We start from the raw sequence: 144,179 nt of genomic DNA on the forward strand, positions 1-144,179 counted from the left end.
GTCACAATCTAATATTGGCTTAATGTGGATTAAATACTACCGTGCCAATACAAAAACATTTCCCAACATCCACAACTTTTATACCAATACTTAGTATGTATAAATAACTGTATGTGCAGCTGTGAATAATAGGATACCAAGACCCAAAGTCACACTTGTTGCCTGCCATATAGAGGAATCCAGGCATTCTGTTATAGAGGGTCATCAGTCTGCAGTATTAAGCAAAGTAAGCCTGAAGAACATGTCTGATCATTCAAACCAAATTTCGGTACTCTTTACCTAGAACGGCGCCGCCGATCAAAATCGTGGTCATCGCGGGTAAAAATCGCGGTGATCGCGGTAATCGCGGGCATCGCGGGTAAAATTGGATGGTCGCGATGCCCGCGATGACCGCGATCACCGCGATTTTCCCATAGGAAACAATGTTAAAAAGCCTGATTGACCGCGATTTGACACTTAAATGCCTCAATGGACCCGATTTTGGCATATAAATCAATGTAAAATGGTCCACACAGCCCAAATAGGGCCAATGAACCGTTAAATGTCCCCCCAAATTTTTAACGCCACCCCACGATCCACGCCAACCCGAAGCGTGGCGAGCGCAGCGAGCCCGCGAGGGGCGGCGGTACGCGTCCTCCGACCTTTTCATGCCCTACTATCCACGTCGGCGTGGTGTGAGAATATAATAGTGTGGCGAGCGCAGCGAGCCACCGAGCCCGAAGCGTGGCGAGCGCAGCGAGCCCCGCGAGGGGACGCGGATACCTTCACAGGTAGACGCGTCCCCTCGCGGGCTTCACAGGTGTCCGGGTCGCCACGGACACCTGTGAAGCACGCGAGGGGACGCGTCTACCTGTGAAGGTATCCGCGTCCCCTCGCGGGGCTCGCTGCGCTCGCCACGCTTCGGGCTCGGTGGCTCGCTGCGCTCGCCACACTATTATATTCTCACACCACGCCGACGTGGATAGTAGGGCATGAAAAGGTCGGAGGACGCGTACCGCCGCCCCTCGCGGGCTCGCTGCGCTCGCCACGCTTCGGGTTGGCGTGGATCGTGGGGTGGCGTTAAAAATTTGGGGGGACATTTAAGGGTTAATGGGCTCTGTGGCCCATTTAACATTGATTCCTAAGGCCAAATCGGGTTGATTGAGCCATTTAACACTAAAATCGGGTCCATCGCGACTTTTAACATTGTTCCCTATGGGAAATCGTGAGCATCGCGTCGCGGGCATCGCGGGTGCATTTATGTGCGGCCGCGGCGCGACCGACACGATTTCCCTGTTTAACATTGGTTTCAATGGGAAATCGCGGGCATCGCGTCGGTCGCGTCGCGGCCATACATTAATGTACCCGCGATGCCCGCGACGGGCGCCGCACTAAGTAAAGAGTACCCAAATTTCTATCAAATGACTCATTTAAACTCACTCGTCTCTGTTGACCATTTATGCACAAGATATCCTCTATATAAAACATTTGTTTTATTTATAGATTTATTATACCGTTTTTTAAAGGCCTCACATTTAGCCTTTATCAACGAGCTGTAGACTGTATTTAAAGAGAATACTATTCGCTTTACAACTGAAGCGATTGTTCATCCCATTGTATGCAATCCAACATCATTGTCTGTGTTTTGTATTTGAAACCGTTTTCAGAATTGCTAAAGCTGGAAACCAATTCTCATTTTCAAACATTTACTAAATGATGGAAATTGCATACATACCATGCTTCATGTTCTCTTGAAAAAAAAAAATGGAATCACATTGTAATTTTCTGAGTTTCTGGAGTGCACCAAAGCCTTCGGATGCAGATTTACAGACTTTCAGCAGCTTATCTGAGACCGCTATTCTGAACATCCATAGAGCTGCTCAGATGGTCCCAATGGTCACGAACTTGTGCATAATGTTGATCCTATAGCAGGCAGCAGATCTGAGATGCCGACAGTGGTGTGCCGGGTGTGAATCATATGGTCGACCAAAAGTTGGTCGACATACTTAAAAGTCAACATGGGTCTAGGTCGACCTGGGACAAGGTCGACAGGTTGTTAGGTCGACACAAGAATTAGGTCAACATGGGCAAAGTCGACAGTCAAAATGTTGACATGGGATTTTTCACTGTTTTCTGAGCCAACTGTCGACACAGTCAACATGGACACGGAAGCGTAACATCGCGCCCCCTCGCATGGCTCGATACGCTTGCCATGCTTCGGGCACACTACTTTATTCTCCTACCATGCCATAGTGCAGCCATTCCCAACCACGGTCCTCAGGGCACACCAACAGTACAGGTTTTAGTGATATCCAGGCTTTAGCACAGGTGACTTTATTAGTACCTGAGTGATTCTGATTAAACCATCTGTGCTGAGGCCTGGATATCACTAAAACCTACACTGTTGGTGTGCCTTGAGGACCGTGGTTGGGAAAGCCTGCCGAAGTGTATGATAGGGCATGAAATACCGCCTGTCGGCTCAAAAAACACTGAAAATCCCCATGTCGACCTTTTGACTATAGACCTTGCCAAGTCGACCTGTCGACATTGTCCCATGTCGACCTAGACCCATGTTAACCTTTCAGTATGCCGACGTAGTGGTGTCAACCAACTTTTGGTAGGCCAACCAACCGTATCCCTTTTTGTCAAAGATGCCACCTGCAGATTTTACATATGTACTCAGATCCACTGCTATAAAAGACACAGGACTGACCGGGACTGCATGCACCTCTTAATCAGACCCAAAGTCTACCAAAATCAAGAACACTTCCTGCAGGTATGGCCACAGACCTTGGTCTCAGTGACCTTCCAATCCTGCGGTTCCAGGATTACCCTGTACACCGCACTGCCCTGCTCCTTCTGCTGCCTTCCACCACTGGGTAAGTGGGGCACCCGGTTTGGGAGGAGAGTGGGGATGACCGACCGTTCATCATTACAATGTCCAACTCAATCCCTGGTACTGTATACCAGGATTTAGCAGTTTTCAATCCTGAATACCAGGATTGAAAAAAAAAATGCCCCTTGATTGCATCCCTATTTGTGACATCACTTCTATCTGTCTCTCAAGTAGTTCTCAGCTTTTCTGCCACTAGTATGGATTCTGCAACTTCTGGCCTGGCTGTCTGAGCCCATCTAAGCTACAGTATATCCTGGGGGAAGAACCCACCATCACTGCACAGACCCAGTAAATCTGGCCAAACGCTTGTACAATTTGTGCATTTTGAGCCGATTCCAACGCATTGGGCTGATGAATTGGGTGAAAAGTGCCCAAATCGTTTGTACGCATCCTCCAGTTCTGATCTGATGCACAGTCCCAGGTGGATCGAATCTGGAGATCATAAGTGCTGTACATAAGATTTTTGGGGTCTGGCATGATCCAGCAGCACTTTCTAAAGGACTGCATATGATGTTTTGTATGCAGTCCAGCCACTGGAGAGCCCATCAGCTCCCTGGCGGGTAGTTGCCAAGGTGTCACACTCACCAATGCCACCTAGCCTCATTCTACTACATATATCTATTTTTACATCTTACAATTGAGTCTGTTTGTCTGATTCAGATAAACTCTGAGATCACTGAACCAATGGTGTTTTCAATATTGTGTAGGTATCTGACCTCAATCTTCACCAAAGAAAGAACATAAACCGTACTATTTGTCCTCCTATTCTGTATCATCCTAAATCATCTCGAATTAGAACTACAGTATTTTGTGAAAGAATCATTTTTTTGGCACTGTGCGATGGTCTAGATGAGCATGAAAAAGCTGCTCAATTAGCATGGTATCATTTGATGGATTGATATTTGAGCGCTGAAGAAAAGATTGATGGCAAGCAAGCTATTGAAGGGTAAATGTTGAGGATGAAGCTGCAGGAAGTATAAACACGGAGGGAAATTTGATATAAATAAAAATGGAAATAAATGGATAAAATCTAATAAATATAATGTGCTATAAATAAAAACACCTGTGGGGGGTGGGGGGGGGGGGGAAGAGGAGTTAGAAATGTTAGCTCGTTTTTGGTGCTTTTATGGGGAAAGTCTGAAATACTCTATGCTGTCCTTATCTCTTAAGTGCCAGGCAGTTCAGGGGCAACAGTGGGTAGAAAGATGATGATTGGCCGTTCACTTACCACTGCTGTGTTCTCCTGTGTACGGTGCATGCTGCAGAACACAGGAGACGTCACACAGCTTCTCCGTGCTGGGCAGTGTTTGAGGTGGCAAGTTCACAGTGGATAAAGTTCTTCCAACCAGAACGCTCTTCGTGCACTAGGCACTATTTCAAGAATATTTTGTGCCTGGTGCACTTTTTACAATTATACTAGGTCAGAGCTGGAATTTAAGTGAGTTCTAATCTATGTATTGTGCTAAATGTTATTTCCTTTGCTAAGATGTATCCAGATGTATTTACTGCAGTGCATGAATAGGTATCCAGAGCACAATGATGATTTTAAAATCTGTTTATTTGCAGGTAATACTGGCCCAGTGTGTTATGTACTTGGCTCGTGCACCAAAGTCAGTAGCCGCGTATAGTGCCTACAGTAAAGTAAAGGAATGCTTGAAGAACCATAAGGGCCCACTACCACCTGTTCCCCTCCACCTGAGGAATGCACCAACAAAACTAATGAAGGGTTTGGGTTATGGTAAAGGTTATAAGTATAACCCCATGTACAGTCAGCCAGTTCAGCAGGATTATCTGCCGCCGGAAATGAAAGGTTTCAAATTTGTTTGATTTAGTTGTATTTGTCTTACAGTGCCATGAATGTTACCACTTTTGTTTCCTCAGCTATAATGTTGAGGACATTGTTTATCTTGGTCATGGCATATTAGGTTGACAGTGTCTAGGTCGACACTTAAAAGGTCAACATGTGCATTATGCCAACATGGTCTAAAAGGTTGACATGTGTTTACACTTTTGGACATGTCGACATGTGCACAGTATCAGTGTAACGCGTCCCCTCACATGGCTTGCGATGTTCGCCATGCTTCAGCCATGGTACCTCGCTGTGCTCAGAACCCTATTATAATCTCCTTCTGAGCCAGATGTACTAAGATTCAAAAAGTGGTAAACAACCAGCCAATAAGATCATACCTGTCATTTTTGAACCCAGCCTGTAACTTGGCAGCTAGGAGTGGATTGGCTGGTTGTTTACCATCCCAGTGGGCACAGAGAGACAGATGTATCAAGCTTCAAAAAGTGATAAAATGAAGAGTGGTAAACAACCAGCCAATAAGATCCTAGCTGTCATTTTTGAACCCAGCCTGTAACATGGCAGCTAGGAGCTGGTTGTTTATCACTCTCCATTTTATCACTTTTTGAAGCTTGATACATCTGGCTCTCTGTGCCCACTGGGATGGTAAAGTATGAACAAGTCAATAAAAAAAAAAAAATCGACCTAATGCATGTTGACCTTTTTCATGTGTCGCCCTTTTGTCTGACGACCAGTAGTGGTCGACCTTTTGACTATCGACCTAAATACCAAATAATGTTTTTCTTTAATTCAATTTCTTCACAAAATATCAGCTAAATATACAGTATGGCAAGGCAAATTTCCTTCGTGCAGTTAGTGGTTTCGAGTTTGTAAACATATTTTATTGAACATGCAAATTGATATTATGGCTAGTGGAATCCAGTTGTGTATATACTGTACCTTCAGCAGGTAATGGCTCCAACTGCAGAATTTGAAGTACTGTATGGGAAATTGTCAGCTGCAACGTCCTATTATCATTTCAGTTACTGTCGTCAAAACACCTTACAGTTGCCTTGTACCATTGTTTTGTTCACTGGATGTGTTTAACCCCTTCAGTGGTGGGGTTTTTTTTTTGGGAGCGCTCCCCACTGGGCGAGTTTTTATGGGGAGCGCTCCCTTAAAAAAAAAAACCACCACTACCCCCCTGGGTCCGGGCAGCGCCGCTGAACTGTCAATCAGCGGCTGCCCGGACCTGCGCCCGCCCCCCCCCCCCCCCCAACGCATCGCTGTCCCCGGCAGCCGGCTTGTCATAAGCCGGCGCCGGGGACTTCTATTGAAAACCCGGAGGGGAGGGGGGAGGAGGAGGGAGGAGGCGGCGATGCCGCAGAGGGGAGGGAGCCGGGCAGCGCGACTCCAAACAGTGGCAATCCCGAGAATTTTCCGGGCTTGCCAGACTGGGCACTGAGGCACAGCCCGGAAAATTCTCGGGATTGCCACTGAAGAGGTTAACTGTGATATTGCAGCTTCTTTTTACTGATGACCTATAAGAAATGTGTCTGGGTGATCATTATGATTTTATTCAGTCTTCTAAATGTATAGCATTTATGTTAATATTCGCTGCACATCATACTAATACTTTAGATCTTTGCACAAGTACATATTTATATGTGACTGTCCAATATGATTCCTGACCATCAAACCTACACCTTTTAATAATTTGCTTCTTGATCACATCCTTATTTTGTGAATGATGGGTAGTTACATTGATAGAGGCAAAGATATATGTGTCTATTCTTAGTGTTCTATAATTTAAATGCACTGCTGTGTGTTACCTGTTATGTTAAAAAAAAAATCTACTCACAATTAAATATATTTTTTATCATTGTGTGTTTTATTATAGGTTTAGTTACTTCTGACAGGTTACAAGCTATTAACAGGCTTATTCTTATCAGCGAACAACATGTACAACACATAATGTATGGGATATGTATTCAGCCTGTTCTCACTCTGCAGACACCTCAGTGTTACTGCTGCTAAGGAATGTGGATAGTATTGAGCATTCTGTTCATTTATACATTCAGAATAACATAGCAATCATCTATGAATATGTCTAGTGTCCGTACATTTCAGAAACACTGCCATCTGCTGGCAGAGATTGAAACTACAACTTTCTTACATGCACAAACACAGATGGAAGCACACTAGCTTTTGAAGCTTTTGATTTGAGCTGGCTCACTAGTACTATATATTTAGTCTTTTTTGGAGTAATTATTATATTGCTTAGGACAGAATAGCATGCTGCAACATATAGCATTAACACAACACATTGTGTAGGAGAAAGTGTTCTTGATTCAGATTCCTTGATAATGTTATGACAAGCATGCTGGGAAATTCTGTCAGAGTCATTTCATTTTATTGTTGATGTTTGTACTGTTGTGTTGATTTCACATTAATGGTTTTACACTTCTTTGTAGATCTTGGGAAAAATAAACCCATATATTAAGCTGGGTGCACCTTTCGAAGAATTGTAATGCAATCATCATTATGTACACCATAATTAGAATGTAAGGTTACAGGTACACTTTAATGTAGCCAAATAATACCTGTGTGTTAATGCTGTCAAAATATTTTAGTACACAGTGAACATTAATGGAGCAGGATACAAATCATGTTGTTATTATAATTTATTTATATGGCGCCACAAAGGTTCTGCAGTGCTGGAACCTTTTAAAATGTTAAAATGAATTTAAAATGTTTAAGGAATTTTAAAATGTTCTTACAGAATATTGGTTCAGGTATTGTGTCTTATGATTGCATAAAACATAATTGCATAAATACAATAATATGGTAATGGCTTACAAATGTAAAAGAAATCAGTCCAAATGATCTTTCCTATAAGTGATATGGGGCCAGATTCTCTAAGCTTTAAAAGTGATAAAATGGAGAGTGATAAACACCCAGCCAATCAGCTCCTACCTGCCATGTCACAGACTGTGTTTGAAAAATGTCAGGCAGGAGCTGATTGGCTGGCTGTTTATCACTCTCTAGTTTAACACTTTTCAAGCTTAGAGAATCTGGCCCCTTGTCTATTTGTAAAAATGATTGTTTCCACCCTTTGAGTGCCAACATTTCTGTGAGAGATGTGCAAATTGTCCGCTAAAATGGCACTCATGTTTGTTATATAAATTCAGATAAAAAAAGATTATATTTCCTATGTAAGTTAAACATTCCAGGTCATTATATGAATAAAAATGTTTGCTTGCCAATTTTAACACCTTTTTTTGACAAATTCAATTGGCACTCAAAGGGTTAAAAGTAGAAATATCTCTCAATAACTTTAGCATAGATAAAATACTTACACCTGATACACCAGAGAAGAATGAGATAGTCCTCTAAATGCAAGACTGCCTTTACTCCGGAGAATATGGACACTTTCTTACCAAATAAAAGGAAGCAATCCTACTGCATTGATATTGTGAGTAGAAAGTAAACCTGCCCTAACCTCAGCTTTCAGGACAAGAAGATTGCCTATGCTAGGGTCGTCTTAGGGCAAACATTGAAATAAAAGTTTTGGAATGCAAAACTACCAGTACATTTGATACTTTAAAAACAGCACTTATTTGAGTGTGGGACTCCAGTCTTGCTGTGACAGTGATTTCAGTATCGGCATTATATTTTCTGTCTCCACAACCTTGTCTCTTGTAGCTATATCAACAGTCTCTGTTTTGGTATTAGGTGTGTTTTCCTGCTGTAACTGTTTTGTTTTCTCTTAAATTGTCTAATGCTGCATTTATTATTTAGTGCAGGGAACTTTTACCCTTTACCCCAAAATATAATTAGATACGCTGACTTTACTCTATTTGATTTGAAAAATGGAAATCATATAATTGTAATACACTGTACCCCCAGAAATTGATGCTATATCTTGCTAGTACGGTACACAGAAAAATACATGGTGCAGATGCACACTCCATATTATTAATCAATAATAGAGGTTCTTGGTATATTAATTGGCCAAGAAATATTTGCCCACCAACCAGCTTCTCGTGACCTCATTTCTGGTGGGTCCCTAATACTAAGTTTGAATCTGGGGCGCGGAACCCCAAAAAGGTGTGCATAGGCCAGTCACCCCAGGGCAGCACACAAGTGAGAAACTAAGCTAAAAGGGGATGCAGTCAAAATCCGGACAGGGTCGAAATCCCGAATGGGTCATAATACCGACATGGACAAAATCCCGACCTGGACAAAATCCCGACCTGGACAAAATCCCGACCTTTAAAATCTCGACAAGGACAAAATCCCGACATTTAAAATCCCGACAAGGACAAAATCCCGACAGGGTCAAAATACCGACCTATAGAATGTACAGGGGAAACAGTCAACATGACTTTCGGTCGAGGAGCTGCGGTTCACTTCCAACTTTGTCCATGTCGACTGTGTCGACATTCGGGTCAAAAAACAGTGAAAAAACCCATGTCGACCTTGCGACCTGTCGACGGAAAGTCATGTTGACTGTTTCACCTGTATATTCTAAATGTCGGTATTTTGACCCTGTCGGGATTTTGTCCTTGTCGGGATTTTGTCCTTGTCGGGATTTTGTCCTTGTCGGGATTTTGTCCTTGTCGGGATTTTGTCCTTGTCTGTATTATGACCCATTCGGGATATCGACCCTGTCGGGATTTTGACCGTCGGGATTTCATACCGAATCCGCTAAAAGTGTATTAATAAGAAATAAGCATAAGCTAGAGGTTAAAAAGTGAAGTGCAAGAAAGTATAATATATTAGTGGAAAATAAATAGTGCTAAATAAATGTTAGGGTGTGCCACCCCGAAACCAACTCAGCCACACCAACCCAAGGGGAGCCACGCCCCAAATCCATCCCCAAGATTCAATTAATGTAAATTTAAGGTCTTGCCTACATTGTGCCTTCAGTTTGCAGTCTGTGGCTACCAGGGACTAAGCTGGTAAAATATTATTCAAATCAGATGGGTGGGGTGCTACTCTAAGTTGAAGGAGTCCCAACCTTCAGGTGTACAGGTGTACACAATATTAGCTTATGGGGGGGATCTTAGAATGCACACCCTATATACATGAGGTGCCATCATGCTGGGACTTGTAGTTCTGCAAAGAAAAATACATGGTGCAGATGCACACTCCATATTATTAATCAATAATAGAGGTTCTTGGTATATTAATTGGCCAATGCCAACCTTTTTGGGGTTCCGCGCCCCAGATTCAAACTTAGTATTAGGGACCCACCAGAAATGAGGTCACCGTGAAGCTGGTTGGTGGGCAAATATTTCTTGGCCATTTTTAATGTGGAGTGTGCATGATAGCACCTCATGTATATAGGGTGTGCATTCTAAGATTCCCCACCCCCATAAGCTAATATGGTGTACACCTGTACACCTGAAGTTTGGGACTCCTTCAACTTAGAGTAGCACTTCACCCACCTGATATGAACATTATTTTACCAGCTTGGTCCCTGGTAGCCACAGACTGCAAACTGGAGGCACAATGTAGGTAAGACCTAAAATTGACATTAATTGCTAGTCTTGGGGATGGATTTGGGGCGCGGCTCCCCTTGGGTTGGTGTGGCTGAGTTGCTTTCCAGGTGGCGCACCCTAACCTTTATTTAGCACTATTTATTTTCCACTAATACATTATACTTTCTAGCACTTCACTTTTTAACCTCTTGTTTCTGCTTTCTTATTAATACATCTTTAGCTTAGTTTTTCACTTGTGTGCTGCCCTGGGGTGACTGGCCTATGCCGACCTTTTTGGGGTTCCGTGACCCAGATTCAAACTTAGTATTAGGGACCCACCAGAAATGAGTTCACTGTGAAGCTGGTTGGTGGGCAAATATTTCTTGGTCAATTAATATACCAAGAACCTCTATTCTTGATTAATAATATGGAGTGTGCATCTACACCATGTATTCCATATAGGGCTGTGTGTGGTACAAAATTTGTACCACAAACAGCCATACCTGTACATGGTAATCGGCATTATCAATGGCTGCCAGGCTGTGTGTGCTATAGCCATTGATAATAATGTGATGTCCAGGCAACTATTAGGGCCAGTAATACAATATGATATAGTGACGGTCTGTGCAAATTGCACTGCGCAGCGGCAGTACAATCTGTGCGCTGCCAAGGTGGTACAGCAACTAGTCAACTCTACTGAAGAAGCGGGCGGGCCTGGAGGCGGGGCTCAGGGCATCATGCAGGGAAGTGTATTATACACAAGGGCCTGACACACTGCACTGCGTCAGGTCCTTTGTACACTACAGTACTGTAACACTCACAGCCGGGCATGCCTATATAATATGATAGATAGATAGGTAGATTCTGGGTATGGGGTAAAAATGAAAATCCTGGGGGTAATGGACGGTCATGCTGCCGAGATACTTCCTGGCATGCATATAGATTTACATGTATGCCTGGCTGTGTCTCAGCAGCGTGACCGTCCGTTACCCCCAGGAATTTCATTTTTACCCCATTTGGGGTAATTTACCCCTGTTCCCTGGCCACCACTGATTTAGTGCTTTGTTGATCATGTTTAAGGAGACCTTTTTCTAGACAGGTGCATAGGGGAAGGACCTACTGTAGGAGGATTACAGCCAGATTGTCTCCATCTTAGCAGGTCACCACTGAAAGCAGACATACCTCTTGGACAAGGTAGTTCACCACTGGACCATCAGGAACATACTGTATACATTCTATGACCATGTTTTACATTATCCTGTTGACAAAATATGTACATCTTCTACATTTGTTGTGCAAATGCAGAAACTTTGATTTACACGATAATAAGGCAAGATCCTGGACACCCCACGCACATAGAGTGGCTTGCAAATGTATTCAACTTCCTAAAAGTCAACATTTTTGTATTAAAGGTAATGTAAAGTGGTATTACAATGTGTATTAAGTGTAGCTCTATAATTGTAGTGGAATAACTATATTTGTGTTAAGGTTAATATGCTGATCACATGACCAGGGGTGTAGCATGAGATACAGAGTACCTGCCACTCACAGAGGAACTGCCACTTCAACGGCTGGAGGAGTGATGAGCTGGATACTTGCTATGGACACCTTTCCTCTATTGAACTGCCCAGAAAAATAGGGAGCTGTTCAGTAAATATTGCCAGCAAGACACCTGCAGGAATGCACTAAGAGGTGCTGGCTTCGCAGATTGGGATGTAGCTGATCGCAGCAAACGACAGAGCTGGGGGAGCTGCAAAAGGCCCGTGACAGGGGTCCACATCAGAGCCCCGTAAAGCTACAGGTTTGTGCGCATCAGCCCTGTAGTGGAGGAGCAGCAGCCGGCGGTGATTTGCCAGAATCAATCACGGAAAACATCCAGAGTGGTAGATATATTGAGCCTACACCAAACGCAGCACCAACCACACTATCTTTAAAGGGAGATAGCTTCATGTATGGCCATACTGTGTATTTGAAATTCAATTTATTCATAAGTCTGGAGTGGACTTCATCGTAGGAATACAACAGAATACAACCCTTGGCCTACTTATTGGCCTGTCCTATGCAGCTTAAAGGAACAGTTAAATCTGCTAGCGCTATCCCTAGCCAGAAGCTTCTATACGCTTTCATCTATGTTAAATGCATTTAACCATATACTGCCAACAATTGCTTCTAACTACTGGGGAGTCCAGTGAGCTAAAGAGACAATATTAGGACAAAACTGAATATGACCCCCAGTTCTCTACTGTATACGTTATTGTACCGAAAAGCTGTGTCAATAAGTGTATTTAAATGTAAGCAACTTTATTGCATAATAAGGCATAGATGTATTGCTAAGGGTATATGGTATGCTGCATGTCTAAGGTATGCTGAACTGGGCGGTGTATTGATAACACCCTGTCAAAGTGACAGTTGTTAATACCACCCAGCCTGATTACCCATATAGGGGGCTAAGTTATTATTGTGAAACTTAATGTTAGGAATATGTAAACTATTATTGCCGTTTGTTTATCTGTAAAGTAAGCGGCCTATATGGGCTATAAGTAAACAAAATCAAAATTCATGAGTGTGTTAAGTGTACTTACCTTGATTGCCTGATGGAGAGCATCCAGATCACATCCCAGGGATAAACTAGCACATCTGGAAGGTAACACCTGTTGATATAAGAAGAAAACAGTCATTGGGAGAAGCACTACATTCTCTGATAGTATATATTAACTGAAAAGCAGAGGGTATTCCCGAGCCTACCCTGTACCAGGGTGGTTCCAACAGTTCGGGTGGAGGCACTGTGTATAACAGACATATTACCCCAAAGGGGTGACACTAAGGCGTAAAAAGGGGTTACAGTAACATATGCTTTGTTCCAGTCAGGTTTCAAGAAAAGCTGAAAAATACTGCAAACACACACATGATTTCACATACATCTACAAGTCAGGTTATATATAATGTGTGAGCTCCATGTGACTACATAGCACTGGACATCTCTACATGTTCTGTTACAGTGCATCTTATTTGCAAAACAGTGCAAATAGGATGAACAAGCAGCTTATGATGATAAAAGTGATATGCAGCTGGTCTATATAGTGTGTGTGTTGTGTGTGTGTGTGTGTGTGTGTGTGTGACACGCTGTATCTGGATATGAAATGCTACAGTGTTTTACTGGAAAACAGGACTGTAGCATTTCATATGCAATTACAGACACCGTCACATACAAATTATAGTCATGCTGCATAAAATTTTTAGCAGCTTGTGGATACTATTGATACTGGTTTGCAAATAATGTGCATTGTAATGGAAAAAGTCGCACAAAAAGATGCTTTTATGCTACAGAGTCACACCATGGTGTGGCACAACTGGCTTTTTAATGCGCAAGAAGGCTAAATGTATATGTACATATGTATTGAACACCTGTATAAACCAAGTTAATACTGATAAAATATATTACCCTTAAAATTGGCTTTCAAATAACCTTTGTCGTTAAAAATAGACCACTTTCGTGGATACTTAAGCTAACATTTATCATGCTGTAAGTTTACAGGAAAGCTGTGAAAATAAAGAGCATTCTAGCAAATGAAAAATAAATTATAGACCTACACCAGATATGAAGAGGCAGCAAAATAATATTCTAGTTTGAATATCTCTGTGAGCACTGTTGGATCAATTGTTGGTAAATGGAAGCTACACAAAACCACCCAGGTAATACCTAGAAAAGACCATCCCTCAAAACACCACATCAGAGGCTTCCCATTCATACACCTGCACGGCTCTCTGCGAACCTTTTGTTGAATTTATAGATTTCAGGGGTTGAAACAGGATTTTTAATTTATTTTAAAAATAAATTAAAATACATCTTGATTCTTAACATTTTCTTTAAGGGCCCACAAGTTTGTGATTACCCTAAAATAGAACAGGTTTTTGTCTTTCAAGCCCATTTCAAGTTCACATGTTAGCATAATTATAATTTATTTTCTATATGTACAATGTAGTGAACCGCCCACCAACATAGTGCCCACCTTAAATATTTTCAATCAAAATGATGTACAGTGTGGTTAGGAAAAGGGTCAGGAAAAAATGAGTATATAATCATATATTTCCTCACATATAAGACTAGCTACCACTCCTACTGCAATGCTTTGGACACTGCCAAACAAACATACTACCAATCTCTCATCTCTTCTCATGCCACCAACCCTAAGCGACTTTTTAACACATTTAAGTCTCTTCTGTACCCTCCCCCACCGGCTACCATCAGTGCACAAGAACTTGCCTCCTACTTTAAGGACAAGATTGATAACATCCGAGATGAAATGGTATGCTCTTCCACAAAAATGAAAATGAAGTATTCACACTCTTCTTATACTCTTAGTCTACTGCCTCTCCTCTTGATCCTATACCTGCACATGTCATTAAAAATCTATCGCCTGTGCTTATTCTAACCTTAACTAAAATCTGCTAGCTATCTCTCTCTTGCTACTGGTACTTTTCCTTCTCTGCTCAAACATGCAGTGATTACTCCCATTCTGAAAAAAACCCAACTAACCCTAACTCTATCTCTAACTATCGTCCTATCTCTCAGCTCCCATGCCTCTCCAAGCTACTGGAGAGACTTGTCTACTGTCGCCTCACAAACTTTCTTAACTCTCACACCCTATTAGACCCACTTCACTCAGGCTTTCGCTCTCAACACTCCACTGAGACAGCACTGACTAAAGTGGTGAATGATCTGGTAACTGCTAAGTCTAAAGCCCATTACTCAATACTTATTCTTCTGGATCTTTCTGGTGCGTTTGACACGGTCGATCACACTCTTATCTTACAAACACTACACTCCCTAGGTCTTAATGATGCAGCCCTTTCCTGGTTCACGTCTTACCTACTGTATCTGATCGCTCTTTCATTGTTCGCTTCTCTGACTCTACTTCCTCTTCGTTACCTCTGTCAGGGCCTTATTTTGGTTCATTCTTTCTGACAAAATCCTTCTTAGATGGACAAAACCATGTGCACTGCAGGGGGGGCAGATGTAACATGTGCAGAGAGAATTAGATTTGGGTGAGTAATTTTGTTTCTGTGCAGGGAAAATACTGACTGCTTTATTTTTACACTGCAATATAGATCTCACTTTGAAGTAAAACCCCACCCAAATCTAATTCTCTCTGCACAAGTAACACCTGTCCCACCTGCAGTGCACATGGTTTTGCCCATCTAAGAAGGATTTTGTCAGAAAGAATGAACCAAAATAAGGCCCTCAGTCAGAGTTCCGCAAGGCTCAGTCTTAGGTCCTCTGCTTTTCTCAATCTATACTTCCTCTCTTTCAGTATCACTTATATGCGGATGATACTCAAATCTATCAACCCCAGAGTTGTCACCAGTGGTTTTGGGTCGAGTCTCTGAATGTCTCTCTGCCATCTCATCTTGGATGTCTTCTCGCCAATATTCCAAAATGGAATTACTTATATTCCCGCCAACTAAGAACAGTTACCATCCTGATATCTCCATCGCTGTTGACAACTCGACAATCTACCATACCCCACAAGCTTGTTGCTTAGGGGTCATCATCGACTCTGAACTGTCCTTTATTCCCGACATTCAATCTGTCTCCAAATCCTGTTACATTCATCTAAAAAACATATCCAAAATAGGACCCTATCTCACACAGGACACTTCTAAATCTCTTGTCCATGCACTCATTATATCCCGCATTGATTATTGCAATAGTCTCCTAACTGGTCTTCCCAAGAACAGACTCTCACCACTGCAATCCATCTTAAATGCTGCTGCTAGGTTGATCTTCCTTGCAAGACGCTCATCGTCTGCTGATCCGCTCTGCCAGTCCCTCCATTGGTTGCCTGTATCTTCCCGTATTCAATATAAAACACTTCTACTTGCATATAAAGCTATTAACCATACTGAACCAGTATATATCTCTTTACTTATCACAAAATATCTCCCATCTCGACCACCCTATGGAATGCCCTTCCACGCACAATAAGACTCTCCACTAGTCTCCAAACTTTCAAGTGTTCCCTGAAAACTCACCTCTTCAGGCAAGCCTATCATATTTAAGTTCTACACGCATAGCCATCTGAGGCACTTATGTATTATATAGCTTCCCTTCTGGACTTGTAACTTGGTGGGACTGCTATGCTATTACTGGTGCCTGTTCTTGTGTTTCCCTCCTATATCCCTATAGATTGTAAGCTTGCAGCAGGGCTCTCCTACCTCCAAGTCTGTCTGTTCGTTTGTTTTATCACTGTCTACTATTGTAAAGCGCAATGGAATCAGCTGCGCTATATCAGAAACTGTAAAAAAATAATCATATATATATAATTTCTCAGAACATTCTAGATGGTCAAAAAATATGCATGTAATGATCTATGACTTTAATGTTTTTGATAAAATATCAATATAACGTATCCAAAATTGATGGACCCTTTGTACTTTCTGCAAATAGTCTACCCAGTGATTGCCTAAAAATGGCATATGCATACACTCTCTATAGTTGCAGGCACACTTACTTCCCCTGCTATTTGCCCAAGCTGGCCGTGGCTATATTTATAGTTCAAAATAGAGAGCACTGTCTTCAAAACTGTATGGCAGTAAAATTGTATGAAGAAGAGAGATTGCCACATTGCGGGAACATATTTAAAACTTCATTCTGCAATGAAAAAAAAACCCAGCAAAATACTCCAATATTTGCTCCAGAATTCCTCTGATTTTTCACAAAATGTTGTCACATGACCTCGTACTACGGACTTGTCATAAAACTGCCCTCAAAAAATTGGGTCCGATTCAGATGTGTACAGTCTAGTATCAGTGGTTTGGGTGAATATCAGAAAAGCGTCCAATGCAGAATCAAGCCCAAGATGTAATAGTAAGTATGTAAGTTTTATTTATATAGTGCACTTTCTCCAACAGGACTCAAGGCGCTTTACAGACATTAAAAATAACAATGCACATACTGTAATACAAAGGGTTATCAGTACAAGGAACAAGTAACAATGACAGTACAGATACTGTATACATCACATGTACAGATATGCAATAGATGCATTCTAATAAGGGACACGGACATGGGGAGCATATTTACCGAGCTGTGCAGTACCCAGGCAGCCATTCAGTGGCGCCATAATAGTCAATTTATTCCATCTAGTCTTCTCATCTTTATGAATACAGATAAAATCAGTTATGTTACTTTGGTCTGGAGATCATAGCTAAATATTTGCCAGGCAACCTTTCACATCACTTTGTAGAGTGGTTTCTTATGCTGCTGACTAGTCCTGATAATTTTTATACAGTATACAGTAGTTCAAATCATCCCCTGATGTGAGCTCCCTCTAGCACTTATGCCAATATACTGCTAAGCTAGACAGGAGTATTCCTTACTTTAGGGTTGCTGCTAAATGAATGAAAATCTGTGACCAAACCTTTAGCAGAGAATGTAATGTAATGTGGTATAATCCAGTTAGGGATGATCTTAGTCCATACAGTATTCTGCAGCGTTTTACAGGGAATATGTGGCCATTCAGACCCTACCTCAATGGTGCTTAAAAATCTATATTTTCTTCCACATGTACTGTACATCTACTCTAGGGTTAATTTTGTTAAGAGACAATAAACCTACCAGCAGTTTATTTTTGGGTTATGGGAGGAAACCCACGCAAGCACAGGGAGAATATACAAACTGCACAGTTAGGGCCATGGTGGGAATCAAACCCATGACCTCAGTGCTGTGAGGTAGTAATGCTAACCATTACACCACATGTGCTGTTCACTCTCATTGATATACAATATTCACCAGAGCCAGATTACCAGTTAAAGAATGTAGATGGACATCAAGGGCCCTGCATGCAACTAGCCATTTTGTTTAGTTTTCTTTTTTATAAAGAAAACCTGACTCATAAGCAAGTAGGTATACTGTAGATCAGGGGTGGCCAAACCTGTCCTCAAGATCTACCAACAGTTCCTGTTTTTCAGGCAACCTGTGGATCTATAGTAGGAATGAATGCAGCATGTTTGAAAATGTGACAGTTAGTAATGACTACAGCTGTGCACCAGCTAGGTGATCTGGAAAATGTGGACCGTTGGTAGATCTTAAGGACCGGTTCGGCCACCCCTGGTATAGATGGTGAGGGCCAGGGTCACATGTACTGTCATACTGGCACATACAGATTGAGCGCCTCTCATTATTGCCGCCAGCTCGCCATGGCAAAGGTTTTGGTGATCCACTTTTCTACTTGCGCTCCTGTACGCCAAGGTACGTGGCTGCTCGCCATACAATAAATATCACCACCACTGGATTGCTTATGCTCCACCAATCTAGTGGCGGATTTATATATCGATGTAACCCCGCCATTCGCCAAGTGGAGCACGCTTACACATACTACAGTATACAGTACATATGAGATGCTCGTGCATCTCATCCCCTTGAACATCGCTGCGGCTCCAACTGTATTGTACAATACAAGCAAATGGGCCGTGAAGTGTCACGGTCCCATAGGCAAATAATGAAACTTCACGTTCACATACCGATGAAGAATGCACATGGTATTTGTACTACTGTTACTCCTTCCCCAAACCAGATGAACTGAATCAGCCTCATGCATTGCATGAAGGGTATATATACTGAACCATGCCCTATTAGTACTACACCTTTGATAAAGCTGCCCGGTGCAGTGAAAAGCATCAGGCGGTGCTAATTCCACCACCTTTATCAGGATTGAAGTCCGGATCAGCCTCACAGGATACAGCTTCTACCAGCGAGCCTGCATGCCATCCAGGGGTCGCTTTGACTCCTTTCTTAACAAACATCTACCCTCATTGGCCATTTGGGACTTATACCACCAACTCCCTTCATCCCTCTCCAGTGGACCAGTAATCTGTGCCATCCTTGGGTCGACCACTTGGACACATGGACTGTGCCATCTATCCATGGGACTGATCTACCAGGAGTGGTAATTATTATACATTAATCAGTACTGTTTGACAAAATAGGAACAGACTCTCATTCAAATTGCTGTTGGTGTGGAAGTGGAATCACTTGTTATTATCAAATTATTGTTTTTATATGCTATATCTGTTTTATAAATTAATACATTTATATTGTATAGATAATCCAATATTAATATGTTTTTTTTAAAGGTACAGCACTGCTTTTTATTTGTTTTTTCTTCAAGCATTGCATTACTGTATCAGTGAAAAGTCTTGGCAATGGGATGTATCATCCCCCCGCTTTCAGGGACTGGGCTCTGAAAGGAGCCCATTCCTGCAATGTGCTGAGCCGGGTGCCGGGGGGGGGGGCTGTGCATGCGCGGTATGTATCTCAGAATAGCGGTATCCCAGGGATGCGAAGCGTTGCTGCCCGATGTTGATACATCGGGCAGCTTCACATCCCCCATAGAAACTATGGGGGATGCGGCCGGCGATGGTGCAGGAGGGATCGCAGCAGGGATCGGAGATTCCTGCTGCGGTCCCTCCTGATACATTCGGGGATACATAATATTTGCTTCTAACATGTGGGCTGATTAAGCCTGGTGAAGTGATAAATTGCCCAGTGATATTGCAGCAGCCAGTCAGCTCCTTACTCTACAGCCTGTAATGTGATAGTTAGGAGCTGATTGGTTGGAGCGTTATCATTGGTTATCACTTCACCATGCCTGATAAATATGCCCCTGAATGAAGCTCAGGTCTAGGGGTTTCTTTATTAATTGGTGACTTGTAAAAGCTGCCAATGTGTTTAATCACTCAATTTAAATGGATAATGCTTTAATGGGTGTGGATCATTCGGTACACCACAGGAAGGTCTACCTGCATAAAGTCGACATGGCTTTAGGTCGACACAAGCATCAGTTCGACATAGGGAAGGTCGACATGTGTTTTTCTTTTTTTCGAATATCGACATAGTCAACATGGACACCGTATCAGTGCTTCTGGCATGGTGCCTTGCTACGCTCGGCGCAGCATTATTTGCTCCCTCCCTAGTGGATGGTAGGGTATGAAATACCACCTGTCAGCACGTCGGCTCAAAACAAAGTGAAAAACCCATGTTGACCTTTTGACTGTCGACCTTCCTAATGTCAACCTGGCATGCTGCATAATGTGAGTGGTAGTGTCCTTATTTATATTGGACTGCAGTAGCGCCCTTTTGCCAACAGTATTAAAGAATTATGTGGTCTGTAGATATAAGTAACAGGGGCTTAGAGCTAATTTAGTGGTACTGTTTATGCATACGCTACATAGTGAGTGAAGCTGTCCATACCATTTTCTGATTGATACGCTAATGATACCTACTGGAACATCTTTAATTATAAAAAGGCATGTCAGGATACTTAAGGCCCGAAGTGTTATTGGAGCTGCATCCTGAACTGTCATTGCTCATTTTTGTGATGACACTCCGTAGTATACTATTATAAACAGAGTATCATTTTCAGTAGAAGCATTTCTTTGCTGAAACATGAGAAAATGTGAACTACACAAGATATATTATTAAACCAGAATCATTTATTTGCTGTTTATAGCTGCTCTATGTCTTCTGTGTAGTTTGAAGTAATCTTTAAAACTGAATTATGAAATAAAAATATTGCATCTACTGTATAGCAATCTATTTCTGACTGGTGTATAACACATTGACCAAATGTCAGATTTATGGAACTAACTGACCTGCAGGACCAGAAATTTAGTTTATCAAGAACAAATTTATTGTTTATTTTAAAAAGGTGGTTTTTGTTTACCAGACTTTTTTCCCATTTGTCAGTTCCAAAAAACTAACTACACGATTAATGACAGTACCAGTTTGTCTTATGATGTGTACACACACTTTTGATAAGTTGCTGAGTATTCCCTCCTCTATACCATTTATGAATAAGTTAAATAGAAGTGGCCAAGCACTAATCCCTGTGATTCACCACTTAGTACTGATATCCAACCAGAAAGTTCTCCGTTAACCGCCACTCTCTGTTCTCTATCCTGCAGCCAGCACCTAACCCAGCTACAGGGGATGCCGTTTTTATTTATGCGGGTGCATGGCCAGAGCTGTGTAAGCTGATGGCCATGCCCCCAGCCCACCTGCCTACCTGAATGGATGCATGTACAGTGTCTAATCCCCACTGCCCCCCCCCCCATACACACACACCCACCGCAGCACATGCTGGCCCCGGGCGGGATGCAGGACTGTCCGTGTCCCCCCCCCCCCCCAAAAAAAAGGACGTCCTGGGAATCAAAAAAGTTGGGAGGAATGACGCTGCCTCGGCTGTGTGTATACAGCTCTCACTGCCTCCGCTTACCTGCCTCCTTAGTTGTACCAGAGTAGCTGTGACCGCAGCTATTGGCTTCTCCTGCAAGCCCGGTGGTCTGCTAGCCACCATCGTTTACTTATGCACTTCTATACTTCAACTAATCTGCTGACCTGCTTATATACAGGGCCTGCTGCACCTGGCATATAAATCAACATGGCAACTTCTCTGCATCACATACTATAGGCTATCTATGCCTCGGCCGACAGGCTCCTGTGCAGAGAGATTACTTATTTATATCCTGCACCCCTGCTGAGGAAGATGCACCTCAAAATTGTGATTTTATAACCAGTACTGAAACGGCACTGTACTGCTCCCTGGATGAGCCACCCCAGATGGCCTCCTCCTGGTTTGAGGACATTTCTTATTCTGCTCCAGGAAATCCTCTAATCACCTATATCCCTTATAAAGATGATGCTGCTGATGGGGGGGTTACCCTTTGTGAACGTGGACCTACAGCCCTTATACATCCGATTATTCCCTGCTCTATGGAAGAATGCTTCCTGATGCCTTTCCCTACACCACATCCTGATGCTGGAGGAAACTACTTTAAACATCCCATATTGGTTATTTCAGCTGTTTTTTTTTTTTTTATTATGGTTCCTGTCACTCAAATATCCTGCCTTCCTTGCAGTTCACTTACGATCCTTAGCATTCCAGGTCACATAGGAACCTTAGATGTTTTTTGTGTATATTTCTGTGTCTCTTTCATATTATTGTGCATTTCGCTTTTACATTTTTCTTTACTTCAGTAATATACGCAATTTCCCCCCACAGATATATGTACAATACATGACAAGCTGCTGTATTTGCTGAGGGAGGGATGGGGCTAATTTTAAATCTTATACACTGATGACCTTATAGTCCTGGGTCCTTTACTTTGGGCTCCTCTAAACTCCTGTAACTGGGTTGTTTATAATATACAATTATTCTAGTTTATTAAGGTACTTCAGGTTGATATTATTTGACTGGTGTGCTACTAGACCTTTATATCCTTATGTTGGTGGGAAGGTCAGGTTTGTCCTAGCTAATATATCGTTAACATATCGCCCCAGCTAGTCCATAGTTTTATATATCCTTTGACTATGTGTGTGTGTGTGTGGGGGGGGGGGGGGGGGGTGAGGGAGCTTGGTAAGATTAGTACAGTTTAGGGAAGGTATAGGGGTAGTTAATGGGATCCAGGTGCGCCTCAGTTTGGGGGTGGGGTGTACAGGGTGGGGGGGTTATCTGGGAGGTTTGCTTTGGGTTTCTGGGTGTTTTACTTTATTAGAGTTAGCGGGTTTAGAATAGGGCTTCTGACAGATGATTCTTTTCTGATACGTTTCTCCTTTATGGGGTTGTAGGATTATTGAAAATCACTATCCTGTAACTGTGCTCCCCCCCCCTGATGCTATGTATGCCCGGGGAAGCGGTACATCTTGACTGTCCCCAAGGTCGACAGGGTTAAAGGTCGACATGACTTAAGGTCAACATGGGCCAAGGTCGACGTGGTTTTAGGTCGACAGTCATTAGGTCGACATGAGTTCTTTACTGTTTTTTTACCCGAATGTCGACACAGTCGACATGGACACAGTTGGAGTCGAACCGCAGCCCCTCGCATCGCTCGCTTCGCTCGCGATGCTTCGGGCACGGTGCCTCGCTACGCTCAGCACACTATTTTATTCTCCCACCACGCCCTAGTGGATGGTAGGGCATGAAATACCGCCTGTCGGCACATGTCGGCTCAAAAAACAGTGAAAACTCATGTCGACCTAATGACTGTCGACCTAAAACCATGTCGACCTTGGCCCATGTTGACCTTAAGTCATGTCGACCTTGAGCCATGTCGACCTTTAACCCTGTCGACCTTGGGAACCGTCGACCTTCCGGGGTCGACCTAATGACTGTCGCCCTAAGTCTGGTCTGACAGATGACCGTTTCCCATGCCCGGATGGCGCCTTTGGGCATATATGTTTTACTTATAATGGAAAAGGGAGTCAGTTCTGTCTAACCTTTATTTATACATATATTATCCTAGGTACGTTCAAAATTTAGCTTATTCCTATATGGAAACTGTTAGTTTTGTCTCTGTCGGAAACATGTATGTTATTACATGTTTGAAAAATGCAATAAAAAATACTTAATTCAAAGTTGGAAGGAATGCCTTATGCCACACACTGCAATGCCTGACACATTATACCACACACCGCAATACCATTGACACAAGATTCTGCACACAATGTCTTACAGTAAGGCTTTTAATAAAAATGTAAATGGCCTGCTTATTGCCAGGGGTCAGTGAACGTTGCCAAAAGATAATGCTTGCTGCCAGGGGTTAATTTTTATTGCCGGGGTTTAATGCTCATTGTCAAGTGGTCAATGCTTGCCCACCTCCGTCGTCTTCCCCCACACCCCTCCGCCTCGAAGAAAACAGACGCTAGAAGTCCTACTGTATTTGACTTCTAGCATCTGACAGGGAGCACAGCATTGCAGCGTTACTTGGAAGTGCCAGGAATGCTTAGCGCGGTACTCCCTGTCACATGCTAGAGGTCAAATATGACTTCTAGCGTCTGTCCGAAGCGAGGAGTGGTCGAGCCACCCGGATTGCTCAGGCAGGCTACTGGTAGCTTGTGAGCGATGGGTTTCTGACCACTGGTCTAAGTGTACCATGGCCCACTGCTTCAGGCATGGTGCCTCACTGCGCTTGGCACGCTATTATATTTTCCCACCACAACAAAAAAAAAGGTGAAAACGGCATGTCAACCTTTTTGACTGTTGACCTAATGTTTTTGTTGACCTTCATAGGGTCGACCTAGTGACCGTATGCCGGATAATATGTAAAACCACTTTTCAAGTCATAAACAAGTGTAATTGATGTAAAAACCATTTGCTAAAGAGTGAAGATAAAGTGCCTGCAGAATATAAAAAGCATATGTGGCTTATCTACCCCTTTGAAATAAATGATCTCCATGGAGACTGTTGACAGTGGCAGTTTTAGTGTATGGACTGCATCGGCCTGGTAGCCGGAGAGGGATGTCGACGGCCTGGGAGCCAGAGGGATGTCGATGGCCTGGGAGACGGAGAAGGATGTCAGTGGCCTGGGAGCCGGAAGGATGTTGACAGCCTTTGAGCAGACATTGGATGTTGGTGGCCTGGGAGCTGTGGACAGACAGTGGAATTTGTAGAGTCGATGCCTGTGTTGACTAGGGAGTCAAAGATGGTAAATGGCTTTAGAAGCCAGTAGTAATCTCTGTTAGTGGGAACTGGAATGCTCTGACCTCTTCCCATAGGAATGTTAATCAGCTGGAAAGTAACCTGGCAGGTGAATGGTTAACCAGTGAGATTTGAATAGCAGCAGCAGATCACAGATGCACAACTCTGGAACAGGGAACCTGGAGCTTAGAATGCTGACTTCTGGAGGTACTCAGGGATCAGACAAGTTGTTCAAGGCAAGTATGAAGGGCCGGAGGCCTTACCTATATCCTCCCTGCCTGTCTGTGATTGGTTGCAAGTTGCAGCATCAATTAACTTCAGGACGTACCTGTGCACACCTTGACCATATGGTCCAATGCACAGGTCCGAGTATGAAGGTCACAGGGAGATCATTGGAAGATTCAGTCATCTGGCTGCAAGTGTCATGGCGGCGCCCATGCAGCATGGGACCTGATTGGAATCCGCGTGGGATGCCAACTAGGCCCCAGGAAAGGGCCATGTACAGCTTGCCACTGAGAACACTTGCGTACAGTGCAGTACAGGGATTTGCGCCGAAGGATGCACCAGCGTGCGGGTAAGGATTGCGTCTCTGACGCTTCAGAGGAAGGATCTAAGGGATCCAAAATGCATTAAGTGTGGCTCCACTCATTTTCTAACACCCACTGGCTGTCACCCCGATATACCAGGAGGTCGTCTGCTATTCCAGACCTGCAGTGATCTTTTCCATCCCTGGACATTTGGACGTGTGAGCAGCTTTGCCTTGAGTTCTTTAATTTATGCTGTTTTAATTGTCTATGCTTGTGAGCGCATTTTATTAAATTCATCCATTTTTGTTTGAAATAATTTGCACTATTGCCTGTTATTTGATCTCCCACTTCCAGGAAAAAACAATATATTTTGAGCGCTATGGGCCAGTGTTTGAGTGCTGTGTGCAAATGGCTGCCCTCTGGGAGGGGGTTGCCGCCCCCAAAAGGGTTAGAAGTAAAAAGAAAAGTACCAGTGGGCGCCTTATGCACACAAATATGACAATTTATTATGGAAATATCATACAAGAATTAAATTAAAACTAATTGGACACAGAATAGAATTCTGTGTCCAATTAGTTTTAATTTAATTCTTGTATGATATTTCCATAATAAATTGTCATATTTGTGTGCATAAGGCGCCCACTGGTACTTTTCTTTCCACTTCCAGGAAAGGTGAGTTTGTCTTTTTCAGAAACCTTGATACAGGACTGATTTGGAATTGCTTCATGGAACTCAGTTTCTAATTAAAAGGACAGTATTGTTTTTAATCTGCAGTATCTTGTGTGTTTTCTTGTGGGCACCTCTTAGCGCTGTGGTAGAATCTATCATGTAGCATCAGACCAGGTACAAAAAACCTCCAGTATCGGGCAAGAAGAATGAATATTTAATCTATCTAGTCATGAGTTAACAAAGCTGAGAGATCGCTATTATCTAAGGGTCTCTCTTTTGTCCCTACCCAAGGATTTGATGATTTACGGTGGCAGGTGGAGAAACACCAGATATGTACAACATAAAATTAAACTAATATTTTTAAAGAAAAAAGGAACACTCCAATTAACCTGTACAAATTCTGGACAAATTGTTACAGTTTAAGGTGCCATCAACATTGGATCCGCTTTAAAATAAAGCAAGTCTCAAAACATTAATTCGAATGATTGATGAGGATACAAAAAAATCTGGTCAACAGAGTACATCATAACTTGACAAAACAAGAACAACAGGCACTAAAAATTTACCTGCAAATGACTCCTTTATAATCCGTCCGGCTGATCAGGTAGGAGCTTTTGTTCTTCAAGACATTACTATCGGCAACTATCGCAAAGAGATTCATTGACAACTTAATGAACCGTGAGTCTATATTAAATTGCAAGGTGAGCCAACTGCGGTTTTTACCAGGGAGCTATGTGAGGCTCTAATACTAGCAAAGGATGCCTTGGTGATTTCAAAAGTAGCATTTGATATATTAATATCTCAATGCCCACTGGTCCCCTTGATCTATATGGCATCTAAGGTACACAAGGGTGTTCCACCACCAGGCAGGCCCAACATTTTGGCCGGTGCTCTCTCTTCCAACCAACTTCTATTCTTCTAGACTCAATTTTACAGCCACTTATACATCAGCACCACAGTTCTTGCTAGATATGACCACATTACTCCGTAAATTAGAACAACTGGGCATGGTTCCAGAGGATATATGGCTGGTGACTATTGATGTCACTAGCTTATTTACAGTGATACCCCACCAGGAGGGCTTAATGGCTGTACGGAACTATTTACAGGTCTCAAATACATTAAATACTGAATATATCAATATTCTGATACATTTATTGAAGTTGGTACAAACAAAGAATTTCTTTTTTTTTTAATTCAATTCTTTCTTCAAACATGAGACTGCGCAATGGTGTTTTTTGTGGCACCCAACTATGTATTTTATATAACATTTATATGTTTGAAGTGGAGAAAGAGACATTTTTCTGACAATTAAATTTCTGATAAAATCATATTCTTCATGAGATTTATAATATGATCTGCTATTATTGTGGCAGGGTTCAAGAGAAGTATTGGAAAGGATAATTGAACAACGTAATGAAAGCAACAGCCCTGTTATACTCACGTATAGAAAGCTTCACCAAAAAAACAAAAAGTAAAAATTGCTAACCGCATACCATTGTGTTTGTGTCTTTTTCTCAATATAAATTAATGTGTGAATTATAACATATTGTAATGGTATATGACTATGGGATTGCACTAAAGTAGTGTGGTATAACTCCTTGCCTGGCAAAGGTTGTGGATCTACATATTCCAGCAGGCTCTGACACTCATGGTTTGGACTGTAATGGTTGTAGTGTGTCTGGCCATTACCCGTACACTACGTGCAATTTTGCGTAACTGAAGGAAGGTGTCACACATGTACCCCTGGATATTACCTATTTGGAGGCTTTGGGAGGCCATGAATTCTAACTGTTTGTCCTTGAAATTAACCAAGGAGTTAGCTACTTGGGAAGCAGTAGCTGCTTTATGGGGTGGGTGGGTGGTTGGGGGTGGGTTGGGAGACACCCCACTTGGGGGAAGATCACTCTGTGACGAGGTCTGCATTTCTTCCTCTGCCGCAAAGGTGTCGACCGGATCAAGAATGATGTCCATTTCGTCTAGCACCACTATTGAAGAATCTGTTGTGTTGCTCCCTAGTTGTATAGCACCTGTGGATACAGATGAAGAGGTAAGTATTGATGCATATATAGGCCACACTGTCGTCTACACTGTTTTACATAGGGCTATAGATGGCTGACGCACATACCTAGGGGTGTTATGCACTTACACATGTACCCCGATACAGCATGCAACATTGACATTAATAATATATCACATGCCTAGCTCAGATTACATTCATTTCTGTAGCAATGTAGCAGCAGGAGCTGAATGTAGTGTGAGATCTTGTTGATGTAACATGGGTGTGTGTACTGTATGTGTAATGGGGTGTGGTTTGTTCATTTACCTGCTTCCGCAGATTCAGCAGCAACAGGTCTTCTTCTCTTGGATGCCGCAGCACTTCGGGACGGACAATCTGTACAAGGAAAGATGGACATGGTGAGGGCGAGGGTCACATGTACTGTCATACTGGCACATAAAGATTGAGCGCCTCTCATTATTGCCGCCAGCTCGCCTTGGCAAAGGTTTTGGTGATCCACTTTTCTACTTGCGCTCCTGTACGCCAAGGTACGTGGCTGCTCGCCATACAATAAATATCACCACCACTGGATTGATTATGCTCCATCAATCTAGTGGCGGATTTATATATCGATGTAACCCCGCCATTCGCCAAGTGGAGCACGCTTACACATACTACAGTATACAGTACATATGAGATGCTCGTGCATTTCATCCCCTTGAACATCGCTGCGGCTCCAACTGTATTGTACAATACAAGCAAATGGGCCGTGTAGTGTCACGGTCCCATAGGCAAATAATAAATCTTCACGTTCACATAGCCGATGAAGAATGCACATGGTATTTGTACTACTGTTACTCCTTCCCCAAACCAGATGAACTGAATCAGCCTCATGCATTGCATGAAGGGTATATATACTGAACCATGCCCTATTACTACTACACCTTTGATAAAGCTGCCAGGTGCAGTGAAAAGCATCAGGCGGTGCTGTAATTCCACCTTCCACCACCTTTATCAGGATTGAAGTCCGGATCAGCCTCACAGGATACAGCTTCTACCAGCGAGCCTGCATGCCATCCAGGGGTCGCTTTGACTCTTTTCTTAACAAACATCTACCCTCATTGGCCATTTGGGACTTATACCACCAACTCCCTTCATCCCTCTCCAGTGGACCAGTATTTTGTGCCATCCTTGGGCCGACCACTTGGACACATGGACTGTGCCATCTATCCATGGGACTGATCTACCAGGAGTGGTAATTATTATACATTAATCAGTACTGTTTGGCAAAATAGGAACAGACTCTCCTTCAAATTGCTATTAGTATGGAAGTGGAATCACTTGTTATTATCGAATTATTGTTTTTATATGCTATATCTGTTTTATAAATTAATACATTTATATTGTATAGATACAGTAATCTAATTTTAATACGTTTTTTTAAAGGTACAGCACTGCTTTTTATTTGTTTTTTCTTCAAGCATTGCATTACTGTATCAGTGAAAAGTCTTGGCAATGGGATGTATCATCCCCCCGCTTTCAGGGACTGGGCTCTGAAAGGAGCCCATTCCTGCAATGTGCTGAGCCGGGGGGGGGGGGGGGGGCTGTGCATGCGCGGTATGTATCTCAGAATAGCGGTATCCCAGGGATGCGAAGCGTTGCTGCCCGATGTTGATACATCGGGCAGCTTCACATCCCTCATAGAAACTATGGGGGATGCAGCCGACGGCAGTGCAGGAGGGATCGCAGCAGGGATCGGAGATTCCTGCTGCGGTCCCTCCTGATACATTCGGGGATACATAATATTTGCTTCTAACATGTGGGCTGATTAAGCCTGGTGAAGTGATAAATTGCCCAGTGAAAATGCAGCAGCCAGTCCGCTCCTTACTCTGCAGCCTGTAATGTGATAGTTAGGAGCTGATTGGTTGGAGCGTTATCATTGGTTATCACTCCACCATGCCTGATAAATATGCCCCTGAATGAAGCTCAGGCCTAGGGGTTTCTTTACTAATTGATGGCTTGTAAAAGCTGCCAATGTGTTTAATCACTAAATTTAAATGGATAATGCTTTAATGGGTGTGGATCATTCGGTAAACCACAGGAAGGTCTACCTGCATAAAGTCGACATGGCTTTAGGTCGAGACAAGCATTAGTTCGACATTGGGAAGGTCGACATGTGTTTTTCTTTTTTTATTGGGAAGGTCAAATAACAGTCGGTCCTAGTCCCTAGAGATTTAATATATTTTTAATCAAGACAAGTTGTCTCTCATAGGACAGGACTAGATGGTCAGAAAGCACCCAATGTTAGTATCGTACGCCTGTTTACTAAATGTACTAGTAGCGGCGGGTAAACAGGCGTACGATACTAACATTGGGTGCTTTCTGACCATCTAGTCCTGTCCTATGAGAGACAACTTGTCTTGATTAAAAATATATTAAATCTCTAGGGACTAGGACCGACTGTTATTTGATGTGCATAACCAATGTTAATTGATCATTACCACTATTGAAACATTTAATCAATATGAGATCATTTACTATTTAAAAAATGCTCTTATATAGTGCTGACAGTGTGTGAATGCTACACACCATGCGATGACTTATATCTTTAAATATGAGCACTGTTCCAACTGCTAATAGCACTAAATAAGGTGCCCACTCAACAGCTGATTAAATACAAACATCAGTGAATAATTCTGACGGCCAACAGTGTCCCCCGCAAAAAGGACAGGCTCTGGAATTATACTTCTATAGCACCGCCATAACACACTGAGCCTTCCAAACTACTTGGCACTGTTTTTTCGACAATTTATAAATTGTCCGGTTGATGAAATAAGTACAATATTGTGAGCGATTACTGCTATCCAATCCTGGTACATAGTGAGACGAGTGTCCTACTAATAGACACACCGTACTCCAGGGATTGTATTTTCACTGACCCCAATCCTACTATATTGTGAGATAACGTGTCGTTTAAATTGACACGATATACTCCAGGGATTGTATTACATTATGAGTGACCATTGATACCCAATCCTATTATATAGTGAGACGAGTGTCGTACCAATAGACACGCCGCACTCCAGGGATTGTATCTCTACTAACCTATACTGCCAATCAGTCCTGCGATATCGTGAGATAATGTGTCGTATAAATTGACGCACTAAACTCCAAGGACTGCACTGATCCTACCACCATTGTATTTGGCCGTGTTACAGTGATTATTTCCACACACAGATATAGGTTATCGACACGCTCATGTAGATACACTAATACTACATACAGAGCGTGTGTCGACATTCTGTAAAAATCAGTATCACTCATTTCTTGCCTAATTATTTCTTGGCATAAATTTACGCCACTATATCTCATATTGGCACACCAGTGACCAACTAGAATAAACTATCAGTGCCCTGTAATATAAGCCCTAGACATCTGGGAATTATACCCTTGAAGTCATCACACAGCACTATATCTCAAACCAATTGGCATACCCGCCCTTAACAGCCAATTCATTATGTACCCAATTTTCTCCCATTTAAGGAGTAATCTATAACATGTGTTCAATGCCCGCCGCACACATATAATCAATTCAGTACAATAACTGACAGATCACGTACTTGATACTAGTGGGAATTAAAAATTTAGGAGTGTGGGACCCCACGTAGCAAGGATAATTTATATCCTTTTTTAACAATTTGTGTGTCATTTATGTTTTGTGTTTTTTATATTTCGCTATAATTTTAACCCATATTAATAAAGGTTAGATTTTAATTGACTCTCTATTTGGTGCACCACACAGTGACATTCCTCTCTGTCCAAAATCTTATACGTAACTTTTTGATGTCCTGTGGTAGCACACCCTCATACGTTATACAGATATAATTATTAAGACACCTATTTGAGGGGCCAAACCTTGTGACTCATATTCATCCCTTCCTGTGCGATTACCACCCTTTCCTTCTAAAAACATGCTTTGATATTAAAACATGGGTGATGTCACACAAACACACTGGAAAGCTGCGGAATAAATATTTTGGCATGCTGCATAAGGTGAGTGGTAGTGTCCTTATTTACATTGGACTGCAGTAGCGCCCTTTTGCCAACAGTATTAAAGAATTATGTGGTCTATAGATATAAGTAACAGGGGCTTAAAGCTAATTTAGTGGTACTGTTTATGCATACGCTAAATAGTGAGTGAAGCTGTCCATACCATTTTCTGATTGATACGCTAATGATACCTACTGGAACATCTTTAATTATAAAAAGGCATGTCAGGATACTTAAGGCCCTAAGTGTTATTGGAGCTGCATCCTGAACTGTCATTGCTAATTTTTGTGATGACACTCCGTAGTATACTATTATAAACAGAGTATCATTTTCAGTAGAAGCATTTCTTTGCTGAAACATGAGAAAATGTGAACTACACAAGATATATTATTAAACCAGAATCATTTATTTGATGTTTATAGCTACTGTATGTCTTCTGTGTAGTTTGAAGTAATCTTTAAAACTGAATTATGAAATAAAATTATTGCATCTACTGTATAGCAATCCATACCTCCCAACTTCTCTGTTGCAGAAATAGGGACACTCGCGCGGCTGCCCGAAAAGGGGGCGGGACATATGCAAATGAGGGCGTGGATTATGCTAATTAGCCGCAACCTCATTTTCATACGAGAATAGACGCTGTGCGCATGCGCACAGCGTCTATTCTATTAGATTGGGTGTACTCCCAGCTGCCACCCCCCGCAGTGGGACAATGCCTGCCGCGGGTGGGACAGCGGGACAGGACCCGAAAATCGGGACTGTCCCGCTGTAATCGTGACAGTTGGGAGGTATGCAATCTATTTCTGGCTGGTGTATAACACATTGACCAAATGTCAGATTTATGGAACTAACTGACCTGCAGGACCAGAAATTCAGTTTTTCAATAACAAATTTATTGTTTATTTTAAAAAGGTGGTTTTTGTTTACCAGACTTTTTTCCTATTTGTCAGTTCCAAAAAACTAAATACACGATTAATGACAGTACCAGTTTGTCTTATGATGTGTACACACACTTTTGATAAGTTGCTGAGTATTCCCTCCTCTATACCATTTATGAATAAGTTAAATAGAAGTGGCCAAGCACTAATCCCTGTGATATACCACTTAGTACTGATATCCAACCAGAAAGTTCTCAGTTAACCGCCACTCTCTGTTCTCTATCCTGCAGCCAGCACCTAACCCAGCTACAGGGGATGCCGTTTTTATTTATGCAGGTGCATGGCCAGAGCTGTGTAAGCTGATGGCCATGCACCAAGCCCACCTGCCTACCTGAATAGATGCATGTACAGTGTCTAATCCCCACTGCCCCCCCCCCCCCCCCCCCCCCCCCACATACACACACACACACCACAGGACATGCTGTCCCCGGGCGGGATGCAGGACTGTCCCGTCCCCCCAAAAAACGTCCTGGGAATCAAGAAAGTTGGGAGGAATGACGCTGCCTCGGCTGTGTGTATACAGCTCTCACTGCCTCCGCTTACCTGCCTCCTAAGTTGTACCAGAGTAGCTGCTCCAGGAAATCCTCTAACCACCTATATCCCTTATAAAGATGATGCTGCTGATGGGGGGGTTACCCTTTGTGAACGTGGACCTACAGCCCTTATACATCCGATTATTCCCTGCTCTATGGAGGAATGCTTCCTGATGCCTTTCCCTACACCACATCCTGATGCTGGAGGAAACTACTTTAAACATCCCATATTGGTTATTTCAGCTGTTTTTTTTTTATTCTGGTTCCTGTCACTCAAATATCCTGCCTTCCTTGCAGTTCACTTACGATCCTTAGCATTCCAGGTCACATAGGAACCTTAGATGTTTTTTGTGTATATTTCTGTGTCTCTCATATTATTGTGCATTTCGCTTTTACATTTTTCTTTACTTCTGTAATATACGCAATTTCCCCCCACAGATATATGTACAATACATGACAAGCTGCTGTATTTGCTGAGGGAGGGATGGGGCTAATTTTAAATCTTATACACTGATGACCTTATAGTCCTGGGTCCTTTACTTTGGGCTCCTCTAAACTCCTGTAACTGGGTTGTTTATAATATACAATTATTCTAGTTTATTAAGGTACTTCAGGTTGATATTATTTGACTGGTGTGCTACTAGACCTTTATATCCTTATGTTGGTGGGAAGGTCAGGTTTGTCCTAGCTAATATATCGTTAACATATGGCCCCAGCTAGTCCATAGTTTTATATATCCTTTGACTATGTGTGTGTGGGGGGGGGGGGGGTGGGGGGTGAGGGAGCTTGGTAAGATTAGTACAGTTTAGGGAAGGTATAGGGGTAGTTAATGGGATCCAGGTGCGCCTCAGTTTGGGGGTGGGGTGTACAGGGTGGGGGGTTATCTGGGAGGTTTGCTTTGGGTTTCAGGGTGTTTTACTTTATTAGAGTTAGCGGGTTTAGAATAGGGCTTCTGACAGATGATCCTTTTCTGATACGTTTCTCCTTTATGGGGTTGTAGGATTATTGAAAATCACTATCCTGTAACTGTGCTCCCCCCCCCTGATGCTATGTATGCCCGGGGAAGCGGTACATCTTGACTGTCCCCAAGGTCGACAGGGTTAAAGGTCGACATGGCTCAAGGTCGACATGACTTAAGGTCGACATGGGCCAAGGTCGACGTGGTTTTAGGTCGACAGTCATTAGGTCGACATGAGTTCTTTACTGTTTTTTTACCCGAATGTCGACACAGTCGACATGGACACAGTTGGAGTCGAACCGCAGCCCCTCGCATCGCTCGCTTCGCTCGCGATGCTTCGGGCACGGTGCCTCGCTACGCTCAGCACACTATTTTATTCTCCCACCACGCCCTAGTGGATGGTAGGTCATGAAATACCGCCTGTCGGCACATGTCGGCTCAAAAAACAGTGAAAACTCATGTCGACCTAATGACTGTCGACCTAAAACCATGTCGACCTTGGCCCATGTTGACCTTAAGTCATGTCGACCTTGAGCCATGTCGACCTTTAACCCTGTCAACCTTGGGAACCGTCGACCTTCCGGGGTCGACCTAATGACTGTCGACCTAAGTCTGGTCTGACAGATGACCGTTTCCCATGCCCGGATGGCGCCTTTGGGCATATATGTTTTACTTATAATGGAAAAGGGAGTCAGTTCTGTCTAACCTTTATTTATACATATATTATCCTAGGTACGTTCAAAATTAAGCTTATTCCTATATGGAAACTGTTAGTTTTGTCTCTGTCGGAAACATGTATGTTATTACATGTTTAAAAAATGCAATAAAAAATACTTAATTCAAAGTTGGAAGGAATGCATTATGCCACACACTGCAATGCCTGACACATTATACCACACACCGCAATACCATTGACACAAGATTCTGCACACAATGTCTTACAGTAAGGCTTTTAATAAAAATGTAAATGGCCTGCTTATTGCCAGGGGTCAGTGAACGTTGCCAAAAGATAATGCTTGCTGCCAGGGGTTAATTTTTTATTGCCGGGGTTTAATGCTCATTGTCAAGTGGTCAATGCTTGCCCACCTCCGTCGTCTTCCCCCACACCCCTCCGCCTCGAAGAAAACAGACGCTAGAAGTCCTACTGTATTTGACTTCTAGCATCTGACAGGGAGCACAGCATTGCAGCGTTACTTGGAAGTGCCAGGAATGCTTAGCGCGGTACTCCCTGTCACATGCTAGAGGTCAAATATGACTTCTAGCGTCTGTCCGAAGCGAGGAGTGGTCGAGCCACCCGGATTGCTCAGGCAGGCTACTGGTAGCTTGTGAGCGATGGGTTTCTGACCACTGGTCTAAGTGTACCGTGGCCCACTGCTTCAGGCATGGTGCCTCACTGCGCTTGGCACGCTATTATATTTTCCCACCACAACTAAAAAAAAAAGTGAAAACGGCATGTCAACCTTTTTGACTGTTGACCTATTGTTTTTGTTGACCTTCATAGGGTCGACCTAGTGACCGTATGCCGGGTAATATGTAAAACCACTTTTCAAGTCATAAACAAGTGTAATTGATGTAAAAACCATTTGCTAAAGAGTGAAGATAAAGTGCCTGCAGAATATAAAAAGCATATGTGGCTTATCTACCCCTTTGAAATAAATGATCTCCATGGAGACTGTTGACAGTGGCAGTTTTAGTGTATGGACTGCATCGGCCTGGTAGCCGGAGAGGGATGTCGACGGCCTGGGAGCCAGAGGGATGTCAACAGCCTGAAAGCCAGAGAGATGTCGATGGCCTGGGAGACGGAGAAGGATGTCAGCGGCCTGGGAGCCGGAAGGATGTTGACAGCCTTTGAGCAGACATTGGATGTTGGTGGCCTGGGAGCTGTGGACAGACAGTGGAATTTGTAGAGTCGATGCCTGTGTTGACTAGGGAGTCAAAGATGGTAAATGGCTTTAGAAGCCAGTAGTAATCTCTGTTAGTGGGAACTGGAATGCTCTGACCTCTTCCCATAGGAATGTTAATCAGCTGGAAAGTAACCTGGCAGGTGAATGGTTAACCAGTGAGATTTGAATAGCAGCAGCAGATCACAGATGCACAACTCTGGAACAGGGAACCTGGAGCTTAGAATGCTGACTTCTGGAGGTACTCAGGGATCAGACAAGTTGTTCAAGGCAAGTATGAAGGGCCGGAGGCCTTACCTATATCCTCCCTGCCTGTCTGTGATTGGTTGCAAGTTGCAGCATCAATTAACTTCAGGACGTACCTGTGCACACCTTGACCATATGGTCCAATGCACAGGTCCGAGTATGAAGGTCACAGGGAGATCATTGGAAGATTCAGTCATCTGGCTGCAAGTGTCATGGCGGCGCCCATGCAGCATGGGACCTGATTGGAATCCGCGTGGGATGCCAACTAGGCCCCAGGAAAGGGCCATGTACAGCTTGCCACTGAGAACACTTGCGTACAGTGCAGTACAGGGATTTGCGCCGAAGGATGCACCAGCGTGCGGGTAAGGATTGCGTCTCTGACGCTTCAGAGGAAGGATCTAAGGGATCCAAAATGCATTAAGTGTGGCTCCACTCATTTTCTAACACCCACTGGCTGTCACCCCGATATACCAGGAGGTCGTCTGCTATTCCAGACCTGCAGTGATCTTTTCCATCCCTGGACATTTGGACGTGTGAGCAGCTTTGCCTTGAGTTCTTTAATTTATGCTGTTTTAATTGTCTATGCTTGTGAGCGCATTTTATTAAATTCATCCATTTTTGTTTGAAATAATTTGCACTATTGCCTGTTATTTGATCTCCCACTTCCAGGAAAAAACAATATATTTTGAGCGCTATGGGCCAGTGTTTGAGTGCTGTGTGCAAATGGCTGCCCTCTGGGAGGGGGTTGCCGCCCCCAAAAGGGTTAGAAGTAAAAAGAAAAGTACCAGTGGGCGCCTTATGCACACAAATATGACAATTTATTATGGAAATATCATACAAGAATTAAATTAAAACTAATTGGACACAGAATAGAATTCTGTGTCCAATTAGTTTTAATTTAATTCTTGTATGATATTTCCATAATAAATTGTCATATTTGTGTGCATAAGGCGCCCACTGGTACTTTTCTTTCCACTTCCAGGAAAGGTGAGTTTGTCTTTTTCAGAAACCTTGATACAGGACTGATTTGGAATTGCTTCATGGAACTCAGTTTCTAATTAAAAGGACAGTATTGTTTTTAATCTGCAGTATCTTGTGTGTTTTCTTGTGGGCACCTCTTAGCGCTGTGGTAGAATCTATCATGTAGCGTCAGACCAGGTACAAAAAACCTCCAGTATCGGGCAAGAATAATGAATATTTAATCTATCTAGTCATGAGTTAACAAAGCTGAGAGATCGCTATTATCTAAGGGTCTCTCTTTTGACCCTACCCAAGGATTTGATGATTTACGGTGGCAGGTGGAGAAACACCAGATATGTACAACATAAAATTAAACTAATATTTTTAAAGAAAAAAGGAACACTCCAATTAACCTGTACAAATTCTGGACAAATTGTTACAGTTTAAGGTGCCATCAACATTGGATCCGCTTTAAAATAAAGCAAGTCTCAAAACATTAATTCAAATGATTGATGAGGATACAAAAAAATCTGGTCAACAGAGTACATCATAACTTGACAAAACAAGAACAACAGGCACTAAAAATTTACCTGCAAATGACTCCTTTATAATCCGTCCGGCTGATCAGGTAGGAGCTTTTGTTCTTCAAGACATTACTATCGGCAACTATCGCAAAGAGATTCATTGACAACTTAATGAACCGTGAGTCTATATTAAATTGCAAGGTGAGCCAACTGCGGTTTTTACCAGGGAGCTATGTGAGGCTCTAATACTAGCAAAGGATGCCTTGGTGATTTCAAAAGTAGCATTTGATATATTAATATCTCAATGCCCACTGGTCCCCTTGATCTATATGGCACCTAAGGTACACAAGGGTGTTCCACCACCAGGCAGGCCCAACATTTTGGCCGGTGCTCTCTCTTCCAACCAACTTCTATTCTTCTAGACTCAATTTTACAGCCACTTATACATCAGCACCACAGTTCTTGCTAGATATGACCACATTACTCCGTAAATTAGAACAACTGGGCATGGTTCCAGAGGATATATGGCTGGTGACTATTGATGTCACTAGCTTATTTACAGTGATACCCCACCAGGAGGGCTTAATGGCTGTACGGAACTATTTACAGGTCTCAAATACATTAAATACTGAATTTATCAATATTCTGATACATTTATTGAAGTTGGTACAAACAAAGAATTTCTTTTTTTTTTAACAATCAATTCTTTCTTCAAACATGAGACTGCGCAATGGTGTTTTTTGTGGCACCCAACTATGTATTTTATATAACATTTATATGTTTGAAGTGGAGAAAGAGACATTTTTCTGACAATTAAATTTCTGATAAAATCATATTCTTCATGAGATTTATAATATGATCTGCTATTATTGTGGCAGGGTTCAAGAGAAGTATTGGAAAGGATAATTGAACAACGTAATGAAAGCAACAGCCCTGTTATACTCACGTATAGAAAGCTTCACCAAAAAAACAAAAAGTAAAAATTGCTAACCGCATACCATTGTGTTTGTGTCTTTTTCTCAATATAAATTAATGTGTGAATTATAACATATTGTAATGGTATATGACTATGGGATTGCACTAAAGTAGTGTGGTATAACTCCTTGCCTGGCAAAGGTTGTGGATCTACATATTCCAGCAGGCTCTGACACTCATGGTTTGGACTGTAATGGTTGTAGTGTGTCTGGCCATTACCCGTACACTACGTGCAATTTTGCGTAACTGAAGGAAGGTGTCACGCATGTACCCCTGGATATTACCTATTTGGAGGCTTTGGGAGGCCATGAATTCTAACTGTTTTTCCTTGAAATTAACCAAGGAGTTAGCTACTTGGGAAGCAGTAGCTGCTTTATGGGGTGGGTGGGTGGTTGGGGGTGGGTTGGGAGACACCCCACTTGGGGGAAGATCACTCTGTGACGAGGTCTGCATTTCTTCCTCTGCCGCAAAGGTGTCGACCGGATCAAGAATGATGTCCATTTCGTCTAGCACCACTATTGAAGAATCTGTTGTGTTGCTCCCTAGTTGTATAGCACCTGTGGATACAGATGAAGAGGTAAGTATTGATGCATATATAGGCCACACTGTCGTCTACACTGTTTTACATAGGGCTATAGATGGCTGACGCACATACCTAGGGGTGTTATGCACTTACACATGTACCCCGATACAGCATGCAACATTGACATTAATAATATATCACATGCCTAGCTCAGATTACATTCATTTCTGTAGCAATGTAGCAGCAGGAGCTGAATGTAGTGTGAGATCTTGTTGATGTAACATGGGTGTGTGTACTGTATGTGTAATGGGGTGTGGTTTGTTCATTTACCTGCTTCCGCAGATTCAGCAGCAACAGGTCTTCTTCTCTTGGATGCCGCAGCACTTCGGGACGGACAATCTGTACAAGGAAAGATGGACATGGTGATGGTGAGGGCGAGGGTCACATGTACTGTCATACTGGCACATAAAGATTGAGCACCTCTCATTATTGCCGCCAGCTCGCCTTGGCAAAGGTTTTGGTGATCCACTTTTCTACTTGCGCTCCTGTACGCCAAGGTACGTGGCTGCTCGCCATACAATAAATATCACCACCATTGGATTGATTATGCTCCATCAATCTAGTGGCGGATTTATATATCGATGTAACCCCGCCATTCGCCAAGTGGAGCACGCTTACACATACTACAGTATACAGTACATATGAGATGCTCGTGCATTTCATCCCCTTGAACATCGCTGCGGCTCCAACTGTATTGTACAATACAAGCAAATGGGCCGTGTAGTGTCACGGTCCCATAGGCAAATAATAAATCTTCACGTTCACATAGCCGATGAAGAATGCACATGGTATTTGTACTACTGTTACTCCTTCCCCAAACCAGATGAACTGAATCAGCCTCATGCATTGCATGAAGGGTATATATACTGAACCATGCCCTATTACTACTACACCTTTGATAAAGCTGCCAGGTGCAGTGAAAAGCATCAGGCGGTGCTGTAATTCCACCTTCCACCACCTTTATCAGGATTGAAGTCCGGATCAGCCTCACAGGATACAGCTTCTACCAGCGAGCCTGCATGCCATCCAGGGGTCGCTTTGACTCTTTTCTTAACAAACATCTACCCTCATTGGCCATTTGGGACTTATACCACCAACTCCCTTCATCCCTCTCCAGTGGACCAGTATTTTGTGCCATCCTTGGGCCGACCACTTGGACACATGGACTGTGCCATCTATCCATGGGACTGATCTACCAGGAGTGGTAATTATTATACATTAATCAGTACTGTTTGGCAAAATAGGAACAGACTCTCCTTCAAATTGCTATTAGTATGGAAGTGGAATCACTTGTTATTATCGAATTATTGTTTTTATATGCTATATCTGTTTTATAAATTAATACATTTATATTGTATAGATAATCTAATTTTAATACGTTTTTTTAAAGGTACAGCACTGCTTTTTATTTGTTTTTTCTTCAAGCATTGCATTACTGTATCAGTGAAAAGTCTTGGCAATGGGATGTATCATCCCCCCGCTTTCAGGGACTGGGCTCTGAAAGGAGCCCATTCCTGCAATGTGCTGAGCCGGGTGCCGGGGGGGGGGGGGGGGGCTGTGCATGCGCGGTATGTATCTCAGAATAGCGGTATCCCAGGGATGCGAAGCGTTGCTGCCCGATGTTGATACATCGGGCAGCTTCACATCCCTCATAGAAACTATGGGGGATGCAGCCGACTGCAGTGCAGGAGGGATCGCAGCAGGGATCGGAGATTCCTGCTGCGGTCCCTCCTGATACATTCGGGGATCATAATATTTGCTTCTAACATGTGGGCTGATTAAGCCTGGTGAAGTGATAAATTGCCCAGTGAAAATGCAGCAGCCAGTCCGCTCCTTACTCTGCAGCCTGTAATGTGATAGTTAGGAGCTGATTGGTTGGAGCGTTATCATTGGTTATCACTCCACCATGCCTGATAAATATGCCCCTGAATGAAGCTCAGGCCTAGGGGTTTCTTTACTAATTGATGGCTTGTAAAAGCTGCCAATGTGTTTAATCACTAAATTTAAATGGATAATGCTTTAATGGGTGTGGATCAGGGGTGGCCAAAAGGTCGATCGCGATCTACCCGTCGATCGCGGAGGTCCCGCGGGTAGATCGCGATCAAGTTCCATTGCCTGCACACGCATAGTTGCTGAAGCCTCCGACAGATCAGTGGCTTCAGCGTTCCCAAGGAGGCCGTGCGCGGGTGACGTCACCCGCGCGCTGCAAGTGAGAGCCGACTGGAAGGCTCAGCGTCGCGTGGGACAGGGGCCAGGCTGGGAGCGCTCAGTGGTGCAGACACTGGAGGCTCAGCAGTGGCAGGACGGGACTCGGAGAGCAGCAGGCACTGGAGAGACTGGAGGCTCAGCAGCAGTGGGACGGGACACGGAGCACAGCGCACAGTGGCAGCAGGAAAGCTGCACCCAAACGGCAGGCAGCACAGTAAGTTCTACTTAAGTGCCCTGCATGTGAGGGCATAATTGTCCACAGGTTTTTGTTTTTAGTGTTATGTAATGCAGTGGGAGGGGGAGGGGCTCTGCTTACAAATATAAGTTCATCCCAGTTGCTGCTTGTGATGGAGTTGTGAGCCCCCCTTAAAAAAACATTTAAAGAAATTATATATATATATATATATATGTTTTCTTTAAATGTCTTTTAAAGGGGGCTCACAACTCCATCACAAGCAGCAACTGGGATGAACTTTTTTAAACAGAGCCCCTCCCCCTTCCACCGCATAAAATAAGTTTGCGTCATTCCATGTGCCATAATGTGAATTTTAAAACATTCCGTGTGGCACAATGTAAAGTTTACGGCTCATTCCCTGTGTCAGTATGTGAATTTTGGCTCATTCCCAGTGTCAGAATGGGAATTTCGGCACATTCCCTGTGTCAGAATATGAATTTCAGGCTCATTCCCTGTGTCAGTATGTGAATTTTGGCTCATTCCCTATGTCAGAATGTGAATTTTGGCTCATTCCCTATGTCAGAATGTGAATTTCGGCACATTCCCTGTGTTAGTATGTGAATTTCGGGCACATTCCCTGTGTCAGTGTGTGAATTTTGGCTCATTCCCTGTGTCAGAATGTGAATTTCGGCACATTCCCTGTGTCAGTATGTGAATTTTGGCTCATTCCCTGTGTCAGAATGTGAATTTCGGGCACATTCCCTGTGTTAGTATGTGAATTTCGGGGACACATTCCCTGTGTCAGTATGTGAATTTGGGGCACATTCCCTGTGTCAGTATGTGAATTTGATGCACATTCCCTGTGTCAGTATGTGAATTTTGGGCACATTCCCTGTGTCAGTATGTGAATTTTGGCTCATTCCCTGTGTCAGAATGTGAATTTCGGGCACATTCCCTGTGTTAGTATGTGAATTTCGGGGACACATTCCCTGTGTCAGTATGTGAATTTGGGGCACATTCCCTGTGTCAGTATGTGAATTTGATGCACATTCCCTGTGTCAGTATGTGAATTTCGGGCACATTCCCTGTGTCAATATGTGAATTTCAGGGACACATTCCCTGTGTCAGTATGTGAATTTCGGGCACATTCCCTGTGTCAGTATGTGAATTTCGGGGACACATTCCCTGTGTCAGTATGTGAATTTCGGGCACATTCCCTGTGTCAGTATGTGATTTTCGGGCACATTCCCTGTGTCAGTATGTGAATTTCGGGCACATTCCCTGTGTCAGCATGTGAATTTTGGCTCATTCCCGGTGTCAGAGTGTGATTTTCGGGCTCGTTCCCTGTGTCAGAATGTGAATTTCGGGCACATTCCCTGTGTCAGAATGTGATTTTTGGCTCATTCCCTATGTCAGAATGGGAATTTTGGCTCATTCCCTGTGTCAGAATGTGAATTTCGGGCACATTCCCTGTGTAAGTATGTGAATTTCGGGGACACATTCCCTGTGTCAGTATGTGAATTTGGGGCACATTCCCTGTGTCAGTATGTGAATTTGGGGCACATTCCCTGTGTCAGTATGTGAATTTGGGGCACATTCCCTGTGTCAGTATGTGAATGTGGGGCACATTCCCTGTGTCAGTATGTGAATTTCTGGCACATTCCCTGTGTCAGTATGTGAATTTGATGCACATTATCCTGTGTCAGAATGTGAATTTCGGGCACATTCCCTGTGTCAGAATGTGATTTTTGGCTCATTCCCTATGTCAGAATGGGAATTTTGGCTCATTCCCTGTGTCAGAATGTGAATTTCGGGCACATTCCCTGTGTTAGTATGTGAATTTCGGGGACACATTCCCTGTGTCAGTATGTGAATTTGGGGCACATTCCCTGTGTCAATATGTGAATTTGGGGCACATTCCCTGTGTCAGTATGTGAATTTGGGGCACATTCCCTGTGTCAGTATGTGAATTTGGGGCACATTCCCTGTGTCAGTATGTGAATTTGGGGCACATTCCCTGTGTCAGTATGTGAATTTCTGGCACATTCCCTGTGTCAGTATGTGAATTTGATGCACATTCCCTGTGTCAGAATGGGAATTTCGGCACATTCCCTGTGTCAGAATATGAATTTCAGGCTCATTCCCTGTGTCAGTATGTGAATTTGGGGCACATTCCCTGTGTCAGTATGTGAATTTCGGGCACATTCCCTGTGTCAGTATGTGAATTTCGGGGACACATTCCCTGTGTCAGTATGTGAATTTGGGGCACATTCCCTGTGTCAGTATGTGAATTTCTGGCACATTCCCTGTGTCAGTATGTGAATTTAATGCACATTCCCTGTGTCAGAATGGGAATTTCGGCACATTCCCTGTGTCAGAATATGAATTTCAGGCTCATTCCCTGTGTCAGTATGTGAATTTCGGGCACATTCCCTGTGTCAGTATGTGAATTTCGGGCACATTCCCTGTGTCAGTATGTGAATTTCGGGGACACATTCCCTGTGTCAGCATGTGAATTTTGGCTCATTCCCGGTGTCAGAGTGTGATTTTCGGGCTCATTCCCTGTGTCAGAATGTGAATTTCGGGCACATTCCCTGTGTCAGAATGTGATTTTTGGCTCATTCCCTATGTCAGAATGGGAATTTTGGCTCATTTCCTGTGTCAGAATGTGAATTTCGGGCACATTCCCTGTGTTAGTATGTGAATTTTGGGGACACATTCCCTGTGTCAGTATGTGAATTTGGGGCACATTCCCTGTGTCAGTATGTGAATTTGGGGCACATTCCCTGTGTCAGTATGTGAATTTCGGGCACATTCCCTGTGTCAGTATGTGAATTTGGGGCACATTCCCTGTGTCAGTATGTGAATTTGGGGCACATTCCCTGTGTCAGTATGTGAATTTCTGGCACATTCCCTGTGTCAGTATGTGAATTTCGGGCACATTCCCTGTGTCAGTATGTGAATTTGGGGCACATTCCCTGTGTCAGTATGTGAATTTGGGGCACATTCCCTGTGTCAGAATGGGAATTTCGGCACATTCCCTGTGTCAGTATGTGAATTTGATGCACATTCCCTGTGTCAGAATATGAATTTCAGGCTCATTCCCTGTGTCAGTATGTGAATTTGGGGCACATTCCCTGTGTCAGTATGTGAATTTGGGGCACATTCCCTGTGTCAGAATGGGAATTTCGGCACATTCCCTGTGTCAGTATGTGAATTTGATGCACATTCCCTGTGTCAGAATATGAATTTCAGGCTCATTCCCTGTGTCAGTATGTGAATTTCGGGCACATTCCCTGTGTCAGTATGTGAATTTCGGGCACATTCCCTGTGTCAGTATGTGAATTTCGGGGACACATTCCCTGTGTTAGTATGTGAATTTCGGGGACACATTCCCTGTGTCAGTATGTGAATTTGGGGCACATTCCCTGTGTCAGTATGTGAATTTCGGGCACATTCCCTGTGTCAGTATGTGAATTTCGGGGACACATTCCCTGTGTCAGTATGTGAATTTCGGGGACACATTCCCTGTGTCAGTATGTGAATTTCGGGGACACATTCCCTGTGTCAGTATGTGAATTTGGGGCACATTCCCTGTGTCAGAATGTGAATTTCAGGCTCATTCCCTGTGTCAGTATGTGAATTTGGGGCACATTCCCTGTGTCAGAATGTGAATTTCAGGCTCATTCCCTGTGTCAGTATGTGAATTTTAGCTCATCATGTGTGGCATACTGTAATGTTAAGTTTGTCTCATTACATGGTGCATAATGTGTAAAGGACGGGGTATATTTTACACAGGGGTAGATGCCGGTAGATCCCGGGTAAGTAAGTGTACAAAAAGTAGATCTCGGGTTGTAAAAGTCCGGCCACCCCTGGTGTGGATCATTCGGTAAACCACAGGAAGGTCTACCTGCATAAAGTCGACATGGCTTTAGGTCGAGACAAGCATTAGTTCGACATTGGGAAGGCCGACATGTGTTTTTCTTTTTTTATTGGGAAGGTCAACATGTGTTTTTCTTTTTTCAAATGTCGACATAGTCAACATGGACACCGTATCAGTGCTTCTGGCATGGTGCCTTGCTACGCTCGGCGCAGCATTATTTGTTCCCTCCCTAGTGGATGGTAGGACATGAAATACCACCTGTCAGCACATGTCGGCCCAAAAGGAAGTGAAAATCCCATGTTGACCTTTTGACTGTCGACCTTCCTAATGTCAACCTAAAGCCTTTTAAGTGCCTAAGGACTGTCGACTTTCAGTGGTCGACTTAATGCATGTCTACCTTTTCAGTGTCGACCTAGTGACCATATACTGCTTTGATATTAAAACATGGGTGATGTCACACAAACACACTGGAAAGCTGCGGAATAAATATTTTGGCATGCTGCATAAGGTGAGTGGTAGTGTCCTTATTTACATTGGACTGCAGTAGCGCCCTTTTGCCAACAGTATTAAAGAATTATGTGGTCTATAGATATAAGTAACAGGGGCTTAAAGCTAATTTAGTGGTACTGTTTATGCATACGCTAAATAGTGAGTGAAGCTGTCCATACCATTTTCTGATTGATACGCTAATGATACCTACTGGAACATCTTTAATTATAAAAAGGCATGTCAGGATACTTAAGGCCCTAAGTGTTATTGGAGCTGCATCCTGAACTGTCATTGCTAATTTTTGTGATGACACTCCGTAGTATACTATTATAAACAGAGTATCATTTTCAGTAGAAGCATTTCTTTGCTGAAACATGAGAAAATGTGAACTACACAAGATATATTATTAAACCAGAATCATTTATTTGATGTTTATAGCTACTGTATGTCTTCTGTGTAGTTTGAAGTAATCTTTAAAACTGAATTATGAAATAAAAATATTGCATCTACTGTATAGCAATCCATACCTCCCAACTTCTCTGTTGCAGAAATAGGGACACTCGCGCGGCTGCCCGAAAAGGGGGCGGGGCATATGCAAATGAGGGCGTGGATTATGCTAATTAGCCGCAACCTCATTTTCATACGAGAATAGACGCTGTGCGCATGCGCACAGCGTCTATTCTATTAGATTGGGTGTACTCCCAGCTGCCACCCCCCGCAGTGGGACAATGCCTGCCGCGGGTGGGACAGCGGGACAGGACCCGAAAATCGGGACTGTCCCGCTGTAATCGTGACAGTTGGGAGGTATGCAATCTATTTCTGGCTGGTGTATAACACATTGACCAAATGTCAGATTTATGGAACTAACTGACCTGCAGGACCAGAAATTCAGTTTTTCAATAACAAATTTATTGTTTATTTTAAAAAGGTGGTTTTTGTTTACCAGACTTTTTTCCTATTTGTCAGTTCCAAAAAACTAAATACACGATTAATGACAGTACCAGTTTGTCTTATGATGTGTACACACACTTTTGATAAGTTGCTGAGTATTCCCTCCTCTATACCATTTATGAATAAGTTAAATAGAAGTGGCCAAGCACTAATCCCTGTGATATACCACTTAGTACTGATATCCAACCAGAAAGTTCTCAGTTAACCGCCACTCTCTGTTCTCTATCCTGCAGCCAGCACCTAACCCAGCTACAGGGGATGCCGTTTTTATTTATGCAGGTGCATGGCCAGAGCTGTGTAAGCTGATGGCCATGCACCAAGCCCACCTGCCTACCTGAATAGATGCATGTACAGTGTCTAATCCCCACTGCCCCCCCCCCACATACACACACACACACCACAGGACATGCTGTCCCCGGGCGGGATGCAGGACTGTCCCGTCCCCCCAAAAAACGTCCTGGGAATCAAGAAAGTTGGGAGGAATGACGCTGCCTCGGCTGTGTGTATACAGCTCTCACTGCCTCCGCTTACCTGCCTCCTAAGTTGTACCAGAGTAGCTGCTCCAGGAAATCCTCTAACCACCTATATCCCTTATAAAGATGATGCTGCTGATGGGGGGGTTACCCTTTGTGAACGTGGACCTACAGCCCTTATACATCCGATTATTCCCTGCTCTATGGAGGAATGCTTCCTGATGCCTTTCCCTACACCACATCCTGATGCTGGAGGAAACTACTTTAAACATCCCATATTGGTTATTTCAGCTGTTTTTTTTTTATTCTGGTTCCTATCACTCAAATATCCTGCCTTCCTTGCAGTTCACTTACGATCCTTAGCATTCCAGGTCACATAGGAACCTTAGATGTTTTTTGTGTATATTTCTGTGTCTCTTTCATATTATTGTGCATTTCGCTTTTACATTTTTCTTTACTTCTGTAATATACGCAATTTCCCCCCACAGATATATGTACAATACATGACAAGCTGCTGTATTTGCTGAGGGAGGGATGGGGCTAATTTTAAATCTTATACACTGATGACCTTATAGTCCTGGGTCCTTTACTTTGGGCTCCTCTAAACTCCTGTAACTGGGTTGTTTATAATATACAATTATTCTAGTTTATTAAGGTACTTCAGGTTGATATTATTTGACTGGTGTGCTACTAGACCTTTATATCCTTATGTTGGTGGGAAGGTCAGGTTTGTCCTAGCTAATATATCGTTAACATATGGCCCCAGCTAGTCCATAGTTTTATATATCCTTTGACTATGTGTGTGTGTGGGGGGGGGGGGGGGGGGGGGGGGGGGGGTGGGTGTGTGAGGGAGCTTGGTAAGATTAGTACAGTTTAGGGAAGGTATAGGGGTAGTTAATGGGATCCAGGTGCGCCTCAGTTTGGGGGTGGGGTGTACAGGGTGGGGGGTTATCTGGGAGGTTTGCTTTGGGTTTCAGGGTGTTTTACTTTATTAGAGTTAGCGGGTTTAGAATAGGGCTTCTGACAGATGATCCTTTTCTGATACGTTTCTCCTTTATGGGGTTGTAGGATTATTGAAAATCACTATCCTGTAACTGTGCTCCCCCCCCCTGATGCTATGTATGCCCAGGGAAGCGGTACATCTTGACTGTCCCCAAGGTCGACAGGGTTAAAGGTCGACATGACTTAAGGTCGACATGGGCCAAGGTCGACGTGGTTTTAGGTCGACAGTCATTAGGTCGACATGAGTTCTTTACTGTTTTTTTACCCGAATGTCGACACAGTCGACATGGACACAGTTGGAGTCGAACCGCAGCCCCTCGCATCGCTCGCTTCGCTCGCGATGCTTCGGGCACGGTGCCTCGCTACGCTCAGCACACTATTTTATTCTCCCACCACGCCCTAGTGGATGGTAGGTCATGAAATACCGCCTGTCGGCACATGTCGGCTCAAAAAACAGTGAAAACTCATGTCGACCTAATGACTGTCGACCTAAAACCATGTCGACCTTGGCCCATGTTGACCTTAAGTCATGTCGACCTTGAGCCATGTCGACCTTTAACCCTGTCAACCTTGGGAACCGTCGACCTTCCGGGGTCGACCTAATGACTGTCGACCTAAGTCTGGTCTGACAGATGACCGTTTCCCATGCCCGGATGGCGCCTTTGGGCATATATGTTTTACTTATAATGGAAAAGGGAGTCAGTTCTGTCTAACCTTTATTTATACATATATTATCCTAGGTACGTTCAAAATTAAGCTTATTCCTATATGGAAACTGTTAGTTTTGTCTCTGTCGGAAACATGTATGTTATTACATGTTTAAAAAATGCAATAAAAAATACTTAATTCAAAGTTGGAAGGAATGCATTATGCCACACACTGCAATGCCTGACACATTATACCACACACCGCAATACCATTGACACAAGATTCTGCACACAATGTCTTACAGTAAGGCTTTTAATAAAAATGTAAATGGCCTGCTTATTGCCAGGGGTCAGTGAACGTTGCCAAAAGATAATGCTTGCTGCCAGGGGTTAATTTTTTATTGCCGGGGTTTAATGCTCATTGTCAAGTGGTCAATGCTTGCCCACCTCCGTCGTCTTCCCCCACACCCCTCCGCCTCGAAGAAAACAGACGCTAGAAGTCCTACTGTATTTGACTTCTAGCATCTGACAGGGAGCACAGCATTGCAGCGTTACTTGGAAGTGCCAGGAATGCTTAGCGCGGTACTCCCTGTCACATGCTAGAGGTCAAATATGACTTCTAGCGTCTGTCCGAAGCGAGGAGTGGTCGAGCCACCCGGATTGCTCAGGCAGGCTACTGGTAGCTTGTGAGCGATGGGTTTCTGACCACTGGTCTAAGTGTACCGTGGCCCACTGCTTCAGGCATGGTGCCTCACTGCGCTTGGCACGCTATTATATTTTCCCACCACAACTAAAAAAAAAAGTGAAAACGGCATGTCAACCTTTTTGACTGTTGACCTATTGTTTTTGTTGACCTTCATAGGGTCGACCTAGTGACCGTATGCCGGATAATATGTAAAACCACTTTTCAAGTCATAAACAAGTGTAATTGATGTAAAAACCATTTGCTAAAGAGTGAAGATAAAGTGCCTGCAGAATATAAAAAGCATATGTGGCTTATCTACCCCTTTGAAATAAATGATCTCCATGGAGACTGTTGACAGTGGCAGTTTTAGTGTATGGACTGCATCGGCCTGGTAGCCGGAGAGGGATGTCGACGGCCTGGGAGCCAGAGGGATGTCAACAGCCTGAAAGCCAGAGAGATGTCGATGGCCTGGGAGACGGAGAAGGATGTCAGCGGCCTGGGAGCCGGAAGGATGTTGACAGCCTTTGAGCAGACATTGGATGTTGGTGGCCTGGGAGCTGTGGACAGACAGTGGAATTTGTAGAGTCGATGCCTGTGTTGACTAGGGAGTCAAAGATGGTAAATGGCTTTAGAAGCCAGTAGTAATCTCTGTTAGTGGGAACTGGAATGCTCTGACCTCTTCCCATAGGAATGTTAATCAGCTGGAAAGTAACCTGGCAGGTGAATGGTTAACCAGTGAGATTTGAATAGCAGCAGCAGATCACAGATGCACAACTCTGGAACAGGGAACCTGGAGCTTAGAATGCTGACTTCTGGAGGTACTCAGGGATCAGACAAGTTGTTCAAGGCAAGTATGAAGGGCCGGAGGCCTTACCTATATCCTCCCTGCCTGTCTGTGATTGGTTGCAAGTTGCAGCATCAATTAACTTCAGGACGTACCTGTGCACACCTTGACCATATGGTCCAATGCACAGGTCCGAGTATGAAGGTCACAGGGAGATCATTGGAAGATTCAGTCATCTGGCTGCAAGTGTCATGGCGGCGCCCATGCAGCATGGGACCTGATTGGAATCCGCGTGGGATGCCAACTAGGCCCCAGGAAAGGGCCATGTACAGCTTGCCACTGAGAACACTTGCGTACAGTGCAGTACAGGGATTTGCGACGAAGGATGCACCAGCGTGCGGGTAAGGATTGCGTCTCTGACGCTTCAGAGGAAGGATCTAAGGGATCCAAAATGCATTAAGTGTGGCTCCACTCATTTTCTAACACCCACTGGCTGTCACCCCGATATACCAGGAGGTCGTCTGCTATTCCAGACCTGCAGTGATCTTTTCCATCCCTGGACATTTGGACGTGTGAGCAGCTTTGCCTTGAGTTCTTTAATTTATGCTGTTTTAATTGTCTATGCTTGTGAGCGCATTTTATTAAATTCATCCATTTTTGTTTGAAATAATTTGCACTATTGCCTGTTATTTGATCTCCCACTTCCAGGAAAAAACAATATATTTTGAGCGCTATGGGCCAGTGTTTGAGTGCTGTGTGCAAATGGCTGCCCTCTGGGAGGGGGTTGCCGCCCCCAAAAGGGTTAGAAGTAAAAAGAAAAGTACCAGTGGGCGCCTTATGCACACAAATATGACAATTTATTATGGAAATATCATACAAGAATTAAATTAAAACTAATTGGACACAGAATAGAATTCTGTGTCCAATTAGTTTTAATTTAATTCTTGTATGATATTTCCATAATAAATTGTCATATTTGTGTGCATAAGGCGCCCACTGGTACTTTTCTTTCCACTTCCAGGAAAGGTGAGTTTGTCTTTTTCAGAAACCTTGATACAGGACTGATTTGGAATTGCTTCATGGAACTCAGTTTCTAATTAAAAGGACAGTATTGTTTTTAATCTGCAGTATCTTGTGTGTTTTCTTGTGGGCACCTCTTAGCGCTGTGGTAGAATCTATCATGTAGCGTCAGACCAGGTACAAAAAACCTCCAGTATCGGGCAAGAAGAATGAATATTTAATCTATCTAGTCATGAGTTAACAAAGCTGAGAGATCGCTATTATCTAAGGGTCTCTCTTTTGTCCCTACCCAAGGATTTGATGATTTACGGTGGCAGGTGGAGAAACACCAGATATGTACAACATAAAATTAAACTAATATTTTTAAAGAAAAAAGGAACACTCCAATTAACCTGTACAAATTCTGGACAAATTGTTACAGTTTAAGGTGCCATCAACATTGGATCCGCTTTAAAATAAAGCAAGTCTCAAAACATTAATTCGAATGATTGATGAGGATACAAAAAAATCTGGTCAACAGAGTACATCATAACTTGACAAAACAAGAACAACAGGCACTAAAAATTTACCTGCAAATAAATCCTTTATAATCCGTCCGGCTGATCAGGTAGGAGCTTTTGTTCTTCAAGACATTACTATCGGCAACTATCGGCAAGAGATTCATTGACAACTTAATGAACTGTGAGTCTATATTAAATTGCAAGGTGAGCCAACTGCGGTTTTTACCAGGGAGCTATGTGAGGCTCTAATACTAGCAAAGGATGCCTTGGTGATTTCAAAAGTAGCATTTGATATATTAATATCTCAATGCCCACTGGTCCCCTTGATCTATATGGCACCTAAGGTACACAAGGGTGTTCCACCACCAGGCAGGCCCAACATTTTGGCCGGTGCTCTCTCTTCCAACCAACTTCTATTCTTCTAGACTCAATTTTACAGCCACTTATACATCAGCACCACAGTTCTTGCTAGATATGACCACATTACTCCGTAAATTAGAACAACTGGGCATGGTTCCAGAGGATATATGGCTGGTGACTATTGATGTCACTAGCTTATTTACAGTGATACCCCACCAGGAGGGCTTAATGGCTGTACGGAACTATTTACAGGTCTCAAATACATTAAATACTGAATATATAAATATTCTGATACATTTATTGAAGTTGGTACAAACAAAGAATTTTTTTTTTTTTTTTAACAATCAATTCTTTCTTCAAACATGAGACTGCGCAATGGTGTTTTTTGTGGCACCCAACTATGTATTTTATATAACATTTATATGTTTGAAGTGGAGAAAGAGACATTTTTCTGACAATTCAATTTCTGATAAAATCATATTCTTCATGAGATTTATAATATGATCTGCTATTATTGTGGCAGGGTTCAAGAGAAGTATTGGAAAGGATAATTGAACAACGTAATGAAAGCAACAGCCCTGTTATACTCACGTATAGAAAGCTTCACCAAAAAAACAAAAAGTAAAAATTGCTAACCGCATACCATTGTGTTTGTGTCTTTTTCTCAATATAAATTAATGTGTGAATTATAACATATTGTAATGGTATATGACTATGGGATTGCATTAAAGTAGTGTGGTATAACTCCTTGCCTGGCAAAGGTTGTGGATCTACATATTCCAGCAGGCTCTGACACTCATGGTTTGGACTGTAATGGTTGTAGTGTGTCTGGCCATTACCCGTACACTACGTGCAATTTTGCGTAACTGAAGGAAGGTGTCACGCATGTACCCCTGGATATTACCTATTTGGAGGCTTTGGGAGGCCATGAATTCTAACTGTTTGTCCTTGAAATTAACCAAGGAGTTAGCTACTTGGGAAGCAGTAGCTGCTGTATGGGGTGGGTGGGTGGTTGGGGGTGGGTTGGGAGACACCCCACTTGGGGGAAGATCACTCTGTGACGAGGTCTGCATTTCTTTCTCTGCCGCAAAGGTGTCGACCGGATTAAGAATGATGTCCATTTCGTCTAGCACCACTATTGAAGAATCTGTTGTGTTGCTCCCTAGTTGTATAGCACCTGTGGATACAGATGAAGAGGTAAGTATTGATGCATATATAGGCCACACTGTCGTCTACACTGTTTTACATAGGGCTATAGATGGCTGACGCACATACCTAGGGGTGTTATGCACTTACACATGTACCCCGATACAGCATGCAACATTGACATTAATAATATATCACATGCCTAGCTCAGATTACATTCATTTCTGTAGCAATGTAGCAGCAGGAGCTGAATGTAGTGTGAGATCTTGTTGATGTAACATGGGTGTGTGTACTGTATGTGTAATGGGGTGTGGTTTGTTCATTTACCTGCTCCTGCAGATTCAGCAGCAACAGGCCTTCTTCTCTTGGATGCTGCAGCACTTCGGGACGGACAATCTGTACAAGGAAAGATGGACAGGCATTATGGACATTGCTAAGGCTAAGCATTTTCGGAAAATATGCATTGAATTTACAATAATGGACAATACCCAATGGATAAGGACTGCATTATATCTTGACCACCTTTTTTTTGGTTTATAGTCAAATATTTTTTTTAAAGCTTAGTAGTAAACTAGTGTACACATGACAAATATTGGTTAATCGGTGGTATGTAGGCATGGCAGCTAAACCACCAGTACAGCACAGGGTTTTTGTACACATACATGTTAGTCTGCTAGAAAGAATGGTACACTGTTAATCAATATGAGTAGTTGTGGAACTACAGGGCCCAGCATTATCAGCAATTTCAAAGTAGGAGCAGACATTTTCTTGTGCATGACCTTGCTGGGCTATGTAGTTCCACAGCAGCACTTTACAAAGCATAACAATACAAGTGCACATTACAGGTATATCACATTGGCATGTATGTTAAAGTTTGCATGGGGTCACACTTACCAGCTCTGGTTGGCGTTTGTGGCCTGTCGGAATCCGCCACATGCATGCCAGGCAGGACCTCAGGTGGGATGATGCGCTTCAGCTTCACCTCATACGCATTGTAGCTGACAGTGGTGGGGCTTCCTCCTCCAGTCCTGGTGGCCTCCTCCATCTCCAGGGCCATTTTATGTTTTAACTGGCGTTTTATATCGTTAAAACGCTTTTTCACATTGCGGACCAGCCGCTTGTGATTACTGACAGCGTTCACCGCCTGGGTGATGTCCTTCCATATAGCCCGTTTGCGCTGGGCAGTGGTCTTGTAGTTGCTTTTTCCGAGCAGACGCTCGAACACTGGCATGATAGCCCTGACAAGTGCCACATTTTCTTCATAAGAAAATCTCACCATCCGGCCACTTTTGGTGCGACCAGCTACCACCTCCTCCTCCTCCTCATTTTCACCACCAGCCATATCGCCCTCCTCCTCCATGCCAGTGTCTTCCTCCTCACCAGCATTTTCCTCCACCTCTGACATGTGGCCCTCCTGCAGCTGGTGTGGGGTATGGTCTAGGGCTTGGCTGTAGGATGGGGATGCCAGCGGATCCTCAACCTCCTCCTGCTGGGGCTGGATGGCCAGGGTCTGGGCTGAGGCTGGCCTTGCTGTGGCCATGCTGCCTGCCACACTGCTGCCTCTCACACTTGACTGGCTGCTGCCACTGCTCCCTCTGCCACTGCTCCCTCTGCCACTCATCACTCTGCCACTGCTCCCTCTGCCACTTCTCACTCTGCCACCAACACCTCTTCCTGAACTCACGCTTCCACGGCTCCTCTCCATGCTCCTTACTTCCTATCAAAGAGTGAAATGGCGCCAATGCCCCTTTATATAGGGGGTGTGATGCATAATGGAGGGGACACAGGTGGGCCAATAGGTTGTGGGGTTCTTAGTGATGCGGAGACAGTTTTGTAAATCGCACTCCGGTTGGTCCAAAACTCGCACATGACCGGCGGAAGAAATCGCACTTTTTTGTTACTAAAAATCGCACCTCTTCGCCGCAAATCGCCCCTCTTCGCACTTTTCAGCCTCAAATGCGCATCACATTAAATAATCGAATTTTGACTGAAAAGTGCGATTTTGAAAAAGGCGATTTGCGGCGATGTGGTGCGCGAATAAAACATGCGCATTTAGCGCATCCCATAGAATGTCACCCAAGCTGCCTTATACAAGTGAGCCACCCAGTGTTGACTGGGAAACTTTGTGTTTTGTTTAGAGATAGTTAGGAATATCCTGTGTTTAGTTAGTGCCGGACAGGCAAGGTATTTTCTTTTGTTGTTTATTTTATTTTCTGCTGAATAAAACTGGTTGCGGCCAGTTGCACCACAAAGACTGGACTTGTATGATTTCTCAGCTGCTGCTGGCTGCCTTCTACCCCAGGAAAAGGCATCCAGTTCCCCTACAGCAGGGGTGTCCAAACTTTTTGCGACGAGGGCCAGATTTGGTGAATTGTGAATGTGTGGGGGCCGACCATTCAGCCTGACATTCTTTGAATCATTAATCACATAAGTATGGTCCCCCACTCTGCCCCCATTCACTGTATGTCCCCCAGCCTGCCCCTTCACTGTATTTCTTCCAGCCTGCCCCCATTCACTGTATGTCCCCCAGCCTGACCCTCCTTCACTGTATGTCCCCCACTCTGCCCCCTCCCTTCTCTGTATGTTTCCCAGCCCCTTGTGTGAGCCAGAGGAAGAAGAGGCAAAGCAGGCACTGCAAGAACAGGAGATGCTTGGGCTCCCGCTGCTGCCCTCCTCCACTCTGCATGTTATGGGAGCAAGCTTCCCCCTTGCTGCCCCCCTCCCCAAACACTGCTGTCACTGTGATTGTGAAGTAGGGTGATATACGATTGCAGCAGCAGGGGTAGGACGCCAAACACATCTGACTGTGGCGGCCGGCACCTCCTCACTGCAGCAGACAGCAAGGTAAAGGCGCGCTCGCTGGGGCACCACCTTTAGTGTCCTGTGCTGTGTTTCCCACATCTGATGCTCTGCCCGCTTCCAGCTGGAGGGCCACTTGAAATGACAGCACGGGCCGCAATTGGCCCCCGGGCCTGACTTTGGGCATGCCTGCATTAATGTTTTGCAGTTATTATTCCTAAGTAATGCTTTAGCGATTAAAGTAACTCAGAACAATGTATTTCAAAACAATTGTAATACGACCTTATAGGCTTTTATGTATGTTTGTGTATTTTAAAGCTGTATAAAATATATTTATGAACATTTGATATATTTTGTTTAAATTAATATGCAGCAATTATTTTGCCTTGTTTCTTTTTGTTTAGTAATCATGTACTTCTAGCAATTGTATAGGACAGAATTGAGGTAGAAAAATAAACAAGTCATTAGTCAGTGGCTAGAAGCTCCTCAAAAAAAATAATAAATGTTTTGCAGTTATACACTGCTACATAGCCACAAGATGGCAGTAGAGAGCTATAGAAAAATCTTCTATTTGGATGCTGAAGTACACCAACAGCACTTTCCATAAGTTTTATTGGTACTTGTTTCCTAGCACGGCCACACCGATTTCCATCGGGGTGCTTGTGTCGGAAAAAACGCGTCGATCGCATCGCATGCGATTTGGTCGCATGCGATCGACGCGACCGACCCGATTTTTTAATTGAATCAAATGTGAATAGGGTCCCTGGGACCCGATTTTACATTGGATTCAATGTAAAATATTCCCTAGACCCCCAAATTTTACAACGTAAACCCCACCCCACGATAGACGACAACCCCGAAGCGTGGCGAGCGCAGCGAGCCCGCGAGGGGCGGCGGTGTGCGTCCTCCGACCTTTTCATTCCCCTACTATCCACGTCGGCGTGGAGTTGAGAATATATAGTGTGGCGAGCGCAGCGAGCCACCGCGCCCGAAGCGTGGTGAGCGCAGCGTGCCCCGCGAGGGGACGCGTATAACTTCACAGGTATACGCGTCCCCTCGCGGGGCACGCTGCGCTTGCCACGCTTCGGGCGCGGTGGCTCGCTGCGCTCGCCACACTATATATTCTCAACTCCACGCCGACGTGGATAGTAGGGGAATGAAAAGGTCGGAGGACGCGCACCGCCGCCCCTCGCGGGCTCGCTGCGCTCGCCACGCTTCGGGTTGGCGTCTATCGTGGGGTGACGACGGGGCCATATTTAATGTGAAATGGGTCATATTGGCCCATTTCACATTTTTCAAATTTTTTCCTATGTGAGATGTACTTAATCAAGTCCATCTCATCTTGTGCCATTATAATGGCACAAGACCGACGCGATGCTCCCGATTTCAATGTTAAATTTTTTTTTAACATTGAAGCCTATGGCAAAATCGGGGGCATCGCGTCGGTCGCGTCGGAACCAATGTTAATGGTCCCGACCGACGCGATGCCCTCGATTTTTCCTTTGCCGGCAAAATGGACCTGATTTCAAAGGAAATCGGGTCCATCGCGGGGATCGTGTACCTTAACTTAAAGGTACACGATCCCAAAGATTGTGGCCGTGCTAGGAGGGTCCATCGCGGGGATCGTGTACCTTAACTTAAAGGTACACGATCCCAAAGATTGTGGCTGTGCTAGGAAACAAGTACCGTTTTATTCACTTAAGTCACCTTATTGCTTAGTACGTGTATTGACGCATAATTTCCTTGTAAAGATGGAGGTTTTGTCACACACCAGTTGGAGCACAGAGAGGCACAACATAAATAGCATGCAGTACACATCTCCAACACTGGGTGCCTAAAGCTCCATTAATCCAGTGCTGTAGAGCAGGCTTTCCCAACCACGGTCCTTAAGGCACACCAACAGTGCAGGTTTTGTAGATATCCAGGATTGAGCACAGGTGACTTAATTAGTATCTGATGGATTCTGATTAAACCATCTGTGCTGAAGCCTGGATATCACTAAAACCTGCACTGTTGGTGTGCCTTGAGGACCGTGGTTGGGAATGCCTGCTGTAGAGGGAATAGCAGCAGATGGATATACTGTACAGTACAGTACAGTACAAGCTCTTGCAAATGGCAAGTGACAACTGTAACATTACTGTATACTGTAAATTGTAACAGATGCAGACAGTCAATAAAAATATAAACCAATAAAAGTGTATACAGACGCAAACATATGTGTTAAACCAATGGTCTATTGACATTAGGCTTGTGTGTGCATCCAAGTCCCTTAGACAAACCATTAACAGTTTGTAGTCCAAATTTTTCTTTACAATTCAGTCTGGTTTATATGTTTAAATTATATGACTTTTTTTTTATTAAAAAAAGTGGCTCACCATTGGATCTGCTACTACAGGGGTGTCCAAACTTTTTGCGGCGAGGGCCAGATTTGGTGAAGTGTGAATGTGTGGGGGCCGACCATTCAGCCTGACATTCTTTGAATCATTAATCACATAAGTATGGTCCCCCACTCTGCCCCAATTCACTGTATGTCCCCCAGCCTGCCCCTACACTGTATGTCCCCCAGCCTGCCCCTCCTTCACTGTATGTCCCCCATTCACTGTATGTTCCCCACTCTGCACCCATTCACTCTGTCCCCTAGCCTGCCCCCCTTCTCTTAACCTCTTCAGTGGCAATCCCGAGAATTTTCCGGGCTGTGCCTCAGTGCCCAGTCTGGCAAGCCCGGAAAATTCTCGGAATTGCCACTGTTTGGAGCCGGGCAGCACTGCTGAGTTCACTCTGATCTCAGGCAGCGTTGCGCTGCCCGGCTCCCTCCCCTCTGCGGCGTCGCCTCCTCCTCCCCCCTCCCCTCCGGGTGTTCAGTAGAAGACCCCGGCGCCGGCTTATGACAAGCCGGCTGCCAGGGACAGCGATGCGGCGCGGGGGGCGCAGGTCCGGGCAGCCGCTGATTGACAGTTCAGCGGCGCTGCCCGGACCCAGGGGGGTAGTGGTGTTTTTTTTTTAAAGGGAGCGCTGCCCATAAAAAACTCACCCAGTGGGGAGCGCTCCCAAAAAAAAAACCCCACCACTGAAGGGGTTAATGTCCATCAGTGCCTCCATTCATTGTATGTCCCCAAGCCTGACCCTCCTTCACTGTATGACTCCCATTGACTGTATGACCCCCCATTCACTATGTACCCCACTCTGCCCCCATTCACTGTATGACCCCCAGCCTGCCCCTACTCCCCCTTCTCTGAATGGCCATCACTGCCTCCATTCACTGTATGTCCCCCACTCTGCCCCCTCCCTTCTCTGTATGTTTCCCAGCCCCTTGTTTGAGCCAGAGGACGGAGAGGCATAGCAGGCACTGCAAGGACAGGAGATGCTTGGGCTCCTGCTGCTGCCCTCCTCCACTCTGCATGTTACGGGAGCAAGCTTCCCCCTTGCTGCCCCCCTCCCCAAACACTGCTGTCACTGTAATTGTGGAGTAGGGTGATATACGATTGCAGCAGCAGGGGTAGGACGCCAAACACATCTGACTGTGGTGGCCGGCACCTCCTGACTGCAGCAGACAGCAAGGTAAAGGCGCACTCGCCGGGGCCCCACCTTTAGTGTCCTGTGTTGTGCTTCCCACATATGATGCTTTGCCCTCTTCCAGCTGGAGGCTGCGGGCCGCTTGAAATGACAGCACGGGCCGCAATTGACCCCCGTGCCTGACTTTGGACATGCCTGTGCTACTAGCTGTTGAGCCTGACTAGACGTTGGACTTGAAAGGGTTAAATAAGAATAGCATACAGTATACAAAACACAAACCAACATGTTACAGCAATGGTCCCATAGCTAATACAGCAGAAGCAGATCTGATGGCAAGGGATCACTGCTTACATTGACACATGAGCTTGGTCACTATCGCCAGGTTTCGTAGGCCAGTGGATAAGTGTGCTGCGCTCCATGCTTAGAGACAAAGGTTCATTTGTGAGAATTGAAAAGTGAGAATGTTTTCTTATATATTTTTTTTGTCTAACATTTCCAAAACTAACTGTCCAAGCCTCTGGCACGCACAAATCCAAGCATAATACTGAACTCTTTAATGTACTGTGTTGTAAATGCACTCGGGCATTCTCTATAGTACTTTCCAACATCCAAACTGTAGTATCAGCCTTTCACTTACATATTGTATTGTGTTGGTAATTTACAGTAGTCACAGTGACCTCCTTTATGCTGGCCTCCTTGTGTGTGAAAAGAGCCGTCTCCCAGGGGTGGGGGAAGGTAGATGATGGTAACACCATTTGCAGCATACATGTCACAGCATAGTACAGCACAGCCAACTCCGGTGGTCCCTACCATAGCCCACACCCTGGCCTATCACTTGGGCAGCTAATCCACCATCAATATAATTTTCCTTCTGCCCTGGAAACACGTATATCACACAAAGCACAGGTGCTGCTGATTACACAAGATTGTTGCTGCTACTGTTCCAAAACATGACACATAGTCCAAAACATGGAGAGACAATGAATTCGACATAGATAGATCAAGCGAAGCATAGTCTTCAAGTGACTAAGAATATATCAAGTCAAAAGCCTCCTTTAGGGGTTCTGACATGGGTGGGAAGAGGCCCAACAGACGTCTTAGAACTCGCCGTGGTGGACAGTGGGCAAAGCTGGTGAAAAAAGACATCCGCCAAGAAGACATAGTCTTCAATTTGTTATCTAGGACTTTGAATTTAGTAGAGTGCTGGGTCCAAAATAAAGGACTTTTCTTTGTCACCACAAATGTGCCTGATACATTTGAGGACAATAAAGATCTCTACAAATTTGGGAGACGTTTAAGGCGTGAGCATTTTGCGGACACTGCTACATGTCAGCACACATTCCCGACGATCAAGAGAAAAATAACTTTTGATCGTTTGATCCCAACTCTAACAATACAGGCATCAAGTAATTTACTAACTTTATGGACAATATGATCAGTGACTGAACATGTTTCAGAACAGCCATGTTACAATTTATCACTGGCGGAGAGAAAAGCCCTCAAGGACCTGGGATCTCGCAAAGATATGGTTATTCGCACGGCGGATAATGGGGGTACTCCAGGACACAACCTCCTGTCAAGGATGTCTGAGGATCCTTGTTGTACTTAATGCAGGTGGTTGCTGTGGAACTTCTAAGACCTGAGCTCCATACTTTCTCTTGAGGCATATTCCTACTGTGCTGCCCTCTCTTCCTTGTACTCTGTTGTGGGTGGCAAAGGCGAGGGTGCTGGGGGCCTCCAGGGAAAGCAGGGGACTTGCCCACCTTCCCGGGGGGGCTGGGAGGATCAATCATTTTTTGGGAGGCTCCCTGCCATTCCAGAATGTTAGGCAAGTATGCATTAAAGGGTGGACAAATGGCTATTGGTGGCAGCTATATATAACATACAGTAATAATGATTATTGTTACACAATGTTGAACGTCCCTTTCTTGTGTTAAATTGCCAGAGGGTGTTGGGGCGTTGTCATCATTTCCATTACAGTAATTGTAAAATAAGCAAAAGTCCCCACATTTTGAAAAAAAAATTGGTTGGTAAAGACTCACTGTACGATAGCAGCTAATGTGCTCACATTTAATTATTTTCTGTGGCCTACTGTTGAAAAGAAGTCAGATGAAGCACTAAGCAGAATAAACACAGTAATGTGTAACGCTCAGCTGTTTCTTTGTCAGGTATTGTGGTTTCATAAGCTCCCATAAACTGCTGACCTTTGGTAGTACATGAAAGAAGCCTTTGTCTTTAACTCTACCAATATATCTATGTCATGTCTGTAGCTAAGCTGTTGGACTATGGACTATGCTGATTAAATACTAATAAATTATATTGTTTCTAGAGCCGTAGCTAGATATTTGGTTGCCCTGTGCCAGAAAACATATCTGTGACCCCCCCCTCCTTGCTTGTGAAGGCTTTGGGTGGTGGCCTGGAGAACCAGTAGGTGAATAGGGAGGGTGTGTGTGTGTGTGGGGGGGGGGGGGCAGATGGGGACATGTAGAGGCAGTGGGTGACTGGAGAGGCAGAGGTTGATGGGGAGAGGCACTGGCTAACAAGGAGAGGCAGGGGGTGATAGGGAGGGTAATGTTCACTGGGGGAGCAGGATTAAGCAGGTGGAGGCAGCGAGAGTTATAATGTGACAGGGAGAAGACGGATAACCAGATTTTACACTCAGATCATGTAGGCTCATGTGCAGGCTTATTAGAAGTTATTGTCAGCAGTGATAGTATGGCTAAGATGCTCTACGAGTAGTAATTGGATGAATTCCAATTTTTTTTGCATAAAATGGTTATAAATTAACATATTAAAGTAGCATATCTTAAAAAAAAGTCATAAGGCATGGCAAAGCCGCAGGATTCATTACATGGATAATTTGGCCACACAGTATGGTTTAAATGGGTAAAGGTGTATATGGACTCATCGGTATATTCAATACGCACTCTCCCCGGTCGATAGCGACATCTGATCTGTACATCAAACCTGATGATATTGCTAGCTCTCTGTTGTATGCTAATGAAGGACGGAACATGATTTTTACATCAAGAACATGGAGGGAAGGTTTTCTTTTTTGCTTAACTTCCAAAATAGAATCAGGCCCAAAAACAGAGATTCCCACACTGGAGCAGGCAATGTTCCTGGTGAGGACTCGTTCATCCATTACATAAACTACCGATGGGGAAACACTGATTAGTAGGATTTGTAGCAGATGAAATTGCTAAGAATAAACCTCTCAGATGTCCAATGTAAGATTAGTTATACAATGATGGATGGATGTATATATATATATATATATATATATATATATATATATATATATATATATATATATATATATATATATTACATGATATGTGACCTGGTTTTACAATGAAAATAAATACTATATTGACTCCAAAACACTTTATTTTTCATATTTTCTTTTGCTCTATTAGAGGACAAAACATTAGCAGACTTAGGTTGTTTTACCACATGATTTACCCTTCTATGGACAGGAATATCTGCCAAAGAAAAGTATGTTATTGGTTTTATTGTGACGAATTAAGAAAAGAAAGGGATGGTCAGCATTGAATTCCTCCTCTATTGGCAGGCACATTACCATGGCAATGCCAGCAGTGGCAGCCGCCGCCTCTGTGCCTTCTTCATTCACCTCCACAAATGACTTGTGGATGACCTCAGATAAGAAAAGATCCCGAGATCCTGACATCCCTGACAGGTCTGCATGACCCTTGTCAAAGACATCCACCATTCCCAGAGTAGACAACGGTGATTTAAGCTGATAAGTGTCTTCTAGCTTGAATTTGGGCAGGTGCACACGGACATCAATTGGATGCATATATCCTGGTCCTGTCCATTCTTGTAGTTTTTCTAAAGTCAGCTCCTTCTCAAGCTGGAGTTAAACAGAATAAAAAAAAATACTATCATTCTTTAATTTAGACTTTTAAAAAAATGGATTCATGTTGATTCTCTGACTCTTCTCATGATCGTACTCCCCTCCCCCATCCCCTTCTTTCACTAACAGTTGGAGTCCACCAGGTTTGCCTCTACTTTCCTCCCACTTTACAGATGGAGCCGGCTTCATTTAGGCTGGGGCTGGCGATGGAATCGGTCCGCAATGCTTAGTCACCAGTCCCCATCGGTCGCCGCCATCTCCCCGCACTCCCTAACCCTGCCCGTCTCTGTGAAGCAGAGACGGGCAGGGTTTCCGATCCCCGCTGCTAAGTGACTGGGATGCGCGTGCATCCCAGTCCATCCATCTTGCACATCTTGCGCATCCCAGTCAGATGGAGTCCCTCTCAGCCAGTGCTTAGTCAAGATCTAGTCAGGTGATGGCGACACATAGGACTGCACATCGCCATTGCTTGGAGGCATACACATGGAGCGATCCATGCTTAAAATCGCCCCGTGTGTATGCCTCTTTAGGATAAAAATTTCTAAGACTGAGCTAATTATATTTCCAACCTCTCACATAACATCACTTTCCACAATTTAGAAGTCTATTGACAGCACAACCATCTCCTCAAACCCCCAAATGCACTGTCTTAGAGTTATCCTTGACTTCTCCCTCCCCTTCAAACCAGACATTTAGTATTCGTCACAGTCCTGCTGTTTCCACCTCAAAAATATCTGCATGTACAGACCCACTCACTCTAGATGGTACTAAAATCCTCATCCACTTACTGGTCATCTCCAGATTGGACTACAATAACCTTCTCCTATCCAGTCTCTGGGACATTTGCCTCTCTTCCATGCTGCTGCCTGGCTTATCTTCCTCTCCATATGTACTATGTCTGCCTCCCCTTTCCTTCAAGCTCTACACTTGCTCCCCTTCTTCTTCAGAACCCCATTAAACACCATATAGGTAAATTAGTACTCTTTAGTTTCATTTGTGCTTCGAATATACATTGTGCATGACATTTTAGATATTTAGATAAAATCAGATAAAATCAGATTACTGTAAAATGACTTAGCTTGTACTGTACTTTGTTATATTATGTATATACTGTATGTATATATATATATATATATATATATATATATATAGAGCGAACAACTGGAACAGAGGTGTCACTCAGCGGGCTTGGTAAAGAAAATCTTTTATTCACAGCAAACTGTGTATCTCCAACGTTTCGGAGCAAACGTGCTCCTTTTTTAAGGTGTGTACACGTTTACTTTACCAAGCCCGCTGAGTGCCACCTCTGTTCCAGTTGTTCGCTACAGATTCTCCCGTGAAGGCACCAACGGCAGTTGCTTATATTTGGATAAGAGTGCCGGGCTGACACCGTTGACTATATATATAATGCCTAATATAATTTTTTTGTATAGCTTACATCCATTATCAAAGAAATTCCATCCAATTGCTATAACGTGCCTGCCAGATTGTAGTTAAGGGTTAGATACTGGCATAGCAGATCCGAGTGCGACATGTGAGGAGGCAGTACCGGATCCCCACTGTGACCATCAGTTGCACCATCCATCACCTGAGTAAGCCTTACGGTGTGTACACACGGTGAGATTCCCTTGCTATTTGACTTTAGGTGCCAGTGCTTTGCAATCTTTGCTACAGTATCTCTGTAATATTTACATACAATTCATGCTATCTACTGTACATTCGATTTGCACTATATAGTCATTGCTGCACTGTCTATTTGGCTTTTCAATTTTAGCTGAACGGGAGCTCCAGAGCCGGATTAAGGTCTGTGGGGGCCCTGGACAACAAAAATTGTGGGGGCCCCCTCCACTCACCCCCCGCTACTCTCCTCTCACAACCCCCCCCCCCCCCCGCAGCACTCACCAGAGTAGTTAGTCTCGCTGCCCATCGGAGTTGGCGCTGATGCACAGGCACGGCCGCTTCATGGCGCCTGGGATATGTGGTGATCATGCGGGGAGAGCGGGGTAGGTTCCCCCGGAGACAGTGTGACAAGAGAGTAGGTCGCTGACTGTCCTGGTGCCGCAGGGACCCCCTGGCCGCCCTGCGCTGCCCGGACCCCAATGCCTGCCATCCACCCACCACACACCTGAAGTGTGGGGGCCCTGGATGTATGGGGGCCCCGGGGCAACCGCCCCTAGTCGCCCCTTGGTGGATCCGCCACTGGCACGCATTGGCATGGAATGGGGATTGAAAGCTTAAAAACATGTTCTATCTCCATTTGATGTCTATGCGATCCCAGGGCGATTTTGACTATACAGTCAAAATGGAATGTCAAATTGTACCGTGTGTACACAGCATAAGAATTCTCAGAAAGGCCAGCTAATCTCCAGAGCCAAATCCAATTTCTCTGTTTCAAATTCTATTAGGCCAGTAAGTCTGTATAAGAAGATAATGGCCTCGGCCTTCCCACAAAAGGGAGGTGACATTTCTCCATTTTGTAAAATGGACCCTGATGTCAAAATGGCTGCAGCATGTCAGTCATCTTGTGGTCACTGCGTGCATTCTCACTGAGTGAAATCTGCACATGCATAGCTCTCTCACCATCAGAGTAGTATGCCACCATTGTACAATTCTGAATGAGGTCCTACAGTATAACATTTAATTGTAACAGAGAAATCCAACAATAAGTGGACTCCTTTTTTTTAGGTATAATTTTGCATCTTCATTAAAGTATGTCCTTTTCAGGAGGAAGTATTACTATACTGGTGGAAGTATTACTACACTGTTCATCCTAAATAATTTTCTTTTGTTTCTGGTCACTTCTGACTTTGTGCAGGTAAACAACCAATATAATATAATGATTATAAAGAGAAACCATTGTGACTGTAAATCAAGTGTACTGTAATGTACCTTCTGTAATCCAGTAGTATTGTCATCAATGTTGTCTGGCAATAGGATAACCATGCTGAGTTCGTGTCCCACATATGGGAGCTCTAGAATACGACAACTGACATCAGGTACATAGCCGAAGGGAAACTTCTTCAACTGATACATCATTTTAACCGGCTTCTGGTCATTCTGGGCAGATATGCAGAAAACATGTGATTTGAGATTATTTATTAAAACAGCTTTGGCGGTGTCATCATTTTATATTATATACAATTATCTTGTATAGTTGCTGACAGTGACTTCTGTCTCAGATTAAAATGCCTATCCATTATCAGCAGGGTCGACCCGCCCATTGCGCAGAGTACGCAGCTGAGTAAGGCACCATAGTAATCAGGGCACTGACAATGTCTTCTTCATTGCGGTCAGCCGGATAGAATAGAAAGTGGTGACAGCTGGGCAGAGAGTGGTGGGCTTACTGGCTGTATTCATAGCAGGTCCGTGGCTATTATATTGCGCCAGCTCGCAGTGTGTGTTTGTGTGTATATGTTTGTGTATACTGTATGTGTGTATTTATGCGTATGTGTTTATATGTGTGGACATGTTGGTATAGAAAAAGGCCTTCTCCAAACTGTTGCCACAAAGTTGGAAGCATAGCATACTAAGTGGTAAATGTACTGAGATGGGAGTTCTATTGAAGATGTGATGTTGCTCATAGCAACCAAACAGATTCTACAGTACTTCTTATTTATTTAGCACCTTTTTAAATATCTTGGTATGCTGAAGCATTAAAATTGCTCTGTATTGGAGATAAAGGGCCTAGCCCAAACCATGAAAAACATCCCCGTATTATCCCTCCATCACCAAACTTCACAGTTGGCATAATACAATGAAGCAGGCAATGTTCTCCAGGCATCTGCCAAACAGAGAAACGTGAGTCGTCACTTCACAGAATGCGTTTCCACAGTCCAGTGTCGGTTTGCTTCACACCACTACAAACTGAACCACCACAAAGATTTGTGCTTACATTATTTCCAGTGGAATATCGGAACTCTTTGGAATTAGCAGAGCATTGGCGAATCGTTTTATGGCAAAGGTGGCATCCTATCACAGCACCACTCTTGAAGTCACTGAGCTGTGTTTCTCACTTTGATGTATTGAGGAAAGGGGGTTTAGTGATGTTTTAAAATGAAGTGTAGCTTAAAGAGGGGTCAATAATGTAGTACAGATTAAATAGGGGTCCATAGTGTAGTGTACTTATACAGTAGGTCCGATCCGAGTAACCCATGCCATGCAGTGCACTATATATCATTATTACTAAACTGAGGTATGGATAGTGGATATATGACTTCTGGAGATAATCAGTAGTGCTCCAGTTCTGGGACAGCAGATCTAAAAAACACGGAAGCAAGGAGCTGGTCAAGTGTGCAAAACAAAGCGGGTATTTTGAAACTCCATCAGGAGAACGAGTACTTGTATTGGGTGATCCTCATAAATCTGAAGTCTCATTGTAAATTCTGGGGCATAATTATAATCGAGTGTGGTGGGGTTATCAGGTCTGTGGGGGAGGAGGAATGAGGAGCTCTACTTGGCATAATGTGTATAAGGGTATCTACCTAGCATAATGTGTATAAGGGGCTCTACCTGGCATGTGTATAAGGGGCTCTTCCTGTCAAAATCTGTATAAGGGGCTCTACCTGGCATAATGTGTAAAATGAGCTCTGCTGTAGTGTAATGAGTATAAGGGGCTGTCCCTGTTTTCAATATGTGGGGCATTAATTTACTTTTTGGCACAGGTTACAGCACTGATTATTAACGTAAAATAAAAAATTAGAATATATTTTTACAATTTCTTTTACCGTTGTAAAGTTGGCAATATTTTTTCTTAGTTGGTGTATGTGTTTCTGATTGTTTGTTATAAAGGTTAAATAAATATATGTTTCTTTTAATGGAAATTTAACAATATTCTTATTTGTTTTTACTGCAGAGTGGGACTTTATTAACTAAGTGCATTAATCAAACTTTTTATGATGTGTCTTGGTGTGTGACCAGCGCCTGCACTCACAATTGCATGTAGTGTCTTGTTAGTGACTGTAAATCACAAATCCAAAGGATTGGTAACTATAATATATAATTGCTGTCAAATATCTGCTCAATGCTAAAACTGTCATATCTTATCTGGCCTAAAAAGCAACTAACAGCTATGCTGTATCTTCTGCTATTCTATCATTGAGCTACAGTACTGTATGGACTGCTTCTTGCTTGGTCTAATAAATAACTAAACATGTCATCTATACTACTCTAATGGGACTCTAGTTGTTCTACTAATTAATAAAGTAACCTCTTTAGGGACTCTGTTTCTACTAAAACAAATCATCTGTTCTGGACGGACCCACCTGCGGGATTATGCTTTAATATACTCCAACTGTATTATACTATATTCTATTCTTCCCTTTTGGTTAGGCGGGCGTGGACACATACTTTTGGTAGGCAAGTTTGGACACATATGCTCTTGCTTTCCATATATTGTACTGTATGCGAAAAACTGTGTATAGTCATCCCTATAAAACGCTGTGCACATCCTGTGGTACATTGAACTCTATCCCTATCTTTGGTTTGCTACAAATCATCATTGTGCATCAGCGTACATAATAGATGCAAATGGGAATGGACATATTTTTATACTTAAAACCAGGGGTCATGGAACTTTTTTACCTTTTACCCCAAAATATATTTATATAAGCCAATGATTACCCTCTTAATTTGAAAGGAAGGAAATCATATAAAATTGTAATACACACTGTACCCCCAGAGATTGATGATATATCCTGCTTGTACAGTACACAGCCTACCAGCAATTGATGGTGATTGACAAAATTTGTACCACTCACAGCCATACATGGTAATCATCATCATCATCATCATCATCATCAATGGCTGCCAGTCTGTGTGTGGTATAGTAAGGGCTATTTTTCAGCAGGCTCCAGCAGGAACTGAGGCCCTTATTCTAGTTCACTCTTTCTGACAAAATATTTCTTAGATGGACAAAACCATGTGCACTGCAGGTGAGGCAGGTGTAAAACCCCACCCAAATCTAATTATCTCTGCACAAGTAACACCTGCCTCACCTGCAGTACACATGGTTTTGTCCATCTAAGAAATATTTTGTCAGAAAGAGTGAACTAGAATAAGGGCCTCAGTTCCTGCTGGAGCCTGCTGAAAAATAGCCCTGGGTATAGCCATTGATAATGCAACTATTAGTGTCAGTATTTTAAGTAGATATAGTGATAGTCTGTGCAGTTTTTCCCCTAGACTAGCGATGGATATACCTTGACAGGAGCCTATAACCAAGCAAAGAAACTTGGTGCCGCAGCAGCAGTACAGACTGTGCACTGCTGAGATGGCACAGCATCTAGTTGACTCTACTGAAGAAGGGGCGGACTTGGAGGAGAGGTCAGGGCATCACGCAGGGAAGCGTGTTATACACAAGGGCCTGATGCACTGCACTGCATCAGGTCCTTTTACACTACAGTACTGTAACACACACAGCCAGGTATGTATATAGAATATATATATAGATTTTACATACCCTCCAACATTTTATCAATGGAAATCGGTACAGGGGGCGTGGTCACAGATTTATAGGGGCGTGTCTACATGTAGAGGGGGTGAGGCAACACCTCAGATATCCGTGACCACGCCCCCCACCTGAGGACGCACATTAAATTTAAAATTGTACAGTACCCCCTTGAGCTGCTCCGTCATCCGAGTCCCATGGCTGCGGCGCCATTCAGATCACCGGGTGCACAGGAAGCGTGCTGCACGGGTGCGCAGGCAGCGTGCAGGACGGGTGCCTAGTCAGTGTGCTGACATCATGAGACACATGAACGCTGGCTGTCGGGATGCCGCACAAGGCACCACTGGGAACGGGAGCAGCCACACTGGGACACATTTATCCCCACTCAGCCTGATAATATCCGTCCAATATCCATCGCAGCCCGGAGCCATTGCTTGCGGAGTTGGAGGAGCGACCACAGCCAAAGAAAATCAGTAGATCGGTACATTTGGATTTTTGCCGGTACAGTCCGTTAAAAACCGGTACTGTACCGGCTAAAACGGTACAGTTGGAGGGTATGGATTTTATATGCGATGAAATTAAATTCCTGGGGGTAATGGACGGTCGCGCTGCCAAGACACAGTTGGGCATGCATATAGATTCATATGCATGCCTGGCTGTGTCTCAGCAGTGTGACCGTCCATTACCCCCAGAAATAACATTTTTACCCCATTTGGGGTAATTTACCCCTGTTCCCTGACCACTGCTTAAAACTAACTATGTGGCTGCAGTTCTGTCAGAATGTCCTCACTGAGGTTTATCTGCAGTACATAAGATTGGCTGTTACAACACAGTTACCTTTTAGCCATAAGGGTAGATATACTTAAATTGGATTCAGTACTGAATCCCGGCGGTCGGGATCCCGGCGTTCAGAATCCCGACGCCGGAATCCCGACAGCCAAAATCCCGACAAGAGGGGGACGTGGATCGCCCCCCCTTGCGGGCTCGCTGCGCTCGCCACACAGCGGGCCCGGTGCCTCGCTACGCTCGGCACACTAATTTATTCTCCCTCCAGGGGTGTCGTGGACACCCACAGAGGGAGAATGTGTCAGGATTTCGGCGGTCGGGACTCCGGCGTCAGGATTCTGAATGCCGGGATCCCGACCGCCGGGATTTTAACTGCATCCCCTTGAAATGTATCTATCTCTTGTACTAATAAATGCCCAGTTCATGCCCAGTTTTCTGTTGCATTGTGTTTGCAGAAAGCTGGGGCCACATACTTGCATTTGCCCTCTGGGCTAAAAGTTCCAGTCAGTACCTGCTATCCACAGAGGGACATAGAAATAAGATAAATAACACACTGCATCCAATACTCCGTTAAAAGTATTACCACAGGTTATAATGGAAATACATTTGAGTTTTACCTTGCTTAATCTGAATGGCACTTCTTTTGTATTTTCGGTATTGAATTTCTCAGCCCAGTCCCCTTTAAAATATATAGCATTCACCAGCACTAATTTGGTAGAGGCATCCACCGATCCCCCAGGCAGCACTTCTGGAATTTTCCCTATAAATATATAATATTGATTTTAATATGTAAAGGTTATTAGCATTTTAGGTTATAAACGTACAGTACTACAAAAGTTCCTCACGGTGATGCAAGAAATTACACGTATGTATGTATATATATAATATATATAAAGTGGGTTTCCAAAACGGCACTCAAAATACATTAGAGTTGCAACTGTGGTGCAGGGTCCAGAAAGAAATTGATAATAGCACTTACCCAACCTTGTAGCAAGGAGAGAAACAGACCAGCACTCGTTTTTAGATAAATAAAAGATAAGTGTATTGGAGAAGTATTACAACATGGCAAACATCTCTAGTAACATTAAAAACATCTGTTTAATGTTACTAGAGATGTTTGCCATGTTGTAATACTTCTCCAATACACTTATCTTTTATTTATCTAAAAACGAGTGCTGGTCTGTTTCTCTCCTTGCTACAAGGTTGGGTAAGTGCTATTTATATATATATATATATATATATATATATATATATATATATATATATATATATATATATATATATATAAAACACAAAATTCCCAGATTTGCGCTGATTTCACAATTCTCTAGTCGGTCGCCAATAACACTTAGCCCCCTACTAGAGAGGCTATATCAACCAATACCACCACAATAGTGTTAAACGGCGCCCAATATCTTTTTGTCTTTCCTTAGTTCAAATCATCCATGAACCAACAAATTTTTGCAAATATATAAAACATTTATTAAAAATACATTTTATCATATAAAACAAATAGCAGTAAATTCTTGTCAGAGGATTTTTCTTTTTTTAGACAGTGGATGAGAGTAATAGCCCGACGCGTTTCGTCTCACTAGGAGACTTCATCAGGGGTGCTTTACAAATATCTTAATGAGAATTTTCTCTTTATTTCAAAGATCTATAGTTCTCTATGTCGATTACTTGTAGTACCAAATGTGTGGATTTTCCCACTTTTATAAAAAAAATTTTTTAGGATGCTTTTCTTTTAGGCAGCAGCTTATAGGAGTACCAAACGGTTCAGGACTCAAAGATTTAAGATTTTTACCAACACGGTTCAAGGCTCAAAAGTTTAAGATCTCCAGAATTGAGGACTTAATATTGGCCAGATGACCATATAATCGATAGAACCATTCTATTCTAGATCTGAACAAACATCTCCAATGAGCATACAATAGAATGACTTCTTTGGGATTAAACTTCAATTTTTCAAAAGTGGTAATAATCCCTGGTTATCACCAGTAGTAGTGTGCTCCTCTGTGTCCAATGTGCAAGTCAATTTGACTTGCACATTGGACACAGAGGAGCACACTACTACTGGTGATAACCAGGGATTATTACCACTTTTGAAAAATTGAAGTTTAATCCCAAAGAAGTCATTCTATTGTATGCTCATTGGAGAATAAAGCTGGAATGTTTGTTCAGATCTAGAATAGAATGGTTCTATCGATTATATGGTCATCTGGCCAATATTAAGTCCTCAATTCTGGAGATCTTAAACTTTTGAGCCTTGAACCGTGTTGGTAAAAATCTTAAATCTTTGAGTCCTGAACCGTTTGGTACTCCTATAAGCTGCTGCCTAAAAGAAAAGCATCCTAAAAAATTTTTTTTATAAAAGTGGGAAAATCCACACATTTGGTACTACAAGTAATCGACATAGAGAACTATAGATCTTTGAAATAAAGAGAAAATTCTCATTAAGATATTTGTAAAGCACCCCTGATGAAGTCTCCTAGTGAGACGAAACGCGTCGGGCTATTACTCTCATCCACTGTCTAAAAAAAGAAAAATCCTCTGACAAGAATTTACTGCTATTTGTTTTATATGATAAAATGTATTTTTAATAAATGTTTTATATATTTGCAAAAATTTGTTGGTTCATGGATGATTTGAACTAAGGAAAGACAAAAAGATATTGGGCGCCGTTTAACACTATTGTGGTGATATATATATATATATATATATATATAATGAAAAGTATCACATACACGGGGATTCAAATGAAGACTTTGTTCTTTATTTTATAAAGCAGGTTACAGCATACCAGATTATTCCATAGGCAAGCGTAGTTACAGGTACCAGCATACAAGTAATCCAGCATAAAACAGACTCTTGCAAATGCTCCAGTGGTCCCTACACCCCACAGCCTACAACCCACAGCCTACAACCCACACCCCGGCCTATCACTTGGGCAGCTAATCCATCATCAAGAGCATTTACCCTTTGCCCTGGAAACACATATCAGGAGATCGCAGGTGCTGCTGATTACCCAACTTTCCTTCTTCTACAGCTCTCAAAACCTGGACTGGATCCTCCACACTCTCATATGGATATATGCTGTCTCTGCCACTATATATATATATATATATATATATATATATATATATATATATATATATATTACTCCTCAGTGTGGCACAAATATACAGTCACCAAGGAGTTATGTGGATATATTAAAGCATGTAGCCGGTGGTGTAAGTATAGAGGTTGCAGGGGATGCAGTTGTTATGGGGCACAAAGCGACCCACTGTACCCTCTGTAGTTGGGAGCCAAGTGTGTTACTCATTGGGTGGAGGACAGAGGTGGGAGGTGGAGCCGATTCATGTGCAGATTCCAGAAGCTAGCAGTGGCGCAGGCAGTGGGCAGACACCTGGTGCAACGGCTAGCTTCTGGAATCTGCACATGAAGCGGCTTTGCCTCCCACCTCTGTCCTACATCTTCCAGTAAGTATCATGCCGGGCTTACAAACCAACTTGCAAAAGTCACAATAATAGCAATATAGTGAGGAAGGGGGGTGTAATATTGGCAATAAAGGGGAGGGTGTACAATAAAGCATATACAGGGGAGAGGGTGTCGCAAAAATGGCTATACACTGGGGGACATGAGGCACAATTCTGTCTATATTGGTAGAGGGTGGCACAATAATTGATATTAAGGGGAGGATGAGACAGCCCAACCCAGCCTGCAACAGCTATGATTAAGGATAAAAAAAAGAAAAAGAAAACAATTAGAGGGTGCAGTGGGTTTGCCTTGGGTCACAATAAAAGTATTCCCCTGATTGATACTTCAGTTGGAGCCAGCCCCATCTTTGCCGCTGGTGTGCCAGCCACTACGATCAGGCGGGTGGCACTCGAGTGCACACGCAAGCATCTCGTGCGCTTGCACGGCCATTGTGGGCAATGGGGCGCGCGAGCGTCAGATGCACGCGCACCGGAAACCCGATGCACCGCGGTAATTGGTGTGCCGGGGACAGAATAAATGAAGCTGGCTCCATCTGTATGTAGGTTAGAATGTACGTAGATCACCAAATCGAGACTTAGCAAACATGCAGTTAAATATTATACCTTCAATTAGTATTTTAGCATTCTGCTGTTTGCACAATATACAGTATACAGTATTCATCAATCACTCAGTAATCTGCCACCAACTGAGGTGAAAAGACCACAGGTCCCCAAATCTCTTTAGTTACTGTGCACAACTAACCCTCAGGTAATAGTCTGACAATACTTCAAGTAATATCAATAATAGTTATAGGGTTGCTTAAGCGATCACAGCTTCTTCCAAGACTAAGGTCCTAGACGGTGACCAGTGTTTCCCAACCTCTGTCCTCTAGGCACACTGACATTCCAGGGTTAAGGGTATCCATGATTAAACATAAGTGACTAAATAAGTGCCACAGTTAACTCCCATCTAAGTAAATTTTCCCCCTAAGTGTGCCTTGAGGACAAATGTTGGGAAACACCATTTTAGAGTATATGAAATAGACTAGTAAAAAAAATGAAGTTGCAAAAATTAGTACAGTGCGAAGTTACCACATGGTGTTAACAAAAGGGTTACAATAACAGTAGACAATACATGTGTTGCCATTCAAACAAAAGTTTACAATAAACATAACACTAAGATGTAAGTGCCTGAAAGATGAGAGACTTTCAGCCCGGCTGACCGCCCGCTCCCTCCCCTGCCTGCTCCAGATGACATACCCACCCCTGTACCCACGCCACCACGCTCCAGTGCATGGTCGGATGACTGCCACACTCCCTGGCCTGGCCACACAGCTCAGTGGAACCCAACTCCCGCAGCTGACTGCTCACTACCTCCCTCCCTCCCCCTGCTCCACTGCGTGGAGCACACATGCCACTGGCCAACAATGTGATTTTGAAGCCAGTAATATTTACATTGATGGCACATGCCAGCAATGTACATAACACTGGCACCACTGCCCAACAATGAATATTTATAAGCCAGTCATATATAATGGTATATTACAGTATGTGGCATAATGGGCATCATGAGGTGTGGCATAATGTTTACTGGGTATCGTGGTGTGTGGCATAATATGTAATGGCCATTGCGGGGTGTGGCATAATGTATAATGGGCATTACAATGTATGGCATAATGTATAAGTGCTATTACGTTGTGCAAAATCAAAAATAAAATTTTAGCAAAGATTAAAAAAACATGATAAGGTGGGTCAAGGCTGTGGGTGGGTCAAAGAGTGGGCCACTGTCCAAGAATCTCTCAACACAAAGGTGGTAACCCTAATTTTATTATGGCAGTAGCGCAGTGGTAGCTTCTACCTCTATGAAGGAGCTCCTACCTCTGGCCGCAGGCACACCCCTCCCCCTGTTACCGCCACCGCTGCCATTTTCCTCCCATCCTGGCGCCTTTCCTATGATTGCAGGCGCCAGAACTAGTGCATGCGCAGTACAAACATATGTACTGTGCATGCGGCCAGCTTCTATGGGCTGCTTCGGCACCTGTAGAATATAAATTACAGGCAATTGCGAATTAAGGGGTCCGAACTAACGGAAATGAATAATGTCCAAGATGCGATTGGATAAGTGAAAATCTGTATCTCTGCAGTTGCAACTCATGAGACCATGTCAGGAAACAGGTTACACTTAGAACTGTTGCCTGCAAAATTTGGATATTTGGACCTAATCTGACAACATAAAATCTACATAACTATAATTGAATGATGTTTGCGTGTGTGTATGGATGTTCCACACTACCTTATCATTTTAAGGGACAATCTAAGTTTGGAGATGGGTTTAATCGGACAAGCCTGTAAGGGTGCTGTCATAAGGGTCCATGCCATTTCTGCTGATTTCATGCATGGTGATATGTCGTTGGAAACCTTATGACTTTCTGAATACAACCAGTGCATTGAATACAATACAATAAACAGACTCTCTTAAGTGGACCCTTAACCCCTTGAGTGGTGGGTTTTCCTGGGGCAGGATATACCTACCAGGCCAGGGTTGTCCTGCCCCAAAAATACTCACCACAGAAGGGGAAGCCACTGCCTTTTGCAGCAGCCCCATGTCCCCTGGGGCTGCTGCCGGCTTTGGCTGTTTGCTGCCGGTTGGAGAAGTTTGGGGACGCTGGGGGGGGGGGGGGGGCTAGGGAGCGCACAGGTGTTTGGGCGTTCCTGTGTTTTGACTTGATCCTCCCCGAGCAGCCATGATCCTTCCCGAGTGGCCCAATCTTCCCCGAGTGGCGACAGAGAAAATCAGGGGCGGTGATGGGGAGGATCGGCAATCGGGGGAGGGGTTCAGCCACAGGGGGTATGGTGGCGACGCCAGTGGTTCACCTGTGGAGGCAACACTGGCGCACCCTTTCTTTACAGTGGCATGCATAGAAATTTCTTGGGAGAGCCCACTCAGCCTGAGAAATTTCCGGCCATACCAACGAAGGGGTTAAAAGCCTATAAGGGTCCATGAAATGAAAATAATTTTTTAACTTTACCAAACTTTTCAGAATTGCATAAACATAAACTTTCGGTCAGCCGTCAGACAGGATTAAAGACAAGAATTACTATAAATGAAAACTCCTGTGCTTGAGTTGTGGGTGTTGCCCATTTGAGAGAAATTTACAAATTGATTCAAATGGGTGCCGGACGGGTTCCCGACAGTCGGGATCCTGATAGTTGTTTACCCGACGTTGGGATCCCGACTGTCAAAATGCCGACAGCCTGGTGCCCGACGGCCACCCGCTATTTTGCCTCTAGGGGTCCACGACCCCCATAGAGGGAGAAGAGAATAAGTGGCTCGCATAGCGAGCCACCGTGCCTTCAGCGTGGCGAGCGCAGCGTGCCCGCAAGGTGCTTTTTTGCGCTCGCCATGCTGTCTGACTCCGGGAAGTCGGGATCCCGACGTCGGGATAATGACTTTTGGGATCCCGACTGTCGGAGTCCCATACCACACCCATTCAAATAACATACTGACCTTTTGTCTGTTCTGAAACCCATGTATTAATTTCCTTTCTAGCAGCTTCCCATGCAGTTATGAAATCAACAGTGCCCAGTTTAGCTTGGTATAAACTTTGTAGAGAAGATATGAATTCCTGACAAGAAAAACATGTAATGGTTAGACTCAGAAATAATCACCCAAAATTATACTTCATGTGCTGTGTATGTATAAAACATCTGTATTCGATTGACCTAGGCATGGCCTGGTTCTTCTGTGAATCAAAATGTCTGACATGCTGTGTCCTGTGTGTAACCTGTTTGCAGGGCTGAAGGAGAAATACTAACTTAGGGGCTTCTAACATATCCATACATCCTGGTCAGTCTAGTAGTTCAAGAAATAAAAATCTCAAGGAGGTTATGAGAGTGGTTAAGAAGGTATCCCAAGATTCAACTCTAAAAGAATATTGAGAGAGAAGCTCATTGAGAGAGAAGCTTGCAGACTAAAGTGAAGCTTGAATATTTAAGTGACTTATGAGTTGGAAACAGAAGCAGGTGAGTTATCTTGCATTCTGTCTGTCTTGTATTCTTTATACATATCTGTAAGGGTTCTTTGGCAGAGTGGAGGAACTTGGAAGGAGTGCAGGATAAGTGGGAAAAAATAAAAAGTGCAATTCTAAAAGCAACAGAACTTTGTGTCAAAAGAGTTAGGAAAGACACAAGAAAAAGAAAGCCATTGTGGTTTGCGAAAGAAGTAGCAAGTATTGTGAAAGCAAAAAAGTTGGCCTTTAAGAAATTTAAGCAGACGCAGAAGAATGAGGACAAAGAGATGTATCTTGTTAGACAGAAGGAGGCTAAGAAGGTAATCAGATGTGCAAAAGCACAGGCTGAAGAGAAAATGGCCCAGTCAGTGGGTAAAGGGGGGAAAACTTTTTTTTTAGGTATATAAGTGAAAGGAGAAAAACAAAAAGTGGAATAATTAGACTGAAGACAGAGAGTGGAAGTTTTCTTGAGGGGGACAATGTAATAGCAGATAATATTAATAATTATTTCTGCTCAGTATTCACTGCTGAAACAGAGGGGAAGGGGCCACAGTTAAGTTGCAAGTATAGTCAGAAAACTGAGGGAGAGACAAGTACATTTACAGAGGAGAAAGTCCTCACAGAACTCTCAAAACTGAAAGTGGATAAATCAATGGGGCCAGATGGGATACATCCAAGGATACTAAAAGAGCTTAAAGGGGAGCTGGTAAAACCAATAACAGAATTATTCAACCAGTCACTAGCTACTGGAGTAATCCTAGAGGACAGGAAAACAGCGAATGTAGTCCCACTGCACAAAAGTGGAAGCAAGGAAGAGGTAAGCGACTATCAACCAGTGAGCCTTACATCAGTAGTAGGGAAATTGATGGAAACACTCTTAAAACAAAGAGTTGTAGAATATCTCAAAATCAGCAATTTACAGGATCCAAAACAGCATGGGTTTACTGGGGGGAAGATCATGTCAAACAAATCTTATTGACTTTTTTGACTGGGTGACTAAAGTAATAGATCAAGGTGGGGCTGTAGCTTATCTAGACTTTAGTAAAGCTTTTGACACTGTCCCACATCGCAGACTGTTAAATAAACTTGAAAGTTTGGGATTGGATTCTAAGATAGTTGAATGGATAAGAGCGTGGTTGCAGGACAGAAAACAGAGAGTTGTAGTAAACGGAGTACAGTCAAAGGAGGGAAAGGTTACAAGTGGAGTACCCCAGGGATCTGTACTTGGACCAGTGCTTTTTAATATCTTTATTGGTGATATTGCAAATGGAATTGAGGGTAAAATGTGCCTTTTTGCAGATGACACAAAGGTATGCAACAGGGTAGACACACCAGGATGGGTAAAACAAATGATTGAGGATCTAGGTAGATTAGAGAAATGGTCAAGAGAATGGCAACTACAGTTTAATGCCAAAAAATGCAAAATCATGCTCTTGGGTCTCAGAAATCCAAAGACTAAATATAGTATAAATGGCACTATAATGGAATATATAATGCAATATAATCTGTATGTCCATGTCTTTCTGTAACCAAAACTTGGAAATATTTTTTGGGATTAACCTTTTGAGTGGTGGGTTTTCCTGGAGCAGGCCAAACCTACCAGGGCAGGTTTGTCCTGGGCCAGCACCAGGTTTGTCCAGGGGCAGCGGCAGGGGAGCTGTGGCGTTCCGGTGTATGATTGCCGGGGTGGGGACTGGCCAGAGGTAAGCAAGGGGGGGGGGGGTACCACTGGCGCACACCTCCTTTTTGGTGGTATGCCCAGAAATTTTCCGGGAGAGCCCGCTCCTACAGCGCAGCTCGAAAAATGTTCTGCCATAGGTATCCAGGTGCGGTATCTGAGTGCAGGTAGAAATAATGGCAATGATAATTAAAACAAATTGTCACGACAGGTTTGACTTATATCTAAGCTTTGAACTTCTCTTACAGAAGCATCTGTTCTGCACATGGTGATAGGAGCAGTGGAAAAGAACACAGTGGACCTGTTTATTTTTATATAAACATTCCAGGTATTTAATGTTGATTGATTGGTGTTTGATACAGATTAATGATAAATACTGGCATTACTTCCTCTTTAATTCACTATGTGTTTTAACCAAACTGGATTAAGCAAAGGTTTATACAGAGCTAAATTTGCAGTACAAATCTAAATAATTAGAACTGATATTGAATTGTCATAATATACTGTACAGATTATTATCTGTATTCCCATTGGTATAGGGGTTGGATGAATGACGGGGGCGTGCGGATGACATCACATGACGTCAGCCACATGCCCTGTCTTCCTCCTGACGCCTGCAAATAAAAGTTGAGACTGACTTTTTTTTTCGATGCAGGAGAAATCATTCGATGGACCATCAAATGATCTCTCCTGCAGCGGCAGCATGCGAGGGGATGCATCTTCGTTACACATCCCCTCGCATGGTTGCAAGGGGATACGGCAGGGCGGCTTCTCTGGCGCTTGGTAAACTGCAAGCTTTGCACCTTACCGAACCAACCAGATTGAGCCCCACAGATCCTAGGATTGTGGAGTTTTGCTTATACAGTGTATAACAGTGATTTCGGTTTTAGTTAGGGCACAATCACTTTTGCCTAATGCATATTACACTGTTGTGAGCAAAACAATACTGGTTTGTTCTCTGGGGAAAATAAAACACAAAAACACAGAAAAATAAAAATAATTAAAAACATTGATTGACTTACACTTTGGAAACTGAATGTCTTTTCTCCAAACAGCTGGTTGGCCAGATGAAGGGCATAGGAAGAATCAGATTTTTTGTTAATCTCAGCATTCAGAGCTTGGAAATTTCGGTGAAGATCTTTAATTCCATCAAAATGCAGAGCCTAAATGTACAAATAAAGAAATGTCATCATTGTATTAAAATAGGGTGAAGACTGTACATACAGTACGGCTTGATTTGGTGATTTACAGTATGTCAATCCAATGGTTAATGTTCATCTCCAATGGTCCCACAACTGTGCATGAGCAATGCCACTAGGGGTTAAATTTCACTTGCGCTAATGTGTGGAAAGCTGCTCAATAAAAAACTTGCAAGAATGGGGAAAAAAATGAGCGCTATCAAGTTTAAAGGAGAATGGGTTATAATAAATATGAAAAGAGAAAAGATAAGAAAGATTGGAAACTGAAAGGCACCTGTAAAGGAAACGGTTAATGAAAAAAATGTTTACGCTCCTTTGCAGGAGTGTTTCTGTAAGAAGTCCGTGTGGAGCCCTGTCGCTAGCCCTACCTCTATCCAGACTCTTGCGTTCAGGCTGCAGCGTGTGTGGAGCGGGCGGCGGTGATGGTGAAAGCCGCGTCTGTCTGCGCTCCGTTGCTGCAGCGTGTCAGCGTGTCACGGCTTGGCTGGATGTAATTCTTCACCGGACTGGGACTGGGTGGCGGGGTGAAAGCGGCCAGGTCTCCTCTTCTCCCAGGGCAGCAGGGATCTGCAGCCTGGCATTTTGGGGGTGGGGGATAGGGGAACTGTGTAACATTTCCAGAAAATGGGCAAACGATGGCCCTGTTTTCTGGGTGTGGTGCATCTTTGCATGATGTACAAACTGTGTTCATTTCTGAATCAGGTGCTTAGAAGGAATGGTGTTGTTATAACACTAGGTGGTTATGGGATGTGCTGCAGGTGAACAAAAAGGGCACAGTACAACCCTTGTGGAACATGACACACAATATATAGAAAATATGTACTGACGCGCACGGGGGGTTATTCAGACCTGATCGCACGGCCAGCAATTTGCAGTGGCCAGTGTCCAGGTAGAAGCAGCCCTGCAAAAGTGAAATCCCACCTTGCGAATTAATGTACTTGCCATGCGAATGGATGTGTACTCCGAGCGAAGACATCGTAGTCCAAAACCCTTCATACCAGGCCCACCATCCAATGATTTTGACACAACTCATTTCAGTGCCTTAGACTTACTTGGCAGCCATGATGAAAACAGGCATATCCAGCCTGTTGCTGATGTCTCACACACTCACCTAAAATGCTTAAGCACGCCTGCGTTTTCCTAGTCACGTCTAGCATTTTTTTGGCCATAAATGGCTGGTTACCACCCCCAGACACCTACTTCTTGTCGATCACCTTGCGTTTAAAAAAAATAGGAGTGCTGCTGGGCATCACACATTGCGGCCCATACACATGTGCAGTCTATCAATAATTTACATCTGTGTGATCAGGTCGGAGTTACCCCCCCCCCCCCCCTGTAGGGTGCAAACAATCTGCAATTAGATTCAGAGCCAGATGCACTAAGCTTTACAAGTGATTTTATCACTTGTGATGCTTAGTGCATCTGGCCCTCAGTCCGGTACACAACATGAAACAATGGGTAACGGAAAGCAGAACCCTTCGTCCTTCTGGTCCACAAGAATCAACTATACCCTGTTAAAAAAATAAAAAAATACTCATCTATCAGAATCAGAATCAGTTTATTATCAATGCAACATACATAATACAGGAATTTGTTTACAATAACTACCGCTCATTGTGACAAACAGAACAATACAATACATACAGTATAGCGCAATACAGTATAATACACTGTATACTTTGCACGAAATGGGGATGGAGCACTTATAATTAGATGACTGTGTGGTCAGGGGTGTGTGGGTTACGCTGGTGAGGAATTGACTAGTGAGGAATTGACTAGGAATGCAGCCTGGGGGAAAAAAACTGTGTCTGTGCCTAGTAGTCCTCGTAGGCCTTAAGCTGAACCATCTACCGGTTCAGTGCAGATCGGTAGACTTCATTCGAGTAGACATTTAGGGGTTAAAATTTTGTTATACTCAATAGATGTACAGTAGGTGATCTTTGTCCAAATGAACCCCATTTCCCAAGTGCCAGCCTCCATGTGCCCTATGTCATAGGGGGACCCATCAGCCATTCAAGGAGTACCACATAGTGCTGCACCCCTGAAAGGCTATGTGCTGCAGCACTGTCAATCACTAGTTCCCATGAGAATTCTACATAGAAGCATATTGTAGAATCTGCAGCACTGTCACAAGCTGCGATTGGCTCGCCATGGCCAATTGGACTTCCAAAATTGGCACTGCAGCAAACCAATCATGGAGAGTAGCGATGAAGATATCCCAAAGATACATGATGCTGTGGAAATCCTGGACAGTAGTCATGCAAAAGAGCTTAAAGGCAGCTGCCCACCGGGTGAAGAGCATAGAAAATGCCTGCCCTTAAGTTGGTCACTGGGGGCATGTGGTGTGACACTCCCCCCTTTTAATATAACACAGCCCCATTGCTATCTCTCCTTAACCCTTCCACCACCCACTATTCCACCAATCTGCTCATCTACAGTACCTGGCCACTGTGTCTTAAGCCCGCCCCCCTGCTCTTCCAACTGATGCCTGTGTCTCGCCACCAACACCCCCACCCATTCTCTAATCATGCATCTGTGTCTGGTTGAATAATGGGGGGTATACAGAATGCAGGGAGGCAAAGTGATCACTGTCTGTGTCAGCATCCATGTATCTGTGTGTAAGCACCAGTGTTTTTGATGATTTCACACAAGGACCTGATCCCTATGCCTCAAATATTGTTCTTTAGGGCCCCTTCGACTTAAGTGTGCTGGACACACCAAAGCCTTAATCCATCTCTATTGGGTACATTTGCAAGCAAGTGTCTTCACTGCAGAACATTGCATCCCTTGTGTGTGGGATTGTCTTATAGGTAAATTCAACCAAATATCTGATCTGTGTAAATAACAACAGTACCTTGCCTGTGTGTAGTGAGGCATGTATTTTTTATTCTAAATGAGATATAGCATCCTGGAATGCCAGAAGTGTTTTTGTAAGCCACTTTTATTGCTCTGTATAGCAGGGGGTGGGGACTGAGGGTGTAGATTCCAATTATTGGAAATTGGGAAGAAGGCATTTTTAGAGTATATTAGTTCTCATTGCATACGGCTGTGGCCGGATAGGCTGTGGCCATAGTTTAGCTGTGGCCCTGTATTGAAGTGGACCGTTTTAAAGTGGGAAAACAGAGTCATAACTACGAGCGTTATACCTGCGTTACACTGAAGGCAAACTACTACAAATCAACAAAAACACACATGGACTGCATTGATACCTCAAGAGTATGTAATTCATCTCCAATATGCTCTCTTTATTTCTGTGTTATGCAAACTCTTGTATGATTTGAAAAGTTCTGATTTAATGAATTGTTTGTAATTGTTATTACTTGTTTGGTGAAGTTGTTCAGTGAAGTATAGTTTAGTGTTGCATTCTGCCTGATGTCTACTCAAACACAGTGCAAATTATCTCATTTGACCATTTGGCCGTTAGTGTTCAGGTGTAGCCTGACCTGAACAGACTCACTATATTCTTAGAATCAGTGACCTGCAGCTTTTCTGAACATTAAAAAAAATAAAAACAGACATTGAACAACATCATCAAACAGGTAATTTCAACTTTAGATTTCGATTTTGTACTGTATGAACATGGCTAGGAATAACAGAATAACAGATGCACAGGCAAAATTTTTAAAACTATGTGTGCAAATGCTAGAAGCCTAGGAGACAAAATTCCTGATCTAATTGCAATAATGACAAGGGATGACCTAGACATTGTGGCTATCACAGAGACCGCAGGGGCGGATCCAGGATAAAATGACAGGGGGGGCACCATGATAAAAGAGGGTTTAGGTGGGGGAGGGGCAGTGTTAGTGGTGCCAGTGTACATGCTAAGAGAGCGGCAGAGAGCGGGTGGGAATGGGATTAAAAATAGGCCCTGGCAGTTAAAGTATGCAGGCCCACCATGGCGACAAAAGTGAAGGATGTAATTGTGCGCGCGCCGAAGGCGCGCTCCAGAAAAGGGGGTGTGGCCACTCAACAGGGGGCATGTCCTTGAGTGTAGTGTACAACACCATATACAACTTCACACATTATGCAACAAAATACTACACCCCATTATACAGTACTTGCCCCTTACACATGATGCCAAATGGAATGAGCCAAAATTCACATAATGCCACACGGATTGAGCCAGAATTCACATAATGCCACATGGATTGAGCCAGAATTCACATAATGCCAAATGGATTGAGCCAAAATTCACATAATGCCAAAATTCACAATACGCTTCATAAACAGGGACATTGTGCGCCAAAGGCGCGCATTAAACATTTACACCATAATGTCCATTACACGTTAAGTTACACGCTGTTATGTCCATTATGTATTATGCCAAACACCATAATGCCTATTAAAAATGATGCTACATAAGTGCTGCTTATCTACATTCTCATTGCCAAGGGTTCCATGCTCATTGCCAGAGGTTCCATGCTTGTTGCCATGTAGGATTACATGCTCATTGCCAAGGGGGAATACATGCTCGCGGTAAACGGGGACAGCTGCCGCCAGGCAGAAGTGATGGCAGAGCCTGGCTGTATTCAGAGCACTGCAGGTCCCGGCTATTTGAAAAAATACCCCTTTTACACCAGAAAATGCATTCCCAGGTTGGCCCCTTTTACACCAGCCTAGTCCCTGCATTTTCTGGTGTGAGGGGGAGAGAAAACCACCCCTCCCCCCCTTTAACCAGTTATCTAATTTAACCGGCTATATCTTCGGAACCAACTGACCCATTTACATGAGACAAATATCATATTGAAGAACTTTTGAGTAGGCTTTGAATGATTTTGGTCCAGTGAAACTGGAAGGTTTGGTTCCAGAGTAATCTGCCCTCAAAGAACATGAACAGCCATGAAATTACATTTCAAAAATAAAAAAATTGGTTTACATGCAATATCTCTGAAACCAATTGACCGATATGGACCAGCCTGGTAACATATTGAAGGCCCAGCGATTTTGAATGGAATGAGATCAACCTCAAGCTTCTGATGCCAGGGGGGGAACTGGCCGCCGCCGGAACCGGGTGGGGGGGTCGGAATTGACGGGTCCCATATTATCCTATGGGGAAAAAAACGTTACTGCTTTGCCAGGCGATATCTCCGGTTCCCGGGAGGCTAGAGACACGGGGCTGGGCTCGTTGGAAAGCCCTGGTCCTCAGCTACAAAATTAATGACAGGGGGGCACGTGCCCGGGTGCCCCCCCCCCTGAATCCGCCACTGGTGGAATGAGAACCATGGCTGGGACGTAGCTATACCAGGATACAATTTATTTAGGAAGGACAGAATGGGAAGAATCGGAGGAGGGGTAGCAATGTATGTAAAGAAAAACATAAATGCTACTTTAATACAAAACATTGAAGAAAAAACTGAGGCCCTTTGGGTGACCATAGAAATGGGGGAGAAGGACATTATTCGTACTGGGGTCATCTATAGGCCACCAGGCCAGGGGCAGGATTTGGACAGGAGCCTATTGCTTGATGTCACTAAAATGGCTTTAAAGGGAGAAGTCATAATCATGGGAGACTTTAATCTACCTGATGTGAATTGGGAGGAGTCTTTTGCAAGATCATCTACAAGTGGCAAATTTCTAAATTCCCTACAGGGAGCCTCTCTCAAGCAATTGGTGAGGGAGCCTACTCGCAAAGACTCAATATTAGATTTAATACTCACAAATGGTGACAGGATATCAGACATATATGTGGGTGAGAACCTGGGATCCAGTGATCATCAAGCAGTATGGTTTAGTATCAAGGCAGGGTCCAACTCCAGTCACACAAAAACTAAGGTGTTGGATTTTAGGAAGGCTGACTTTGCAAAAATGGGGAGATGTTTAAGCGACTCATTAGCGGATTGGATGAACTTGAAAGGAGTGCAGGAGAGGTGGAGAAAATTAAAAAGTGCAATACTAAAGGCAACGGACCTTTGTATCAAAAGGGTTAAGAAAAGTACCAGGAAAAGGAAGCCAGTGTGGTTTACAAAAGAGGTATCAACTAGTGTAAAAGCAAAAAAGATGGCCTTTAGAACATACAAGCAGACTCAAAATAATAATGACAAAGAAGTGTATCTTGCCAGACGCAAAGAGGCTAAGAAAGTGATCAGGCGTGCCAAGGCACAAGCTGAGGAGAAAATGGCTCAGTCGGTAGATAAAGGAAACAAAACTATTTTAAGTATATAAGTGAAAGAAGGAAATCAAATGGAGGAATAATAAGACTGCGGACAGACACTGAGAATTTGGTGGAGGGAGACAAGGCAATTGCAGATCATCTAAATAATTACTTTTGCTCTGTATTCACTATAGAAGGAGAAGGGAAGGGACCACAGTTAAGTTGCAAGGACATTCATAAAAATAAGGTAGATGGAGGTACATTTACTAGGGAGAAAGTCCTAACAGAACTTTCAAGACTAAAAGTGGATAAATCAATGGGGCCAGACGGAGTGCATCCAAGGATACTAAAAGAACTAAAAGATGTGTTGGTAGCGCCATTAACAGATTTATTCAGCCAGTCACTAGATACAGGTGCAGTTCCAGAGGACTGGAGAAAAGCAAATGTAGTTCCACTGCACAAAAGCGGAAGCAAAGAAGAAGCAAGTAACTACAGACCAGTGAGCCTTACATCAGTAGTAGGGAAAATAATGGAAACACTATTAAAAGAAAGAATAGTGGAATATCTTAAATTAAACAACTTACAGGATCCAAAACAGCATGGTTTTACTGCAGGGAGATCATGCCAAACAAGTCTCATTGACTTTTTTGACTCCGTGACCAAAATACTAGATGAAGGGTGGGGCTGTAGATGTGGCATATCTAGACTTTAGTAAGGCATTTGACACTGTCCCACATCGCAGGCTGCTAAATAAACTTGAAAGTGTGGGATTGGATTATAAAACAATTACATGGATAAGAACCTGGTTGCAGGATAGGAAACAGACAGTTGTCGTAAATGGAGTGCATTCTATGGAGGGACATGTTACCAGTGGAGTACCCCAGGGATCTGTACTTGGACCAGTGCTCTTTAATATCTTTGTTAGTGTCATTGCAAATGGTATTGAAGGGAAAGTATGCCTTTTTGCAGATGATACAAAGATATGCAACAGAGTAGACACACCAGGAGGGGTAAATCAAATGACTGATGATCTAAGTAAACTTGAGAATTGGTCAAGAGAATGGCAACTACAGTTCAATGCTAAAAAATGCAAAATTATGCACTTGGGACTCAAAAACCCAAAGGCTCAATATAGTATCAAGGGTACTATAATGGAAACTACTGAGGAGGAAAGAGATCTAGGAGTCACTATTTCAAGTGACTTAAAGGCAGGGAGGCAATGTAACAAAGCAATGAGGAAGGCTAGTCAGATGCTTGGTTGCATAGGGAGAGGAATCAGTAGCAGAAAAAAAGACGTAATAATGCCACTTTATAGGTCATTGGTACGACCTCATCTGGAATACTGTGTCCAGTTCTGGAGACCATATCTTCAGAAGGATATAAATACATTGAAGAGTGTACAAAGAAGGGCAACTAAAATGGTTCATGGCCTACATCACAAAACTTACCTGGATAGACTAAAAGATCTTAACATGTATAGTTTGGAGCAGAGAAGGGAAAGGGGGGACATGATAGAAATCTTCAAATATATCAAGGGTTTTAACATAGTACAGGTGGGAAATTTTCTTCAAAGGAAAACAAGTAATAAAACACGAGGACATGCACTGAAACTGGAGGGAGGTAGGTTCAGGGGAAATGTTAGAAAAAATTACTTCACAGAAAGGGTAGTGGATAAGTGGAATAGCCTCCCATCAGAGGTGGTAGAGGCTAAGACAGTAGAACAATTTAAACATGCTTGGGATAGGCATATGAATATCCTTACAAAGAAATAAGGATTAAAAAGGGTTGAGTTTACCTGAAGGGTAAAAAAGGGGCAGACTAGATGGGCCAAATGGTTCTTATCTGCCGTCAAATTCTATGTTTCTATGTTTCTATCTCTGGTGGGCTGTGCAACTATTATCTTCTGTCTCAGTACACTAGGATGTGGGTCTGAACAAACATTCAACTTACTGTACTCAACGATGCCCAATCCAAAGACTGCTACTAATTGGATGCCCAAGCTTTTAATCAGACGAGTACATATGCATATGTATCAGGTGCTCTGTGTGACTGAGTAATAGTAATTTTTAGGGGCTAATAGGGGAAGAAATTTAAGCAGACAAAATTATTACAATTAATATGAGGCTGGCATATGTATTAAGATCAATGTAGGAGCAAACACAAAGACAAGCACATTGTAACAGTTTGTGGGATACAAAATCTGATAAGAAGATTTACTAAATTCAAATCGTAGCTAAGTAAATATGGAGGAGAACTGAGTAAGAATCAACATGGTTTACAGAGATCAATAGATGAAGACAGATGTAAGACAGTGTCTGACATATGCAGTTATAATCTGTAACAGTGATACCACATTAAGGGGCTGATTTATCACCATCTGCATCCTGAGGAAGTGATGCATACCCTCCAACTGTACCGATTTAGCCGGTACAGTACCGTTTTTTTACGGTCTGTACCGGCTAAATCAGAGTGTACCGAATGTACCGGTTTTTAGGCAATCATCTGGGGCAGCACCGCAATCTCCAGCCACAGCCCCTTGTACTTGGAGTCATGCGTGTCCTTCAGCAGGAAGTCGGAGAAGACGTCCTCGGTGGTGATGTGGGTGATTGCTGTGGCTGCTGCCCGGGATCACCGCTGGTGGGAGAGATGCGGGAGTCAGTGCCGGGGCCCCGTCATTCCCTCTGCCCATGTGACTGTCTGACACACTGAGCATACACACACACTGTGCGCTCGCTCCCGGGCCGGAGGCGGGTGGTGTGGTGGGGGAGGCGGGTGTGCACTGTGCGCCGGGACATGGAGGGGAGGGTGACCGTACAGCACAGACTCGCACAGAGCTGTGTGTGACAGGCTCAGGTTCCTGCAGGACAGTTTTGCTGCTCAGTCAGTGCTCACTACATGTGTGTGTCAGTGTGTAATGTGTAAGATGTGCAGAGCTTGCAACATTGGAAGTATATCATTCCTGAGCCTAAGGGCTCTTTGCTGAGCCCCACTGTATTGATTATTATCATTTCTTCTATGTAACAGGGACTGGCTGGCAACTGGTTGGGGTTCTCTTAAAAAAAAAAAAAAAGGCACAATAAACATTCGGAAAGGGGATGTGACCACGCCCACTTTAACATGTGGCCACGCCCCCTTCCCGAATGTGTACCGATTTCTGCCCTTCAGATGTTGGAGGGTATGGTGATGTGATAATGTAATCCCAATTTGCAATGAGATCATTGACTACATCATATGGTTGTTTAATTATCGCTTGCAGAGTCAGAGCTTCGATGGGTATCCACAGCTTTATCAGGGTATTATTCATAAAATGCCCTCATCATGTGCTGCGCGTGTGCCACTGCCGACATTGCGCTGCTACCACATCTGACGGCAGCCACTCCCTGCACTACCACCGCTAACCACCATGGGATCGCTGATTGGGGCTCCTGGAAGGCTGCCGGTCATTGGGGCAGCCTGTTTCTGTGATCTCTGGTGATGTAAAGTGTGCTGCCTGTTTTGCAGCATCACTTTACTTCACCAGGTGAGCAGCGATCAGCGATGACCGCCCTGACAGCTGGGATTCCGATGTCGGAGAAACATCTGTCTGCAGTTTATACCATTCCCTCATATCTAAGCTTATTGTATATATGGTGAGTGTCCAAACCTCTGATAATGATCATTTTCGGCTTGAAATACAGATGCATCCCAACCAATGCCTTATTTTCCTCTTCTATATATCATGATTTATCCTTATTTATACATATGGGAGTGTCCGACTCCTACTGCATAATTATGTGTGATTTTGTAACGAGTGGAGAATTTAACATTGGTGGCTGTTAAAAAATGTGTATGCCTTTATCAATATCTACAACAGTAAATAACTCAGTGCACAGTGGCAATTGGGGATATTGTTGCTGCCCCATGAAAATGTCCTTGAAAATCACTTATCCAACTAAACTAATTAACACCGTACATTAATCAATGTATCTTCAACCAAAACTGACTTTGCTAGCAACAGTAGTAGAAAGTACAAAGGTCACCAGGTATGTATGTGACTTTTACAACATACTTCTCACTAATCAATGCTCCTGCTCTAGTTGTCATGGTGTGATGGATTATTGGTCATTTCCACAGATAATAAACAGATATTGCCAGGTCTGGTTTTTGCCTTAGCAGAGCTTAACACAACTACACAAATATCTCTGGTTTCATTGTTTGGTCTCCAATCTTGTATTATTAACAAGAATTTCATCACTTATATAGCAGATTAATTCTAAGCCCTTATGAATGTTACATAGAGTTGTCACAGTTTACAATGTGGCTGATTCTGAGCAGTGTGTCAGCATCTGTGTGTCAACAAGCACATTCAAGGGCACCTTTGGGCATTGGCAGGGCCAGATTAAGGGAAATGGGGGCTCAGGGGGCCTCTATCTAGGACCCCCTCTATCTAGGGCCCCCTGTGGTCAGCTAGTATTTAATTTTTTATTTTTTTTTAGCTAAAGGTTTTGTGCATGGGAGTGGGGTAGTGCTGAAGCTTCTCCTATCTGCCAATGTGACAATGATTAATGGTGCTAAGCATCGGGTGCCAAGGCACACTGACTGCACAAGTGTGCAGTGCATTACTGGGAGTTGACCCATGAGACTTTGCACAAGAGGTCAGAGGCTGAGAAGCTTGTGCTGAGCTTTGATTGATGGAGCTCATCACATGCTTTTCAGGCCCATGGAAGACAGCAGCAGCAGTGGCCTCAGCATGGGAGGGTTTTTAATCAGAGGTAGTGCTGAGCCTGTGAGGTCTCCTACAGAGTAATGTACAGAGGGACAAACACAGGCTTTTCATGTGGTATATATATATATCACATTGGTGAACCCAAGCTGTGTGTGACTGCTCCTACATTCACCTATTTGTTTGGAGGATTCCATTGCATTCGCTATTGTGCCTTGATTTGTCAAACCTGATTAAGGAAAATCTTTACTTTTTCTGATTGCTGGAATTATACCGGATTGTCCTTGAGACACTTGATTCCTATGGTATTCTTTATACTGATTTTCCATAGTGACTACTGCAATATCTTGCCCCTGATGAAGTCATTGTTTTGACGAAACGCGTTGGGCCTTGTATCCGCGAGTTCTCTGAAATCAGCAATCTCCACTGATGTTCATCCATTGCTGTTTTGTACATGTTTGTAATATCCCTAAGAAGGGTGTTTTATTGTACTTAATGTATATGTGTACTTTTACTTATTTTTTATATTAAATATATTATGTTTTAAGTGACGTATATTGTCTTTGAGCGCACTCTGATCCCCCCCTTTTTCTTCATATCTATTTGATTGGGTCTTGTCTAGCAGAAGACCCTTCAGAGTTGCTGCTCTCTCTCTATAAGCGCAGGAAAGGGCCTCTCCTTTGTATATATATATGTATATTAATCCCCACCCTGCAGTTACCCATTCACTAAATTTATTCTACCTTTAATTTGTGTTTTGACCGTGTAATATTCTCCCATGCAGTTTGCGGGCAGTAATGACACGTGGGAAGTGACCCCCCTGTCTAAAGTGACCCGAGTCCCCCGATTGCTTAGTCCGACCCTGAGCATCGGCAGTGCAACCATCAGCATAGCATACACATCTGAATCTGTCCATGTATTGGAAATATCTATGTGCATGTATGGTAAAAGGGCTAATTTGACCATACAGCACATGTGCAGATAACAGTTTTCACATTTGTGCATATTTCCGTCCTACTCTGAGCTGGATAAAACTTGCCTGGATCTACCACTACTGTATTTCGGTTTGTTAATACCCAGTTGTTTCAAATTGTATAGCACAACAGAATATGCTGCTCTATATAAGAAACTGTAAATAAATAAATGAAATAATTAAATCTATCTTTCTATGAAATTGGGTGTTTCTGGACAGGAACTAGGTGGTGACTATGCGATTGTGTGCAACTCTCTGGACTCGTGGAAGTGTTATGAAGTGTCATTGGCGCTTTATGCAATTCTGAAACATGTGCGTGGTGAGAGGAAGCTTGTAACTGATGGCTCTACCTAGCATGAAGCTGGTGAAAATGCCTATACTAATAATGACTATTGTATGGGTGACAAAAAAAATCAGTGGGTAACACGGCTTCACACTAGCAGACACACAGATCCTTGTGTTACCCTATGGAAACTTACATAAGCAATAATGTAGTATATCATTTAATCAATGGCAACCTGCACAGAGGTCTACTGGGCCTGGGTAAAATGTGAGGCATGGTCCCACCCCCTTAGGGAAAAAAGTGGTACTTGTGTATTATCACGGCACCCATCGAATCGTATACCATTACACTAAATAAGGTATACGAAGGTATGCGATGCGACGCGATGCGACTCGATATTGTACAATAAAATATCACATCGCATCGTATGCCATTAAATGGCATGCGATGCGATGGTATACGATTTTTAATTGTACAAGCACCCTGATTGGTCCTTACAATGTTAAATGCCCCCCCCATTGTCAACGCCACCCCCAGTATCAACGCCAACCCGAAGCGTGGCGAGCCCGCGAGGGGCGGTGGTACGCATCCTCCGACCTTTTCATACTATCCACGTCGTCGTGAAGTTGATTTTAGATAGTGTGGCGAGCGCAGCGAGCCACCGAGCCTAAAGCATGGTAAGCGGATGCCGAATACATGTAAAGTAATACGCGTCCGCTCGCCACACTTCAGGCTCGGTGTCTCGCCACACTATCTAAAATTAACTCCACGCCGACGTGGATAGTAGGGGTATGAAAAGGTCAGAGGACGCGTACCGCCACCCCTCGCGGGCTCACTGCGCTCGCCACGCTTCGGGTTGGCGTTGATACTGGGGGTGCCGCTGACAATGAGGGGGGGGGGGGCATTTCACATTGTAAGCACCCATCTGGGTACAATTTAAAAAACGCATCACATGCATCGTATGCCGCTATATGGCATGCGATGCGATGAGATGCCCTACGATGTGATAATACACAAGTACCAAAAAATTATTTGTATAGTGTGATCTCACCCCCACACAGTAATGAGTAGGGACTCAGCAGTAGGCTCTCTGTAGCCCAGCTGCTCAGTAAGGAGGGAGGAGAGAAGGCAAGGTGCTACAGACCTAGGCACCCCCCCCCCCCCCCATCAGGCCAGGGCCTGGGTAATTATCATGCACCCCTCCCCCTCTCTCATGCCTGCACATGCAGCCAATTTGCATTCAAGTTAGAGTCAACCGCAATGAGTATAACCTTATCATGAGCATAATTCTAGTATACAGAACAATGCACTTAGGACTTACCCAGAATGTGTTTTTCTTCAAGTGCATAAAGCAGCTTCTCATACATAAACTACAGCATTATCAAATGAGATGTTAGCTACACCCTGATCTGACTATACAGCATTAGTTATTTTTTTACTCTTCTGAAAACGTATGACAAAAAAGATGAAATTAGTTTCTATTAGCTCAGTATGTACAACTAAAATCACCATTAAAATTGAAATAATTAGCTCCTCCTGTGGATCTATTAAAATGTGTCAGTGAGTAAATATTACGGTACACCTGCCAGGTGACCTGGGGGATGTGTCAGTGAGTACTGAGTACACCCAGGTACATGCTAGGTGACCTGGAAAATGTGTCAGTGAGTAAATATTAGAGATGTGCGGGCTCGGATTCCACAGATCCGAGCCCGCACGGACGTCATCAATCCGGGCCCGGATACGAGCAGCGCTCGGCGCTTACCGCCTTACTCGAATCCGGGCGCACGGGCAAAACGTCATCGCCCAGCGTCGGATTCTCGCGAGATCACGGAACCCTTAAATTCCGCAACCTCGCGCCGCCATCTTCACTCCAATCTCGGAGAAGGGTAGGGAAGGGTGTGCTGCTGTGTGTGGTCTCTGCTGGGGCCCGTGCTGCTGTGTACTGTGTCTCTGCTCAGTGATCAAGACATCACCATTGCAAGGATGACTGGTGCTGTTTTCTGTCTCTCCTTTGTGCTGGGGCCTGCCTCTGCTGAGTCTGCTCCTGTATAGTCAGTCACAGGGGGGGTTATTCTAGTCCATTCTTTCTGACAAAATCCTTCTTAGATGGACAAAACCATGTGCACTGCGGGTGGGGCAGATGTAACTTGTGCAGAGAGAATTAGATTTGGGTGGGGTTTTACTTCAAAGTGGGATCTATATTGAAGTGTAAAATCATGCAGTCAGTATTTTCCCTGCACAGAAACAAAATAACTCACCCACATCTAATTCTCTCTGCACATGTTACATCTTCCCCCCTGCAGTGCACATGGTTTTGTCCATCTAAGAAGGATTTTGTCAGAAAGAATGAACTAGAATAAACCCCAGTGTGATAGTCCACTGGTGCTGCTAGTGCCACTGCCTGCCCTGCACTGCCTAGTGTCTGCTGCAGTCTGCTCTCTGCTGTTGCCACTGGCTAGCATAGGCGAATCTAGAATTATGGTAATGGGTGGTCCCAGATCTAGACATAACAGAAGGGGTACCTTTGCGCGGCAAAGCCGCGCGGCAAACAGGGGGTGTGGCCTCATGGGAAAGAGGCGTGGCATCACAAAAAGGGGTGTGGTATTACACTTTAGACCATACACAGTAATGCCCATTACACATTTTAGCAAACTCCGTAATACCCATTACACATAAAGCCACACACCGTAATGCCAATTACACATAAGGCCACACACCATAATGCCCATTACACATTGTGCCACACATCATGATGCCCATTACATACTATATAACAAACCGTAATGCCCATTACATATTTGCCACATAAGTGCTGCTTACCTACGTGCTCATTCCTAGGGGGTTCTTGCTTGATGGCACCATAGTACCCATTACACATTATGCCGCGCACCATAGTACCCATTACACATGATGCTGCACACATAATGCCGCTTACACATGATGCTGCACACCGTAATGCCCTTTACACATTAAGCGACACATTATGCGTAATGCCCCCACATACCGCCACTTATAGCATCCCTTAAGCAATGCCCCCAAAAGTGCCACTTACTGTAAATTTTTATATGAGCCTTCGCTGCTGCTGCAGGGAGAGATGGAAAGCGGTGCTGCTGCTTCTATGGGGAGAGGAGCAGAGTGCAACGCAGAGCACGCTCCCACTCCCCTCCTGGTGCCCCCTCTAGCCGAGTGGACATTTTAAATATTGTGCGTGCTGTTGTTGTGCGTGACGTCGGGGGAGCACGCCGGGCGCCGGCACCACATGATTAGGGGGGGGGGGGCTGAGGTGAAAGCGGGGAGAAGAATTGGAGCGGAAGCTGCAGGGGTGACAGTCATTGACAGCTGGGCAGAGAGCAGGGGCCTGCCCGGCTGTATTCAGAGCACTGCAGGTCACGGCTGTTTGAAATAATACCACTTTCACAACAGAAAATGCAGGGATTTACCCGGGAATATGGTCCCAGGATCATGCAGGGACATTCCCAGGTTGACCCCTTATACACCAGCCTAGTCCCTGCATTTTCTGGTGTGAGGGGGAGAGACAACCACTCCCCTCTCCCTACCCCCCTTTAACCAACCAGCTATATCTTCGGAACCAACTGACCCATTTACATGAGACCAGTATCATATTGCAGAACTTTTGAGTTGGCTTCGAATGATTTTGGTCCCGTGAAACTGGGCTGTTTGGTTCCAGAGAAATCTGCCCTCAAAGAACAAACGGTTTAACCTCAATATCAATATCCCAGGAACCAATTAACCCATATGGATCCAGGCTGGTATCAGATTAAAGGCCCAGCGATTTGGGTTCGACTGAGATCAACCTCGAGCTTCAGTGATGCCGAAGGGGGAACTGGCAGCCGTTGAACTGGGTGGGGGTTGGAATTAGCGGGTCCCATGTTATCCTATAGGTAAAACGTTCCAGCTTTGCCTGGCCGTATCTCTGGTTCCCAGGGGGCTAGAGACATGGGGCTGGGCTCGTTGGAAAGCTCCATCCCTCAGCTACAAAATGGGCTAATGGGTGGTCCTGTGCACCCCCGGACCACCCCCTAGATTCGCCTATGCTGGCTAGTGCCTACCAGTACCTATTGCAGTATATAATTCCAGTGTGCTGTTGCTCCTGGCTACCAGTACCTATCACAGTATATAATTCCAGTTTGCTGTTGCCACTGGCAGTGGCTACCAGTATTTTATTTATTGCTGTATATAATTCTAGTCTGCTGTTGCCACTGGCTACCAGTATTTATCGCAGTATATAATTCCAGTCTGCTGTTGCCGCTGGCTACCAGTATTATTTATCACAGTATATAAATCCAGTCTGCTGTTTCCACTGGCTACCAGTATTTATCGCAGTATATAATTCCAGTCTGCTGTTGCCGCTGGCTACCAGTATTATTTATCACAGTATATAAAAATCCAGTCAGCTGTTTCCACTGGCTTCCAGTATTTATTGCAGTATATAATTCCAGTCTGTTGCCACTGGCTACCAGTATTTATTGCAGTATATAATTCCAATCTGCTGTTTCCACTGGCTACCAGTACTATCAGTCCAGGGGTGCCCACATGTGTGCTGTATCCATCCAGGGGTGCCCACATGTGTGCTGTATTTGTCCAGGGGTGCCCCCATGTGTCCTGTATCATTCCTGGGGTGCCCGCATGTGTGCCATATAATTCCAGGGGTGCCCCATGTGTCCCATATCAGACCAGGGGAGCTGCCCTTTTTTTTTAATGAAAATAAAATTAAGGTGTTTTTTTTTTTTTTTTACTGCAAGGGCTGTTAAATGCGCTGTAGTCCAGGGGTGAGCCAAGAGTGCTGTATAATTCATGGGGTGTTGCTAAGTAAGGTTTGCTGCTCTTTTTTATAATTAAAAGAATACACATTTTTATTTTTACTGCAGGAATTTGTCTGCCGTATAATTCCATGCCTGCCGCCATGTGTGCCATAACAGTCCAGGGGTGCCGCCATCTGTGCCGTATAATTCCATGTGTGCTATATCAGGTCAGGGGTGTCACCATCTGTGCCGTATAATTCCTGGGGTAAGCCAAGTCTGCCGTATAATTCATGGGGTGCTGCCAAGTGTGCTGTATTAGTCCAAAAGTGATGCTAAGCGTGCCGTATCAGACTAGGGGGGATGCTAAGTGTGCCATATCAGTCCAGGGGTGAAGCTAAATGTGCTGTATCAGTCCAGGGGTGATGCTACCTGTGCCATATCAGTCCAGGGGTAATTCTAGGTGTGCAGTATCAGCCTAGAGGGTATGCTAAGTGTGCCATATCAGTCTAGTGTTTGTGCCGCACACTTGTGTGGCTTATCATAGTTATCCAGCTACCTCGGTGCAACCTTTTGCCCTAAAAACAATATTGTAAGGTGTGAGCTGTTCAGAATAGACTGTAAATGAGTGGAAATGAATGTTATTGAGGTTAATATAGCGTAGGAGCAAAAAAAAATAATAATAATTCTGGGATTTTAGCAGTTTTTATGCTTTTTTAACAAAAAAATCAGAACCCAAAACCCAAGAAATCCAAACACAAAACACTTAGGAGGTGTTTTGGCAAAACCCATTAGAACCCAAAACCTCAAGGTAATCAGAACCCAAAACCCAAAACCCGAAAAGTGGCCGGTGCACATCTCTAGTAAATATTACGGTACACCTGCCAGGTGACCTGGGCAATGTGTTAGTGAGTACTGAGTACACGCAGGTACATTCTAGGTGACCTGGAAAATGTGTCAGTGAGTAATGAGTGCACCTATGCACCTGTTAGGTGACTTGGAAATCGTGAACTGTTTGGGGCCCTCTGGATTCCGGTCCTGTAATTGTCACTGTTTGTAATAAACATGAATATTGTGTCTTGTTGTCTGGAGTAAGATGTGCAATATAACACAATGAATAAACCAATAAGCTATCATGAGTTGACATCGTACAGCTATGATGCTGGCTTTTCAGTGTCTGCTTCATCAGGGAACCCGCACGGCAATTTAAATACCTGCCTTCTGATCAGTGCTGGCAAGGAGAATTCTGAGCTACTGCTGAGTCATACAGTATTAATGGTACTGTATCTCCTATTAACCTTGGGAATACCTTCAATTGACTTTGCGGTCAGCCTTATGTGCTGGTTCCCATCATAGGACTCAATGTTATTTACATTATATTGAATTCGACGTCAGTGGGATTCCCCTTCAATTACGCAGAGGATCAGCATGTGTAAACATGTGCAGTCCAGAGGTTCAGGTTATGCATTTTGTTTTTAACCCTGTCAATGCCTGTTTGGACCAAAGAGGATGCAATCTCTGGATCTTGGCGGGCTATTTTTCCACAGCTCCCTAATGGATTATATTGGACAAGAGGATAGAAATATGTGGGAACTTAGGTAAGTATATATGTATGTATGTATGTATGTATGTATGTGTGCACGTGTATGTTAATAAACTTTTATTTGTTATGGTGTGTGTATTTATTGTAGTATTGGTTAAGCTGTGGGACTACAAGTCCCAGCTAGCCTTTAACTGCCCTGCATGCAGGTGTTTGTGGTTCTCCAAGTACCTGCATGTGCGGAAAGCTTGCTGGGACTTACTGTTCCACAGCCAAACCAAATATTATTATTTTATTATTTTTTTTAACACTTTACCAACTATCAACCCGTGACTCACCGGGCATAGCCCCAGTCTTCTGCCCTGGCCAGGCCTTGGTGGCCTAGAGGGGGGACCCCTTTATTTGTGGAAGTCTCCACTCCCCTAGGAGCCCTGGCCATGACTGAGTAGTTAGAGGGCTAATGCTATTGCCCTAGGGCCTTACATAATAAGTGCCCCCCAACTGTGGCATTACCCTGCACACTGTAGGAGCCCATTGCTGGTTTAAAAAAAAAATCCGGTAGACCCCTACCTCTTTTGCCCCACAGATTTTTTGGAACCAGGACTGGGTGTTAGGGGTTTCATAGCTTGTTGGTCTCTCTGGGTATTCTTGATATTCAATAGATGTTTGATTATTCATTTTTGCGAGTTCTCTTCGGTTTTCCAATATACAATGTTTATTGGATGGGCATTTCAAATTATATATCACACCCACCGTGTACACATGTACTATAGTCCTAAATCTGCCCAATTTTCTGGGATATGTTGCAGTACGTGTTCTTAGGGATCTGAGCATGCCTTACAAGTGCTACATTTGTAAGAGCCATCCTTTAAGGTGATGGTATTCTTCATTCTGTTGAGATGGCTATGTATCAATACTGTATGTCTCTGAGATTACTGGTCTGTCGCCAGTTTATCTGGACCTTCTCCTTCAATATTATTGCCAAGTCTTAATCAGTTTTCATGATAATTATGTGTTTTTCAGTGTCTGACTGAGGAAGGGAGATAAGTCTCCAGAACCACGTAGCAGCAGAGGACAGGATTGTGCACCACATAAGAAGAGGGTTCCATCATAAGGTTGACGACAGGCGACCTAGGCGGCAGGGTTATCTGGAGAACCAGAGTTACCTCCAAAGACCATCTTAGCTCACCAGAATCTGGTAACCTATCTACAATATTGAAATTTTAACAACTTATGTGATCATGAATAAAATATTGTTTTTACTTGGACGTACTACATATTTGATCTTTAGTCTCCTCCATATGGTTTTCTGGCTTTATGATTAATATGAAGTGCCTAAGTTAGGCGAAGACATAAAGCAAAGAGGGAAGTGTTGTTTCTATTGCTTTATTTATTTATTACATTTTTCCCACATTTATGGTACACCACTTATAAAGGTTATGTTTGGTACAAGTCACTTAATCGAGTATATCTTGTGATTAGCGCCGTCATCTTTCTCTTTGTCTTTTACATTTCTGACACTATCTGACTTGATCATAATAGCACCTCTGTGTATCGCATTAAGTGTAGGGTTTTTCGGAAACGGCAAAAACTGTGTGCATTGTGTGTGTATTGCGTTTGACTCAGAATCAGAACCTGTCTCTGTTGTGCTGGAATCACCTAATTTAAGGAATAATATTAACATTGGCTGTTTGTTATTATTTCTTCGTAGGCTGGACAGATTTTACTCACCTTTGATATCTGATCAGCAGTTCTACCCTTAGTCCCCATGTAGATCATGGCCACTGCAGCAGAGATACTTAGAGGAGAGTAGAAAATATTTCCTGTAGGGTTAGTTTGACTTAATTTCTTAAACAAGTCAAGTGAAAAGTGAGTGCAAGCAGAACTTAGTTCTTCCATCCTGGTACCTGAAACCAGAATATAAATATTTAATAAATGTGATCCCATCTCTAAGACCAACAGATATCAATATCTTACTACATCCATACAACACTATTCCAGTCAGCTATGAGCATTCCCTTCACAACCTAAATACTGTACTTTGGAGCAGATGTATTAAGCCTGGTGAAGATATAAAGTGAAGATAAAGTAGAAGGTGATAACGCACCAGCCAATCAGCTATGTTTGAAAAATGGCAGTTAGTAGTTGATCAGCTGGTGCATTTTCACTTTCCACTTTATCTCCACTTTATCTCTTCACCAGACTTAATACATCTGCCCCTTTGTTCTAGTATTAACTCAGGGGTATTCTATAAGAGTCAAAATACATAAATAATAATAAAGATTTATAGACAAGCAAAACATAGACATGAACATAATGTAGACAATTAATATGTAGACAGGTTAGACTGTTGACATGGACAACAGGGAAATACAGTATCACTGTTTGGTTTGGGTAGGTTCAGTGTTTGTGCATGTGCTATACCCTCAGCTGTGGCATGGCATGCTGGCATATGTATTTTTCACATCAGGTGGAATGCCACATCTTGCCTACACATACTTGATATGACAATTAGGCACATCAGATAATGGCTATACAACACAATCTACATATACATATTATATTATATTCAAGGCACCAACCACACTAGAGTCCTAGACATAATGTGTTTTTACATCAGATAATGGGGTTGACATGATAGGGTTTTAACAGGGTCCAGGATGGAACATCTTCAAATGAAGAGAAGTATTAGAACACGAGGACATGCACTGAAACTGGAGGGAGGGAAGTTTAGGGAAAATCTGAGGAAAAATGACTTCACAGAAAGAGTAGGGACAAGTGGTATAGCCTCCCATCAGAGGTGGTAGTGGCTAAGACAGTAGAACAATTAAATTGGTTGTGGTATGACTGATCGGCAGTCAGAATCCCAACGGAATCCCGGCCACCAACAGGGGGTGAGTGCAAAAAAGCCCCATATAGGCTTGGTGGCTCGCTGTGCTTGCTATAGGTTATATTCTATAGGGGCCATGGACCCCTATGGGGGAGAATAGGCCCTGGTGGTTGGGACACTGTCAGGCAGTGGAACAGTCAGAATTTAGAAGTCAGTATACTGCCTGTTGGGATCCTGTCCGCTGGCCAGTCATCCAGCACCCCAATAAAACATGCATGGAATAGACATAAGGCTATTCTTACAACGGAATAAGGATCAAATAGGGTTTAAGGGTAAAAATATGGTTAAAAAAGGGGCCGACTTTATTTCCCTGTGAAACACCGTGGCCCCCCCCCCGGTGGAACAGCGGGACCATTCCAGAACAATGGGACTGTTGACAGAGAGATGGCCAATCGGGAGGTATGATCAAAGCTTGGAGAGAGATAAACTATGGATCAATCTTCTCCTAATTGTAATATGGCAGTTAGGAGTTGATTGGCTGGTAATTTGCTTCTCTACACTTTACTACTCTTCATGGCTTAGTATAAAGCTGCGCTGCGGACAATATCTCTAGGTATCCGCTTATGTATTTAAGGTTGTCTGCCATCAGATGGCCTTGGAAAGCTGCAACTGATAGCTGGCAAACATGGAAAACCTGCAGATATGTAGAAAGATATATTTAGAATGTGAATATGGGCGCTAGAAGAGTGGTGGGTGTGGTTAGGATACAAAAAGAGGCTGGTACTTCCCTGTTTTGTTCAAATTCTCCAGATAAGAGTTTTTTCCACAACGTGATTTCTTGTTTAAATATGAAAAGACAAGAAAAAGACAACAAGGCAATGCCCCTCGTGTAATCCTGTTTGACTGATTTAGATGCAAATTCTAAAACAAATGGACCAAATGGTGTACTATGATCCAATATTTTGTCGGGGGGCCGCCCCTTCTCAACACACTTACACCGATCAGCAAGTGTGTATGCCAAAAACAAGATCTTTCACATCCAGGTCACACTGTATAGTAGAATGATATATGACGGGGGTTTAAACCCCTAAACCATATACTCACGTATAAATGGTTTGATCTGCACATCAAACGGTATCTTTTCAATGGCACAAAACAGGGATGAAATGATGAAAGAATTTTTCCTGGGTCCTTTTGTATAAAAGCAGGTATCCTTTATTGGTACAATACAACAATAAAAAATCTTAAGGTGGGGTCGCTGTACTGTGAGTGGCCGGTTGGGGCTGGACAGATATGTAATGATGGTAATATGGTGAACAAGGTTACCGGGGCCCCTTCTCCTAGTTCACACTCTGTCCAGGATCCTTTCCGCTCCTCCAGCAGTATTATCCACCACAAGGTAAAAAGGTGCAAGGGAAATCCACCGACGCAAAGAACCACCTATGGTTCGAAACGCGTCGGTGGATTTCCCTTGCACCTTTTTACCTTGTGGTGGATAATACTGCTGGAGGAGCGGAAAGGATCCTGGACAGAGTGTGAACTAGGAGAAGGGGCCCCGGTAACCTTGTTCACCATATTACCATCATTACATATCTGTCCAGCCCCAACCGGCCACTCACAGTACAGCGACCCCACCTTAAGATTTTTTATTGTTGTATTGTACCAATAAAGGATACCTGCTTTTATACAAAAGGACCCAGGAAAAATTCTTTCATCATTTCATCCCTGTTTTGTGCCATTGAAAAGATACCGTTTGATGTGCAGATCAAACCATTTATACGTGAGTATATGGTTTAGGGGTTTAAACCCCCGTCATATATCATTCTACTATACAGTGTGACCTGGATGTGAAAGATCTTGTTTTTGGCATACACACTTGCTGATCGGTGTAAGTGTGTTGAGAAGGGGCGGCCCCCCGACAAAATATTGGATCATAGTACACCATTTGGTCCATTTGTTTTAGAATTTGCATCTAAATCAGTCAAACAGGATTACACGAGGGGCATTGCCTTGTTGTCTTTTTCTTGTCTTTTCATATTTAAACAAGAAATCACGTTGTGGAAAAAACTCTTATCTGGAGAATTTGAACAAAACAGGGAAGTACCAGCCTCTTTTTGTATCCTAACCACACCCACCACTCTTCTAGCGCCCATATTCACATTCTAAATATATCTTTCTACATATCTGCAATTCTTGGGGAAAATAGGTGATCCCCTATTTTAGAATAGAATACAGGCAGCTGAGAGCGCAGTACCAACTTTCCCACAAAAACCCTACTATGGAAAACCTGCAATTTGACATGGAAACAGTATTTAATTATATTGGGAACATTAATGTTGGCTAACCATCAGTTTCTAATGTCCAACTATAACCCATCCTTTGTGCAGGAGATCCTACTGAAATTGGACAGATTTCTGTAAACACGGCCATATCAGGCTCACTGCAAAATATATCTACCTGCAAATGCCCATGTAATTGCCCCGTTGCGATCCAGTAACACCAACACAACAAATGCAAGTGAGTAGTGACTGATGCTGCTTTCCCACTGCCTAAACGGGTAATGACCTGGCATTTGCAAACAGGTCTTTATTTTTTTTCCATCAATAAATTTTTATTAACACAAAGTTTTATATGGGGTACAGAAGAAAGAATAGGGGGTACTTGGAGGGGGGGGGGGGGGACAGCATTCCGGATTAGAGACAGTACAATACTGTAAACAAGATAAATAAGACATAGTACAAACACATCGCTACGCAGAGCGGGCTTTACATAAAATAGATAATACACATACCAAATAGAACAATATAGCAACATGGCAAGCTCAGGTGAGCATTTCCTGGCATTCCCAGCTCTATTAGTCTGATCGGCCTATTATCTAATACCTAGGGTGGGGGGGAATCTGGGTCTGGTGATTCATTCAAACTGAACATGGATGGTTGCCCAGGGGGGTCAGGGGGAAAGAACCTGGTCCCCGCTCCCTTTGTTATGTAAGTGTGCCAAAGAGACCATCTAGAGCAGGATGAGTGGGGATTGGTCGAGTGGGGTTGGGAGCTGGTCTCCATAAGATAGTGATGATTTGTTTTTATAATAACCTGGGGGAGGGATGGTGGGGAGGGCTGTTTCCATTGTTGGGCAAGATTTGCCCGTGCCGCGATGAGGATGTGTCCGAGAACATATGTTTTCCCTGCCGGGAGTTCCCGGGGATATACGTGGAGTAGGGCTAGAAGTGGGTCGGGTGGAAGGGTTACCTAAAGCACTGTGGAGATCAGGTTAAAGACTTCTTTCCAGTACTCCCTGAGTTTGGGGCACGACCAAAAAATGTGGAATATATTACCCACATTCCCACATTGCCGCCAGCACATGTTGGAGCATGTTGGCCAAAAGGTATGAAGTCGGTCGGGGGTTAGGTAGAGGCGGTTAATCAGTTTTATATGCATCTCCGAGTGGTTGAGGCAGCGTGACATTGTGTATGAAGACAGGAAGATCTTACTCCACTGGGGAGCCGAGATCTGGGTGCCTAGGTCTGTCTCCCATTTCATGTGGGCCGCAGTTTTATTGAATTCAGGGGGAGTTATCAGTATCTTATACCAGAAGGAGATGTCACCTGTGGAGAGCGTCATGAGGGGGCGGGAGAGAGCCGTCTGGTGGTGAGCTTCTGGGGGGGAGCGTTTGGAGAAGTGGGAATTCCACCAATGGACCAGCTGCAGGTAGTGGTAGTATTCATGGGGGGGGAGGGAGTATGTTTCTTGAAGGGAGGCAAAGGGGAGGATCGCGTTGACGGTGGACACGTCACCTAGGGTTTTGATCCCGTTATGTTTCCAGATATTCAGGTTGAGATTGGGTATGAGTTTTGCCACTGTGGTGATAGGGAGAGTAGTAATAAGGGCCGTAGGGGCTCGGAGGTTGGTTAGTAGTTGATCCCACACATGGAGAGTGGCAACTGTCGCTGGGAGAAGGGCTGGAAGGGGGGGTCTAATATGTTTTGGGATCTTTAGTAGGTCACGGAGAGGGATATGCTGACAATAGGATTGTTCGATGTCCACCCAGGCTCTAGAAGTGGGACTTTCAGAGTAGTGCTTAGATGGGGCCAAGAGACAGGCGACCTGGTATTGGGACAGATCGGGTAGGTCAAGTCCTCCAAATGCTCTCGGGAGGGACATTTTGGAGCGGGCCATAGCTGGGGGTTTTGTCGACCATACGTATTTTGTCAGGATGGAGGTGGCCGTTTGCAGGGATTTTTTCGGGAATATATAAGGGATGGTGCGGAACAGATACATAAGCTTGGGTAGGAGCGACATCTTGAATGCCGCCATCCTTCCCATCCATGAAATTTCAAATGCCAACCATGATCTGGAGATTGACGTAAGGGAAGAGAGAAGGTGAGACAGGTTAACCTCAAATACATCTTTCATGTTTGGGGGGATGTGTATGCCTAGGTATTTTATAGAATTGGGTTGCCAGTTGTAATTATATGTAGATTTCAGTAAGGGAAGGGAGTCCGCAAGGTTAATCGGGTGGGCGTCGGTCTTGGATGTATTAAGCTTATAATAAGAGGCAGCGCTATAGGAGGACAGTGTCGTGTGGATATGTGGAAGCGTTTTGGAGGGGTCTGTCACGAAAAGTAGGACGTCATCTGCAAATAGACTCAATTTATGGGTAGTGGAGCCTACCTGTAGGCCTGGTATATTGGGGTTGTTACGGATGGACATAGCTAATGGTTCAATGGAGAGGACAAATATCAGGGGTGAGAGAGGGCAACCCTGCCTTGTGCCATTGGAGATTGTAAAAGGGGTGGAGAGGAATCCATTGCTGAACACCCGGGCCGACGGGGAGCTATATAGAGACATAATTGATCGCAGAATCCGGTCCTTGAAACCAAAGCGCGACAGGGCCTCTCGCATATATTGCCAGTTAAGTCGGTCAAATGCCTTTTCGGCATCGAGGGAGAGAAGGAGCAGGCCCTGTCCTGAGGATAATGAGTCAATTAAGTTGAATACCCTTCTAGTGTTGTCCGGAGCCTGGCGCCCAGGCACGAACCCCGTCTGGTCCGGGTGAACCAGCATAGGTAGGAAACGGTTAATTCGGGATGCCATTAATTTAGCAAAGATTTTGATATCGGTGTTCAGCAGGGCTATCGGTCGGTAGTTTTGGCACAACGCAGGGTTTTTACCTGGTTTTGGGATGGTCACTATTCGAGCCTCCAATAGTTCTGGGGGGGCCTGCCCTGCAGACGAGAGTTCATTGAATAGATCTCTTAGGTAGGGGGACAGCAGGTCACTGAAAGACTTATAAAAGTCTGTGATAAAGCCATCAGGCCCAGGGGCCTTGTTACGAGGGAGTGCCTTAATGGCCATCTGGACTTCCTCTTGGGACCAAGGAGCATTCAGGGAGTCTAGTTGTTCTAGGGAGAGAGAGGGGAAATGTAAGCTGTCTAGGAAGTCACAGATGGTGGCGCTAGTGGGTTGTGGTGTGGAGGAGTCTGAGGAGAGGTTGTAAAGCTTAGAGTAATAATCTGCAAATTGATTTGCAATGGCTTTGGGGTTGTGTACTTTTTCTTTACTAGGGGAAATGATGTATTTGATTCTATTTCTGGCCTGCTGAGCTCGTAGTTTTCGGGCTAGCATTCTGCCCGATCTGTTACTGGCTAAGTAAAATCTATGTCTTATTCTGTTTAGGGCTGATTGGGTGCGGGCAAGGAGAAGTTTCTGGAGTTGGCTTCGTACTGAAGCCAACTCTATCTTCAGGGAGGCAGAGGGGGATGTCTTGTTCCTGTTGTCAAGGTCAACTAGTTTGGCCTCTAGAGTTTTTTGAGTTGCGATGGCCTTGCGTTTCAATGCGGCTCCGGCTTGTATGGCTGCCCCTCTAGTGACTGCCTTGAAAGCACACCAATGATTAATCACCGAGGTATCTGTTGTCTGATTATTGGACATATATGCTTCTATTGCTTTTAATATGGTATCTTTGGCTGAGGGGTCTTTTAATAGGTGAGGGAATAGGCGCCAAGGTCTGGGGGGGACTTTTGAAGGGAGAAAGTTCCATTGCCATACCACAGGGGCATGGTCAGACCAGGTGATGGGAAGTATGTCAACTCCCGCGGAGTGTTGGAGGGACCATTTGTCGCAGAGGATGTAGTCAATTCTGGAATAGGTGTTGTGGACTTGGGAATGGAAAGTATATTCTCGGCCAGTTGGGTAAGTTGTTCTCCAGGTGTCGTACAGATCGAATTCTAGGAGTAGGTTACGGAGGGCTGTTGATTATCTGAGTGCGATTGATAGGTAGGGGGAAGATGGGATTTATCCAGTCGGGGGTCAAGGGCTAAATTGAAATCTCCCAGCAATATCAAAGAGCCTTTTGAATTTTTTTGTACAAGGGAAAAAAGTTTGCGGAGGAAGGCTACTTGGTTTGTGTTAGGGGCGTAAATGGAAACTATAGTCGTCAATCTGTCCTCTAGGAGGCCGGTGAGAATCAGGTATCTGCCATTCTTGTCAGCCGTTTGGGTATGGCATATGAAGGGAGTGTGACGGTTAAAGAGGATTGCAACTCCATTTCGCTTGAAAGGGCCATTAGCATAATAGGCTGTCGGGTAGTTTGGGTCTTTGAATTTGGGCGGGTTCGGGGAGGCGAAGTGCGTCTCCTGGAGGGCCACTATGTCCGCCTTTTGTTTGTGGAAATATGACAGGGCCATCCTTCGCTTATGTGGAGAGTTCAGCCCCTTAACATTTAAAGATAGTAGCTTAGGCATTATATACCCTTAAGGGATGCTATGGGTATTCCGAATGTGTCCATGGAGGGGGGAAGGGGTGGTAAGTAGAATGGGTTGGTGATAAGGAATGCGATCCAGGAGGAGAGGGGGGGAAAACAGGTGACAGATAAAGAAGAAAATAAAGGGAAAGGTAAAACAAAGGGTCCGACAACTAGGACCCGCATGACTACTGCAGGGGAAGCAAACAGGTCTTTAAACGGGTAAGAGCCATAAAGACCCTTTCCCACTACAGCTCTTAAACTGTAAATTGCCATTTAAATGCCATTTTTGTCACATTCACATTGTACCCATTTAAACCACAAAGCAGTGGCGTAACTCCCGGAGGCAATGGAGACATTTGCCGCTGGGCGTTAGCCATCAGGGGAGACACAAGAGCAGACACCAGGACCACGATAAGAGTCACAGGAGCCTGCGTCCACCCCAGACATTGTCATCGGATCTATTATGAAGCTGATCAGCGCCGCTGCGCTCCCTACTAGTCCCTACTGACAGCACTCTGCACAGCACAGTGTGCACTGACAGCCGTGCAAAAGCGCTAGCCGGGACAGCTGAGTGACGGCTCAGCTGTCCAATGATACTAAGTGCAGCCTGCGGCACCCTGATTGGTTGGTGCGCAGGCTGGAGAAAGGAGGTGGGATCCCTGAGACGGAGGAGTGTGTAACATGCAGTGCTGCCTGGTAGATGCTGTGGAGGAGGGAGAAGGAACACAGACGCTCCCAATCTCCATTTGTGTGCTGGAATTAAAGTAAGCCTGGCTGTGCAGGGCTACCTTTTTTAATGTTACAGTATGCATTAAAGAAAAAAAAAATGATATATATGTATGTATATATATATATATATATATATATATATAGAGAAGCAAAACGGCACTCAGATGTTGAAGGAATGATGCGGTGCAACTGGATGCCTGGCATCCAGTTGAAACGGCTGTTGGGTCAGCCTTGCTGCACTACACTTTGTATAATGTTTTGAAAATACACCTTTTTTTTCTTCAACTCAAACCACGTGAGTGCTGGTCTGTTTCCTAACCTGGTTCCCAGGATAGGTAAGTGCTGTCTATATATATATATATATATATATATATATATATATATATATATATATATATATATATATATATATATATATATATATATATATATATATATATATATACCCAACTGATGGCAATTTATCTGGCACCCGACCGAAACATCTCATTGAATAGCGTATATGGTGGCCACAAATGCTCTATGTGTGTGTGTTTGTAAGGGGGGCACCATTAAGTATACTGCCTCCGGGCACCTTGTACGAACTTATGCCACTGCCACAAAGCAACCTGTTTAAAGCCATTGTAAACATGGGCTGTCAAATGGACTTTTCTTGCCTCACTGTACAGTCAAAACATGCAGGAAGCCAATCATGTTCTTAACCTTTATTATTATTATTACTACTAAATACCGTTTAAGAGCCTTTCCCACTGGCAAAAAAAATAGTAAAACACTGCTTTTTACCCGTTTAAAAAATACCGGTATTTGGGGGGGGCGTGGCCTAACGCTGAGGAGAACGGACGCCTTTTATCAGAGCTCCTACCAGAATACCCTTAAAACAGCATTTTGTGCCTATTCCTGACCCCCTTCAACCTCTTGACATACCTGCCTGACCGGTGGGGACCCCCCGAACCGGGGTTATCAGTGCTGCGGAGCCGGGGGTGGGAGGAATCCTACCCTGCAGGTTGCGGCCTGGTTCCCTGGGTGAAGCCGCGGACTCAATTCCGGCACCTACCCGGCGAATGAGCTCCGGGTCCCGCTCGCGATGACATAGAAGACCCAGGAACGCACCACCAAGCTCTGGGAGGTATGCGGAGTCCCCCCCTACCCGAACGGACGATCCCCTCCTGTCCGGGTGCGCCTGGTGACCGGTGGGAGGTTAGGGGCTGCAGGATCTCCCTCCTCCCTTTAGCCGCGGTGGCCATTTTGGATACGGCCGGCGGCTTACACCCACTTTCCTAGGGTGCGAGAGAGAACAGCCACTACAGGGGAGCCTGCCTGGCTCTGCTCACCTTCCCCTACCCCCACTGACATCGGAGGGGGGGGGCTGTGGGGGAGTGGACCCGGCGGCTACTACTGCCTGGGGCCCCGGCGTCCAAATTGCAGTGCCTACACCACCAAGTGCCTGCTGACCTGTCTGGGATAGACAGAGATCCGACCCAGACCCCTGACTGGGCAGTGGGCAACAGGGCCTGAGGTGCAGAGACTATCTATGGGCTGCCCTGACACCCATAATCAGATTTTATAAACCTCCCCAGCTATCTGAGTCCACTGGGGGCGCTCTGCTGGGGCACCACTGAGAGGGGAGAATAGCACACCTGCCCCAATAGAGTCTGGATTGATCCCAACTGGACCTATGAACCCAGTGCCCCAGTACATCGCCCTGACTAAGCCCAAGCCATTATCCACCACTTGGATCACATAATCTGAGTCCCGAACTAGTGCCTTCCTTCTGGGCTCCTTGCTGTGTCCTGTCGGCTGGACCGGGGACATAGAGATTTAAACTCTACACAAATTTAGCCTGGATGCCATTGTGGAGAACCGCCCCCGTTCAACTTGTGAAGGCTAACTGTACCTCTATTCAAACCATCTCTAGGCATCTATTATAGAGGAACCCATTCTCAGTGCTCCTCTTCCATCTAGTGGCCAAACCTGACCCCTGCAGGCTCTCTTTATACTACCATCAACACTTGGTTGTGATAAACTTATGCTGCACTGCTACACATATTTTCTTTCCCCAACGAGATCGATATGTTCTCCAATATGACCTACTGTGACTAATCTACCTAGACCGCCACCTCCATCATAAAACTTAGCTGAATACTGCCGCCCTGCTTAACCTTAATTTACACGTGCTGTGCCCGCCATAATGGCGCCTGGAAAAAAAGAACAAAGACCCTAAGCCTGCCTCACAGGTACATTTCTTCGGGACCTCATCGGCTGGAAAAAAACCCCGCCCTTCCCCCCCAAGGACTGATCCGATTTCAACACCCCCCCCAGTCTCACCGATTCACCACCCCACTGAATCTACCTCTCAAGAACAAATGGACTCCCTAGATGGTCCAGTTACCCTCCGCTCCATCCATTCCATGCTAACCGCTTTTAAATCTGATATATCAGCTGAACTTAAATCCAATATCCAAGCTCTCAGAACTGACATCTCGGAGATCGGAGACAGAACCGATCATCTTGAAAGCAAAATGGAAGAGTTGGTCACCTCACATAACAACTTGATAACCGCCCACGATTCCTTACTGGAAGAATTAGTATCTATCCGTGATAAACTCACAGATCTGGAGGATCGCTCCAGAAGAAACAACATAAAGATCAGAGGCATCCCCAATTCTGTCACAAACGCAGAATTATACCAATACGCCACAGACATCTTCCAGAAGCTTCTGCCGAATGCCTCTCCGACAGACCTATTGATAGACAGAATCCATAGACTCCCAAAATCAAAACAAGCCCCTCCTCATGCCCCCAAAGACACACTCCTCAGGGTCCATTTCTTCCATGTTAAGGAGAAAATCCTGCGAGCTGCATTACCATCCTCTGCTACAGCGGTCTCCCTGGATAACCTCCAGCTCTTCGCAGATCTATCTCCAATAACACTTGCCAAACGAAGATCCTTCCACGATATCACCTCAGCTCTAAGGAAAGCCAACGTCCAATACAAATGGGGTTTCCCCACTAAATTAATCGTTCTCCGAAACGGTTCCACCACGACTATAAACTCCCCCGAAGAAGGCCCTGAACTCCCGGAAAAATGGTCGATTACGTTTACCAACACTTCCTCAACCACGGCGGCTCCACCTAAGCGAATCCCCCGGGAGTGGGCATTGGCACCGACATGAAGATCGCCAAATATCTTCTTTCTCTGTTTCTAAATTCAGAACACTACGTTAAAATATCCTCAATGATATTTTGATATTAAGGTTTCCTACTATGGGATTGTTTAGAGTTAACATTAGTTACACGGTTGAATATGTTAAGTTATAGCTATACTCCTCACTGCCTATGGTGGTGGCTGTGTTTCCCCTTCTCAGGTTCTTAATTGATGGTTTGGAGGTGGCGGTGGGCACATAGTTTAGCCCGCCCTCCTACTGTAAGTACCCTTCCGTCACGAACCCTACAGTGACGGCATTTCTAGCTCCTATATGGAGACTACTTTTGTTTCAACCTTATACATATTTTTATTTTTTCCCTGTTCTTCATGTTTGCTGATACCTTTTACAGCACTAAGCTACAAATTTCGATCACACCAGAGTTACGTATATATATTGCTTCAAAAACTATACTGTCTATACTGTTTGATTAAGCTGCTCAATAACCACAATAACTCCCCTTTCCATGGTTAAATTTCTGAGCCTTAATGTGAAAGGCCTGAACTCACCTCAGAAAAGACGTTTAGCCCTAAAATACTTTGCAGACCAGAAAGCAGAAATAATTGCCGTTCAGGAAACCCATTTCCCTCTACATTCTCCCCCACAATTTCATGATCGAAATTACCCTGTGTCTTATATCTCCTCCGGTCCTTTTAAAAAAAACGGAGTGGCTATACTGTTTCATAAATCCTGCCCTTTTAAACTAGAAGGGAAATGGATAGACAATAATGGCAGATACTTAATATTAGTCGGTAAAATGGGCTCCCACACAATTACCTTAGTGTCCCTCTATGCTCCAAACTCCAGACAACCCAGTTTTCTTAAAAATTTCTTTCAGAAGCTACACGAGGTGAAAAGAGGTGCAGTTTTTGTCATGGGGGACTTTAACCTGGCTCCTGACCCCTCCATGGATAAATCTTCCAAACCTGATAAATCCACTAATAACCTCTCTCGTTCTTTGACCTCTTCTTTTGCACAACTACTCGCTGAGTTTGATCTTTACGATGCCTGGAGAATTAGAAACCCTGGATCTAGAGATTACACCTATTTCTCGGCAGTACATAAGTCCTACTCGAGAATTGATCTGCTACTTACTGATAAATGGTCACTACAATCAATCCCCATGGCTCAAATATTGCCCATAACCTGGTCAGACCATGCCCCCCTTATATGGTCTTGGCAGCACACCACCAGTAATTCCCCTCCCAGACCTTGGAGATTGCAAGATTACATTTTAAAAGATGAAGATGGGGTCTCTATATTATGAGAGGCCCTAACTTCTTACTTGGAACTTAATGACCCAGCTGACACATCCATCACTAATCACTGGTGCGCCCTTAAGGCGGTTATGAGAGGTGCCGCCATCCAGGCTGCAGCTCGAATCTCACGCAGAAACCGGGAGGTTCAATTAGCCTATGAACTAGAACTCTCAAAACTAGAATCTCAACATAAACAGGCCCCCAAAGATTCAGTAATTTCTGCTGCCCTAAACGCAGCCAAACAGAAACTTAACAACTTATACCTTACCAAAACCCAGAGAGCACTCTCAAAGCTACATCAGAAATTCTATACTTTGGGAAATAGAGCCAGCAAATTATTAGCAAGGAAACTGAGGGGCAAAAATGTGATAAATAGAATTAAAAAACTTTCTAACCCAGGTGGTACTGCAGCCTCTAACCCTAAAGATATCGCTAACTTATTCGCTTCCTACTATTAAAATCTTTACAACCTGAAAAAAGATCCATCCACACCCCAACCCTCCGCCCCTTTAATACAAGCCTTTCTAGACTCTATGACACTACCCTCGTTAACCCCAACTGACTCGGCCACACTCTGCTCCCCATGGACTATTGAAGAAATCCACAACGCCCTGACATCGTTAAAGACAGATAAAGCCCCAGGCCCAGATGGGTTTATAAACTTGTTCTATGTGGTCTTCCAGAAGTCTCTCTCTCCCACACTTCTTAACCTCTATAACGGTATCTCTGAAAACCCCTTCCCCGCAGAAATGTTGGAGGCACAAATAGTAACAATACAGAAGCCAGGCAAGGACCCATCCCTACCACAAAACTATAGGCCTATAGCACTCCTGAACACCGATCTAAAGCTATACGCTAAACTCATAGCAACTAGATTGAACCCCCTCCTACCTAACTTGGTCAACCAAGACCAAGCTGGCTTCACATTGGGTCGCCAGGCTCCAGATAACACAAGAAGAGTGTTCTCCTTGCTAGAGGCACGCTCTAGAACCCGAAAGCCTTTGCTGATGTTATCTCTAGACGCAGAAAAGGCCTTCGACGGGATACACTGGCAATATATGCATGAGGTCCTTGTTAAGTTCGGTTTCTCAGGCATCTTTTTACAAAACATTCTTCGACTATATTCCAACCCCACAGCCCGCGTCTTCAGCAATGGATTCTTGTCCAAACCTTTTCCTATAACTAATGGTACCCGCCAGGGATGCCCATTATCTCCCCTTATTTTCGCGCTAGCAATAGAACCACTAGCAGAGAAAATTAGATTATCTCCCACAATTGAGGGCATTCATATTGGTGCCCTACAGCATAAAATCTGCCTCTTTGCCGACGACGTTCTCCTATTTGTAACAAATCCTAATTCCTCTCTTCCAGCTGTCCACTCCATTCTCCAAGAATACTCTAACGTCTCATTTTATAAATTGAACACCACAAAAAGAGAGGCACTCCCTTTTGACATAGAAGACTCCCTCCTCCAGTCCTTAAAGTTAAAATATAAATATGCCTGGCAAACCTCATCTCTCCAATACTTAGGAGTTAAAATTCCATTAAACCTCTCAGATGCGATCACACTCAATTACCTCCCCCTACTTGCCCAATTTCATACCCTAACTAAGCAATGGATGTCATATACTATATCCTGGATGGGCCGTTTAGCTTCAACTAAAATGATGCTCCTTCCCAAAATTCTATATCTATTCCGAGCAATTCCACTCCTAGTCCCCCTTAACGTACTTAACAAGTTTTATTCTGCTATATCTCGCTTTATCTGGAAAGGAAAAAAACCACGAATAGCCAGGGCCAGACTATATAGATCCAAAACTAAAGGAGGTCTTGCCTTCCCTTGCCTTGAACTATATCAGTCTGCTTCCCTACTGGATCAATTGAGGGATTGGCTGTCACCAGCACCTTTTAAACCGTGGGTAGATATAGAACAATCATTATGCTCGACCTTCCCCCTATCGGATCTCATTTGGACTAACCCCTCCAACAGACCCCACTCAGCTAAATCTACAAACACTATAGCTCATACCCTCCGTGTCTGGGATAAATTGATTAACACACTGGGCGATTTCTCTCTTCCCTCCTCTAGATTGTCCCTACTGGCGGTCTCGAAGATAATACCCGACCTGCCCATACTTAACTGGATAGAATCAGGGATCTTACATATTGGTGAATTATTCGATTCCTCAGGCTTTCTTTCCTTTCAACAGCTACAGTCCCAATATAATATCCCCACAAAAGATTTCTACAAATATCTACGTATCAGGCACTGGGTACAGACGCAGACTCATACCCCACAATCTATACCCCCGCCCCCTCCCCCTCCCCCATATATCCTCTCTAAACTAAATACCAAAGACCACAAACATGGTATAACTTATTGGTACTCTACTCTTCTCTCCCCTCAAGAAGACACTAAACTTCTAATCCAAACCAGATGGGAAACTGATTTAAGTATCTCTATGTCAGACGAGGAGTGGAACAATACCTTTCTCAACATATTCAAAATGTCTAAATGTATAAATCACTCTGAAATGATGTTTAAACTGATACATGGCCTTTACCTCACCCCTGAGAGAGTCCACAAGATTTGGCCCGAATCCTCTAAATTCTGTTGGAGACAATGTGGATCGGTGGGTACACTGATACACATATTCTGGTCTTGCCCTGTCCTCCAACAACTGTGGACGGAGATCTTTGACTTAATCAAACACATTACTAAAATACCCTTACCAAGATCCCCAGAAATTGTATTTTTGCATAGATTCCCCCTAGAGCTCCCGAGACACTATACCTATGTTGTGAGACATATTCTCATAGCGGCCCGGGCAGCTATTGCACAATATTGGAAGAGACCAGACCCCCCCAGACTACCCAAGATCATAACAGCCATACAGCATAGCTATGAAATGGAAACTATAGGTTTTAAATATTCCATGTCTCCAAATTCCCCTTTGACGAACTGGCTCCCATGGTCTGACTACTACGACTCTCTGACGAGATTACAACCTCCTTAACTTGATTAGACGACTGCAAGTAACTCTGTTCTCATTTCTCATTTAGAACTAGTAACTGGAATGTTATTTTCCTATAATGGTATCATGCTTCTCCTCTTCTCCCCTCCCCCCCCCCCCTTCTTTATTTTCTCTCTTCTTCCTTTTCATTCGTTCTATGTTATTCAAATGATTGCTATCACTCAAGCTTGTATTTTATGCATTGAAACCAGACATATTATCTCTGTACTAATATCTATGCATATACCCAGTACTGTCTGTATGCTCTGCAATCAAAAAATCTCTCAAAAATTACTTTGTTAAAAAAAAATACCGGTATTTGTTAAACGGGTAAAGCAACCTGGAGCTTTCCCACTGCAGCTCTACCCAATTAAAAAGGCTAAAAAAAACAGCAATTTAGCGTTTAAGAGCTGCAGTGGTAAAGGGGTATGAGAGTAACTAGTGATCTGCTTCACACAACTGCCGTTCCCTTACTAGATCACAGGAGCTGCTGATAAAAGGGAAGTAGTACTGTAACCCTGCTACTACCATAGAGGAAGCTGCATGAGCTCTTGGGAAAGATGTTTCTACGTTTATTGTGACATTCAGTAATGAAGCTGGAAACTGGAAACAGTGCCTTACCGTGTGTATTCTTCTCAGTTTACTTGACAGGTATATTTCAGTGGGCTGGTGAGAGAGAGTTCAGCTTTGTGCTGCTGTTTGTGAAGCAGATACTAGACGCTGCTGGAGGAGGAAGTAGAGGGAGTGTTTATAGCTCTGTGTAATTACTGTATATAAATAAATATCTACTGCTCCTGGGATCAGTGTGTAGTCTCAACAGTATTAAGCCTTTCATATTATGAGAATTCTACTTTTGGAAAAAGGTTTTAAGAAAATGTAAGAAGAAACAACGGAGGTATGCCTATTGCATATAATTTTATAGTTCAAATGGGTATGGGTCATTGGGTCGACCCAATTCAGGTCACGAGATCCCCATACATTAATCCGACTTGTCCTAGGGATAAGTCGGACCTGATTTCCCCGGGAGGGGGACACATGATTAGGCACTTGATGTGCCAAGGTTTGCATATGATAAATAGCATGGATTTATCATATGCAGTCCCCGGGGGAGCTGCAGTAGGAGGCAGTCGGGCGGGGGATGCCAGCTAATAGAGAGCCAAGCAGGGGGAGGCTGCATAGAGAGCCGGGCAGGAGGAAGCTGTTGCGGTGAGGTGACAGTGGGACCAGGGCGCCGGGCAGGGAGAACTTAAGGACACTGGTTGCCGGGCAGCGGCAGGAGCCGGGGGGAGCAGATAACTTGAAAAAAAAATAACACCCATACCGATGACTAGCAAGTCATTGATTGGCTGAAACCTCTCAGCCATGGGTGTCTTCAAGTTCTCCCTGCCCGGTGCCCTGCTCCCCCTGCTCGGCTCTCTATTAGCCGGCATCCCCCGCCCGCTGCCGTCCCCCGCACGGCTACGGGGCCGGGCTGCACATAAGATTTAGCAAATCTTATGTGCAGCCTGTCCGACCTCCCGACCCTGATCTGATGTGCACGGGACCACGCATCGGATCAGACGGGATGTCTACAAGTGCGATTTGGGCCGATTTCATGGCCTGATTCATCCAAATCAGATGAAATCGTGCCCAAATCGCATAGTGTATGGGGGCCTTTAGGACTTAGCTCAACACCTGAAATAGATTGACAGGGTTTGTTGCGTTCGCCTCGCTGTCTGAGTCCCCGCAGTCAGGATTCTGATGTCTATATATTACATTGGGGTGTAATAGCAGATTCGTTGTATATGCGATACCCTGTCCCTGCGGACTCCTCTACGTGGGCAAAACGTCCAGAACCTTTAAAGAACGGATGGCAGCCCACCGATCCTCCATCAAATTGGCATTGGAGGGTGCCACATCAGACCAACCGGTGGCTCGCCATTTTAAGGAATACAAACATACTTTGCCCTCTTTACGCTACTGGATGATCGAGCAGGTATCCCCCCCAAGAGAGGAGGTGACCGCCAGAAACTGTTACTGCAGCATGAAGCTGCATGGATATTCAGACTGAACACCATTGCTCCAGCGGGGTTAAATGAATATCTCTCTTTGAATTGTTATCTTTGAACCTACATGTCTGCTATCCCTTCGCTGGCTTTCTGCTTTACACATGCTTGGCATTATCAGTGATACGTATCCATTTGCTGTTTTGATCTTTTTCTTTACCCTCCTCATGCATTATGTATGATTTTGGCCTCATTGGCACGCTGCATGCGGCAGCTAAAAGTATGTTGTTATAACTACTTCCCTTCCTAAGTTTGCGACCGCTCCATTCACAATCCTGCTTTTTTATCTTTTGTTTGTTAGGTCTCCATGGATACCCGCTTGAGCTGATGCGGGGCGCGGCGCCGATGACGTCACCCCTAGTCACTCTCGCTGGGACACTGGAGTCCACGGTGGTGGGGAAGGTGGAGGGAAGCTTACTTAGGTAAGTGCATGTTCATGTTTGTATTGTACTCTGATGAAGGAATAAATCATTCCGAAACTGTTAGCACCTTAAGCTTGTTGCGGTGTGAGCTTATTTACCTGGATTACAAATCCCCGCTTTGAGTGCCGTCTACGCCGTTCATCTTGCTATATATAGAGAGAGAGAGAGAGCGAGTGAGAAAGAGAGATCTATCTATATAGCTTAGTGCATCTGGCCCTATGTGATCATAGACCATAGACACAAAGGTTTACCACTCACAGATCCAGAACTCGCCCTTGACCCGCTGTCGGAGTGCTATATACCACCCGTTGAAAGCAATCCCTTGACTGTCTTCAACGACTCTTGATGCTGTCACCAGTCAGGTGGACACAGTGATCAATCAGGGGACATTGTTACCTATAAATGGAGCTACCAGGCTACTCACAATTCAGCAATACAATGTTACTTCCCACAGTAGGTGACTGCAGCTCTGTGCTGAGCCCCCAGGCACTAAGGTGTCAGGACAGCACCAGTTTATTAATTCCAGTTCCATTCTGGTTGTCTTTAGTCTCTTCTGCTCCCTTGCTTACCAGTTCCAGTCTGGTTAGTAAAGAGAATCAGTATTCTATACCAGTCCGGTTGCCTTTTCGGTTCCATTCTGGCCTCTATAGTCGCTCCAAATGTTATCAATCTAGCATAAGACTCATGAGTTTCCAACACCAATTCAGTTCTCATCCTGGATCCAGTCCTATTTACCAAATTCAGGGCCTAATAGAAGTCAGGTAGACCATCGCTCAAGCTGGGCAGTAACAGGGAAGATCCACCTGTCCCCTTATTGTAGGTAGTAGGCAGAGCTGATTATTGGAGTTGTTTGATCATGTTTCCACCAGTCCCATCATCTTACAATTGATGTTGGGACAGTACGACTGATATGAGATGGAATCTAATGGCTGTGAGGGGGTGGAAAAATATAGGAAAATGTAGACATTACACGCGTGAGGACTTATTACCTTACTTATTGAATATCCCCAGTATATAAGCAACTGTGCAATGCCCTACAACTAAAATGCAGAGCAGCAAAAGGTGCCAGTAGTAAATAGCCTTCAGCATGCTCCTGAAGATGTAGCATCAGATCACCAACACAAAGCTTACAGCTCTCAGAAAACGGAGGTAATAGATTTTATAGCGATCATGAAGGACCTCTTCTGCTCATGTACAGAAAAGGTCTTGGGCATGTGCAGCTCCCCAGCAATCAGATTTGTATTTAAACAAATTTAAGACTTTGCCTACACAGAGTGTACAACACATCCCTTAAGATTCCTACACACTAAGCCATATTCTAAAGGATATCACTCATTTTCTTTCTTCTAAACGATACAATTTATAATATACCTTAGTGTGTATGCTCAGTATCGTCAACGATGTAAGCTCCCGTCCTCTGTCATCCTGCATGTACAGACGCATTCAGCTTACTGTACATCGCTGGGTACATACATTAGGGGTGATTCAACACTGCTTGTTAAGCGAAGGTCGCTCGCTGCTTAATGCCGAACGCCGCCTTGCTGAACCACCTGTCCTCCCCCATGCCGCCAGCACCACCTGCATCCCCATGGTAACATGCAACCAAAGGGGGACAGAAATCATTCGATGGTCGCCGACCATCAAATGTTTTCTCTCCCCATCAGAAATAAAAGGAAGTCTAAACTCACATTTATATCCTTCGGATTCCCTCTGAAGAGGGGGCAGGCACTGGTGTCAGCCCAGATTTATTCTAATGTCAGCCAAAGGGACAGCATCATTATTCTTACAGTACAAAGACATTCTGTGTCTGCAGTTCTGACATGCAATAGTGGCCTAAGAGGACATTATCTTTTTGATCCTCAATATACCAGTCTGTAAACCTTTTCAGTATTACCAAATGATAGAGACACTCAACAACCTCTAGGCATAAATGTGATGGAATGCCTTCTTCCTACATCAGTAGCCTGTTTTTCACTTAGGGCCTTTTTCTAGTTCACTATTTCTGACAAAATCCTTCTTAGATGGACAAAACCATGTGCACTGCTGGTGGGGCAGATGTTACTTGTGCAGAGAGAATTAGATTTGGGTGGGGTTTTACTTCAATGTGAGATCTATTTTGCAGTGTAAAACTAAAGCAGCCAGTATTTACCCTGCACAGAAACAAAATAACTCATCCAAATCTCTCTGCATATTTTACATCTGCCCCCTGCAGTGCACATGGTTTTGTCCATCTAATAAGGATTTTGTCAGAAAGAGTGAACTAGAATAAGGCCCTTAGTGTATTATGCACACGCCGGTACTCAAGATGCCACCATGTCTTAAACCTCAAGCAGTCGGGTTTTATACAATTAGCTGAAGACAGCAGATTAAATCGCTGGAGTAATATACAACAGGCTGATAGTAGTAAGGAATGATACACAAAGGGTTAATTGACAGAGCAGGGTCTAGTTCTCAGTGGCAACAGGAGAGATACTGTTCATGTTTGTACTGCTGTACATGGTGAAACTGGAATGTAGGATAGCAGGATAAACTGTAGAGAAAGAATAATAAAATGCATAAAATAGAATAAACAAAGATATAAAAGCAATGCAAGATTCAGGCATGACTGAGCACCAGAGCCCCACATACAGAAAATAGTACCAAGTACCGACACAGACCATCTACTTACTGTACACACATGTTATGTTATGTCATTTTTTTCATAGTCTTATTTAAGTGTTATTTTTTGATATGCCGTAAAGAATGGTATTCTAATGCTGGACTGTGTTTAATGCAATGCAGCTAAAGAATGGTATGCTATGCTGGACTCTATATAGTAAGTAAGTTTAATTTATATAGCGCACTTTCTCCAACAGGACTCACTATGAGCTAAACCCGCAGAGGACTTTTATGCTAATGCTTATGCAGGACTTTATGTGTGGACTTTGAACCTGATTCAGAGTGAGTGGTTGTTTTGCGAGAATTTTCTAAACTACAACTTCCGATGCTAGCATCCAGGGGGCTGCACAGCACAAGGCAAGACCGCCCCACACATCACCAGCTCAGAAGCCAGACTCAGGCAGGCCATGTGTCGGGTTGCAGTGGTTGCATGTGACGTCACTCAACCGCTGCGGCCCATCCCCAAGTCCGGACAGGCCTGCATTTAAATTGCAATTCCAACAGAGTAAAGAAAGAAGCCTAAGTATAAGACACATTGTTGCATACAATTAAGTCCAGGCTGTCAGGAATTGCAGTGTGCATCTGTGACTGTGTCTATTACCTTCATGCTGGTGCGTCCTGCAGTGCACGTCCACGATTAGTGCTGTAACTGCTCATAGTCCATGGCGGGATGTTCCCTGTAGTCACCTGGGCCTAGTAGGTGACCCACGCTGATCCGAGGCCAGTCCCACGCTGCATGCCGCCACCATGACACTTGGAGTCATCTCACAATTCGATCCATTTTCCTGTAACCTTGATCCTCTGACCTGTGCACTCTATCATATGATCAAGGTGTGCACAAGTACTTCCTGGTGTTAATTGATGCTGCGACTGGCTGCCAATCACAAGCAAGCAGGGGGGATATAGCTTAGGCTTCTGGCACTTCCACCTTGCCTTCCAACTTTTCTGTTTCCCTGTGTGTGTGTTAGGACTCTGGGAAGTACCACCAAACCTAACCCCTAACTCTATTGCCTCTACCTGGGGTCGACAGACAAGTGCGGTGCTAACCTCCACCTTTAACAGCCATGTTCGAAGGAGCTGGTTATGTCGGCTCCAACCCCAATGCCGCCAGGCCTTATGTGAGACAACGTGTCCACCGAGGCAGGTAGAGGGCAAGAGGATGACTAACTAAGGACCCACATAGGATGGGGTACCCCCAGAGTCTCCGGGAAAGCAATAATGTTAGAAAGATGACACACTAAATACAATATATTGGTGTAACAATACACAGGATGGAAATGCCCTAAAGAGAATAACAATAGCAGAGGTGCAACAAGGTGATACCGGATAACTGCAACAACCCCAGACTTATCTGAGAGATGGAGATACCCAGGAAGTCGAGAGGCTGGTAGATACAGGCTATAGCAGGAACCAGGAGCTGACTGGAAGGCTGGGAATAGCTGACATGCACAAGGACACTGGTTCTGGACAGGGCTGGGAATCGGGAACACTCTGATATGACTGGCACAAACAGAACTTTAACCGGAGTCTGTTCCCAGCAGACGCAGGCTTTAAATACCCAAGAATGCCTTGTGACGTCAGCTGCCCTGTCCGTGCAGGGCGGAAGTTCAGGACGTTGCTTAGCAATGCCCGATGCTTCCTCCTTGGCTCCCCGGTTGAAGCCGGAAGAAGATGGCCACCGCCCACAGTCTCGGAACCTCCGGCGCCGTGAGTGACAGCGGGTCTGCCAGAGGTAGGACATGGGCGGCGTCGCCCACGGCGCAGAACAGTGTGTATTCCTCAGTCAGCGTTTTAGGCTCCAGGTACCTTTCTCCATCTTTACCTGTTCCAGTGCACCTGAGATCTGCTGCTGCTGCTGCTAGACAGCTCCCAGAATGAGTGTTCAGGTGTGACATAAAAAAATTACATTTAATAACACTATAAAATATTAAAAGCAAATCATTGTTGTATAACCAGAGATTGTTGTATAACCAGAGATGCAAGATGGTGAAGGCTAATTGTCACCCTTGTTAACCACCAGTTTAATGACAGAGTTCAACCCATGTCTAGGGTAATTTTCGTAATATTAGATGAAAAAGTCCTCACCCACTTCTGATGACTGGCCCTTTAAGGAGATGACGTTCCTCCAAAAGATGTCTTGTGCCCCACAGAGGTGGGGTACCAGATGATTGATGGAAAACATGAGTGGAGGGTGAATAGTCAAGGCTGCAGCTTTCTGGTATACCTGTGGCACCTTACGTGTTTCGCTGCTATCTGCGCTTTTCTGAATGTGAGTTGCAAAGTCAGGGTTTAAATACCCTGTAGGCTGTCATTATGCCATACACCTGACAACAATAGTTAAAACTCAATTAGCTTATATAGTTACTGCGGGTACTTGTGTATTATCACGACGCCCACTACGCAAATAGCTTAGTGGGCTATTCTGGGTAGGAAAATCACATTGCATCACGTATCGTTTATAGTGCTGTGCGATGCATGCGATGCGATGTCCATATTAAGTGCACAGTAGTGCTTATACAATGAAATATCGCATGGGATGGCATGGCACCAAATGCGATGCGATGCGATATTGCATTGTACAAGCACCCATGTGATGGGTGGGTACTTATATGTTAGTTGGGCGCCCACTATAGTTAGTACGCTCATACCCCCACTATCCATGTCGGCATGGAGTTGAGCGTGGCGAGCGAACGTGGAAAACTAAGCAAATAGATTAGTGGGCGCCCAATTTACATATAAGTACCGATGGGTGCTTACTATGAGATGACCTATGGTATTGTTTTGCGTAACCCCCATTATCCACACCACCCCGAAGCGTGGCGAGCGGCGGCGGAAGGCGTCCTCCGACCTTTTCATTCCCCCACTATCCACGTTGGCGTGGAGTTGATTTTATATAGTGTGAAGCAGGATGAGCGCTGCGAGCCTCGCGAGGGGACACGGAATACATGTGAAGTAATCTGCGTCGCCATGCTTCGGGCTCGTTGGCTCGCTGCGCTCGCCACGCTATATAAGATCAACTGCAAGTTCCGTCACCCCACGTTGGGCTCGCTGCGCTTGCCACGCTTTGGGGTGGTGTGGATAATGGGGGTGTTTTCTGGACACATTCACACCTGCAATATAATACATCTGTCACAGTAATGACCACGTGTGTTAACGAATAACTGGTATAATTTAATGAATAATGAAGAGAATATTAAAAGCAATAATGACAATTATCAAAAAAAATGACAATGATCGGAGTCAATTAATAATGAGAACATTAACGATGAGAAAAATGACAATAATGAATTAAACAAGGTAAAAGAAGATAAAAGAAGAGTCAATATAAAAGCAATAATGACAATAATCAGCAAATAAATGACAATAATCGAAGTCAAGTAATAACAAGAACATTAACAATGAGAAAAATTACAATAATGAATTAAACAAGATAAAAGAAGAAGATAAAAGAAGAGTCAATCTGCCTTTGGGAGCAGTGTCACTGCATCTAGTATGCGCTCAAATGGCTTATCTGCAGCCAAACTTTTACGCCATATAAATTCTTGTAAATTCGACTCCAAATGGTGATGTGCTGTTCCCCATTGCCGCTTGTTCCGCCATTGGCACGAGCCCCATAAGCGTTCAATGGTTTGCGTGTGCACACCACTATCGGGGTCCACAAAGTTGTATTTGTGATTAACCCTGGCATGATGATATCCTGCCCGCTCCAATTCTTCGGTGCTGTATGCCCGCCAGCAATCACTATAAATGGTTGTGCCAGGCTCAATGTTTTCATGTATGGCGGACATAAGAGTGGCAGCGTCAGGGGCAAACGCAGGATTTTCAGAAGGGGGTTTCCAGAGGGGCGGAGCAAAGCACTGAGATGGACACTTAGGTGACCCAGTATATGCCGGGTCAGTTAAAGTATTATAGATAGACCAAATGTATATAAATAATAATACATTAAAATAAATAATAATAATAATAATAAAATATATATATATATATATATATATATATATATATATATATATATATATATATATATATATATATATAGAACAAGGCAGTAAAAAAGTGCGCTCAAACTAGTAAACCAATTCCAGTCCAAAGGGACAACCTGAGTAACACACAGGTGTAGCCAGCACCAAAGTTCAAAACGAAGAACCTGCAGCAAAATCTTCAGAATGCCTCTGGAATCCACAGAGGAAGGACAATCTATAGGGGAATAGAAGAAATGCGCTTCATGGTGCAGTATGTACGGATAAACACATTTTAATATTTGGAGGTCCACAGATACACAAGCAGGGACTCGTACCAAAAGGTAAAACGCTGTGGGCTGGATACCACACGGAATATACAATAAAACCAAAGGCAAGACTGCTCACGGTGCGCCGGGGGTCATCAGCCGATTCTCTGGACGCCGGACAGCTTGAGTGCTGCACGGCAGCAGGATCAGGTAGATGGATGTTACACCGGTCCTCGTGTCAGCCAATCGAGCGTAGTAGGCCACGCCCTGACGCGTTTCGTCATAAGACTTCGTCAGAGGGCGTGGCTACTACATACGCTCTCAGGCTTCTTATACCCCCTGACGTGTCACTCAAACCGAATGACACAGAGCTAACCGCCCCTTACGGGGAGGGAGCACAAGGGGAGCGTATAGCCCTCCAATATTGGATGGATTTAGTCTCATACAGACTATACAATCTAGAGCGTGACCATTCATAAAAAATCCGGAGCACTCGTGGGCAGTTTTGCCTGTACAAAAGCACAATGAAATACAGTATTATAAACCAGTGTAATTAATACATATGGATAAAAGTACAAATAGATAAAAAATACAGAGGAGCTATGCGAAAAAACAACTAAGCCCGCTAAGGCACATTATGAGACATATCGTAAGTGCAAAAAAGATAATATTCGCATTAGCAGGTGGTTATGCATTCACCTAGCCAAAATAAATAAAAGGATGGAAAAAAGAAGAATAAAAAATCTTTCTTAGCACTGACAACCACCCACAACTGTGGAGTGCGTCCTTAATTACATCCAACCTGTAACAATTAGCGCGTCTCAGCATGAGAACTACAGCGCAACACACGAACTGACGGGGGGATATAAATTTCATTTTAAACCTCTACCCATAGCAGTTGCACACAGATTTTTACATTTATGCCACATGTAGTAAGCATAAAACCCGGGACACCAACATAGATATATTAGATGCCCGGAATTACAACCATATATGTAAAAGGACTTTTCATATACATATGAGTAAGAATAAAGCGCATATAAAAGTGTGCGCATAGACATATGAGTTGTATCAAATTGTAGTACATATCCACAAGTTATCCGATGCGCCACAACTCAAAAAAGTAGTAAAAACTATAAATAAGGTACGTTTTATGATATACACAGAACCACCAATAGCATAAATGAAATGAAAAAGCAGTATAAAAAGAGAGAACTGAGAATGTAGGAAAAGGGAGACATAGGGACACACATGTGGATCCAAGCACTATAAAAGATAAATCAATTTATAAATGGGGTTATCTCGTACCCCTCGTTTAGACCGTTCGGCACCAGTGCATTCAATCTCAAGATCCACATGGTTTCCCTTTTTAGAAGTTCAGAGTTTTTCATGGTCTCCCCCTCTACTTCCCTTCTGAACAAGTTCAATCCCTTTAAAGGAAAGGCTGGTGGGGTCACATCCATGGACCTCCTTGAAGTGTCGGGAGACACTATGATTAAGGATCCCATGCCTTATAATGCCGGGGAATGGGAGAGGCAAAGGCAAGATCGTCGCTCCATGTGACACCATCCAATATCTGCAGAAGGTGAGTAGAATCCTTAATATATGTCTCTATCTCAGGCACATACTTCTTAATAGTTAAATCAACATATTCAGATATCCGAGAAGTAAGGGACCCATGCCATATCAGGAATATAAGGCATGGGATCCTTAATCATAGTGTCTCCCGACACTTCAAGGAGGTCCATGGATGTGACCCCACCAGCCTTTCCTTTAAAGGGATTGAACTTGTTCAGAAGGGAAGTAGAGGGGGAGACCATAAAAAACTCCTTCTAAAAAGGGAAACCATGTGGATCTTGAGATTGAATGCACTGGTGCCGAACGGTCTAAACGAGGGGTACGAGATAACCCCGTTTATAAATTGATTTATCTTTTATAGTGCTTGGATCCACATGTGTGTCCCTATGTCTCCCTTTTCCTACATTCTCAGTTCTCTCTTTTTATACTGCTTTTTCATTTCATTTATGCTATTGGTGGTTCTGTGTATATCATAAAACGTACCTTATTTATAGTTTTTACTACTTTTTTGAGTTGTGGCGCATCGGATAACTTGTGGATATGTACTACAATTTGATACAACTCATATGTCTATGCGCACACTTTTATATGCGCTTTATTCTTACTCATATGTATATGAAAAGTCCTTTTACATATATGGTTATAATTCCGGGCATCTAATATATCTATGTTGGTGTCCCGGGTTTTATGCTTACTACATGTGGCATAAATGTAAAAATCTGTGTGCAACTGCTATGGGTAGAGGTTTAAAATGAAATTTATATCCCCCCGTCACTCCACTGGAAATAATCAACTGCCCCAGGTGCCTACATATATATACATATGTATACATATATATATGTATACATATAGGGTCCGGAGGGATGGCGGCACTCTTGTAAAATAAGACTCCACACTCAGGCAGATAACACAGGTGTTATCTGCCTGAGTGTGGAGTCTTATTTTACAAGAGTGCCGCCATCCCTCCGGACCCTGTATTCAGCAGTCTCAGTACTGCATATTGGCGGGCACCTGGTTTAACCATTTGCATACAAGCATTTCTATGGAGGTCGTTTGTGGAGTGCCCGCATCTGCTGTATGTATACATATATATATATATATATATATATATAGATATAGGGGCGTCAACATCAGTGTAGACCCCTGGGCGTAGCAATGTATTGGGGCCCCTACCGATCCTCCAGCGGTAGGGGTGGGGGAAGCTTTGATGTCCCGCGGGTAGTAGGGGGTATTATATCAACCGCTCAGCAAGTAGGGCCTGGATCAGTAATTTCCACTAATTACCCCTTTACTGCACAGATGGTGGGAGAAGGGGGCATTGGGCTGAATAAAGGGGCCCTGATACATAACTTCCAGGGTGGTAGAGGATGTTTACTATGCACCCTGGAAGTTATTTCACTTATGATTCTGTGAGGAGACCTGGAAAACATTAACTGTTGTTAGCTCCCGAGGACTGGAGTTGGCTATCCCAGCACTAGATGAATGTGAATCTATGCAGAGGCAGAACTCTGGGAAGCAACAGAGTCATCTATATATCAGACAGCGGCATCAGGAACATAGGTCTCGGCTTCATTTCAACTTCCGGCAGCGGGGAGAGCACTTCCGGTTGGCGTATAATATGGACATCTGCGAACATTTTGGTGTGGCATAGTTCACGGGAAGGCAAGACCATTGTGAGATGGAAAGTTTTAAATGTACTTTTAAGACAACAAAAAAGGATTTAGAAAAACTGACTTTTCACTTCCGGGTCATGTGACCCGGAACCGGAAGTAAGGCATAGAATAAAAAGGCTGTTTCACACTGGTCAGATATCCTGAGGAAGAGAGGTCATCTCTCGAAACATGTTGATACAGACCCAGTGTGACTAATCAGGGGAGAGAGGTATTGGATGGAGTGCTAGTCTGGTGATCTTTATTTTGAGCGATATCCGGACTTAACCCCATTACATGATCACATTGATCCCATTTCACCTGCTGCTTTTCAAACCTTTTTATATTTTATATATTTTACTGAGAAATATAAACACTTAAAGAGAAAGAAACCCTGATACGTGTTATATTCCACAATCTACCGTGAGTACTGGTACGCCATCGTCAAACATTTAAAAAAAAGAAACCCAGATGTGTGTTCCCCAATCTATTTATTGTGTCAGTTTGGTACGCCACCTCACCAATATTTACATATAAGAAATACTATACCCCTTAAATCTTGTGTTAAGATTGAACACCATCCTTCACATTATTGTACATTTCTCTTTACCTGTACATCAAAATCTGGAGAATGATGTTATAAAATCCGAGAAGAGAATAAAGAAGTCCACAACAGGATTGAGAAGGGAAGTTTAATCGTGTTCTCACTATGCATTTCCTTTTTTTTTTTCTGTTGGTCCTAAACGAAGGGGAGCGCCCAGGAATTTGTACCACCTACTATTTCTTACCATTGTCTATTTATTTTATTTTTTGGGAGACCCCATACGGTACAGATCAGGCAGATCCCCCACAATAAGCTCTACTTTACTCTACTACCACTATATCTTTGGATAAATAAATATGCCTATTTTAGGCGTATTTGTATTTTCTGCATTTAATATAGCAAAAATACATCAAATTGCACCACAAGACCCAACAGTGCACCACAAGACCCAGCAGTGCAGCACAAGACCCAGTACACCCCACAAGACCCAGCACAAGAGACCCCACAGAGCTGTGCCCTGTTCGGAAGTGTGGGAGAAATGGTGCCAAATACGCAAGATGTTAAGCCTTTAAAGACTCAACATCTTGCAAATATCCGACGAGGGACTACGGGTTTCCGAACAAAGCTGGAAACTCGCGATCGCGGCTCGTGGACAGCACGGGGGCTGTGTTCAGAGTGGTTTGGATGCCATGGAATCCGGACTGCTCATCTCTAGTCAGGGTAGCATTTAATTGCATCGCAGTCATGCAGGGGTTAAAGTGAGCCAGAATGGGGCAGCACTGCGTTCCGTCAGTTCCATTTTGTAGACGGAACGGTTCCGCCTCTGTCCGCTCACCTTTAGAATGTGGCACTGTCCATAAGCTAAGCGGCAGCTCCTGATTGGCTGCTGAACCACAAGAGCTCCGATTGGCTCATGAGCCTTCTTCACACATTTTAAATGTCCGCTGTGATTGTGGAAACAAAGAAGCAGGAAAGCAAGCCTCGGACAATCTGTGCAGCGGCGACCGGTACCAGGTGAATGGGAGTGCAGTGGCGGCTTGGGACCACAGAGCAGCAGCCTCCAGCACCTGGGAGCAGGAAAGCAGATCAGGCCAGGGAGCAGGAGAGCTGGGAGGCCGGGGAACGGGAGAACCGCTCATCATAGTAAGAACGAGACCTGCCTTCTCCCTGCTTCCACCTGTAACCTCCCCCCCCCCTCAACCCTACCCCCTCTAACTCACCGAAACCGCATCCCCTCTTGCCGCCATCACCTGGCCAATCAGCTCCTATCTGTCATTTTTCAAACCTAGCCTGTAACTTCACAGTTCTGAGCTGATTGGCCAGTGATAAAGTACCAGCCACATTATCACTTCAACGAGCTTAATAAATCTTCCCCACAGTACTTTCTGCACAAAAGCAACACACAAACACAAAACACTCTCACTACTTCACACACACACACACACACACACACACACACACACTGCACTCACACACAAAGACTGAAGACTTACAAAAAATATATACACAGACAGAAATGTAGACAAACTTATAAAGTAACTAAACAAACACTAACCACAGGACAACTTACAACACAATACACACTAAGCAATCGCAAAAAAAACAGTCCAACTATGCATAGCTACAACTCACAAGGAGTTTGGGCATGTTGGGGCTTTATATAGGCCTTTCAGGACACACCCAAGTTTGTAATTTATAACTAAGTTAATGTCACGGCCTGGACTATCTGTTTTCCCGGCACTGATCTGGGTGCGCCAGTGGAGGGAGCAGGGAACCGGAAGCATGAGGCTTGAGGTAGCTGGAGCTCATGCACGGAGGATAGATGTGGATGATCTGCCGGGGACACAGAGTATTGGCTGAGACCTAAAGCAGAGGCGCGGGGTCTAAGCCGACAGTGGTATTCATCAGGGACCCCCGCAAGGGGATATGGACTTAGCTGCAACTGCCGACCAGGTCGCGGCCCTCTGCCCAGGTTCCTCTGTGGCTTAGGCAGGGTTGATACTCTGGAGTCTCTAGAGCAAGGATGATGAGGGGTACTTAAACCATCGATGGTGATCGATGGCACTGAATGCTTGATAGCAACATGGAGGGCACAGAGGAATATAAATAGCAGGAGATACACAGTATTGGGGACTGAGTACCATGGGATGCGGCCTGGGAGCCGGAGGAAAAGCGATGGTGATCACTGGGGGTCGCTGGAGATCACTGGGGATCACTGGAGATCACTGGGGATCGCTGGAGCGGCCTGGGAGCCGAGAGGAGACGGGCATGGGAACCCACTGGTATCCGGACGCTGAGGAGACAACCTGGGCTGCACAGAGAAGACTGGATCACACGGCAGATGGAACTCGTGGAAGCTTCTGGCAGGAGTGGAATGACCAGGGACGCTGAGAATGACACAAGTAACAGCGGACTCAGGAAACCGGACCTCTGGAGCAAGTGGGGAGTCTTGACAGGAGCTGATGCTGGAGAACTCTCAGGGGAAACTGACGAGTTGTTCAAGACGGGGAGGAGACTGTGAGACAGGCTTTTATCCCTCCAGGTAATGAGGGAATCAGCCGCAGCAGCAGCACACAGACCAGGAAGTGAGTGAGAGCTTACCTGGATCATGTGACCCGCAATCTGACCAGGGAATACACCTGGAGCTCTAAGTGACGCAGGGGATGATTTGGAAGCAGGAGACATCACGCCAGGGATTACAGACTGTACCGGCAGCTGATCTACGGAGTATATTACCCCAGCGCGCCGGTAAGGGGCGCACGCGAGCGGTCTGAGAAGCGGGGTTCCTGACAGTTAAGTTTCCTCTGGAAAAATACGAATCATATTTCAAAAATACGTATGTAAGAAAAACACATGCTAAAACCACTGAAAATATGACAACAATATAAAATACGAATACGTATGTCAAAATACAAATTCATACGACATCGAAAAATAAGAATCTCAAAAATACGACACCTTTGTAAATTATGCTCCAGAATACAAATTTGTAAAAACCATCGGTGGGTTTAGACTCTGCACCTCTGATCAGAGTTACATTAACTCCCCACCTAGCTGTTTCTACAGTGCCCAGTGACATATGAACTGTCAATACCTCAAGCTCCCAGTCTTCCAGTATTCTGAACCTGCCACTGGCTTACTGCTGCCACAGCCGGGGACAACAGTGACCCGAGCCCTGACACAGGCTATCATTGTAAGATACAGTATGAGTTACTTAATTGCTACAGGATATATATTGCATCTATTGGGCTGGGTAAGAAATGCCAGTGTTCAGTTTCCTGACGGTCAAAATTCTGACAGCGGAAACTCCTCTGCAGCCCAATCCTAACCATGACCCCCTGCCAGGGCCTAATTAAAGGTTTCAGGTGCCCTAGGGTAACACATGTAGCGCCACTTGCACGTGTGTATGTGCATTATGGGACTCACCATGTACACATTGTATACAATTGGCATATATGATCTAATGCTTTTGGCATAAGAAGGAGACTTTGGGCAGTATTCACTCCAGGATTCCGACTGTTGGAATGTCCCGACAGTCGGAATCCCGAGCAGTTTTTGCTCCGCTCAACAGAAACTCGACAGCCAGAATTCAATGTTCCGGCTGTCGAGTGCCGGAAAGTGGGCGGGTCAGCGAAAACGGACACGTATTGTCGAAAAATGACAGTGAATTTAACAATCCATGGCCGTTTCCAACAAAACAAATCCAACTTGTCTTAAAGTCGGATCTGTTTTGTCGGAATCTACCTTCAATGCTCTTGGAAACGGCAGCACTGAATAGGATAAGATTGAATACCCCCCTTTGGCTGTAGCACAATGTACGTAAAGTAATGGTTCCATCAGTAAGTTACATGGAACCATTGGCACAGCCTTCTGGCAGTCACCATAATAACTTTAACCACCATGGTATATTGGGGTGGGGGATAGCTAAGAAGCTTGGAATAAATTAGCCCTTTATTTTAATCACTGGATGCCACCTGCCTTTCTTTCTTGTATCTGTGTACTGTAATACCACAATTGCTTATTTATGTTTACTAGATTGCAAACTATTCAGAGCAGGGCCCTCTTCCCTCCTGTTGTTAAAGCCCTCTTCTCTTCACATTTTACTCACAGCTTTCCCATACTCAAACACTCAGTGACCATCTTAGTCCACCTACTCATCTCCATCTTTGGCCACCAGCCCCTAGTAGCACATTGATCAATTCCTCACTACTTACATTTAAGCTGTAATGTGTATTGAATTGTGGCATTCATTTTACCAGTACTCTATTTTGTTATTAATTTATTGTAAATGTGTAATGTTTAGTTTGTGTCCCTGTACTGTTCCTTTGCAAAACACTTGCGGCGCCTTATAAATACAAGGTACTTGTGAGTTATCTGGGCGCCCGATTTTGGGTACTTGCGATTTGCATGCGATATCGCATGCGATATCGCATGCGATTTGCTATCCGTTTCATTATTCATCATTACCCCACTATCCCCTTAGCGTGAAGCGTGGCAATCAACGTGAACCCGAAGCGTGGCGAGCGCAGCGAGCCCGCGAGGGGCGGCGGTACGCGTCCTCCGACCTTTTCATGCCCTACTATCCACTAGGGCGTGGAGTGAGAATAGAATAGTGTGGCGAGCGCAGCGAGCCACCGAGCCCGAAGCGTGGCGAGCGCAGCGAGCCCCGCGAGGGGACGCGGACACCTTCACAGGTATCCGCGTGCCCTTGCGGGCTTCACAGGTGTCCGCGTCCCCTCGCCACGCTTCGGGCTCGGTGGCTCGCTGCGCTCGCCACACTATTCTATTCTCACTCCACGCCCTAGTGGATAGTAGGGCATGAAAAGGTCGGTGGACGCGTACCGCCGCCCCTCGCGGGCTCGCTGCGCTCGCCACGCTTCGGGTTCACGTTGATAGACACACTTTGGGGATAGTGGGGTAATGAAATGAATAGCAAATCTTATGCAAATCGCATGCTAAATCGCATGCAAATCGCAAATCGCATGCGATCTAGTACCAAAATCGGGCGCCCAGATAACTCACAAGTACCAAATACAATTATAATAATAATAAAAATAATAATTATACAAATGTTATTGCCACCTCTTACTATCTTGGTGGTAACAACTTTGTAATAGCTTTACCAACCAAACACAATTTAAACTTCAGTTTAAACTTCATTGTTTATATGCTAAGAGAATAATAGTTTTATTCTGCACTGCGACACACCCAAAACATGCAATATCATAGTTGATGGCCGCACTATATAAATGCACTTACTGGTGACAGGTGTTTGTTGCACTGCGACACACCCAAAGGCAGGCCCTGGCAATCAGAACAAAAGCACACTTTGAAATTAAATTGGCAACAAGAGTAATGCTTAAGGTACCCATAGACGGTCCGTTCCCGGACCGTCCGTTTTGTACTATGCGATGCGCGCTCCCGCGCATCACATAGTACGGTACAAAAGGTATGTGCTGCACATACTTTTTGTACTAGCTAAGTAGTAGTAGTAGTACGTTTATTTATAAACATCGTATCGGATCGCATTGCATGCACTAGGCATGCACTAGGCATGCGATCCGATACGATGCATGCTAATTAAGACCCAAACGGATCCGTTTAACGGACCGTGTATGGGCACCATTAGGCATAGCTCCAGGAGTTGCCTGGTAAGTCATTACATGATGAATCAGCCTATTGAACAATTCTGTCACTGCGGAGGGCAGGAAGCTTCTACTCTGGCAGGGCAATGGTGCTGGCAGATAGATCTTGTGATCAGTGACCTAACCTACTCTGGGGCTGTGCTTTAGGTATTACTACTGCTGCAAAATAGCATGTAATGAGCTAAATTATGTTTTCTACAACAGCATTTACAGGGACGTGCAGTCAGTCACAGAATATACCTATGACAGATATTCTGTGTCATAAGTATTTTCTATGTATTATTTTTAGTAAGTTGGGGGGAGGGGGGCAGGGCTAAAAAAGCTAATTACAAAAATGGTAAAAGCTGCACTTTTCTTCACTGACAGGGGCTGCTGTGATTGGACAGCAGATTGATGGCAAGGGGGGCGGGGAGGGAGCGGCAGCTGCCAGGAGGGGGTGGTGGCCACAGTGTGTGGCAGTGTAGTAGTAGTACATTTATTTATAAGGCCCCACAAAGTGTCCGCAGTGCCGTACATAGCAAACAAAAAACAAATTACAAGGTAACGTACAGGGTGTGTTGATAAAATACAGCATAAATAGGGGTATAGCTGGTAGAACTAAAATCAGCATCAGTTCTGAAGTAGGTGTCAAAATTGTCGAGGAGACTGAAGATGAAATAGAGGAAGGGAAGAACAGGACAGGAGCACAGGTGAGGTAAAGAGGTAGGGTGAGTACGTGAGGAAGGAGGGCCCTACTCATAAGAGTTAACATACTAAAAGGAGGTGGGTGGACAAACGAAAAACAATAGGATAAGTACGAAGAGCAGTGTCTCTCTGTGCACAGCCACCACCTCACATCACTGCTTTTTTATTGGGAGGCAAGATCTGCCACACTTTACTACTAAAGGTTAACTGTAATTGTTGTCACATAAAGACGAAGAGGATCCAGAAACCCTTCAGAACAAGATGGAGGAAGGAGATTCTCTTGCATACTTGCCTACCTGACCCTCTCCACGAGGGAGAAAATGCTCTGGTACTTCCCTGGTAATGAATGATTGCCATCACCTGTGGTGAAACGCCTTTCTTATCAATTACCTAGCTCCCCACAGGTGATGGCAATCATACATTACCAGGGAAGTCCAGGAACAGAGCATTTTCTCCCTCATGGAGAGGGTCAGGTAGGCAGTATGTTCTCTTGGACTTGTCTTTTGGAAATCAAGATAAAGATAGTGATATTGTAATATATTACTATCAGAAGTTCATTCAGTGATATGCTGTATGAAATTTATATTCACGGGGATGGGGAACCTTTCGGCCCTCCAGCTGTTGTTGAACTACACATCCCAGCATGCCCAGCTACAGCTTTTTGGCAATGCTAAAACTGTTGAATGGCATGCTGGGATGTGCAGTTCAACAACAGCTGGAGGGCTGAAGGTTACCCATCCCTGCTGTATAATATAGGCAAGATTACAAACAGAAATATGTTATTTCTGTTTGTAATTTCTTCTTGAGCTTGGATCTTTCTGCCAATGAAAGTACTGTACACTCCAGCATTAAATAATTTTCAATTATTCATTTTATTTGTGCAAATTCAAAGTTGAATAATCCAAAATAATTTAAAAACATTACATAGATAGCTTTATCTCTGGTTCACACCATGTGATAAATTTAACTACAGTACCAACAGACAATGGGGGAAAATGTATTAAATGGTTACGAATGGCCGTATTCGTAGCCATTCGTACCCATACATGGCCGTAAATTTGCATTTCTGAATTTACAAAGGCCAGTATACAGGGATTTGTATTCTTTATATAGGTGTATTCGTATTCCGGAATACAAATGCATACGCCATCAAAAGAATATGAATACAAATCACAACTCAATTGAAAGGTGTTTCCAAATTTACTAACCGGCCTAATGTAAAATATGGCTGGTATCTGATCCGGAAATACACCTGGAAAATACTCCTCATCAGTCAGATTCCAGCAGGCTTCTCTGTGTAAAAAAAAATAAAAAAAAAATATTATTTTTTTAAAAACAGTGGCTATAACCAGCCCCAAGCTCAAAGAGCCAGTCCTAGTTTTAGAAATTCAGGGGACAAAGAAGTTGGGGTTCTCCAGGATTTCTAAAACCAGCACCGGGCTCAAGCACCAGTCCTGGTTCCCTAAATATGGGGGACAAGATGACTAGAGGCCCCCCATATTTTCACAACCAGCACTGGGCTCAAACAGCCAGCAGGGTAATGCCACAGTCGGGGGAAACTTTTAATACAAGGCTAAAGCATTTTCCCCGACTGTTCAGCCCAGGCAGGGACCCTGGGGGAGTGGGGAACCCTTCCAGGATACCCCCTGCCCGGGGCTGTTCCTGATGCCCAAGGGGACAGCCAATCATCAGCAGAGCTCCCCCGGAGACTGGCAGACGGACTCTAAGTTGAAGGAGTCCCAACCTTCAGGTGTATTGTGTACACAATATTAGCTTATGGGGGGGGGGGTGTCTTAGAATGCACACCCTATTTACATGAGGCGCTAAGACCCCCCCCCCCCCCCCCCATAAGCTAATATTGTGTACACCTGTACACCTGAAGGTTGGGACTCCTTCAACTTTTTTTTTTTTTTTTGATGCAATAATTTTTATTAACATTTTACATTTTTACAAAAAGGAAAAAAAAAAAAAAAAAAAACATACAGTTCACAATCAAAGCGAGAATAAAGATTGTCTTAAGTAAAATTTACATGCGTTCATGTGTGTCTGTTTACATTGGCTGAACCAAGAAGCATATTTAAACATATCTATACACCATATAAGAGTTATAGAGATAAAGGGAGACAATAATGGTAAAATGTGCGAGGCTGAGTGGGAGAGACGTCCTGCATTTACACGTCCCGGTGTTGATGCGGGAAATAAGTATAGACGGGGTATGTGGATGTCCAGTATTTTAAGTGGTCGAGATTAGGCGGAGAGTATTTGAGTGGTGGGGTTGGCGAATTGGGAATCAGACCATCTGGACCATATGGCCGTAAACCTGTGTGCAGTTCTCCTAGTATGTGAATTTCTCATGGGACACACTGTCGTTGACTAAATGTAGCCAGGCTTGTATGTTGGGCGGGTTTTTAGCAAGCCATGTTCTGGCGATACACACTTTTGCGAGGGCGCACAGATTAATTACATATCGTTTGGTTGGCACATCTATTGTGTCGTTGTCTAGGGCAGCTAGAATACATACAGCAGGGGTGAGAACCTCACTCGGAACACCTGTTTGCACTATAATGCTAGTAACTCCTGTCCAGAAGGAGGCTACACGGGGGCAGGACCAGAGCAAGTGTAAGAAGGACCCATCCGATTCTCCGCATTTAGGACAGATTGGCGGAGGGGCAATACCTAGTCGGAATAGTTTATCAGGGGTGTAGTATATACGGTGTAAAACGAAAAATTGGATCTGCTGAAACCGTACAGTTAGTGTGGAGATACGGGGACCGGCAAGTGCCAATTCCCATATCTCATCTCCCAGGGGGCCCAAATCAGACTCCCAAAGAGTTCGCAGTCGTGGCAAGTCACCCGGGTGGGCGCGTAATAGGATGTTTGAGTACAAATGGGAAATTAAGTGGGATTCAGGGGATTTCAGGACCATTATTTTCACCGGGGAGTCTAAGAGTTCTAGCGGAGCATCCTGAAATTGGGCAGAAAGGGCATGGCGCAACTGTAGGTATCTATAAAAGTACGAGTTCGGTACCGAGAAATCAGTGTGTAGAGCTTGAAAGGTTTTAAGAATGTTCTCTTGGTATAAATCGCGAAGCAAGGAGATGCCCCATCTGGGCCAGACTGTCGTGACCTCCAATGCAGCTAGTTCAGGCAGACATAGGTAGTTATTTAACGAGGTTTCAGGGTCCCAACCATGCCCGCCCATCACCCGGTGGACCTGTTTCCAGATCAGAACTGCTTGCCTGATTAGGGGGATGTGGACAGAGCTTGTATTAGCACTAATTAAGACTTGTAGAGGAGATAGGTTTGGAAATGTTTGCGCAAACATTTGGCCATGAAGTGTGGAAGGTTCCTGTTCATGGAGCCACTGTCGAATAAATATCAACTGGGCAGAGTAGTAATAGATCCTGAGCGCTGGGAGCCCCAGACCTCCCCTATCTCTGGGACGGGTCAGTGTAGTGAGCTTGATACGTGGACGTTTATGGGCCCAAATCAGGGTCGAGAGCAGACCATTGATCGTGTGGAAAAGTCTCTGGGGGATGTACACCGGGGATTGCTGTAGGACGTATAAAAGTTTAGGTTGAAAAACCATTTTAACTAAGTTAACTCGGCCAGTTAGAGTTAGCGGTAGTTTAGTCCAAACCCGTATTTTGGTACGAAGATTTATAATCAGAGGGTCCAGGTTTAGTGGTATAAATTGGCGATGGTCATTAGATATCTGAATACCTAAATATTTGAAGGAATCTGACCACTGAAGGGGAAGTGGAATCTCAGGGATTGAGGGACACCCTCCCGACAGGGGCATAATGCAGGACTTTTCCCAATTAATTGTCAGGCCTGAGAACTTCCCGTATGTATCAATGAGGTGAAGGATAGCAGGCATGGAGGAGACATAATTTTGTATAAATAGCAGAATATCGTCTGCATACAAGGCGATCCTGTCCTCTCTTGTACCCACTGTAAGCCCCTGTATATCTGCGGATTGTCTGATCAAGCAGGCCAGGGGTTCGATTGCGATGGCGAAAAGTGCTGGAGAGAGGGGACAACCCTGCCTAGTTCCTCTAGAAAGGGGAAAGGGAGGGGAAACAAAGCCATTAACCAAGATCCTCGCCACTGGCTTAGAATATAGCAATCTAATGTACCTAATAAATGTAGGGCCAATGCCCATCCGAGCCATCACCCCCCATAGGAAGCCCCACTCCACGGAGTCAAACGCCTTAGCGGCATCCAAGGAGACTATAACCGAGGAGCGGGACTCCCCACGAGGGAACTGGAGGTGAGTAAATAGTCGACGGAGGTTAATAGATGTTGATTTTTGGGGCATGAATCCAGTCTGGTCAGAATGTATAAGTTGCTCTATGACCCCATTCAGCCTGGCGGCGAGGATCTTGGCAAGGATCTTTATATCTGTAGGGAGAAGGGAAATTGGGCGGTAGGATTCAGGGAGGGCAGGGTCTTTACCCGGCTTGGGAATGAGAACAATCAGAGCCTCTGACATTGTGGTCGGGAGGGAATCCTGCAACAGAAGTTGCTGGAATAGGGTCAGTAGTCGAGGGGCGAAAAAATCTATATGCCTCCTGTAGAACTCTACTGGAATACCATCTGTGCCCGGTGCTTTTTTAGCGGGGAAGGATTTGATGGCGGTAGTTACTTCTTCTAGGGTCAGAGGGGAGTCTAAGAACGCTAGGGCTTCTTCCGATAGGGAGGGAAGGGGGATATTATGAATATATGTTTTTAGATCCTCAGGGGTACTGTCCAATTTGGATTTGTAGAGCTGTTTATAAAAGGCAACGAAGGCGTCCGCTATATCTGGTGTAAGTGTGGCCCGGGAGCCGTCTGGTCGCTGTATCATAACCACTGTGTTGTTAGGGCGGTCACCCCTAGCCAGATGGGCCAGAAAACTGCCCGGCCTGTCCCCAGTGGCGTAAGCAGAATGAGATGAAAACAGCAGCTTAAGTTTGGCCTTATCCTCCAAGTAATAGGTCCATTCTCTCTGGGCCTTCAACCAGGTCGCCTTCGAGATCTCTGAGTGGTCTGACAGGTATGCCAGCTCAGCCGCGACACAGGCCAGCTCCAGCTCCTCCTCGTTCTTCCTATAGCGGGCTTTTAAAGTGGAAATAGTTTGGATAAGGGTACCCCTGGCAAACGCCTTAAAGGTATCCCATAACAGCATAGGGGAGGAACTGGACGAGTTATGTCTAAAAAATTCCTCCCACCCGGTCTCAAGTTCAGATAGTGGACCCAAACGCTCAAGCCAAAAAGGATTGAGTTTCCAGATCCTCTGTCCAGGTTGGCAGTCAAAGTCAAGGGACAATGTAAGGGGAGAGTGGTCGGAGATGCCTCTGCTCTCGTATCTGATCTGCGTGACCCGGGGCAGCAGCTCCCTCGAGAGAAGAGCCAGGTCGACCCTCGAAAAGGAGGAATGGGTTAGAGAGAAACAGGAGTATTGTTTTGTATTTGGATATTTCTCTCGCCAAGCATCGACCAGGCCCATCTCACCGAGCAGCTGGGAAAAAGGGGACAAACGTGTGTGCGAGGAGGGGGTGACAGCAGAGAGTTTATCTAACTGGGGATTCAAGATGTTGTTAAAGTCACCGAGACACATAACGGGAGTGGATGGATACAGGGTCATGAATGCAGCTAATTTTTTAAGAACATCATGCTTATAAGGGGGAGGGATATACACTGCAGCAAGGATAACTGAAATAGAATTAAGGGTACATTTTAAAAAAATATATCGCCCTCCCGGGTCCGTCTGTATCTGTTCCATGGAAAATGGTACAGTTCTACGTATAAGGACAGAGATTCCCCTAGAGGCGGAGGTGTGCATCGAATGGTAGGCCCAACCCACCCAGGGTTTTTTGAGCGCCAAGGTCTTGGATCCCACCAGATGTGTTTCAGTTAGGACAACTATGTCGGGGGAATACTTTTTAATATGATTGAGTACCAACGACCTTTTAATCTTGTCATTTAAACCACGCACATTCCAATTGAGAAAGGTAAGCTTAGCCATGTTGTAGGTAGTATATAGCAGGAGCATAAGGATGACCCCTCACCGGACATCTCACCCATCCATAACAGCACATATATAGGAGCAGCCAATGTATTATCACAGAAATAGAACAAACTGTAAACAAAAACACAAAAAAAGAGTGCCCGAACCCACCCCGTATACCCCCCCCCCAACTTGAGGCATACCTATATCCCGAACTAGAGAAGAGAACCATCCCTGATGTAGGGAAACACGTCAATGACCAGAGTGCTGGTCACCAGACGCCAGCATTAAAGAAAAGTAAAGACAAAAAGTAAAAGAAAAGAGAAAGAGAAAAGAGAGAAAACAATAAAGTTTATAGAGTAATGAAGACTATAACATACATGAAGGGGCCAAAAATATAATGGCAACTCAGCAAAGGGAGCTCCTCCGAAATGGCACGGAGTATACCGAACCAAACCCGGGGAGCAGGAACCCATACTATAGGCAACAGCATCTTATCAGTTTATCCATGTATGGAGATTAATGTTACTGGGATCTACATATTAACTACGGCACCATAATGGTATAAATCAGGATATCTAGCGGCTATATGCTGTTAAACTAGACATGCAGGGCTATGTGGTAGACAGACCAGGTTATGTCAGTCGTTGTCCATTGCTCGTCTTGCAGGTCTGTGATGGTCCAACCAGGCGGATGCTTCTCTAGGCGTCTGGAAAAACTTTGTCGTCCCATCTGCCACGATTCTTAGTTTGGAAGGGAAGAGCATGGCATAAGGGATTTGGAGCTCACGTAGGCGACGTTTGATTGGGAGAAACTGTGCTCTATCTTTCTGAACCCCAGCTGCATAGTCGGGAAAGACAGAGATATTGGAGCCGTTCCATTTCAGAGGGCCTTTTGTGCGGGCCAGCCTCAACACTGCGTCTCTGTCCTGGTAGTGAAGGAAGCGTGCGATGAAGGTACGCGGTGGGGATCCAGGAGGCAAGGGGCGCATGGGGACTCGATGAGCCCGCTCTACA

At 44.2% G+C, this 144,179-nt stretch overlaps 2 protein-coding genes across 2 annotated transcripts in view; one reads left to right on the forward strand and one right to left on the reverse strand.

Moving 5' to 3' along the window:
• WRNIP1 (WRN helicase interacting protein 1) overlaps positions 1 to 6,543 on the forward strand; it is a 106,198-nt gene extending 99,655 nt beyond the window's left edge. Inside the window, exon 7 of the mRNA XM_083188034.1 lies at positions 4,442 to 6,543. Coding sequence (XP_083044160.1) covers positions 4,442 to 4,702 — 261 coding nt within the window. The 3' untranslated portion in view covers positions 4,703 to 6,543. The remainder of the gene's footprint in view (positions 1 to 4,441) is intronic.
• A 56,951-nt stretch (positions 6,544 to 63,494) lies between these two features.
• Positions 63,495 to 118,459, reverse strand: SERPINB1 (serpin family B member 1). The gene is made up of 7 exons (XM_083188035.1): positions 118,340 to 118,459; positions 101,671 to 101,846; positions 81,414 to 81,554; positions 78,212 to 78,329; positions 71,845 to 71,987; positions 66,889 to 67,056; positions 63,495 to 63,996 (listed from the first exon to the last, which is right to left on the reverse strand). Exons 2-7 carry the CDS (start codon positions 101,836 to 101,838, stop codon positions 63,592 to 63,594), a joined length of 1,143 nt encoding a protein of 380 aa, XP_083044161.1. The 5' UTR covers positions 101,839 to 101,846; positions 118,340 to 118,459; the 3' UTR covers positions 63,495 to 63,591.
• Between the last annotated feature and the right edge of the window lie 25,720 nt (positions 118,460 to 144,179).

Source organism: Crinia signifera, chromosome 5 (assembly GCF_055691185.1).
Source record: "Crinia signifera chromosome 5, ASM5569118v1, whole genome shotgun sequence".
NCBI lineage: Eukaryota > Metazoa > Chordata > Amphibia > Anura > Myobatrachidae > Crinia > Crinia signifera.

Excerpts from the sequence above, each read along its gene's own strand:
- SERPINB1 (XM_083188035.1), bottom strand. The coding sequence starts at position 101,838 with ATGGAAGAACTAAGTTCTGCTTGCACTCACTTTTCACTTGACTTGTTT. Across the intron at positions 78,330-81,413 it reads AGACATTCAGTTTCCAAAGT|GAATTCATATCTTCTCTACA; the intron begins GTAAGTCAATCA and ends TTTTCTTGTCAG. Across the intron at positions 63,997-66,888 it reads ATACTACTGGATTACAGAAG|CTTGAGAAGGAGCTGACTTT; the intron begins GTACATTACAGT and ends GTTTAACTCCAG.